General features: G+C 39.8%; 1 protein-coding gene across 1 annotated transcript; it reads right to left on the bottom strand.

The window, feature by feature from the left end:
• Positions 1-36751: 36751 nt before the first annotated feature.
• Positions 36752-134884, bottom strand: TACR1 (tachykinin receptor 1). Its single transcript, XM_060169083.1, has 5 exons — positions 134496-134884; positions 112569-112763; positions 45746-45896; positions 38588-38784; positions 36752-37043 (listed from the first exon to the last, which is right to left on the bottom strand). The coding sequence occupies exons 1-5, from the start codon at positions 134882-134884 to the stop codon at positions 36752-36754; spliced, it is 1224 nt and encodes a 407-aa protein (XP_060025066.1).
• Positions 134885-144179: the final 9295 nt, after the last annotated feature.

Below are 144179 nucleotides of genomic sequence, written 5' to 3'. Positions count from 1 at the left end.
CCAGGTAACGAGGGGACCCTGTTATCATCTACTGCCTAGATAATTTCAAATCTAGTCTAGACCAGCACTGTCCAGTAGAACTCTCTACAATGATGAAAAATTTTGTCTGCCACTAAAAGTGTTTTCCTAATACCCTAATCTGTGTTGGGGACTGCAAATGGGTATTTGCTGGTGTAGCTTCATCAATTTTTCAGTAAACCCCATGTTTCTTAGAATCTTTTGGTTAGATCTTGACAACCCAACCATCCCCTGTCCAGCTGGCTATGAGATCAGTGGGCTGATCTGGCTCCTTGCAATGGCTTCCAGCATGCTCCTGGCACTTCTGTTCACAGCCCACATGTGGAACAATTTGCTCTTCCCTCCTTGTACCCCACTTCTTGCCCAGTCCCTTATCTTCCTCAATTTCTAACCATGTTCCATCTTTTTTTTTTTCTTTTGGCTGCATTGGGTCTTTGTTGCTGCACGCAGGCTTTCTCTAGTTGCCGCGAGCAGGGGCTACTCTTCATTGCAGTGCATGGGCTTCTCATTGCGGTGGTTTCTTTTGTTGTGGAGCACGGGCTCTAGGTGCACGGACTTCAGTAGGTACACCACGCAGTCTCAGTAGTTGTGGTGCGCAGTCTCAGTAGTTGTGGCACATGGGCTTAGTTGCTCCGCATCATGTGGGATCTTCCTGGACCAGAGATTGAACCTGTGTCCCCTGCATTGGCAGGCGGATTCTTAACGACTGTGCCACCAGGGAAGTCCCTAACCATGTTCCATCTTGAATTCACTGGCAGGACCTTGGGAAAATTGTACTTCATAATGTGTAAAACAGAAGAGTCTCTAAGGACAAAAACCACTTGCTCTCATGTGTATAAGGTGATTTGCCAGATTCTTCCAGCCCTGTCCTTGGTCTCTGTTAAGCAGAGGTAATAACCAGGATAATAACAATAACACAAATGGAAACAATCCTTCCTGCACTCCTGCTAGAAGAATACAAAGATATAATACATGTAAAATTACTTTGAAAATTTAGAAATGCTCTAAAATTTAAAGTATCATAGTTGTTAAATCCTTGTTTTCCTCTTGGGTGGGCCAACAATAAGTACTGCTCATTTTAGCCATCCCTTTTTGCTTTTTATTTTTCTCTTCCTTATTTTTTCTGGGCCAAGTAGAAGGTAACTGATTAAAAAGTATCTTGGATTGAATGAGCTTCCCCCTCATGGTCTCCTTCAAAGTGCTTTCCTGTTGTCTTCTTTTATCTGAGTCACATTCAGAAATAGTTGGCTTTCTAGCTGGTTTGAAGAAACCACTTTCAAATTACTTGATAGAATAAAAAAAAATCCAGACTCTGAAAACCCGCAGGGCCTTGTGCATCCTATTGGCCATTTCCTTAAATGACATGAAGGAGGGTATGAATCTGATGACAAGCATGGCTTCAGTGAACAAATCCACCAAATTTGGACAAGTGACAGAGGACCCAGGATACTGAGGGTGATTTTAAAAGTACTCAGGGCTCCAGTAAACACATTTTGGAGGAGGGCATTTTATAGGGATTTTTATACTGAATGTCACCAGAAATGCACATTAAAAGATAAACAGAATATTATATTTTTAAATATTTTATAGCACAGAGCAAGAATTATTTTAAGTGGGTAGACACTGAGGTGCAGTGTATAAAGAAAGAAAATTCTCCATAACCCATTTATCTTGCTGGACTTAGAAGAGCTGAGTGACAGTGACAAATGACAGCCCTCTTAGGTATTCAATTTCCTGTGGTATTTAAATGAGAAAATGTATTTTGGGGAATATTTACACAATAATAATAAAGTGGTGTTCAATTGCAGATGACAAAAACCAGGGTTGATTAAAATATTTTAATATGTGAATTGGATTTGTAAATTTTGTTTAAATATTTTCTGTTCATTATTGACATTAAAGAGGACAGAAGTGAAATCAAGAGGAAGGAAGGCCATCTAGGTGCTGAGATCAGGGCCCCAGAGGTGTCAGGCCATTATATTCCTGGTTGGGTCTTTGCTTTTCTTGCCAGAAATTCAGAGACAGTCTCAGAAAAACCAAGTCCAAAGGAGATTTATGCATATGAGCACTCCATACCCCTGCAAGAGTGAGGACCTTGAAGATTGTCCCTGCAGAGGGCTGTGGACAAGGATGAGTGTCAGGTGCAGTCCATTGCCACTACTGTGGCCCTTGGTCTACCTCTCCTTGGTCTAACTGGGGCTTCCTCTGGCTGAGGTCCCTGGCTGGGCCATTTGAAGAACCTGTGTCTTCTCCTTCATTTCAAGTTTCTGTAGCCAGTGTTGCCTAGGTTTCCTATCAGAATCTACCCTCTGCACCCCATGCCAAGAATTCCAGATAAACATGCTGCCTAGGGGAAGATGTTCCCAGATATAAAGAGAAAGAAGTGACCTCTGTTCTGTTTAGGACTGTACAATTGATCTGGTGCTCCCTCCTGAGCTTGAGGCCAAGGTTATTGGCAAGTCATCTGCACTTGCTCATGGAATGGGCTCATCAGGCTTTCCCTCTCTGCTAGTCAAGATGCTGACAAGGTGTGGGAGCTTCCTGGTTAGTTGAAGGCGTCTAGTGATTCCTGGATAGGCTTCATGAAAATTATGGTGGTTTGTTCCTTACTTTCCACCCAGTCTTCTCTTGTAACCAAGATCCTTAAGAAAGAAAAGGTGGTGGTGTTCTGCAGTTGCAAAATTCTAGTGGCCAAGACAGCTGAAAACATACAGATCTTCACTAATGCTAGTTTATCTGATCCCACCCAGGCTTGCATGGCCAAGGCCAATGCCCACAGCACAGCACTGGGAGCCATATTATCAAGGGAAATCTCAGGTCTGGCAGTCTCTGTCCTGTTGCTTCTTTTCTTGGGAGCTGGTCCTGGTAGAGGTCAACCATCTGGTGTGGGGCTGAGAGTTGCTCACTATCCAGCTTGCTTCCATCTTCCAAAGAGTCTACCTTGAGGATTCCTGAACCATGTAAACTGGGAGAGCCATGCTGGATATGGCCACAAGTTACAAGTCTTAGTTTCTTGAGTTCACTCTTTATTATTTGTGTGTATGTGCGTATGTGTGTGTGTGTGTGTGTGTGTGTGTGTATATATGTAATATGACATAGTAAATACAGCCTATATATTATATATAATATATACAGTATATATATATATAAAATATATTTGGATAGTGAGGTTGTGAGAGAGGAGGGGAAGAATGCAGGTATACACTGTGTATATGTTATCATCTTATCTGAAATCAAGGATATGTAACTTAATGTTTTTATTTATTTATTTATTAGTTCAAACAAATATTTATTAAATGCTTGAAAGTGTATAACACTGTGCTAAGAATGAAGGTGGGATACAGGACTTCAAAAGGTAAAAACGACATGTGTTCTGTCTTCAAAAAGCTCAGCATCTATGGGGGAGACAAGCATGTTACTTATCAAATTTTACATCTTACAAAAATTAAGTATCAAAAGAGAGATATAAACTAAATATTGTGGCAGTTTTGATGAGAAAAGGATCAATTCTGTCAATGGGGATTAGGGGCCATGTTTCTGAGGAGGTAACCTTTGAGGTGGCCTTGAGAATGTGAATAAAATTTCATTTCAATAGTTATGAAAAGAGTTAGTCTTGGCAGCAACACTCTTAACAACTTGTGTTTATTTAGCAGTTCCCCACTGACTGAGTAGCCTCACACACTTTTTTGTATTCAATTAGAACAATAACTTTGCAAAGTTAAGTAAGGGGATATTATTATTATTTTAAGGTCAAATTTTGGCTTAGAGAAGTTCTATGACTTGCCTATGAGGACACATTATTTAGTCGGGGTGGGGAAATGTAGATGTGGAACCAATATCTTCTATCTGCAAGTACTGTGAGAGCCCTTCCCCTGCCCACCCCTGCTTTTAGCAGGCTAACTAGAGGTGCATTCCCGGAGTTTACCAACTGTTGGTCATTCACAGCCTTACTAACTAGCCTCAGCAACTACTGATGGTGCACAAAGTGTGGTCGCCAGACAGCAGTATCAACATCACCTGGGAACTTGTTAGAAATATAAATTCTCAGACCCCTTCCATACCTGCTGAATCAGAAATGCCAGCAATGTGTTTTAACAAGCCCCTCAGGTGATTCTGATGCAAGTTTAAGTGTGACCTAAACACTACACATTTGAGGATTCTTTTAACTTAAAATAGATGATATGAAACCATGAGAGCTGACTCTAGGAAAAAAAAAAGCCCAATTAATCCTTACAGTATCTAGAAATTAAATTGTGTTCTCCTTTTCCTTCTGAGGATTGTTATTGAACAGGATGATGTGGCATATAGGGCTGGAATAAATTTGGCATTAAAACTGCATTTACTTCTTTCTCATTGAGAAAACAGATACATTCAAAGCCACAGGGAACATGGGACTCAGCCTGCAAAAGTCAAGGGCTCCAAGAGCTGAAGTACAAGGTCACACATTGCTTCAGAAAACAAAGGGTTAGATTTCTGACAAGGGTTACCCACAAAAGAGAGGCCTTAACCCTGAGAATTCATGAATCTGCTCTTGCGAACATGCAGCTTCCAAAGAAATTCAGCTGAAAATGGGAGATAGGCTGGTGTCATGGCATTTCATTCCTTTGAATAGTTTGTGAGAAAAAGCAAGAGAGATAAAGTTATTCTGTTACCATGACAACTTGGAGAGGCCCAGGCTGGATAATGATACAATGGAGCTGACAAAGCTTGGCATCCTGATTCTAGATGAGAAAAATGGGGCTGTGGAGGCCTGGAGATTATGTAGAATGAATACTCTTTTCTTCCCTTACAGTTCTGCCACATTGCCTGATTTTAAAAAAATAACCCATTAAACAGTGCACATAGTGGCTATGACTGATGTACATCTATTCATGTGTTTTCCTGGAAGGCACTTCTCCCCTTTGTCTTGTTTCTATCTATCCTTTGCTGCATAGCTCCAAACATGCTTCCTTAAGGAGGGTTCCTCATTGACTGGCCCTCAGTGAACCACAGCATTGAAAGGCTCAGTCATGCATCTAGTCCCATTTTGCAATTTTTTTTTTTAACACATACAAACTCTTTCCTTCAGGGGACAGAAAGACAATAATGTTACTTCCTTGTGACTTCAGGGTCTAAAAATAGCAAAACTGTCTATAATCATTTTTTTCCTCTTTTGTTTACAATAAAAATAGCTAAGAGTTATTGAGTGCTGATTGTATACCATTCCAGTACTACTTAAAGCGTGAAGACCAGCAGCAATAGCATCACCTGGGAACTTTTAAAAATGGAAATTTGAGGGCTCTACCCCAGACCTGCTCAATCTGAAACTCTAGAGGGTGGGGTCCAGGAATTTTTTTTTAATAAACGTTTAATAAATACCAAGTTTTCAGAATCACTGCATTAGACGCATCTAAGTGCATCATATTTTTTCTCACTTAATTTTCACAACAACCTGGGAATTAGTATCATCTCCCTGTACAGGTGGGGGAACTGAGGCACAGAAAGTATGAGTAAATTGCTCAAGGTCCCTGTAGTGTTTCCAAAGATTGTGGCAACAATCTCTTCTACTTTTTCAAAGTGACTTTGTCACTTCTATCAAGAGGTGTAGTCTATTTCTCTTTTCCTTAAACTGGACTGGTCTGTGACTTGCTTTGACCAATAGAATGCAATGAAAGAGATATGGTACAACTTCTTTTTTTTTTTAATTGAAGTATAGTTGATTTACAATGTTGTGTTAGTTTCAGGTATACACCAAAGCGAATCAGTGATTCACTGTATATATATATTCTTTTTCAGATTCTTTTCCCTTTTAGGTTATTACAAAATATTAAGTAGAGTTCCCTGTGCTATATAGTAGGTCCTTGTTGGTTATCTATTTTGTACACAGTAGTGTATATATGTTAATGCCAAATTCCTAATTTATCCCTCCCCCCATACTTTCGCCTTTGGTAACCGTAAATTTATTTTCTATGTCTGTGGGTCTATTTCTGTTTTGTAAATAGGTTCATTTATATCTTTTTTTTAGATTCCACATATAAGCAATATCATATGATATTTGTCTTTGTCTGGCTTACTTCACTCAGTATGATAATCTCTAGGTCAATCCATGTTGCTGCAAATGGCATTATTTCATTCTTTTTCATGGCTGAGTAATATTCCATTGTGTACATGTACCACATCTTCTTTATCCATTCCTCTGTCAATGGACATTTAGGTTTCTTCCATGTCTTGACTATTGTAAATAGTGCTGTAATGAACATTGGAGTACATGTATCTTTTCAAGTTATGGTTTTCTCTGGATATATGCTCGGGAGTGGGATTGCAGGATCATATGGTAGCTCTATTTTTAGTTTTTTAAGGGTCCTCATACTGTTTTCCATAGTGGTTGCACCGATTTATATTCCCACTGGCAGTGTAGGAGGGTTCCTTTTTCTCCACACCCTCTCCAGCATTTATTATTTGTAGACTTTTTGATGATGGACATTCTGACTCATGTGAGGTGATATCTCATTGTAGTTTTGATTTGCATTTTTCTAATAATTAGTGATGTTGAGCATCTTTTCATGTGCCTCTTGGCCATCTGTATGTCTTGTTTGGAGAAATGTCTGTTTAGATCTTCTGCCAATTTTTTGATTGGGCTGTTTTTTTGATATTGATTTGATTTTTTTTTTTTTTGCTATGAGCTGTTTGTATATTTTGGATATTAATCCCTTGTCAGTCACATACTTTGAAAATATTTTCTCCCATTCTTGTGGTTGCCTTTTCATTTTGTTTATGGTTTCTTTTGGAGGCCTTGCAGAGTCTGTTTTCATTCTCCTACTAACTTGACTCCCATATAAAGTCCAGGCTGCTGGAGACAGAGGCCATATGATAATAGGGACCATGTGGAGATAGAGACCATGTGGAGGAGAACCAGAGTGTGCTAGCTGACAGCCCCACCAAAGCCTTGTCCTGTGGGTGAAGCCATCTTGGACCTGTTAGCCCAGCCTAGTCACTAGCTGAATGCAGCCACGTGCAGGAGCCTTGCTAATGCCACATGGAGTAGAGACTTGCTTGCTGAGCCCTGCCCACATTTCCAACACGAAAAATTGTATGCAATAAAATGGTGGTGTTTTAAGCCACTGACTGTTGGGATAGTTTCTTATAGAGCAATAGATAATGGAAATAGTCATATAATTTGTCAACCATAGATCCTGGAGTCCAACCCATGTACCTTTAGCTTTAGAGCTATCCATCTTAACCATTGCTCTTTTTTTTAATTTAAAAATTTAAATTAATTAATTAATTAATATTTTGGCTGTATGGGCTCTCTGTTGCTGCACGTGGGCTTTCTCTAGTTGCAGTGAGCAGGGCCTACTCTTCATTGCACAGGCTTCTTATTGCAGTGGCTTCTCTTGTTGCAGAGCACAGTCTTTAGGCACATGGGCTTCCATAGTTGTGGCATCCGGGGTCAGTAGTTGTGGTGCACAGGCTTAGTTGCTCTGCGGCATGTGAAATCTTCCTGGACCAGGGCTCAAACCTGTGTCCCCTGCATTGGCAGGAGGATTCTTAACCACTGCACCACCAGAGAAGTCCTTAACCATTGGTCTTTGCTTTGTTTCATTTTTTAAAAATTAGAATTGCTATTTTATTAACATATCAGGTTTTAAACTCATGTTCCAGGGCAGACAATCTGGTAAGTTTCTTTCAGTAAACCATGTAGCATATATAACACCCATTTTTACCCTAAGCTAGGTAATAATAATAGCTAACACTTTATGGTACTTGCTATATACCAGGCTAATCATGCTTTGATTATGTTTTAATTTGCTAATTTTTCTCTAACTTTTGAAATACATACTTAGGTAATCAATTTTCAGCCTTTTTTCTAATGCAAGTATTTAAAGGTCTACATTTTCTTCTAAGTACTACTTTAGCTGCACCCTAAAATTTTTGATATGTTATATATTAACTATCATTTCATTTAGAATAATTTTTTTCCATTTAGAATAATTTCTAATTTCCATTGTGATTTTTTTGACCCAGGAGTTTTGTTTTAGAAATATATTGCTTACTTTGGGATTTTTCTTACTGTCTTTTTATTATTTTCTTCCTAAAATAATTCCATTGTGGTTGGAGGATATATATTCTATATGATTTCAAACATTTAAAATTGATTGGTGGACTTTCCAAGATGGCAGAGGAGTAGAAGGACATGGAGTTCATCTCTCCCCACAAATGTATCAAGAATACAACTACAAATGGAACAATTCTCACAGAGCACCCGCTGAACACTAGCAGAGGACCTCAGACACCTAAAAGGACAAGAAAGATCCCCACGTAACCAGGTAGGATGAAATAAAGAAGAAATGAAAAGGAAGAGGAGAGGAAGCAGGATGGGACTTGAGCCCCTGGCAGAGAGCTAAAGGTGAGGAGAGGTTCCTGTATCTGTGGAAGCCCCCTCACTGGTTGGGGGATTAACTGGGACAGAAGGGGAGTTTCAGGGGCTTGGAGGAGATCCTAGCAACCAGTCTGTGGCAGGCAGGACAGAGTGAGACCTACCCAGATTGTCCATGCCACAGCACTGCACACCCCAGGCTGAGACAGTTGTCTACCACTGTGCATGGGGGCTGAGTACTGGAACATGGGGTTTGGAGAGCAAACCCAGGGAGGGGACTGCTGTTGGCTGTGAGGAGACAGCCTGAGGGTATGGTAGTGAGGAGCTCCACAAATGGGAATGTTCGTGGAGGAAACCCAGACTGCCACAGAAGAGAAGTGCCATCATTGAGTGATGTACAAAGGGCTGGGCCACCATTGCAGCCTCTTTCCTCACATGCTGGCCCTGCCTCCATGGGCACTAGGGAGGGCTCCCACCAGAGCAGGCTCATGTTCCCCTGCCATTGCCTCCTCTGCCCCCACCTGCCCCGCCTGGGTGACCCACTCACCCTGATTGCCACCTCAGGTCCTTCCTGCCTGTTGGGCTTGTGTGCTCCAGCAACCTCTGGGGCAGACTGTGGTGGGAGGAAGACATGCAGAGGAAGGGCTGAAACCAGGTGTTGGCCATGTGACTAAGGAAGAAGAGCTGGAATCTCTCCTCATGGCTGCGCAAACTGTGGAGTTACACCTCCACTGACGGCTTCCTAAATTCAGCGCCTGAGAAATATTGAAAAGGACAACAAGTGCTCCAGCAGCTGGGATGGGTCTGGCTTTAACAGCTATGGGCTTTGTGGGCACATATATGCAGGGGTTGGGCTAAGCCAGAGTCTGAGCTGCCTCCATAGCTCTCACAGCAGGTCCAGATGCACAACTACTGCAGTCCTGGGACCTGATCTCAGTGTATCTGTGCCAGTGGCCTGGTGAAAACAATGCCTGAGAGACACCAGGGCCAATTGCCGGCACACCCACAGTTAAGGTGGGACCAAGAGCAGTGCCAACAACAGTGTAATTTTTGAGCCCACACAGTGGGTGAAAGGGGACACAACAGAGCACATTCACAGGTGAACAGCTACAGAGGAGGAATACTCAGTGGATTCTTTCTCAGTGAAAGTACTGAAATCCCACCTACCTCACACGACAGATCAGAAACACAATGAAGACACATATCTGGGGGCCTCTACTCCAATAACCAGAGAGCAGACCCTGACCCTGACAGGGCAGGGACCACCACAGAGCAAAGGGGAGGCCCCATTTAATATCCAGGGCAGACTCTTGTAACCACAATACCAGTCAAACCCTCTATCAAGGGGATAATGGCATAAGCCTCTGGACCAACCTCACCCAGCAGGGGACAGACACCAGAAGCAAGAGGACCTATGATCCTGCAGCCGGTGGAAAGGAGACCACAAACACAGTAAGTTTGACAAAATGAGATGACAAAGAAATATGTTGCAGATGAAGGAGCAAGGTACAAACCTACAAGAACAACTAAATGAAGAGAAGATAGGCAATCTACCTGAAAAAGAATTCAGAGTAATGATAGTAAAGATGATCCAAAATCTTGGGAAAAAAATGGAGGCATAAATGGGAAAGCTCACTGGTAAAGGATTGAGAAGATACAAGAAACATTTAACAAAGGCCTAGAAGAACTAAAGAACAAATAGAGATGAACAATACAAAAACTGAAACAAAAAATACACTAGAAGGAATCAATATCAGAATTACTGTGGCAGAAGAACAGATAAGTGAGCTTGAAGACAGAAGGGCGTAAATCACTGCCATGGGACAGAATAAAGAAAAAAAGAATGAAAAGAAATGAAAAGAGTCTAAGAAACCTCTTGGACAACATTAAATGCACCAACATGTGCATTATAGGGGTCCCAGAAGGAGAAGGGCCTGAAAAAATATTTGAAGAGATAACCACTAAAATCTTTCCTAACATGGGAAAAGAAACAGTCACCCAAGTCCAGTAAATGCAGAGTCTCAGGCAGGATAAACCCAAGGAGGAACACATTGAGACACATAGTAATCAAACTGACAAAAAATTAAACACGAAAAAATATTAAAAGCAACAAGGGAAAAATGACAAATAACATACAAGGGAACTCACATAAAGTTATAGGCTGATTTCTCAGCAGAAACTCTGCAGGACAGGATTGGCACAACATATTTAAAGTGATGAAGTGGAAGAACCTTCAACCAAGAATACTCTACCCGATAAGACTCTCATTCAGATTCGACAGAGAAATTAAAAGCTTTACAGACAAGCAAAAGCTAAAAGAATTCAGCACCACCAGACAAGCTTTGCAACAAATGCTAAAGGAACTTCCCTAGGCAGGAAAGAGACCAGCAACTTAAAACAACCCTGTACATATATAGACTGCTATAGCAAAACCTCTTTGGAACAGCAAACCCCAGAACTACAATAGATACACACACAAAAAAGAAAAATCAACACCAACACAACACTAAAGATGGTCATCAAACTACACGAGAAGAGAACAAGAGAGGGAGGGAAGAAAAAAGACCTACGAAAATAAACCCAAAACAATTAAGAAAATGGCAATGGGAACATACATATTAATAATTACCTTAAAACAAATAGATTAAATTCTCCAACCAAAAGACATAGACTGGCTGAATGGATGCAGAAAATAAGACTCATATATATGCTGTCTACAAGAGACCTACTTCAGACATAGGGACACATACAGACTGAAAATGAGGGGATGGAAAAAGGTACAGTAAGTCCCCTACATACAAACATTCAACTTGCAGACTTTCAAAGAGGCAAACGTGCGTTCACATGTCCAATCATGTAAGTTAGTCCATATGTCTGGTGTACATTGTCATGTGTGTGCATCATCTACAAGTGGTTGTGCTTTTGTGTACTTTACAGTACTGTATAGACTACAATAGTACAGTATCTTTATTTCAAGACAAGGATGTATGGAAGCAAGTGTAAAAGCAGTGGTGATGTAGTTGGTACTGCTAAGAAGCACCGAGTGCCAAGAAAGGATGAGAGAGACAAGAGGAAGAAGAAGTAACTGAAAAAAGAAGAGATTCATGACACAGAAAATGGCAAGGGGATTTTCTTTATTTGAGGAGGCACTGTTAGTTTTTGAGGCACCCAAACATAGAATGGTACACAAATGTTGCAGCAGCTGTTCAGAATGCAATCCAGTGCTACCATGTCATTATGATGAGACAAAAATATCTACTACCCAGACATCACTGGATCATTTTTTCAAGAGGGTAGATAGAATTGAATCCAGCAAGGAACCAGAACCTGTGCCATCAATGTCAGGTAAGAGTGAAATTTCAGCTTGTCCTCCATCTCCTATTGCTGATGATCCTTCAGCTCTACCACCTCCCACCTCCTCTCCCTTCCAGTCAGTAACTCTTCTTGCCTGTTCACTCGATGCCAGCCCCTGTATGCCAGCTGTTGTACTGTACTAGTCTACTTTTCAAGGTACTGTACTGTAAGATTTTAAATGTTTTCTTTATTTTTATCTGTTTTTTATGTATTATTTTGGTGAAAAGTATTATAAACCTATTACAGTACAGTACTATATAGCTGATTGTGTTAGTTGGGTATCTAGGTTAACTTTGAGGACTTATTAACAAATTGGACTTATGAACGTGTTCTCGGAACAGAATTTGTTCATATGTAGGAGACTTACTGTAGTCCATGCAAATGGAAATCAAAGGAAAGCTGGAGTAGCAATACTCATATCAGACAAAATAGACTTTAAAATAAAGAATGTTACAAGAGACAATGAAAGGCACTACATAATGATCAAGGGATCAATCCAAGAAGAAGATAACAATTGTAAATATATATGCAGTCAACACAGGAACACCTCAATATATAAGGCAAATACTAACAGCCATAAAGGGAGAAATCGACAGTGACACAGTAATAGTGGGGGACTTTAACACCCCACTTTCATCAATGGACAGATCATCCGGACAGAAAATCAATAAGGAAACACTGCCTTAAATGACATATTAGACCAGATGGACTTAAATGATATTTATAGCACACTCCAACCAAAAGCAGCAGAATACACATTCTTTTCATGTGCACATGAAACATTCTCCAGGATTGACCACATCCTGGGCCACAAGTGAGCCTTGGTAAATTTAAGAAAATTGAAATCATATCAAGCATCTTTTCTGACCACACCGCTTTAAGATTAGAAGTAAACTACAAGGAAAAAAAATGTAAAAAACACAAACACGTAGAGGATAAACAATATGCTATTAAAGAACTAATGGATCACTGGAGAAATCAAAAAATACCTAGAGACAAATGAAAATGAGAGCACAATGATCCAAACCTACAGGATGCAGCAAAAGCAGTTCTAAGAGGGAAGTTTATAGCAACACAATCTTACCTCAGGAAACAAGAAAAATCACAAATAAACAACCTAACCTTACACCTAAAGCAACTGGAGAAAGAAAAACCAACAAAACCTAAAATTAGTAGAAGGAAAGAAATCAAGAAATCAGAGCAGAAATAAATGAAATAGACATGAAGAAAACAACAGCAAAGATCAATGAAACTAAAAGCTGGTTCTTTAAAAATATAATATTTATAAACATTTAGGAGGACTCATCAAGAAAAAAAGGGGGAGAACACAAATCAATAACATCAGATATGAAAAAGAAGTTACAACTGACACCACAGAAACACAAAGGATCATAAGAGACTACAACAAGCAACTGTATGCCAAAAAGATGGACAACCTGGAAGAAATGGACAAATTCATAGAAAGATACAATCTCCCAAGACTGAACCAGGAAGAAATAGAAAATATGAACAGACCAGTCACAAGTACTGAAATTGAAACTGTGATTTAAAAACTCCCAGCAAACAAAAGTCTAAGGCCAGATGGCTTCACAGGTGAATTCTATCAAACATTTAGAGAAGAGCTAACAGCTAGCCTTCTGAAACCATCCCAGAAATTTTCGGAGGAAGGAAAACTCCCAAACTCATTCTACAAGGCCACCATCACCCTGATACCAAAACTAACCAAAGATATCACACAAAAAATTATAGGCCAATATCACTGATGAATATAGATGCAAAAATTCTCTACAAAATACTAGCAAACAGAATCCAATAACACATTAAAAGGATCATACACCATGATCAAGTGGGATTTATCCCAGGGATGCAAGGCTTCTTCAACATATGCAAATCAATCAATGTGATATACCATATTAACAAATTGAAGAATAAAAACCATATGGTCATCTCAATAGATGCAGAAAAAGCTTTTGCCAAAATTCAACACCTGTTTATGATGAAACTCTCCAGAAAGTAGGCAAAAATGGAACCTACCTCAACATCATAAAGGCCATATATGAAAAACCCACAGCAAATATCATTCTCAATGGTGAAAAGCTGAAAGCATTTCCTCTAAGATCAGGAACAAGACGAGGATGTCTACTCTTGCCACTTTTATTCAATATAGTTTTGGAAGTGCTAGCCTTGGCAATCAGAGAAGAAAAAGAAGTAAAATGAATCCAAATGGGAATCCAAACTGTCACTGTTTGCAGATGACATGATACTATACATAGAAAATCCTAAAGATGCTACCAGAAAACTACTAGAAATAATCAATGAATTTGGTAAAGTTGCAGGATACAAAATTAATACACATAAATCTCTTCCTATACACTAACAACGAAAGATCAGAAAGAGAAATTAAGAAAGCAATCACATTTACCATTGCAACAAAAAGAATAAAATACCTAGAAATATGCCTACCTAAGGAAGTAAAAGAACCATACTCTGAAAACTATAAGACACTGATGAAAGAAATCAAAGATGACACAAACAGGTGGAGAGATATACCATGTTCTTGGATTGGAAGAATCAATATTGTGAAAATGTCTATACTACCCAAAGCAATCTAAAGATTCAATGCAATCCCTATCAAATTACCAATGGCATTTTTCACAGAATTAGAACAAAATTTTTACAATTTATTTGGAAACACAAAGCACCCAAAATAGCCAAATCAAGCTTGAGAAAGAAAAACGGAGCTGGAGGAATAAGGAATCAGGCTCCCTGACTTCAGACTATACTACAAAGCTACAGCTATCAAGACAGTATCATACTGGCACAAAAACAGAAATATAGATCTATGGAACAGGATAGAAAGCCCAAAGATAAACCCACACACCTATGGTCACCTAATCTATGACAAAGGAGGCAATAATATAAAATGGAGAAAAGAGAGTCTCTTCAGTAAGTGGTGCTGGGAAAACTGGACAGCTACATGTAAAAGAATGAAATTAGAACCCTCCCTAACACCATACACAAAAATAAACTCAAAATAGATTGAAGAGCTAAAAGTGAGACCAGACACTTTAAAACTATTAGAGGAAAACATAAGCAGAAAACTCTCTGACATAAAGCACAGCAAGATCTTTTTTGACCCACCTCCTAGAGTAATAAAAATAAAAACAAAAATAAACAAAAGGGACCTAATTAAACTTAAAAGCTTTTGCACATTAAAGGAATCCAAAAACGAGACAAAAAGAGAGCCCTCAGAATGGGAGAAAATATTTGCAATCAAAGCAACTGACAAGGGATTAATCTCTAAAATATAGAAACAGCTCATGCAGCTCAATATTGAAAAAACATACAACCCAATCAAAAAGTGCACAGAAGACCTAAATAGACATTTCTCCAAAGAAGACATACAGATGGCCAAGAGGCACATGAAAAGATGTTCAACATCACTAATTATTAGAGAAATGCATATCAAAACTACAATGAGGTGTCACCTCACACCAGTCAGAATGGCTATCATCAAAAAATCCACAAAGAATAAATGTTGGAGAAGGTGTGGCAAGAAAGGAACCCTCAGACACTGTTGGTGGGTATGTAAATTGGTATAGCCACTATGGAAAACAGTATGGAGGGTACTGAAAAAACTAAAAGTAGAACCACCATATGACCCAACAATCCAACTCCTGGGCATATAACCAGAGCAAACCATAATTCGAAAATATACTTGCACCCCAATGTTCATTGCAGCACTATTTACAATAGCTAGGACATGGAAGCAACCTAAATATCCATAAACAGAGGAATGGATAAAGAAGATGTGGTACGTATATAGAATGGAATATTACTCAGGCATTAAAAAGAATGAAATAATGCCACTTGCAGGAACATGGATGGGCCTAGAGATTGTCATACCGAGTGAAGTAAGTCAGACAGAGAAAGAGAAATATTGTATGATATTGCTTATATGTAGATTCTAATAAAAATGATACAAATGAACTTATATACAAAACAGGAACAGATTCACAGACTTAGAGAAGGAACTTATGGTTACTGGGTGGGGGAAGGTTGGGGGGGAGGGATAGTTATTGAGTTTGGGATTGACATGTACACTGTTATATTTAAAACGGATAACCAACAAGGACCTACTGTATAACACAAGGAACTCTGCTCAATATTATATAACAACCTAAACGGGAAAAGACTTTGAAAAAGGATAGATACATGTATATGTATAACTGAATCACTTTGCTGTGCACCTGAAACTAATACAATATTGTTAATTATACTGCTGGGCTTCCCTGGTGGCTCATTGGTTAAGAATCCACCTGCAGAGGGGGAGACCTTCAAGATGGCAGAGGAGTAAGACGTGGAGATTACCTTCCTCCCCACAAATACATCACAAATACATCTACATGTGGAATAGCTCCTACAGAACACCTACTGGACGCTGGCAGAAGACCTCAGACTTCCCAAAAGGAAAGAAACTCCCCACGTACCTGGGTAGGGCAAAAGAAAAAAGAGATAAGAGAATAGGGACAGTACCTACACCTCTGGGAGGGAGCTGTGAAGGAGGAAAAGTTTCCACACACTAGGAAGCCCCTTCACTGGCAGAGACGGTGGGTGGGTGGGGGAAAGCTTCGGAGCCAGGGAGGAGAGCACACCAACAGGGGTGCAGAGGGCAAAGCAGAGAGATTCTCTCACAGAGAATCAGTGCTGACCAGCACTCACCAGCCCGAGAGGCTTGTCTGCTCACCCGCCAGGGAGGGTGGGGCCTGGGAGCTGAGGCTCAAGCTTCAGAGGTCAGATCCCAGGAAGAGGACTGGGGTTGACTCCGTGAACACAGCCTGAAGGGGACTAGTGAGCCACAGCTAGCCAGAAGGGAGTCCGGGAAAAAGTCTGGACCTGCCTAAGAGGCAAGAGACCATTGTTTTGGGGTGTGCAAGGAGAGGGGATGCAGAGCACTGCCTAAATGAGCTCCAGAGATGGGCTTGAGCCGTGGCTATCAGCTCAGACCCAGAGATGGGCATGAAACACTAAGGCTGCTGCTGCAGCCACCAAGAAGCCTGTGTGCAAGCACAGGTCACTAACCACACTTCCCTTCCTGGGAGCCTGTGCAGCCGGCCACTGCTAGCATCCTGTGATCCATGGAAAATGTCCCCAGGAGACCACACAGCATGCCTCAGGCTGTTGCAACGTCACACCAGCTTCTTCCATGGCAGGCTCACCCTGCATTCTGTACACTTCCACTCGCCCCACTTCCCCCAGACTGAGTGAGCCAGAGCCCCCTAATCAGAGGCTATTTTTACCCCGTACTGTCTGAATGGGGAACAGATGGCCTCAGGCAACCTACACGCAACGGTGGGGCCAAACCCAAGGTGGAACCGCAGGAGCTGTGCGAACAAAGAAGAGAAAAGGATATTTCTCCCAGCAGCCTCAGAAGCAGTGGATTAAATCTCCACAATCAACTTGATGTATGCTGCATCTCTGGAATACCTGAATAGACAACAAATCATCCAAAAACTGAGGTGGTGGACTTTGGGAACAACTATAGACTTGGGGTTTGCTTTCTGCATCTAATATTTTCTGGTCTTATGTTTATATTAGTTTAGTATTTAGAGGTTATTATCATGGGTAGATTTATTGATTTGGTTGCTCTCTTCCTTTTTTAATATATATATAGATATGTATATATTTATTTCCTTTTTCTCTTTTTGTGAGTGTGCATGTGTATGCTTCTTTGTGTGATTTTGTCTGTATAGCTTTGCTTTTACCAATTGTCCTAGAGTTCTGTCTGTCCTTTTTTTTTTAGCATAGTTTCTAGTGCTTGTTATCATTGGTGGATTTGTTTTTTGGTTTGAGTGCTCTCTTCTTTCTTTTATTAAATTACTTTTTAGTTTTTTATTTTATTTTATTTTATTTTATTTATTTATTTTTTTTATTTTTTATTTTTTTTTTGCGGTACGCGGGCCTCTCGCTGCTTTGGCCTCTCCCGTTGTGGAGCACAGGCTCCGGACGCGCAGGCTCAGCGGCCATGGCTCATGGGCGCAGTGGCTCCGCAGCATGTGGGATCTTCCCAGACCGGGGCACGAACCTGTGTCCCCTGCATCGGCAGGTGGACTCTTAACTACTGCACCACCAGGGAAGCCCTAGTTTTTTATTTTTAATAATTTTTTATTTTAATAACTTCTTCCTTTCCTTCTGTATTTCCTTCTTTCTTTCTCTTTATTTCTTCCTTCCTTCCTTCCTTCCTTTCTCTCTTTCCTTCTTTCTTTCTTTCTTTCTTTCTTTCTTCCTTTCTCCCTTCCTTCCTTCCTTTCTTTCTTTCTTTCTCTTTCTCTCTTTCTCCCTTCCTTCCTTCCTTCCTTCCTTCCTTCCTTCCTTCCTTCCTTCCTTTTCTTTCTTTCTTTCTTTCTTTCTTTCTTTCTTTCTTTCTTTCTTTCTTTCTTTCGCTATTTTCTCCTGAGCTGTATGGCTGACAGGGTCTTCTTGCTCCAGCCAGGTGTGAGGCCTGTTCCTCTGAGGTGGTAGAGCTGAGTTCAGGACATTGGGCCACCAGAGACCTCCTGGCTCCATGTAATATCAAAAGGAAAAAGCTCTCCGAGAGATCTCCATCTCAATGCTAAGACCCAGCTCCACTCAACGACCAGCAACCTACAGTGCTGGAAACCCTATGCCAAACAACTAGAAAGACAGAACACAACACAACCCATTAGCAGAGAGCCTGCCTAAAATCATAATAAGGTCACAGACACACCAAAATGCACCATTGGACAAGGTCCTGCCCACCAGAAAGACAAGATCCAGCCTTATCCACGAGAACACAGGCACCAGCCCACTCCACCAGGAAGCCTACACAACCCACTAAACCAAACTTAGCCACTGGGGGCAGACACCAAAAACAACGGGAACTATGAAACTGCAGCCTGTGAGAAGCAGACACCAAACACGGTAAGTTAAGAAAAATGAGAAGACAGAGAAACACACAGCAGGTGAAGGAGCAAGGTAAAAACTCACCAGACCAAACAAACAAAGAGGGAATAGTCAGGCTACCTGAAAAAGAATTCAGAGTAATGATAGTAAAGAGGATCCAAAATCTTGGAAATAGAATGGAGAAAATACAACAAGCGTTTAACAAGGACCTAGAAGAACAAAAGAGCAAACAACCAATGATGAAAAACACAATAAATGAAATTAAAAATTCTCTAGAAGGGGGCTTCCCTGGTGGCACAGTGGTTGAGAGTCTGCCTGCCAATGCAGGGGACAAGGGTTCATGCCCCAGTCCAGGAAGATCCCATGTGCCGCGAAGTGGCTGGGCCCGTGAGCCATGGCTGCTGAGCCTGCGCATCCAGAGCCTGTGCTCCACAATGGGAGAGGCCACGTACAGAAAAAAAAAATTCTCTAGAAGGAATCAACGGCAGAAATACTAAGGTAGAAGAACGGATAAGTGACCTGGAGGATAAAATAGTGGAAATAACGACCACAGAGCAGAATAAAGAATGAAAAGAATTGAGGACAGTCTCAGAGACCTCTGGGACAACATTAAATACACCAACATTCGAATGATAGAGGTCCCAGAAGAAGAAGAGAAAAAGAAAGGGATGAGAAAATATTTGAAGAGTTTATAGTTGAAAACTTCCCTAATATGGGAAAGGAAAGAGTCAATCAAGTTCAGGAATCACAGAGAGTCCCATACAGGATACATACAAGGAGAAACACGACAAGACACATATTAATCAAGCTAACAAAAATTAAATACGAGGAAAAAATATTAAAAGCAACAAGGGAAATACAAGAAATAACATACAAAGGAAACCCCATAAGGTTAACAGCTGATCTTTCAGCAGAAACTCTGAAAGCCAGAAGGGAGTCGCAGGACATATTTAAAGTGATGAAAGAAAGAGAAAAACCTACAACCAACATTACTCTACCCAGCAAAATTCTCATTCAAATTCGACAGAGAAATTAAAACCTTTACGGACAAGCAAAAGCTAAGAGAATTCAGCACCACCAAACCAGCTTTACACAAATGCTAAAGGAAATTCTCTAGGCAGGAAACAAAAGAGAAGGAAAAGACCTACAATAACAAACACAAAACAGTTAAGAAAATGGGAATAGGAACATACATATCGATAATTACCTAAAATGTAAATATATTAAATGCTCCAACCAAAAGACATAGACTGGCTGAATGGATACAAAAGCATGACCTGTGTATATGCTGTCTACAAGAGACCCACTTCAGACCTAGGGGCACATAGAGACAGAAACTAAGGGAATGGAAAAATATATTCCATGCAAATGGAAATCAAAAGAAACCTGGAGTAGCAATTCTCATATCAGACAAAATAGACTTTAAAATACAGACTATTACAAGAGACAAAAAAGGACACTACATAATGATCAAGGGATCATTCCAAGATAATCCAAAATAATCCAAGATATAACAATAGTAAATATTTATGCACCCAATATAGGAGCACCTCAATACATAAGGCAAATGCTAACAGCCATAAAATGGGAAAATGACAGTAACACAATCATACTAGGGAAATTTTAATACCACACTTTCACCAATGGACAAATGTATGGACACCAAGGGGGGAAAGCGGGGTGGGGCATGGTGGTGGTAATGGGATGAATTAGGAGATTGAGATTGATGTATATACACTAATATGTATAAAATAGAGAACTAATAAGAGCCTGCTGTATAAAAAATTAAATTAAAAAAGGGTGAAAATAGCAAAAAAAAAGAAAAAAGAAAAGGTAGAGTATCTTATTAGACAAGAAATTGTTTAAACCAGATACACATTGTTAGACCCTAATCAAGCATTCTGAGCAGAGTTTTAAGAGGCGGTAAATTGGAAAAATCAGGTTTAAAATAAAACTCACAAATTCATGACAAATTGGACTGATCAGTTGAAGCATAAACTTTCAAGGGAAGAATCAGAACTCCTTTGACCTGAAAATCTGAAATCAATTTTCAGAATGCAAGCACCATTATGGAGAATGGTTAGAGCCTTTAGAGTGATCACAGATTTGATGTCATACAGAATTCTAGAAGTCCTGCCCCTAAGCACAGTATGAACCGGCTAAGGAAAATCTAAAGGAGTCACAGGTTTCAAAGTCTTTCTCTCCGTTTGTGTTAAATGTTTTTTTCTGGTGAAATTTGGATAGTAATTGACATTTCTGATTAAACATTAAACTATCTCTCCCAAGGAATTTTTAGAGTCTTAATGAGGGGAAGGACATATTTTTGTGGTCACCACAGCTGCTAAAATGAAACAACTGAGGTAAACTGACAATACCAAACCTCTTTTAGATGAAAGGAAAGTGTTGTAGTATGCCTATTTTGTTCTGAATGCATTATTCTTTTTGGATTTTTCTCATATGTTGAATCTCATGGATAACTGTACTCACTTGCCAGAGGAATCAGAATACAGTTGTTACCATGACCCCTGGGCAACACGTGCATATTTAAGTTCAAGTTATTTTATAAATTAAAAAGATTCTTTTAATTACATACTCCTATTAGAATAAGAGGCACATAATAGATGCTTATGTATAGCTGCTTCAAGAGTGGTTTCTATAATAGAGGATTCTTCCATTCTCTTTAAAGACCTCTAATGTTCTCACCAAAGATTTTTTCATAGATTTCAGGGCTCTCCCTGGGTAGGAATCCAATAACTCCATTCTCCTTAAAACATATGAACACCCACCATATCCTGGAAGGCCCAGGAAAAGATATTTGGCTTCCAGAATTGTTTAAATGTTATCCCAAGTTGTGGGGTTTTTGCTCTCAATCTCCTTTCACCGATTCCTCAGACAGTGCTCTCAGCATAAACTCAAAGTATGTATTTTTTTTTGTTTGTTTAATTAAACTTATGTCTACTTTTCCTCTTTCCAAAAAGTTTTGAAGCAATTAGTAGCAACAAAGCAAATAAAATGGAAATGGAAAGTGTTGACTGGAAGAAAAAGGCACAATGTGAGTGTTGTGAATAAAGGTTTATTCAGGGTCTTATTGAGGACCGTAAACTGGGAGATAGCCTCTCAGATAGCTCTGAGGAACTGCTCCAAAGATGTAGGGGGGAAGCTAGTTTATATGTGATTTTTGTTAGGGAGTACATGCAGTTGAATATACATCTTGGTGAAAAATTACTGAGAGTCACAAAGAACAGATATCTCAAGTTAATGATTATAGTGCTTTTCTATGTATGGCAAGATGCAAGAAGTGAGGTTCATTAAAATTCTTCTTGAAAAGCATCTAACGATCTAAGGCCTGTTTGTCCAAAGCACAGAGCATCCTGTTATCATCTTTAATTTCTTCTCTCTGAATCACAGAGTGCTTCATCCTGTTATTGCCTTAATCTCTTTTTCTGAAGCACTGAGTATATTGTCAGTCAGTGACTGCAGCAGGTTAATATTTGTAGACTTGGATAGTGAGTGAAAAGCTCTTTGCTTTTCTTTTGTTTGTAGTTCCCCCATTTTGGTCATAAATTCAGCCAAAGTTTGGGAGGCATTTCATGACAAATTTGTCCCATGGCCCTAGGAAGGCTAATTCCTAGGTCAAGAGAGTACTTCATTGATAGACCACTCAATGTGCTATGACTGAACTGGGCCCTGTTAATTGTAAATGTCTCTGGACCGCCTGTCTTACTAGTCTGTTATGGTCCAGGAAATGATTCTCCCTTGTTGCTTCTTCCCCTATCTAGAGTTTACACTATTACAATCAATCTTTTACTGTTATATAGAATTATATAGCTGGACAATTGTTTCAATTCACTTAGTCATCATTATTTTTGTCACAGATTCAGTTGCACATTGTGTAATACAAGAAAAACAGTGTTGAGAGGAGGGGAAGATGGAGGAGGAGTAAGATGCAGAGATCACCTTCCTCCCCACAGATACACCAGAAAAACATCTACACGGGGAGCAACTCCTACAGAACACCTACTGAACACTGGCGGAAGACCTCAGACCTCCCAAAAGGCAAGAAACTGCCCATGTAACTGGGTGGGGCAAAAGAAAAAAGAATAAAGAGAGACAAGGGGATAGGGATGGGACCTGCAACAGTGAGAGGGAGCTGTGAAGGAGGAAAGGTTTCCACACATGAGGAAGCCCCTTCACGGGTGGAGACTGTGGGTGGCGGAGGGGGAAAGCTTCGGAGCCGCGAAGGAGAGCACAGCAACAGGGGTGGAGAGGGCAAAGCGGAGAGATTCCCGCATAGAGGATCGGTGCCGACCAGCACTCACCAGCCCAAGAGGCTTGTCTGCTCACCCGCCAGGGCCGGTGGGGCTGGGACCTGAGGCTCGGGCTTCAGTTGGAGCGCAGGGAGAGGACTGGGGTTGGTGGCGGGAACACAGCCTGCAGGGTGTTAGTGCACCACTGCTAGCTGGGAGGGAGTCCGGGGAAAAGTCTGGACCTGCCAAAGAGGCAAGAGACTTTTTCTTCCCTCTTTGTTTCCTGATGCGCGAGGAGAGGGGATCAAGAGCGCTGCTTAAAGGAGCTCCAGAGATGGACGCGAGCTGCGGCTAAAAACGCGGACCCTAGAGATGGGCAAGAGACGCTAAAGGCTGCTGTCGCCACCACCAAGAATCCTGTGTGCGAGCACAGGTCACTATCCACACCCCACTTCCAGGGAGCCTGTCCAGCCCACCACTGCCAGGGTCCTGGGATCCAGGGACAACTTCCCCAGGAGAACGCACGGCACGCCTCAGGTTGGTGCAACATTACGCTGGCCTCTGCCGCTGCAGGCTCACCCCACACTCCGTGCCCCTCCCTCCCCCCGGCTTGAGTGAGCCAGAGCCCCCAAATCAGCGGCTCCTTTAACCCCATCCTGTCTGAGCGAAGAACAGATGCTCTCCGGTGACCTACACACTGAGGCAGGGCCAAATCCAAGGCTGAGCCCCTAGAGGCTGTGAGAACAAAGAAGAGAAAGGGAAATCTCTCCCAGAAGCCTCAGAAGCAGCGAATTAAAGCTCCACAATCAACTTGATGTACCCTGCATCTGTGGAATATATGAATAGACAACGAATCATCCCAGATTGAGGAGGTGGACTTTGAGAGCAAGATTTATGATTTTTTCCCCTTTTCCTCTTTTTCTGAGTGTGTATGTGTATGCTTCTGTGTGAGATTTTGTCTGTATGGCTTTGCTTCCACCATTTGCCCTAGGGTTCTATCTGTCCAATTTGGTTTATTTTGAAATATTTTTTTCTTAATAATTAATTTTTATTTTAATAACTTTATTTTATTTTACTTTATCTTCTTTCTTTCTTTCCTTCCTTTGCTCCTTTAGAAAACGAATCATCCCAAATTGAGGCGGTGGACTTTGAGAGCAAGATTTATGATTTTTTTCCCGTTTTCTTCTTTTTGTGAGTGTGTATGTGTATCTTCTGTGTGAGATTTTGTCTGTATAGCTTTGCTTCCACCATTTGTCCTAGGGTTCTATCTGTCTTTTTTTAAATTTTTTTTCTTAATAATTACTTTTTATTTTAATAACTTTTTATATTTTATCTTATTTTATTTTATTTTACTATATCTTCTTTCTTGCTTGCTTTTTTTCCTTGCTTCCATCCTTCCTTCCTTCCTTCCTCCCTCCCTCCCTCCTTTCTTTCTTTCTTTCTTCCTTCCTTTCTTTCTACTTTGACTAATTCTTTCTTTCTACTTTTTCTCCCTTTTATTCTGAGCCATTTGGATGAAAGGCTCTTGGTGCTGCAGCCAGGGGTCAGTGCTGTGCCTCTGAGGTGGGAGAGCCAACTTCAGGACACTGATCAACAAGAGACCTCCCAGCTCCACAGAATATCAAATGGCAAAAATCTCTCAGAGATCTCCATCTCAATGCCAGCACCCAGCTTCACTCAACGATGAGCAAGTTACAGTGCTAGACACCCTATGCCAAACAACTAGCAAAACAGGAACACAACAACACCCATTAGCAGAGAGGCTGCCTAAAATCATAATAAGTCCACAGACACCCCAAAACACACCACCAGACGTGGACCTGCCCACCAGAGAGACAAGATCCAGCCTCATACACCAGAACACAGGCACTAGTCCCCTCCACCAGGAAGCCTACACAACTCACTGAACCAACCTTAGCCACTGGGGACAGACACCAAAAACAACAGGAACTACGAACCTGCAGCCTGCAAAAAGGAGACCCCAAACACAGTAAGATAAGCAAAATGAGAAGACAGAAAAACACACAGCAGATGAAGGAGCAAGATAAAAACCCACCAGACCTAACAAATGAAGAGGAAATAGGCAGTCTACCAGAAAAAGAATTCAGAATAATGATAGTAAAGATGATCCAAAATCTTGGAAATAGAATAGAGAAAATGCAAGAAACATTTAACAAGGACCTAGAAGAACTAAAGATGAAACAAGCAATGATGAACAAAAATAACTGAAATTAAAAATACTCTAGAAGGGATCAATAGCAGAATAACTGAGGCAGAAGAACGGATAAGTGACCTGGAAGATAAAATAGTGGAAATAAGTACTGCAGAGCAGAATAAAGAAAAAAGAATGAGAAGAACTGAGGACAGTCTCAGAGACCTCTCGGACAACATTAAACACACCAACATTCGATTATAGGGATTCCAGAAGAAGAAGAGAAAAAGAAAGGGACTGAGAAAATATTTGAAGAGATTATAGTTGAAAACTTTCCTAATATGGGAAAGGAAATAATCAAATCCAGGAAGCACAGAGAGTCCCATACAGGATAAATCCAAGGAGAAAAATGCCAAGGAACATATTAATCAAAGTGTCAAAAGTTAAATACAAAGAATACATGTTAAAACCAGCAAGGGAAAAACAACAAATAATACACAAGAGAATCCCCATAAGGTTAACAGCTGATCTCTCAGCAGAAACTCTGCAAGCCAGAAGGGACTGGCAGGACATATTGAAAGTGATGAAGGAGAAAAAGCTACAACCAAGATTACTCTACCCAGCAAGGATCTCATTCAGATCTCATGGAGAAAATAAAATCTTTACAGACAAGCAAAAGCTGAGAGAGTTCAGCACCACCAAACCAGCTTTACAACAAATGCTAAAGTATCTTCTCTAGGCAAGAAACACAAGAGAAGGAAAAGACCTACAATAACAAACCCAAAACAATTAAGAAAATGGGAATAGGAACATACATATCGATAATTACCTTAAATGTAAATGGATTAAATGTTCCAACCAAAAGACACAGACTGGCTTAAAGGATACAAAAACAAGACCCATATATATGCTGTCTACAAGAGACCCACTTCAGAACTAGAGACACATACAGACTGAAAGTGAGGGGATGGAAAAAGATATTCCGTGCAAATGGAAACCAAAAGAAAGCTGGAGTAGCAATTCTCATAAGAAAAAATAGACTTTAAAATAAAGACTATTAGAAGAGACAAAGAAGGACACTACATAATGATCAAGGGATCGATCCAAGAAGAAGATATAACAATTGCAAATATATATGCACCCAACAAAGGAGCACATCTATACATAAGGCAAATACTAACAGCCATAAAAGGGGAAATCGACAGTAACACGTTCATACTAGGGGACTTTAACACCCCACTTTCACCAATGGAGAGATCATCCAAAATGAAAATAAATAAAGAAACTCAAGCTTTAAATGATACATTAAATAAAATGTACTTAATTGATATTTATAGGACATTCCATCCAAAAACAACAGAATACACTTTCTTCTCAAGTGCACATGGGACATTCTCCAGGATAGATCATATCTTGGGTCACAAATCAAGCCTTGGTAAATTTAAGAAATTTGAAATTGTATCAAGTATCTTTTCCGACCACAATGCTATGAGACTAGATATCAATTACAGGAAAAGATCTGTAAAAAATACAAACACATGGAGGCTAAACAATACACTACTTAATAACGAAGTGATCACTGAAGAAATCAAAGAGGAAATAAAAAAATACCTAGAAACAAATGACAATGGATACATGATGACCCAAAACCTATGGGATGCAGCTAAAGCAGTTCTAAGAGGGAAGTTTATAGCAACAGAAGCCCACCTTAGGAAACAGGAAACATCTCGAATAAACAACCTAAACTTGCACCTAAAGCAATTAGAGAAAGAAGAACAAAAAAACCCCAAAGTTAGCTGAAGGAAAGAAATCATAAAAATCAGATCAGAAATAAATGAAAAAGAAATGAAGGAAACAACAGCAAAGATCAATAAAAGGAAAAGCTGGTTCTTTGAGAAGATAAAAAAAAATAGATAAGCCATTAGCCAGATTCATCAAGAAAAAAAGGGAAAGACTCAAATCAATAGAATTAGAAATGAAAAAGGAGAAGTAACAACTGACACTGCAGAAATACAAAAGATCATGAGAGATTACTACAAGCAACTCTATGCCAATAAATTGGACAACCTGGAAGAAATGGAGAAATTCTTAGAAATGCACAACCTGCCAAGACTGAATCAGGAAGAAATAGAAAATATGAACAGACCAAACGCAAGCACTGAAATTGAAACTGTGATTAAAAATCTTCCAACAAACAAAAGCCCAGGACCAAATGGCTTCACAGGCGAATTCTATCAAACATTTAGAGAAGAGCTAACACCTATCCATCTCAAACTCTTCCAAAATATAGCAGAGGGAGGAGCACACCCAAATTCTTTCTACGAGGCCACCATCACCTTGATACCTAAACCAGACAAGGATGTCACAAAGAAAGAAAATTACAGGCCAATATCACTGATGAACATAGATGCAAAAATCCTCAACAAAATACTAGCAAACAGAATCCAACAGCACATTAAAAGGATCATACACCATGATCAAGTGGGGTTTATTCTAGGAATGCAAGGATTCTTCAATATATGCAAATAAATCAATGTGATAAAACATATTAACAAATTGAAGGAGAAAAACCATATGATCATCTCAATTGATGCAGAGAAAGCTTTCGACAAAATTCAACACCCATTTATGATAAAAACTCTCCAGAAAGTAGGCATAGAGGGAACTTTCCTCAAAATAATAAAGGCCATGTATGACAAACCCACAGCCAACGTCATCCTCAATGGTGAAAAACTGAAAGCATTTCCACTAAGATCAGGAGCAAGACAAGGTTGCCCACTCTCAGCACTTTTATTCAACATAGTTTTGGAAGTTTTACCAATAGCAATCAGAGAAGAAAAGGAAATAAAATTAATTCAAATCGGAAAAGAAGAAGTAAAGCTGTCACTGTTTGCAGATGACATGATACTATACATAGAGAATCCTAAAGATGCTACCAGAAAACTGCTAGAGCTAATCAATGAATTTGGTAAAGTTGTAGGATACAAAATTAATGCACAGTAATCTCTGGCATTCTTTACACTAATGATGAAAAATCTGAAAATGAAATCAAGAAAACACTCCCATTTACCATTGCAACAAAAAGAATAAAATATCTAGGAATAAACCTACCTAAGGAGACGATAGAACTGTATGCAGAAAATTATATGACACTGATGAAAGAAATTAAAGATGATACAAATAGATGGAGAGATACACCATCTTCTTGGATTGGAAGAATTAACATTGTGAAAATGACTCTACTACTCAAAGCAATCTACAGATTCAATGCAATCCCTATCAAACTACCACTGGCATTTTTCACAGAACTAGAACAAAAAATTTCACAATTTGTGTGGAAACACAAAAGACCCCGAATAGCCAAAGCAATCTTGAGAACGAAAAATGGAGCTGGAGGAATCAGGCCCCCTGACTTCAGACTATACTACAAAGCTACAGTAATCAAGACAGTATGGTACTGGCACAAAAACAGAAAGATCAATGGAACAGGATAGAAAGCCCAGAGATAAACCCACGCACATATGGTCACCTTATCTTTGATAAAGGAGGCAGGAATGTACAGTGGAGAAAGGACAGCCTCTTCAATAAGTGGTGCTGGGAAAACTGGAAAGGTACATGTAAAAGTATGAGGTTAGATCACTCCCTAACACTGTACACAAAAATAAGCTCAAAATGGATTAAAGCCCTAAATGTAAGGCCAGAAACTATCAAACTCTTAGAGAAAAACATAGGCAGAACACTCTTTGACTTAAATCACAGCAAGATCTTTTTTGACCCACTTCCTAGAGAATTGGAAATAAAAGCAAAAATAAACAAATGGGACCTAATGAAACGTCAAAGCCTTTGCACAGCAAAGGAAACCATAAACAAGACCAAAAAACAACCCTCAGAATGGGAGAAAATATTTGCCAATGAAGCAACTGACAAAGGATTAATTTCCAAAATTTACAAGCAGCTCAGGCAGCTCAATAACAAAAAAACAAACAACCCAATCCAGAAATGGGCAGAAGACCTAAAGAGACATTTCTCCAAAGAATATATACAGATTGTCAAGAAACACATGATAGAATGCTCAACATCACTAATCATTAGAGAAATGCAAATCAAAACTACAATGAGATGTCATCTCACACCAGTCAGAATGTCCATCATGAAAAAATCTAGAAACAATAAATGCTGGAGAGGGTGTGGAGAAAAGGGAACCCTCTTGCACTACTGGTGGGAATGTGAATTGGTTCAGCCACTATGGAGAACAGTATGGAGGTTCATTAAAAAACTACAAATAGAACTACCATATGACCCAGCAATCCCACTACTGGGCATATACCCTGAGAAAACTATAATTCAAAAAGAATCATGTACCAAAATGTTCATTGCAGCTCTATTTACAGTAGCCCGAAGTTGGAAACAACCTAAGTTACCATCATCGGATGAATGGATAAAGAAGATGTGGCACATATATACAATGGAATATTACTCAGCCATAAAAAGAAATGAAATTGTGCTATTTGTAATGAGGTGGATAGACCTAGAGTCTGTCATACAGAGTGAAGTAAGTCAGAAAGAGAAAGACAAATACCGTATGCTAACACATATATATGGAATTTAAGAAAAAAATGTCATGAAGAACCTAGGGGTAAGACAGGAATAAAGACACAGACCTACTAGAGAACGGACTTGAGGTTATGGGGAGGGGGAAGGGTAAGCTGTGACAAAGCGAGAGAGAGGCATGGACATATATACACTACCAAACGTAAGGTAGATAGCTAGTGGGAAGCAGCCACATAGCACAGGGAGATCAGCTCAGTGCTTTGTGACCGCCTGGAGGGGTGGGATAGGGAGGGTGGGAGGGAGGGAGACGCAAGAGGGAAGAGATATGGGAACATGTGTATATGTATAACTGATTCACTCTGTTATAAAGCAGAAACTAACACACCATTGTAAAGCAATTATACCCCAATAAAGATGTTAAAAAAAAAAAAGAAGAGAGGTGGGTTATGAAAAGGCAAGAAGGGAGACTAGAAAAAAAAACAACAACAAACCCAATTGAAAAATCAACAACTGAAAGAGGGTTAAAGAATTTGGAACTTCACAACCTAAAAAAGTAAGGATGTCTATCTGATATGAGAAAACTTAGGAGTTTGTGGAAGTCAGTCAGTGAGACAGGAAAACATTTTCTGTGAGTGATTGTATGTGCGTTGCCACTGAGGAAAACCTTGGGCTTAAGATTTTGTTGTCTTTCGACAACCTTTGGTGTGGTAAAACATCAAGGTTTCTTTCCAGCATCTCTACTTTGACATGCCTCCCACTGGACTGTGGTGCAACTCTGTCTACCCCTCTGGACTGTAGGTTTTTGAGGGCAGGGACCATGTGCTATTGAAATTTATATTTCCAACCCCCCACAGACTGACTGCTACATCATGGCAAATCTTCAGTGGATGAAGTTGAATTACCAGCTGTCAAGTCCTCATAGGTATAAAATAAGCAGAAAAGTGCTGCCTCTCTTTTTGAGATAGTGTTTGGGTTGTCCCCAAATTTCTGAGGTGAACCCAGAATCATGTTCATAATCATACATAACATCTCTTTTTGACTATCTGGACCAGCCCAGGTGGCTGCCATGTTTCAGGAATAGTTATTGTCCCGTAGGACACTTTTGCCAAAACAGGTACTCCTCCAGGCGGTGGTTATGGAACAAGAGGACAATGGGCATGGGTCAATGAGTCAGAAAAGGGCAGAGGAGCACGGCCAAATCCAGAAGGAGCTTTCTGGGCAGTGAGCATGCACTGCCTGGCCTCTTCATGCACTAACATTCTTCTTTAAATTCATGATTGGCTTGGTTAGGAGATGACAGCACTGGAACCTGGCATCCCTCTGGAGTCTGCTGTTCTCCCAGCCCAGCCTAGTGGCTGGATCCCTTGCTTCAGCTGCTTCTTTTGAGTGTTGGCACTAATTCAGGAGTCCTCCTCTGAAAATCTTCTTAATTTCAGAAAATGGGTGAGTGGGAGGTGAGGTTAGGGGGTGAAAGAAAAGAGTGGGTGAGTGGGTACATGAAGTGGGCAAGAGGGTACTAGAGATAGGAAACGAGAATTTGTTAGGGATGGTGGGTTTTCACTATTCCACCAAATACGCTCTTTATTAAAATGTGTACTAAGAAGGCATCCAGAGTAGTGGGATTAAAACCTAGAGATTTCAGCAGGGAGTATGTTAGGAGGAGAGAGTTTCTAGGGATGAAAATAATTTTGGACTAAAGAGTGGAGTACAAAAGGATACTGGACATAAAAAGAAGAGGAAAGAGACAAAGGACATGTGAACACAATGCAGAGGACTTGGGTTTGAATCTGTGTGAAAATCTCTGAAGCTCGTGAAATAGATGCTAACATGCCAGCAGGCAGTGGTGAGGCAAGGGCAGCACCCCCGGTGGGGCTTATGTCATTGTTGATACACTTTGTCACTTGTTTCTAATTAGCAGCCTTTTCTCCTTGCTAGCTGCACTGCTTGAGAAAGAAGCCAGAACCAAAGGTTGAATTTTATGTTGAATTTGGTGTTCATGAGATGTGCCCTTCCATGACTCATTCCACTTCCTCCCTGTTTTCCTAACTGGTAAAGATAAATGAGGGTGTCTCAGAACATTGCCTGTGGAGTTCAGGAAAGCAGTTTCTGCAGTTAAGTGCTCCCTTCACTTTTGAAAATGGAGAGGAACGCTCTTGATGTGTCTCTACCTTGCCTGCCTCTGTTTGAGGCCTTGACTGAAACCCCCTCTTGGGTTCCAGAGCTGAGGAAATCCATTTACTCATGAAAAGAATCTGAGGCAGCTATGCAGGGAGAATTACCAAAGCCAGACTGGCTCCTAAAGCTAAGCACCTTCAGCGCGTATGAGGTCACATGTGCCTACACAGGACTAAATGAAAACGTGCTTGCATTTCCACAAGAATGTCAATACTCCACAGCTGATATTATATGTTGACCTGTAACTAAGGTTAGTCTTTCTTCAGCTAACAAATATTCATATTTCCATGGAAGAGTGAGCACACCCCTTAATCATGAATTTGGTGTTTTTACTGCCACAAACATCTTTAAGGATGTTCTACAGCTTTAACACATCTGGGCGCCTGAGGTGAATTATGATTTTGTTCCAAAGTTGTTTCAAGTTTCATGGCAGCCACTCTGATTCTCCCAGGGCTCACCTACCTCCCAGTGTGCTCTGAAGGCCTCAGGGCTCCTCACCCCTCTCCCATAAACAATTTATTTTCTCTCCTTCTCTAGAGAGTGGAGGATGAATGATTTCTTCTGAGAAGATTCAGGTTTTGCACCCTTTATTACACACACACACACACACACACACACACACACACACACACACACACACACAGTGTTTTACATATGATTTGTGGAGACCTTGAAGGGAAGATGTGGATTTCTTGAAGCTTATCCAGGCACCTCAATTTAAGATGCCTTAGTTTAAACAGAAACATCTTTATTATTTGTTTCTGATACTCATCGTGTTGCAACGCTATCTAGATTCTCCTCAAACCTCCCTGTTTTAACGCAGACATAGAGAATGGACTTGAGGACACGCGGAGGGGGAAGGGTAAGCTGGGATGAAGTGAGAGAGTGGCAAGGACATATATACACTACCAAATTGTAAAATAGCTAGTGGGAAGCAGCCACATAGCACAGGGAGATCAGCTCAGTGCTTTGTGACCACATAGAGGGGTGGGTTAGGGAGTGTGGGAAGGAGGGAGACACAAGAGGGAGGAGATATGGGGATATATGTATATGTATAGCTGATTCACTTTGTTATAAAGCAGAAACTAACACACCATTGTAAAGCAATTATACTCCAATAAAGATGTTTAAAAAAAACCCCAAACTCCCTCTTGTAAGCTTTACAATCTTTGTCATTGCAAGTTTGCTGACAGCTGCTGATCACTCTTTTGAGGATGCATGCCTGAGGGGTGAGGTGGTACAGGGTGGCCCCTACTTCCTGGGCTTCCGTTCAGGTTTGCTGGGCTTACAGAGATGAACCATTGAAGTTTCTAATACTGCCAAGGGTTTCCTGATATGTGTTTTCAAACAGAGGGGGCTGGACCAAAGCTCTGGTGGAAGCTGTGGAAGTGATGTTACAGATCTCCCTTCAGGAGAGGCCCTGCAGTGGGTGTGCCATCAGCTGCCTGCCTCCAGCTGCTGTGATTTCAGAGACCACCACAGTGTTCAAGAGCAGACCACCCTCTCCCAGGAGAGCTCCCAGTCAGTGACCCAGCATGTTGAGGGTACCAGGCCTGGCCATTTCTGCCTGCTGGGGCTTTTCTCCGGGCACCCTTTGCACACTGGTGGGCCAGCTGAGACTTTCTCAAGGCTGCTCCTCATATGGAAGCTCCTCCTGCCCAATCTTACCCTCCCCCTTTTTTCACAGGTGTCAGATCTGCATAGTGGTCTCAAGGCCTCCCCTGCTTACCTTCCTCACCCCTTATCTTTCCCAAGTGTTCCCTCAATAAATCTCTTGCACTTCTGACTCTGTCTTGGTGTCTGCTTCTAGGAGGACTTGAACTGACACAGCTCTACTCATAGGTGACACTGTTGGTCACTTCATACAATCCCATATTACCTTCCCAGATTCCCACCTGGAAACAGTTCCCACATCTTGCCAACCCATTTTGTCACAGAGTTAGGAGTTTTCTGGGTGTTGGGTTCCATTCTTTGGTCTTTGCAATTTATTAAGATTCATAGTACCACCCCATTCAGTGTCTTGTAGGTTGCTTAGTTTCCCTGGAGATGAGACAGAGGCATGAGACAGTTAAAAACATACTTTATTTCTATATGGAGATTCTTTCTATGATCTCAGGTTGGAAAACATAGAAACTTCAAGAAATACCCCTCTCCACTTACATGATTCTTCCTGAAACCAGGTCAATAAGGTTAGCTCCCAAGTCCCCTTTTCCAAGGGTTCCACTCAGTCCTTCCAAGAGAAAGGACATTCCAGTATGTCTTAGCACTCCAGTGGGAGGTGAGGAAGACAAGGACCCCTGTCCTTTAGTTCTTGCCATATAGTGTCCCTCCCCAACCCTCAGTTGCTATGGTACTACTGTGAGTCCATTATATACATCAGCTTCTCTCTGTGAAAGAATGAGGAGGAATCAGCACAATACAAATAGCTCATTGACAGCAACTGGATCCCACATTTTAGAAGTAACATAACAGTGATAGCCCCATGATGCCTTATATTCTATTACTACTGAACAGAATATCAAGGAAAAACACTTAGGAGATAACACAGGATGACAGATTTCTATAAGAATGAGACCAATGCACAGTGCAGATCATGGTGTTTCTCACACATGGGAGGAGACAACAATTTTATAAGTTAAACGGGTGTTGGAGAGTGAGTTAGAGGAAGACTTGCTGGGCTCTCTCAGAGGAAACGTTCTGCCATATTTGAAACTGTAAACTCCTATTATGTGCAGTGATGATGCTGTCCAAACACACCCCTTCAGTTCCCCTGGATTGGCTGGTGCTCTCTTTGGAATTATCTCAGAGAGCTCTCATTGCAAAAGGCTATCTTAAGGTCTTTGGCCCGATTACCCATGTTGAGTGTGGGTCTTTAGAATCCTGTGGAAAATCTGCTTCTCAACTTCCTCCATGCCTGCTGGGCAGCCTAGACCCACTAAGACTGGTGAGTTAACAATGGCCTGTTGGTAGGCTCCTCAAGAACAGAAGGAGTTGTGCGTCCCCAGCTCAGGGCCAAGTCCAGAGCAAGTGCTCCATAAACCTTGTTGAATTCAACTCTAACCTCTTCCATAGAGGGGATGTCCCCTACTCATTAACACTTTCTTCTTAGGTACTTCTCATAATCATGCCAGTTCTTTACATCCCTCTGAAGTGAATAATCCATACATGGTATGATTCTTTATCAGAAGTAAGACTAATGCTTTGGGCACTGACTTTTGTTGCCCCTAAATTATGTTTTCCATTCATATATTTGCACTGAGTTGGTTTTCTTAGTTTATTTAATCCTTCTCATGCTGCTTTGGAGGATATCTTTCTGGCTTATACTGTTGCTATATAACTTCTTCCTGGCCTGTCAATGCCCTGGTAGGGTTAGGGCCAGCACAGCTGGTAACGGCTGTAAACCTATGTGCAGCACAGTTCTCCCTCAACATGATGGATGCAGAATATGTCCATGCATTCTTCAAACCACAAAGAAGGCATTTATGGTAGTTACATGAGGTTTCTGCTTTCAGCCACATCTGTACAAAGCACAGATCTGGGAGACAGAAAGAAACTGCACACTCACCTGCTATAACCCCCAAACTGTCAGGACACGAAGCTTTAAGTTCAGACTCTCTGTCAACTGACTCTTCTGTAAGGTTGATCGATCATCCCACCTCTTTTAGACAGGAGGCCAGCAAAGCTGGTGGCAGGAAGGGGAGATTCAGAGAGTCTAAAGGGAAGATGCAAGGTGGCCTCTTCCCACAAGTGTTGTTGCAGGGTGCAGCCTCCTCAGTCACTGAACTCATGCCTTATGCTAGTATAAAGCTAAAAATCTAGGTGAGTGCCCCTGCCCTAAGATACCCAAAAGTCCAGAGCAGGGAGCCTACATGTTTTTCTTCCCTGGTGGCATTCTCCAGCTGGGAGACTTAGCCTGTTAAATCCTTATAGAGAGATGTAGGATTTGACACGAAGTCCTCTGCTCTGTCAAAGGCCAAAATCTTCAGGAGAAGGAAAGTGCTCACAGTTTTAGGATAAATCAGAGAATGTCATATATGGATACTGATACATGGTCTTAGCAGTTGCTACATCTCTAGGTATTAATTCGCTGGACTTACTGCTTCTATTCTTCCTGAGACTACAAATTTTTGGTTGAACAACAAAAAAAGACTCATACAATCATTGAACCAATGAATGTTAACATTCAAAAGGACACCTAGATGATGTAGTTCAGCTCATAGTTTTACAAATAAGGAAAGAGAGGATCAGATAGATTAAGTATTGCACAGTTCTCCTGAGTCTTGGTTCATAACAGACATTAGCTAGTATCAGTGGACATATTCTATCAGCATTGATTGCTCAGGACAGTCACTGGGGACATAATACAGATAAACTTGAGGCTCTCAATCCCATACTGCACTGAGATATTGAGATGCCAAAAAGGGGCAGAAGTATGCCTTCTTTTCATGGGTCCTTAGAAGAGAGTGTTACATCTTTCATTCAGATTTTATGTGGTTCCACCTTTTGTTCACCTTATCAAGCAGAGGCTGATGCAGTATGAGCCACCAGCTAAAGGGAAATAATCTAAGCAAGACTGAGAACACCTTTATTGAAATAAGATAGCAGCTTTAGGCAAACAGATCAGTTGGATCTTTTGCTGCATTGCAGGAATTACCCTGAAATGAGTGCCAACATGCAATTAAAGTTAATTCTAGAATCTTGGAATGGATTGTAGAGAAAATCGAGTCTAACCTTCCCATTGTACAGGCTCAGAGAAGTTCAATGATTTGTTTTGGGTCACACAGCATGTGGGTGGCAAAGACATAGAAGAATGCAGGTTTTTGACTCCAGAATAGAATGTTTTTCCTAAACTATTCTGACCTTTTCACAAGCCGCAAAAGCGTTTCTTATGGTCTCTATATTGAGGATTTATCCATGCATGAAATGAAGCAAGACAAACACAAAGGTGACTGTGCCTACTGAACGCCCCATAGTCTAGGAGAGCATGTTGGAGTAGAAGCTGAAGTTCTCCGTCGTGGTCTTAGAGTCGCTGCGAGGGGAGTCATTGGAGGTCTTGTCCAGGGATGAGGGCATGGCCTTGGGGCCTTCCTCCAGGTCTTCCTCATGGGCCCCCACCACTGTGGAGACAGTGGTCTCCAGGCGGCTGACTTTATACACACTGCCCTGCGTCTGGAGGTACCTAGTGGATTTCATTTCGAGCCCCTCATAGTCACCAGCACTGATGAAAGGGCAGCACCGAAAGGCTTGCTTGAAGCCCAGACGGAACCTGAAGAGAGAGTAGAAGGAGAGGTAATCCTTGAGTATGGCCTGCTTTCAGAGGTGTTCCCATCATTGTGGTAGCTCTTTAATACGTGGACATACCCAAATGAGACACTGTTATTAATTTTTTTAATTAATTGACAGCTGAAGATGCTAAGGGCAAAAAGATTCAAAGGTCAGTGATCAAGGTCAAATCCAGGACTAGAACCCAAGTTCATGTGAAATGCATGTCTGTACTTAGGGTGGCTGTTGAAATATACTGCCTCCACTGGTTCAGGGTCAGCTGATTTTGGGTCAATTCAACATCAGTAAAAACATTCACCAAGTGTTTACTCTACGCACAATACTGTGTCAAGACTCAGTCCTTTCCTTCAAGTAGCCCACTGACTTTCTGCCAATCATGTCCCTTCAGAATCAGCTTTTGGGAGATTAAACTTAGAAGTGTTTAGGTATGTTGTGAGGCTCCTAGAAGAAAGATAAATCCATGAGTTAGACAAGCAAGACCATTTGGAAAAGTCCCAGGGGATATCTGTCCCCAAATTCATAGCACCTGAGTGTCTCATTCAGAGAAGTCACGTTATAGGCTGATAACTGTTGGCTATAAATGTGACAAGCCTTTTTTCCTTCCCCCTCCTTCTCCTGCCTCCTTTTTCACAGAGGCTGAGATGGTGCTCCAGATGAGTGAGCTGCCACCATGGCATACCAGCTGCCTCTTGGGGACTCTGCACACAGTGGTGAATTCCCTATTACTGAACACCATTCTAGATGGCTCTCCCTTCTCTTACTTGTCTGAGGTTGGCTTCCACTTCAGAGAAGGCTCTCCTGGCCCCTGTGGCCAAGTAAAGGCAGAATCAGGCCTTTGAGGCTCTGACTTCTTTTTGCTTACCCTGTCCTGCTGGAAGTGCTGGAAGAAACTGGACAAAGCTGCCCAGATTTTATGATGGGATGGGAAGAAGAAAATGAGAGACCAGAGAAGGGAAAAGATGCCATGTGGTGGATAATTATTCTAGGGACATCAATCTCTCTCTTTCTCTCTTGTTCTCTCTCTCACTATCACTCTCTGACTCATTCACTCTCTGACTCCTCTCTCTCTCTCTCTGATTCTCTTTGTCTCTGTCTGCATGGACAACCCTCTGTGCATGGAATCCATAGAGCAGATTGAGAAATTCATGAACTTGATCCAGCTTGCAACCTGCTTTATATATATTAATCACAGAGGTTTCTTTTATCTGCCCCTGCGCCCCTCTACTACTGACTTAGTAACGAGTGTTTAAAAGTCAGAAGATTTCACATAAAAACATGGATTTCTGGTTCATCTTGGAAGAGAAAAAAAAGTCTCCTCAGGGCTCATATTCCTGCATGGTGACAAGAAGACCATTTGTCTTTGTAGTTCCCAAGTAGCCAACCTAAATGAGGAAAGCCAGCTCTGAGACAAGAGGGAGTGGTAAAGACTACAGAGAACTAATCATCGCATGGTTCAGTCAGCAGGGATTGAACAGTGTGATGATTAGTTTCTTGTCCTGGAGAGAGTATGGGGGATGGGGTTCTTACCTGTCATTGAGGCAGCAGTAGATGATGGGGTTGTACATTGTAGAGCTCATGGCCAGCCACATGATGGCCAGGTAAACCTGCTGAATAAACTTCTCCAGGTAGAGATCAGGGTTGATGTAAGGCAGGAGGAAGAAGACGTGGAAGGGCAGCCAGCAGATGGCAAAGGTGCATACAACAATAATCATCATCTTAACCACCTGGCAAGAGGGTGAGACAGGTAAGACCACCAGCACATCCTCTCTTTCTCACATTATTTTCTCTCTTATCCTGCCCCCTGACTGTGCACAATGTGATATGGAGTGTAAAGTAATTATAATAACACCTTTCAAGGTGGAGGAAGGACCATTTATATGTGGTACCAAAGGAGTTTGTTTATGTCAGTGATTCTCAGAGGGTGGCCCCAGGACCAGCAACATGGCCATAACTTGAGTACTTGTCAGAAATGCAAATTCTTGGACCCCATTCCAGGCTAACCGAATCAAAAAGTTTGAGTGTGGGACCCAGAATTCAGACTTTGACAAGCCCTTCTGATTGTTCTGATGTGCACTCATGTTTGAGAACTTCTGTGTTATACCATACTTCTGGGCAATGACTGGAGAAGCCAAGGGAGACCAGATTAATGAGCAAAGGGGAATGGGTGTTCAGGAGGTAAAGACCCAGGAATGGGGAGGAAGCAGCAGGGGGAAAGGGGTCATGAGCCAGAGCAGGCTTCTAGGTGTGAAGACTCAGGGAGAGGGAAAGAGAAGGGGTGGGATTTGGACAGCAGCAGCAAGGGAGTGTCAGATGTTTAAAGGGGATATTAATAAAATGGTTTTATGAATACTGGGTGATATAACCCATTCCTTTTTATTCCCAAGAAACCTTCAGAGAAAAAATGACCTAAGAGAGGTGTGGCCAAGATAGTGGAATAGGAAGACACTGAGCTCACCTCCTCCCATGGGCACACCAACTAGTTACAGAGAAACTATTAATGAGAATGACCTGAAGACTAGCAGAAAAGCTTTTCTTGAACTAAAGATATAAATAAGGAATCACAATGAGATGGATAGGAGGGACAGAGATGCAGTATAGTCAAGACCCACACCCCTGGGGAGGTCACCCCCAAATGGAAGGATGATCACAATTGCAGAGGTCCTCCCCAAGGAGCAAGAGGTCTGAGCCCCACATCAGCGGGGTATGCACTGGGAAGACAAACCCTCAGAATCTCTTGCTTTGAAGGCAAGCAGGGCTTGCACACTGGAGGGCTAGAGAGCTGTAGGAAACAGAGATTCTGCTCTTAAAGAGTGCACAAAAAATCTCACATGCTCTGAGTCTCAGCACAGAGGCAGTGATTTGAGAGGAGCCTGAGCCAGACCCACTTGCTGACCTTGAAGAGCCTCCCGGAGAAGAAGGAGGCAATTGGGAACATCCCTGGGGACAAAAACACCAGTGGCAGCTGTTTGGGGGAGCTCATTCTACCATGAGGACACTGGTTTTGGCAAATGCCATTTTGGAGTTCTTCTTCTAGTCTATTAGCTCTGGGAGGTTACCCACCCACCAGTGGGCTGGTACCAGCCCCAGGGCCCTCATAGACCCACAGCCAGCTGCCCCAGGACCTGGCCCTGTGCACAAGTGCGCCAACAGTCACAAGGCAGAGTCGGCAGTGAACTGGGCTGGGGGCCAGCCCCACCTACCAACATGCCCACAGTAGTCAGTCCCACCACAACAGAATGGCCCACACAGCACATATAGGGGGCACCCCTAGAGCATATAACTCTGTTGATCAGAGGAGAGTGTGCTGCTGGGCCCCACAGGACAGCTCCAACACAAGGCCACTTCTCCAAGATCAGAACATGTAACCAACTTACCTAATGCATAGAAATAAGCACAGAGAAATAAATACACACAATCTGAGGAGACAGAGGAATATGTTTTCAACAAAGGCACAAGACAAAACACAATGAGAATTTAAATAAAATTAGAAAATATAAAGAAGAACCAAACAGAGCTGAAGAATACAATAACTGAAATAAAAAATTCACTAGAAGAAATCAACAGTGGATTAGGTGATACAGAGGAGTGGATCAGCAAACTGGAAGACACCCAAGCTGAACAAAAAAATAAAAAAGAAAATAATTAACAAAAAAATGAGTGTAGTTTAAGAGACCTCTGGGACAACCAAAGTGTACAAATATTTGCATCATAGGGGTCCAAGAAGGATAAGAGAGAGAGAAAGCATCAAAGAACTTATTTGAAGGAATAATAGCTGAAAAGTTCCCCAATCTAGGAAAGGGAACAGACATCCATGTTCAAGAAGCACAAAGAGTCCCAAACAAGATGAACCCAAAGCAGTCCACACCAATACACATTATATTAATATGGCATATATTAAAGATAAAGAGAGAATATTAAGAGCAGCAAGAGGAAACAAATAGTTACACACATGGGAACTCCCATAAGACTGTCAGCTGACTTTTCAGTAGAAATTTTGCAGGCCAGAAGGGAGTGGCACCATATCTTCAAAGTGATGAAAGGATAAAACATGCAACCAAGAATACTCTATCTGGCAAGGCTATCATTCAGATTTGAAGGAGAGATACAAATTTTAAGACAAGCAACAGCTAAAAGAATTCAGCACCACTAAATTGGCTTAACGAGAAATGTTAAAGGGACTTCTCTAAGGGGAAAAGAAAAGACCACAACCAGAAATATGAAAATTATGAGAGGAAAAATCTCATTGGTTAAAGCACACATACAATAAAGATAGTAGATCAACCACTTATAAAGCTAGTAGGAAGATTAAAGACAAAAGTAGTAAAATCATCTATATACACAATAAGTAGTTAAGGGATACACAAAACAAAAAGATGTAAAATATGATGTCAAAAACATTAAATGTGAGGGGGGGCAAATAAAAATGAAGGGTGGTTAGAATGAGTTCAGACTTAAGTGGTCACCAACTTAAAAATAATCACATGTGGGACTTCCCTTTGGTGCAGTGGTTAAGAATCTGCCTGCCAATGTGGGAGACACAGGTTCGAGCCCTGGTCTGGGAAGATCCCACATGCTACAGAGCCTATGCACCACAACTACTGAGCCTGCACTCTAGAGCCCGTGAGCCACAACTACTGAGGCTGCATGCCACAACTACTGAAGCCTGCGCACCTAGAGCCCATGCTCCACAACAAGAGAAGCCACTGCAGTGAGAAGCCCTCACACCGCAACGAAGAGTAGTCCCCACAACCCACAACTAGAGAAAGTCTTCATGTAGCAATGAAGACCCAACACAGCCAAAAAAAAAAATCACATGTGTATGTATATATAGTTTGCTATATATAAACCTCATGGTAACCACAAACCAAAAAAATCTCTAATAGATACACATAAAAAAGAGAAAGGAATCCAAACATAACATTAAAGGCAGACATTAAACCACAAGGGAAGAGAGCAAAAAAGAGAAGAAAAAAGAACTATAAAAACAACCAGAAAACAACAAAATGGCAATAAGTACATTACAGACTAATATAACTGATTAACATGGATGCAAAATTCTCAACAAAATATTAGCAAACAGAATTCAACAATACCTTAAAAGGATCATACACCATGATTGAGTGGAATTTGTGCCTGGGATGCAAGGATGTTTCAACATCAGCAAATTAGTCAATGTGTTACATCACACTAACAAATTGAAGAATAAAAATCATATGATCATTTTCATAAATACAGAAAAAACTTTTGACAGAATTCAGTATCTTTTTATGACAAAAACTCTCAACAAAGTGGGTATAGAGGGAACATACCTCAACATATAAAGGCCATATGTGACAAACCCATAGCTAACATCATATTCAGTGGTGAAAAGATGAAAGCATTTCCTCTAAGATCAGGAACAAGAAAAGGTTGCCCACTCTCACCCCTTTTATTCAATGTAGTATTGGGAGTTCTATTCAAAGCAATCAGACAAGAAAAAGAAATAAAAGATATCCAAATTAGAAAGGAAGACTTCAAACTGTCACTGTTTGCAGATACATTGAATATCCTAAAGAAGCCACCAAAAAACTATCAGAACTAATAAACAAATTCAATAAAGTTTCAGGATACAAAATTAATATACAGAAATCTGTTGCATTTCTATATACTAACACTGAAATATCAGAATGAGAAATTAAGAAAACAGTCCCATTTACAACTGCATCAAAAAGAATAAAATACCTAAGAATAAACCTAACCAAGGAGGCAGACAACTTGTACTTGGAAAACTATAAGGCACTGATAAAATAAATTGAAGGGGACACAAGCAAAAATCAAAATATAGCATGCTCACAGATTGGAAGAATTAATATTGTGAAAATGACCATACTACCCAGGGCAACCTACAGATTCAATGCAATCTATCAAAATGCCAAAGGCAATTTCACAGAACTACAACAAATAATTCTAAAACTTATACAGAAACACAAAAAACTCCAAGTAGCCATAACAATCTTGAGAAAGAAGAACAAAGCTGGAGGCATTATGCTCTTGATTTCAAAAACATACTAAAAGCTACAGTAATCAAAACAATATGGTGCTGGCACAAAACAGACACAGAGCTCAAAAGAACAGAATAGAGATCCCAGAAATAAACCCACACCCATATGGTTAATTAATCTATGACAAAGGAGGCAAGAATTATAGTGGGGAAAATACAGCCTCTTCAAAAAACCATGTTGGGAAAATTTGACTGCTACATGCAAAAAAATAAAACTGGATTACATTCTCACATCATATATAAAAATAAATTCAAACTGGATTAAAAACTTAAATGGAAGACCTGAAACCACAAAACTTCTAGAAGAAAACAGGAAGCACCCTTTTTGACACTGGTCTTAGCATTTTTTAAAAAAAATTTGTCTCCTCAAGCAAGGGAAACAAGAGCAAAAATTAACAAATAGGACTACATCAAAGTGAAAAGCTTTTGCACAGTGAAGGAAACTATAAACAAAACAAAAAGGCAGCTTACTGAATATTTGCAAATAATATATCTGATAGGGGATTAATATCTAAAATATACAAAGAACTAATATCACTCAACATCAAAAAAACCAAACAACTGCATTAAAAAATGGCAGGGACCTGAAGAGATGTTTTTCCAAATAAGGCATACAGATGGCCAAAAGGCACATGTAAAGATACCCAACATCACTCATCAAACCAAAACCACAATGAGATATCACTTCACATGTGTCAGAATGGGGCTATATCACAAAGACAGCAGATAACAAGCATTGGCAAGGTTGTGGAGAAAAATGAGCCTTTGTAAACTGTTGGTGGAAATGTAAATTGGTGCAGCCATTCTGGAAAACAGTATGGAGATTCCTCAACAAATTGAAAAGAGAACTACCATATGATCCAGCAACTACACCCCTGGGTATTTATCCAAAGGAAACAAAAACACTTTGAAAAGATACAAGTACCCTGATGTTTATAGGAGCATTATTTACAATAGCCAAGATATGGAAGCAACCTAAGTGTCCATTGATAGAGGAATGGGTATAAAAATATATTTTATGTATATATATATACACACACATACAATGGAATATTACCCAGACATTAAAAAATGAAATCTTGTCATTTGGGACAACATGGATGAATATAGAGGGTGTTATCCTAAGAGAAAGTCAAATATCACATCATCTCACTTATATGTGGAATCTAAAAAACAAAACAAAGAAACAAAACAAAAGCAGACTCATAAAGATGTAGAGAATAAAAGGGTGGTTGCCAGAAAGAAGGGGGATGGGTAGGTGGGTGAAATGGGTGAAGGGGATTAAGGGGTACAAACCTTAAATAAGTCATGGGGATGTAATAAGCAGCATAAAGAATATGGTCAGTAACATTTTAATAACTTTGTATGGGGACAGATTGTTACTAGAATTATTGTGGTGCTAGTGGATGCAAATGTCAAATCATTATGTAATACACCTGAAATTAACATACTATTGTAAGTCAACTGTATTTCAATAAAAAAGAAAAGCTATCTAGCATCCACACAATGAAATACTATGCAAAGAAGTACCAAAAGAGAAAAATAAAGAATGAGAAATCTTTCTACATTGACTTTTGAAGATTTTGCGGATATTGTTAAATTTAAAAATAAGAGGAAGAACAGTGTATATTTACTATTTGTGTAAGAAAGAAAAGAATATATATTTATTTGGCTTACAAATAAATTTGGCTTACAAATAAATTTATTTGCATTACAGTATCTGAAAGGATTAACAACAACTGTGGTTTTCATACTGTGTGTGTGTGTGTGTGTGTGTGTGTGTGTGTGTGTGTGCATACACATTTGGGAACTGTGTAGATGGAGGACCTAGAAAGGAGGGAGACCTTTCATGGTAAGACTCAATATATTTTTTGACTTTTAATTTTCGAATAATTTAAGACTCCCAAGAAGTTGCAAAAATAGGTCAGAGAGTTCCCAGGTACCCATCACACAGCTTCTCCCAATGATATCATCTTACATAACTATGCCACATGATCAAAATCAGGAAACTGATGATAGTGCAGTGCTATTAACGACTGCATTTGGATTTTGCCAGTTTTTACATGCATCTTTTTTTTTGGTGTATAGTTCTATGAAATTTTATCATATGCAGAGATAAGTGAAAAACCCACAGCAATCAGGATACATAGCTGCTCCATCATCACAAAGAAACTCACTCATGCTGTCCCTTTGTAGACAGACTCTTGCCCAGTACTAATCCTGGCAACTCCTAGCCTGTTCTCCATCACCATAATTTTGTTTCTTTTAGTACTTTTTGATGTTTGAACCAAGTAAATGTACTATTTTGTCAAATTTTAATAATAAAAGAGAACTGAATAACTCTTCACGCTTTTGTAGTTAAATATGTGTGTTTGTGTTTTAATGACTTGACAGTTTTCAATTAGCCTTAAGGCGAGAGTGAGGTGGCTTATGCCTGTACAGGCAGGCCTAGGTTACGAAAACATTGAAGAAAGATCTCTTCCCTCCCCTCCCTTCCCCTTTCCTCCACTCCCTTCTATTGTTCCCAGGATCCAGGGATGTTTTGTGCCTGCTGCCTCTGGGTCTCCTGAGGCTCTGGGGCTCATAAGCTTGCCGGTCTGTCACCTATGCCAGGGTAGGTTAAGTGCTGCCTGCCCTTTGCTCACCTTGCGCTTGGCAGAGACTTGCTCGTGGTAACGGTCAGAGGAGTCCCCAGGGATCTCGCTGGCCCACAGTGTGATACCCACTACAGTGTACGCATAGCCTATCACCAGCAGGGGGAGGAAGTAGATCAACACAGTCACACAGATGTGGTACCTGCAACAAGGTGGATGGAAGGGATCAGTTCAAGAAATAATAGGGTTGGTCAAGCCTTGACGGTTACATTTCTCAGGATTTGCCATTAATAAGCTTTGATGATAAGGCTAGCCACCTGCGTTGGATGGATGGGTGATATGTTAATGGATAAAGTAGAGAAAGCAAATCTCTTCAACTTATGTTTTTCTTATGGACTTTTTCCATAATGGAGATTCCTATTCAGAATGAAAAGAGAAGAACAAACACTGATCAGAGGGAACTGAATCTGTTGTATACCTACAGCAATTTTAGTTGATGTTAAGTTCAATATTGCTTACCTCTCCCTCCAAAGAGAAAATGAAATCTTAGGCTGCATTAATGGAAGTATATTCTCTAGAATAAAGGAGGTGATTTTACTGCTCAATACATACTTGTCAGATTTAAACTTAGGGTCAATTTTGGTGCAGGGACATAGACCAACTAGTACATTCAGATGAGAACCATCGTCATGGTTAATGAGACAACCTATCCTAAATGACAAATGGCTTCACGGATATAAGCATAATTATCTTGGAGAGAGATAAGACTTATCCGAGAATTAAGATCAGTAGGTGAGAGCCACAAAGTTTAAGCTACTTCTAGGCCTGGTCCTTAAATATATATCTCCAGATGGAAGCTGTCTGGGTCTCTGAGTTATCACTTGGAGGACAGATACCAAATGATTTGAGTCTGATTGGAATATGAGAAAGAAACAAACCTTTGCAGTGTTAAACCACAGATTTTGAGGTTTCTTACAACAGCACAACTTATCCTATTCTGTTTAAGATGAAGCTTATTGTAAGTTGGACATTTTAATAAGTTATTTGAATTTTGAGAAAGAGTATTTTTTCTCAGATGGTCCTTGGCATGTCTGGCTTTTCCCCCTGATGTGAGTTTATAGGCCTTTCCCCCTGATGTGAGTTTAATGCAAAGCTTCAGCATTCCTGATAATAATAATAATAATAATAATAAGAAGAAGAAGAAGAAGAAGAAGAAGAACAGCTAATATTTTGAGGGGTTTACTCTAGGTCACTGTGTTCATAATAACATTAATGATAGTATTAATAGCTGAACTGGAAGTTAGATTTTATTGAATGAATAGCACAGTGCCATGCACTTTACTGGCATTATCTTCTTTAATCCTCAAAACGAATGATTAGGTAGATACTATCATAATCCCATTTTGTAGATAAGGAAACCAAAGCTTAGAATTTAATTAACTTTCCGAAATTCACAGCTGGTAAAATGAGGAGCTGAGATTAGAATGCAGGACTGTGACCACAGAGCCAGCTTCTTTTCACTGGAGAAAAGTCACCCAGTGATATATATATATTTTAATATTTTAATTTAATTTAATTTATTTTTATACAGTAGGTTCTTATTAGTTATCTATTTTATACATATTAGTGTATACATGTCAATCCCAATCTCCCAATTCACCCAACCACCACCATCAGCACCACCACTTTCTCCCCTTGGTGTCCATATGTTTCTTCTCTACACTGTGTCTCTATTTCTGCCCTGCAAACTGGTTCATCTGTACCATTTTTCTAGGCTCCACATATATACGTTAATATACGATATTTGTTTTTCTCTTTCTGGCTCACTTCACTCTGTATGACAGTCTCTAGAACCATCCACGTCTCTACCAGTGACCCAATTTCATTCTTTTTTATGGCTGAGTAATATTCCATTGTATATATGTATCACATCTTATTTATCCATTCATCTGTTGATGGGCATTTAGGTTGCTTCCATGACCTGGCTATTGTAAATAGTGCTGCAAGGAACATCAGGGTGCATGTGTCTTTTTTTTTTTTTTTTTTGCGGTACGCGGACCTCTCACTGCCGCGGCCTCTCCCGCCGCGGAGCACAGGCTCCGGACGCACAGGCCCAGCGGCCACGGCTCACGGGCCCAGCCACTCCGCGGCATGCGGGAACCCGTGTCCCCCGCATCGGCAGGCGAACTCCCAACCACTGCGCCACCAGGGAAGCCCGCATGTGTCTTTTTGAATTATGGTTTTCTCTAGGTGTATGCCCAGTAGTGGGATTGCTGGGTCACATGGTAATTCTATTTTTAGTTTTCAAAGGAACCTCCATACTGTTCTCCATAGTGGCTGTATCAATTTATATTCCCACCAACAGTGCAAGAGTGTTCCCTTTTCTCCACACCCTCTCCAGCATTTCTTGTTTGTAGATTTTCTGATGATGCCCATTCTAACTGGTGTAAGGTAATACCTCATTGTGGTTTTGATTTGCATTTCTCTAATAATTAGTGATGTTGAGCAGCTTTTCGTGTGCTTCTTGGCCATCTGTATGTCTTCTTTGGAGAAATGTCTATTTAGGTCTTCTGCCCATTTTTGGATTGGGTTGTTTGTTTCTTTAATATTGAGCTGCATGAGCTATTTATATATTTTGGAGATTAATCCTTTGTCCATTGATTCATTTGCAAATATTTTCTCCCATTCTGAGGGTTTTTTTTTTTAACATCTTTATTGGAGTATAATTGCTTTACAATGGTATGTTAGCTTCAGCTTCACAACAAAATGAATCAGTTATATACATACATATATTCCCATATCTCTTCCCGCTTGCGTCTCCCTCCCTCCCACCCTCCCTATCCCACCCCTCCAGGCGGTCACAAAGCACCGAGCTGATCTCCCTGTGCTATGCGGCTGCTTCCTACTAGCTATTTACCTTACGTTTGGTAGTGTATATATGTCCATGCCTCTTTATTGCTTTGTCACCGTTTACCCTTCCCCCTCCCCATAACCTCAAGTCCATTCTCTAGTAAGTCTGTGTCTTTATTCCTGTTTCACCCCTAGGTTTTTCATGACATTTTTTTTTTTAATTCCATATATATGTGTTAGCATACGGTATTTGTCTCTCTCTTTCTGACTTACTTCACTCTGTATGACAGACTCTAGGTCTATCCACCTCATTACAAATAGCTCAATTTCATCTCTTTTTATAGCTGAGTAATATTCCATTGCATATATGTGCCACATCTTCTTTATCCATTCATCCGATGATGGACACTTAGGTTGTTTCCATCTCCGGGCTATTGTAAATAGAGCTGCAATGAACATTTTGGTACATGACTCTTTTTGAATTATGGTTTTCTCAGGGTATATGCCCAGTAGTGGGATTGCTGGGTCATATGGTAGTTCTATTTGTAGCTTTTTCAGGAACCTCCATACTGTTCTCCACAGTGGCTGTATCAATTTACATTCCCACCAACAGTGTAAGAGGGTTCCCTTTTCTCCACACCCTCTCCAGCATTTATTGTTTCTAGATTTTTTGATGATGGCCATTCTGACTGGTGTGAGATGATATCTCATTGTAGTTTTGATTTGCATTTCTCTCATGATTAGTGATGTTGAGCATTCTTTCATGTGTTTGTTGGCACTCTGTATATCTTCTTTGGAGAAATGTCTATTTAGGTCTTCTGCCCATTTTTGGATTGGGTTGTTTGTTTTTTTGTTATTAAGCTGCATGAGCTGCTTATAAATTTTGGAGATCAATCCTTTGTCAGTTGCTTCATTTGCAAATATTTTTTCCCATTCTGAGGGTTGTCTTTTGGTCTTCTTTATGGTTTCCTTTGCTGCGCAAAAGCTTTTAAGTTTCATTAGGTCCCATTTGTTTACTCTTGTTTTTATTTCCATTTCTATAGGAGGTGGGTCAAAAAGGACCTTGCTGTGATTTATGTCATAGAGTGTTCTGCCTATGTTTTCCTCTAAGAGTTTGATAGTTTCTGGCCTTACATTTAGGTCTTTAATCCATTTTGAGCTTATTTTTGTGTATGGTGTTAGGGAGTGATCCAATTTCATACCTTTACATGTAGCTGTCCAGTTTTCCCAGCACCACTTATTGAATAGGCTGTCCTTTCTCCACTGTACATTTCTGCCTCCTTTGTCAAAGATAAGGTGACCATATGTGCGTGGGTTTATCTCTGGGCTTTCTATCCTGTTCCATTGATCTATCTTTCTGTTTTTGTGCCAGTACCATACCATCTTGATAACTGTAGCTTTGTAGTATAGTCTGAAGTCTGGGAGCCTGATTCCTCCAGTTCCTTCTTTTGTTCTCAAAATTGCTTTGGCTATTCGGGGTCTTTTGTGTTTCCATACAAATTGCAAAATTTTTTGTTCTAGTTCTGTGAAAAATGCCAGTGGTAGTTTGATAGGGATTGCATTGAATCTATAGATTGCTTTCGGTAGTAGAGTCATTTTCACAATATTGATTCTTCAAATCCAAGAACATGGTATATCTCTCCATCTATTTGTATCGTCTTTAATTTCTTTCATCAGTGTCTTATAATTTTCTGCATACAGATCTTTTGTCTCCTTAGGTAGGTTTATTCCTAGATATTTTATTCTTTTTGTTGCAATGGTAAATGGGAGTGTTTTCTTGATTTCACTTTCAGATTTTTCATCATTAGTATATAGGAATGCCAGAGATTTCTGTGCATTAATTTTGTATCCTGCCACTTTACCAAATTCATTGATTAGCTCTAGTAGTTTTCTGGTAGCATCTTTAGGGTTCTCTATGTATAGGATCATGTCATCTGCAAACAGTGACAGCTTTACTTCTTCTTTTCCGATTTGGATTCCTTTTATTTCCTTTTCTTCTCTGATTGCTGTGGCTAAAACTTCCAAAACTATGTTGAATAAGAGTGGTGAGTGTGGGCAACCTTGTCTTGTTCCTGATCTTAATGGAAATGCTTTCAGTTTTTCACCATTCAGGATGATGTTTGCTGTGGGCTTGTCATATATGGCCTTTATTATGTTGAGGAAAGTTCCCTCTATGCCTACTTTCTGCAGGGTTTTTATCATAAATGGGTGTTGAATTTTGTCAAAAGCTTTCTCTGCATCTATTGAGATGATCATATGGTTTTTCTCCTTCAGTTTGTTAATATGGTTTATCACATTGATAGATTTGCGTATATTGAAGAATCCTTGCATTCCTGGAATAAACCCCACTTGATCATGGTGTATGATCCTTTTAATGTGCTGTTGGATTCTGTTTGCTAGTATTTTGTTGAGGATTTTTGCATCTATGTTCATCAGTGATATTGGCCTGTAGTTTTCTTTCTTTGTGACATCCTTGTCTGGTTTTGGTATCAAGGTGATGGTGGCCTCGTAGAAGGAGTTTGGGAGTGTTCCTCCCTCTGCTATATTTTGGAAGAGTTTGAGAAGGATAGGTGTTAGCTCTTCTCTAAATGTTTGATAGAATTCGCCTGTGAAGCCATCTGGTCCTGGGCTTTTCTTTGTTGGAAGATTTTTAATCACAGTTTCAATTTCAGTGCTTGTGATTGGTCTGTTCATATTTTCTATTTCTTCCTGATTCAGTCTTGGCAGGTTGTGCATTTCCAAGAATTTGTCCATTTCTTCCAGGTTCTCCATTTTATTGGCATAGAGTTGCTTGTAGTAATCTCTCATGATCTCTTTTATTTCTGCAGTGTCAGTTGTTACCTCTCCTTTTTCATTTCTAATTCTATTGATTTGAGTCTTCTCCCTTTTTTTCTTGATGAGTCTGGCTAGTGGTTTATCTATTTTGTTTATCTTCTCAAAGAACCAGCTTTTAGTTTTATTGATCTTTGCTATTGTTTCTTTCATTTCTTTTTCATTTATTTCTGATCTGATTTTTATGATTTCTTTCCTTCTGCTAGCTTTGGGGTTTTTTTGTTCTTCTTTCTCTAATTGCTTGAGGTGCAAGGTTAGGTTGTTTATTCGAGATGTTTCCTGCTTCTTAAGGTGGGCTTGTATTGCTATAAACTTCCCCCTTAGAACTGCTTTTGCTGCATCCCACAGGTTTTGGGTCGTTGTGTCTCCATTGTCGTTTGTTTCTAGGTATTTTTTGATTTCCTCTTTGATTTCTTCAGTGGTCACTTCATTATTAAGTAGTGTATTGTTTAGCCTCCATGTGTTTGTATTTTTTACAGATCTTTTCCTGTAATTGATATCTAGTCTCATGGCGTTGTGGTCAGAAAAGATACTTGATACAATTTCAATTTTCTTAAATTTACCAAGGCTTGATTTGTGACCCAAGATATGATCTATCCTGGAGAATGTTCCATGAGCACTTGAGAAAAATGTGTATTCTGTTGTTTTTGGATGGAATGTCCTATAAATATCAATTAACTCCATCTCGTTTAATGTATCATTTAACGCTTGTGTTTCCTTATTTATTTTCATTTTGGATGATCTGTCCATTGGTGAAAGTGGGGTTTTAAAGTCCCCTACTATGAATGTGTTACTGTCGATTTCCCCTTTTATGGTTGTCAGTATTTGCCTTATGTATTGAGGTGCACCTAAGTTGGGTGCATAAATATTTACAATTGTTATATCTTCCTCTTGGATCGATCCCTTGATCATTATGTAGTGTCCTTCTTTGTCTCTTCTAATAGTCTTTGTTTTAAAGTCTATTTTGTCTGATATGAGAATTGCTACTCCAGCTTTCTTTTGGTTTCCATTTGCATGAAATACCTTTTTCCATCCCCTTACTTTCAGTCTGTATGTGTCTCTAGGTCTGAAGTGGGTCTCTTGTAGACAGCAAATATATGGGTCTTGTTTTTGTATCCATTCAGCCAATCTGTGTCTTTTGGTGGGAGCATTTAGTCCATTTACATTTAAGATAATTATCGATATGTGTGTTCCTATTCCCATTTTCTTAATTGTTTTGGGTTCATTATTGTAGGTCCTTTCCTTCTTTTGTGTTTCTTGCCTAGAGAAGTTCCTTTAGCAGTTGTTGTAGAGCTGGTTTGGTGGTGCTGAACTCTCTCAGCTTTTGCTTGTCTGTAAAGGTTTTAATTTCTCCATCAAATCTGAATGAGATCCTTGCTGGGTAAAGTAATCTTGGTTGCAGGTTTTTCTCCTTCAACACTTTCAATATGTCCTGCCACTCCCTTCTGGCTTGCAGAGTTTCTGCTGAAAGATCAGCTGTTAACCTTATGGGGATTCCCTTGTGTGTTATTTGTTGTTTTTCCCTTGCTGCTTTTAATATGTTTTCTTTGTATTTAATTTTTGACAGTTTGATTAATATGTGTCTTGGCGTATTTCTCCTTGGATTTATCCTGTATGGGACTCTCTGTGCTTCCTGGACTTGATTAACTATTTCTTTTCCCATATTAGGGAAGTTTTCAACTATAATCTCTTCAAATATTTTCTCAGTCCCTTTCTTTTTCTCTTCTTCTTCTGGAACCCCTATAATTCGAATGTTGGTGCGTTTAATGTTGTCCCAGAGGTCTCTGAGACTGTCTTCAGTTCTTTTCATTCTTTTTTCTTTTTTCTGCTCTGCAGTAGTTATTTCCACTATTTTATCTTCCAGGTCACTTATCCGTTCTTCTGCCTCAGTTATTCTGCTATTGATCCCATCTAGAGTATTTTTAATTTCATTTATTGTGTTGTTCATCGTTGCTTGTTTCATCTTTAGTTCTTCTAGGTCCTTGTTAACTGATTCTTGCAATTTGTCCATTCTATTGTCCATTCTATCTCCAAGATTTCGGATCAACCTTACTATCATTATTCTGAATTCTTTTTCAGGTAGACTGCCTATTTCCTCTTCATTTGTTAGGTCTGGTGCATTTTTATCTTGCTCCTTCATCTGCTGTGTGTTTTTCTGTCTTTTCATTTTGCTTATCTTACTGTGTTTGGGGTCTCCTTTTTTGCAGGCTGAAGGTTCGTAGTTCCTGTTGTTTTTTGTGTCTGTCCCCAGTGGCTAAGGTTGGTTCAGTGGGTTGTGTAGGCTTCCTGGTGGAGGGTACTAGTGCCTGTGTTCTGGTGTATGAGGCTGGATCTTGTCTTTCTGGTGGGCAGGTCCACGTCTGGTGGTGTGTTTTGGGGTGTCTGTAGACTTACTATGATTTTGGGCAGCCTCTCTGCTAATGGGTGGGGTTGTGTTCCTGTCTTGCTAGTTGTTTGGCATAGGATGTCTAGCACTGTAGTTTGCTGGTCGTTAAGTGAAGCTGGGTGCTGGCGTTGAGATGGAGATCTCTCGGAGATTTTTGCTGTTTGATATTATGTGCAGCTGGGAGGCCTCTTGTGGACCAGTGTCCTGAAGTTGGCTCTCCCACCACAGAGGCACAGCACTGACTCCTGGCTGCAGCACCAAGAGCCTTTCATCCACAGGGCTCCTTAATTTGGGATGATTCGTTGTCTATTCAGGTATTCCACAGATGCAGGGTATATCAAGTTGATTGTGGAGCTTTAATCCGCTGCTTCTGAGGCTGCTGGGAGAGATTTCCCTTTCTCTTCTTTGTTCTCACAGCTCCCAGGGGCTCAGCTTTGGATTTGGCCCCGCCTGTGCGTGTAGGTCGCCGGAGGGCATCTGTTCTTTGCTCAGACAGGACGGGGTTAAAGGAGCCGCTGATTCAGAGGCTCTGGCTCACCCAGGCCGGGGGGTAGGGAGGGTCACGGAGTGCGGGGCGGGCCTGCAGCGGCAGAGGCCGGCGTGACGCTGCAGGCTGAGGGCGCCGTGCGCTCTCCCGGGGGAGCCGTCCCTGGATCCCGGGACCCTGGCAGTGGCGGGCTGCACAGGCTCCCCGGAAGGGCGTGTGGCTAGTGACCTGTGCTCGCACACAGGCCTCCTGACGGCGGCAGCAGCGGCCTCAGCGTCCCATGTCCGTCTCTGGGCTCCGCAATCTTAGCCGCGGCTCGCGCCCATCCCTGGAGCCCTCTCAAGCAGCGCTCTTAATCCCCTCTCCTCGTGCACCAGGAAACAAAGAGGGACGTAAAAGTCTCTTGCCTCTTCGGCAGGTCCAGACCCCTCCCCGGACTCTCTCCCGGCCAGCCGCGGCGCACCAACGCCCTGCAGGCTGTGTTCACGCCGCCAACCTCAGTCCTCTCCCGGCGCTCCGACAAAAGCCGGAGCCTCAGCTCCCAGTCCCGCCCGCCCCGGCGGGCGAGCAGACAAGCCTCTCGGCTGGTGAGTGCCGGTCGGCCCGATCCTCTGCGCTGGAATCTGTCCGCTTTGCCCTCCGCACCCCTGTTGCTGTGTTCTCCTCCGCGGCTCCCAAGCTCCCCCACTCCGCCTCCCGAAGTCTCCACCCGCGAAGGGGCTTCCTAGTGTGTGGACACTTTTCCTCCTTCACAGCTCTCTCCCGCTGGTGCAGGACCCGTCCCTATCCTTTTGTCTCTGTTTAGTTTTTTCTTTTGCCCTAACCAGGTACGTGGGGGGTTCCTTGCCTTTTGGGAGGTCTGAGGTCTTCTGCCAGCGTTCAGTAGGTGCTCCGTAGGAGTTGTTCCACGCGTAGATGTACTTCTGGTGTATCTGTGGAGAGGAAGGTGATCTCCGCGTCTTACTCTTCCGCCATCTACCCATTCTGAGGGTTTTCTTTTCATCTTGTTCATTGTTTCCTTGGCTGTGCAAAAACTTTTAAGTTTCATTAGGTCCCATTTGTTTATTTTTGTTTTTATTTCCATTACTCTAGGAGGTGGATCAAAAAAGATCTTGCTGTGATTTATGTCAAAGAGTGTTCTGCCTATGTTTTCCTCTAAGATTTTTATAGTGTCTTGTCTTACATTTACATCCATTTTGAGTTTATTTTTGTGTATGGTGTTAGGGAGGGTTCTAATTTCATTCTTTAACATGTAGCTGTCCAGTTTTCCCAACACCACTTATTGAAAAGACTGTCTTTTCTCCATTGTGTATCCTTGCCTCCTTTGCCATAGATTAGTTTACCATAGGTGCGTGGGTTTATCTCTGGTCTTTCTATCCTGTTACATTGATCTATATTTCTGTTTTTGTGACAGTACCATATTTTCTTGATTACTGTAGCTTTGTAGTATAGTCTGAAGTCAGGGAGTCTGACTCCTCCACCTCTGTTTTTTTTCCCCTCAAGACTGCTTTGGCTATTCAGGGTTTTTTGTCTCTATACAAATTTTAAGATTTTTTTGTTCTAGTTCTGTAAAAAATGCCACTGGTAATTCAATAGGGATTGAATTGAATGTGTAGATTGCTTTGGGTAGTAGAGTCATTTTCACAATATTGATTCTTCCAATCCAAGAACATGGTATATCTCTCCATCTGTTTGTGTCATCTTTGATTTCTTTCATCAGTGTCTTATAGTTTTCTGAGTACAGGTCTTTTACCTCCTTAGGTAGGTTTATTCCTAGGTATTTTATTCTTTTTGTTGAAATGGTGAATGAGATTATTTCTCTTTCTGATCTTTCATTCTTAGTGTATGGAATGCAAGAGATTTCTGTGCATTAATTTTGTATCCTGCAACTTTACCAAATTCATTGATTAGCTCTAGTCACCCAGTGATATTTTCTTCCACTATTTATGCTTATTTTCTGCAATATTTTTTTTCCAAAAAGGAAAACCCACTTACTCACTCACAATTTCTCCTTTATCAATAGTTTGTTTTTAATCACTTCTTTGCAAAGCCCCACAGTTTTACCACTTATTCTGCCTCCTCTGAATGCTAAAATTTGAAGAAACTTGAAGAGTTCTTAAAGTAACAAGCCACAGATTCAGCAAAGCAGGGTGTTTAGTGCAAGCTGTTATGTACAGACTGGCTGTTCCATGCAGACAGGCTGTTCTGTGCAGACAGGCTGTTCCATGAAGACAGGCTGTTCCAGTCTTACCAGACTTTCAATGTTCACTTTGATTGTCTCCTCTAGAAGACTTCTTGGGAGCCTCAGTTCTCTAGTCACCGCAGCAGTGACTGCATACTTGTTTCCTACCTGATCTCAGTCCCTCTTCCTGATTGCTGTATAGATACTGCTTGAAATCAAAATGTTTGGAGACTATGGTGTCAGGGAGACCCTGGGAACCTGCAGGTTGCACCTACTTCTTCTATGTGTAAGAACAGCCCTCCCTTTTGAAGACCAATACTTACTTGGTGATAAAAACATGTTAACTGAGCTTTGTGGGGTCTTTCCCTCAGAGCGCTGAGCATCTTTTTGGAGTCAGGGATGTGATGGGAGAACACTGCAGTCAAGTCACAGATGCTTCTTACCTTGGACCAGTGGTTCTCAAACTTAAACCAGCCTCAGAATCACCTAGAGGGCTTGTACAAATATGGAGGGCTAGGCCCCACTCTGGGCCCCACCCAGTTTCCAACTTAACATGTCTGAGGTAAGTCTGAGAATCTGAATTTATAACAAGTTCCCAGGTGACGCTGATGCTGGCTCTGGTTCAGACTTTGAGAAACATTTAGATCACTGGTTCTCAAGCTCAGAATCACATGAGAAACATCGGGGGAGATTTTTAAATGATCAGTGTCCAGAGATACTCATGTAATTGGTCATGAGTGTGGGAGCAGAAAACCACAGTTTAGAAAATTCCCCAAGCCATTCTGGAATACAGCTGACATTGAGAATCACCTTTTCAGATCCAAGGCCTACAAGCCTGTTGGAACTACTATATTGTTGTTGGAGATGTAATGACATCACTAAAGTATGTATTAACCATATTTTCTAGTTTCTGTATCTGATGCTTTGACATCTTGGGTCTTGCTGATGAATCTAGGAGGGACTGCCTGTCCAGAGCTAGCTAACTCCTAGAGATAACTCCTGCTAGTGTGACTTCATATTCAAACTAAACAACCCAAGGGCCCTACCTGCCGTCTATCTGCTTTTTCGGGGCTCTTACACTACAGGATACTATCCTCCTGCCCTAATCACCCCAGGGCCACCTCAGACATCTATGGACAGCCCCTACACTGGAGCCCACTGAAATGATTCAAACAAGAAAATGCTAGGCCTGTTTAACCTGCCTCACTGGTTGCTTCCCTCAAAAACATAGTAAAAGACTTTCCTACAGTTTCCCCATGCTCTCTGCCTGTGACCCTCTGTGGGGTGGTGTGCGCCTTCCTTTTGGGAACTATGAGTAATAAACTATATTTTCAATGGAAATCATGTCCTGATCTGTTGGCCTCACTATACGTGAATTAAAAAAATGAAATCTATACTTTAAAACAAAGTGCTCCAGGGAGATCAGCTCGATGCTTTGTGACCACCTAGAGGGATGGGATAGGGAGGGTGGGAGGGAGACGCAAGAGGGAGGAGATATGGGGATATATGTATATGTATAGCTGATTCACTATGTTATAAAGCAGAAACTAACACACCATTGTAAAGCAATTATACTCCAATAAAGATGTTAAAAACAAAAAAACCCCCCACAAAGTGCTCTTTGGAAAATCACAGATCAGACCATTAGGAAAATGCTAAGCTAAATCAGTAAACATAAATTATCAGCCTCTTTGTTTTTTAAGAAGGAAAAGTTATTTTGTTATTCATTTGTGAGAAAGAAAAAGTATGGACTTAATTTCAACTAAAATGAGTTATAGACAGGTCCATGCTCTAACAGGGATAATTAAGAATAACAGGAATATGCCCCAGCAATTCCACTTCTAGATACATACCCAGAATTGAATGCAGGGACTCAAATACTTGTACACCAATGTTCATAGCAGCATTATTCACAATAACCAAAGGGTGGAAACAACCCAAATGCCCCTCAGTAGATGAATGGATAATCAAAATGTGGTATATACATAAAATAGAATATTATTTAGCTTTAAAAAGAATAAAGTTCTGATACATGCTACAACTGGATGAACCTTGCAAACATTATGCTAAGTGAATAAGCCAGACACAAAAGGACAAATATTGTATGACTCCACTTACATGAAATATTTAGAATAGGCAAATTCATAGAGACAGAAAATAGAACAGAGGTTACCAGGAGCTGGGATATGGGGATGGGAGTTACTGTTTAATAGGTACAGAATCTGGGATGATAAAAAGTTCTTGAAATGGATAGTGGTGACAGTTGCATAACATTGTGAATGTAAAATGATAAATTTTACATTATGAATATTTTATCACATATGTAAATGTCATACACACACATATATATTACATAATATAATAAAAAACCATAAGAACATTTAATCTGACCTGGGGTCCCAGGTCTCCAGATTTTCAGCCTTCTATTCCCCTCAGGTACTCCTCAACTACCTCCAAAATAATAGAAATCCTCCACTGTGATCAAAGGGTAAGTAAATCTTGCTCATATAAACCCCTTTCACATGGAAGTTGCAAGTGCTCAATCCAATGTCCAAGTTACCAAAAATTCTAAATGAATGTAGGTCAAGTGAATGAAATTTAATCACTAGAAAATATGAAAATAAATATATTTCTTCCATCTTGACACACTCTTGGAGAAGTTTTACCTATTCTTGCAGTTAATTGGAGATAAACTTGCATTTTAATATTTTGCGCAAATCATTATTTTGGAGAACTGGTCAATAAGACCTAGTATAATCTTATTTTGTACAGCTTCATGGGTTTTTTTGGCTCTTGAATCTGATAGCTCTCAGAATTAATATCTGCCTTGGGAGAAGAGATCAGGGATCAGGGATCAGGGATGTGCCAAATGTGAGCCAGGGAAAGAATAAGGAGTGACTGCAATAGACTGTGACTGAAAGGACAGCTTGGTTCCCACATGATGAGATAGATGAGAAATGTGCATTGATTTTTTTGTGTTTTTTATTAAGTCTTTTAAAAAACTGAGGCATAGTTGATTTATAAAATTATATGTTTCAGTGCAACATAGTGATTCACAATTTTAGAGGCTATACTCCATTTATAGTTATTATAAAATATTGACTATATCCCCTATTCTGTACAATATATCCTTGTAGCTTATTTACTTTATACATAGTAGTTTGTACCTCTTAATCCCATACTCCTATCTTGCCCTTCCACCCTTGCCTCTCACCACTGGTAAGCACTAGTTTGTCACTATATCTACGAATCTGTTTCTCTTTTATTATATTCACTAGTTTGTTTTATTTTTTAGATTCCACATATAAGTGATAACATACAGTATTTTGTCTTTCTCTGTCTGACTTATTTCACTAAGTACCTTCCAAGTCTATCCATGTTGTTGCAAGTGGCAAAATTTCATTCCTTTTTATGGCTGAGTAATAGTTCATTGTATTAATATTTATATAGCACATCTTCTTTAGTCATTCATCTGGTGATGGAAACTTAGGTTGCTTCCATGTCCTGGCTATTGTCGATTATGCTACTATGAACATTGGGATGCATGTGTCTTTTTGATTTTTGAATTAGTGTTTTTGTTTTTTTGTATATACATCCAGGAATGGAATTGCTGGGTCATATGGCTAATTCTATTTTTAGTTTTTTGAGGAACCTCCTTTCTGATTTCCATAGTGGCTGCACCAATTTACACTCCCACCAACAGTGTAGGTTTCTTCACATCCTCACCAACATTTGTTATCTGTAGACTTTTTGAAGATAGCCATTCTGACAAGTGTGAGGTGATATCTCATTGTGGTTTTGATTTGCATTTCTCTGATGATTAGTGATACTAAGCATGTTTTCATGTGCCTGTTAACCATCTATATGTCTTCTTTGGAAATATGTCTAATCAGGTCTTCTGTCCATTTTTAATTGGGTTGTTTCTTGATATTGAGCTGTATGAACAGTTCATATATTTTAGATATTAAACCCTTATTGGTTATATCATTTGTAAATATTTTCTCCCATTCAGTAGGTTGTCTTTTCATTTTGTCCACGGTTCCCTTTGCAGTACAAAAGCTTTTAAGTTCAATTAGGTCCCTTTTGTTTATTTTTGATTTTATTTCCTTTGCCTTAGGAGACAGATTCAAAACAATATTGCTATGATTTATGTCAAAGAGTGTTCTGCCTATGTTTTCTTCTAGGAGTTTTATGATTTCAAGCCTTGTATTTAGGTCTTTAACCCTAATATCATTTTCTCACATGTAGTTGTCCAATTTTTCCAGCATCACTTATTGAAGAAACTGTCTTTTCCCAATTGTATATTCTTGCCTCATTTGTCATAGATTAATTGACCATAAGTGCATGGGTTTATTTCTGGGCTCTCAATTCTGTTCCATTGATCTATTTGTCTGTTTTTGTGCCAGTACCATACTGTTTTTACTATTATAGTTTTGTAGTATAGTCTGATGTTCAGAAGCATGATCCTCCAGCTCTCTTCTTTTTCAAGATTATTTTGGCTATTCAGGGTCTTTTGCGTTTCCATACAAATTTTAAAATTATTTGTTCTAGTTCTGTGAAAAATTACCCCAGTTTTCTTTTGATTTCCATTTGCATGGATTACCTTTTTCCATCCCCTACTTTCAGTCTGTGTCTTTAGATCTGAGGTGAGTATCTTGTAGGCAGCATTATATACAGGTCTTGTTTTATATTCTTTCAGCCACTCTATGTCTTTTGATAGGAGAATTTAGTCCATTTACATTTAAAGTAATTATTGATATGTACTTTCTTACTGCTATTTTGTTTATTGTTTTTGCGTTGTTTTTGTAGTTCTTTTTGTTTCTTCTTTTTTTCTCTTCTACTGTGATTTTATGACTATCTTAGTGTTATGTTTGGATTCCTTTCTCTTTTGTGTGTGTATCTATTATAGAGTTTTGGTTTGTGATTACCATAAAGTTTATATATATATAATTATCTATGTCTATATATGATTGTTTTAAGTTGCTGATCTCTTAATTCAAACACACTTTAACAACCCTGCATTTGTACTCTCCTCTCCTCTCGACTACTGTTTTTGACTTCACATTTTACATCTAATTGTTTGGGGTATCCCTTAGCTGCTTATTGTGGATATAGGTGATTTTACTACTTCTGTCTTTTAACCTTCCTACTAGCTTTATGCATGGATCATTTCCTACCTTTATTGTATATTTGCCTTTACTAATGAGTCTTTTCCTTTCATAATTTTCATGTTTCTATTTGTGGCCTTTCCTTTTTTTTCTTAGAGAAGTGCCTTTAGCATTTCTATTAAAGCTGGTGTGGTTGCTGAACTATTTTAGCTTTTGCTTGTCTGTAAAATTTTTGACCCCTTCATCAAATCTGAAGGAGAGCCTTGCTGGGTACTGTGTTTTTGGTTGTAGGCTTCTCCTCTTTTATCACTTTAAATATATCATGCCACTCACTTCTGGCCTGCAGAGTTTCTACTGAAAAGTCAGCTGATGGCCTTATGGGAGTTTCCTTGTATGTTATTTGTTGCTTTTCCCTTGCTGCTTTTAATATTCTTTCTTTATCTTTAATTTTTGTCATTTTAATTAGAATGTGTCTTGGTGTGTTCCTCTTTGGGTTAATCCTGTATGGGACTCTCTGCACTTCCTGGACTTGGATGACTGTTCCTTTCCCAGGTTAGGGAAGTTTTCAGCTATTATGTTTTCAAATATATTATCAGCCCCTTTCTCTTTCTCTCTTCTCCTGGAATCTATAAAGCAAATATTAGTGCACTTGGTGTTTTCCCAGAGGCCTCTTAAACTGTCCTCATTTCTTTACATCCTTTTCTTTTTTTTTTCTGATCAGTGTCAGTGATTTCCACTACCCTGTCTTCCAGCTCACTGATTCATTCCTCTGTTTCATTTAGTCTACTCTTGATTCCTTCTAGTGTATTTTTCATTTCAGTTATTGTGTTCTTCATCTCTATTTGGTTATTCTTTATATTTTCTAACTCTTTGTTAAAAACTTATAACTTCTGACTCTGTACATCTATTCTTCTCCCGAGTTCATTACCCTGAACTCTTTCTTGGGTATAGTGCATAGCTCCACTTCACTTAGCTCCTCTTCTGAGGTTTTATCTTGTTCCTTCATTTTGAACAAGTTCCTCTGTTGCCTTATTTTTCCCAACTTGCTGTTTTTAATTCCTATGTATCTGGAAGTTTGGTTATATTTCCTGACTGTGGAAAGGTGGCCTTTTATAGGAGATGTCCTGTGTGTCTGGCAGCACACTCCTCTCTAATCACTAGAGCTATATGCTCCCCTATGTGGGCCTTGTGTGTTCTTCTGTTGTGGCAGGTTGACTACTGTGAGTGGTCTGGTAGGCTTGGTTGGCCCTGGTCTGGTTGGTTGCTAGGCCCTGCCTTGTGTGAAGGTTGCTGGACACTAGTTGGTGAGGCTGGGTTACAAGGCAGTTGGCTTCAGAACCCAAGGAAGACCAAGGGCTAGTGCTGATGCACTGGTGGATGGAGTTGGGGTCCAGGAGACTCCAGCATTGTTACCTGCCCACTGGTGGGTGAAGCCATGTTCTGGGGCTAATGCTGGTCCACTGGCAGGCAGAGTTGGGTCCTGGGATCTATCTTCAAGACCCAGGGGTCCCAGAGCTTGTGTCAGACTGCTAGTGGGTGGGGTCAGTTTCTGACACAGTAGACTGTTTTGTCGGGTGTGTCCCAAAGCATCTGTTGGCCTGCTAGTGGGCAGGGCCTGGGTTCAGTCAGACCAAGGGCCTGGGTTCAGTCAGTCCAAGCAGGTGCTGGACTGGTGGTGAGTGGGCTAGGTCTTCAGGCTGTGGGGTTGCAGTTGTCCTATGGCTGGGCTCCACCTGTGGTGGGTTATGCTTGTCCTGAGGAGAACATTCTCACTGGTGGGCAAAGCTGGGGCCCATCTTGTCCCAGGGCAGGATCTGGCCTGCTATTGTGTGGACTGGGTCCTCAGGCTATGGGGCTGTGTATGTTCTGTGGCTCATGTCTACCTGTTAGTGAGTGAGGCTGGTCTCAAGGCTAGAGCAGGGTTGGTGGGGCCAGGGATTCTGGGGAATGGGTCTGCCTACTGGTGTGTGAAGCTGAGTCCTGAGGTCTCTGAGTGCAAGGCCCTGGGGGTCCCAGTTTTCGTTCTTGCACTCTGGTGTGTGGGGCCAGGTCCTGGACATTTTGGTGGGCCGGACTGTGTCCAGTGGTGGCTGTGGGCTCAGGGGGTTTTAAGGCACCCTGTTGTAAGTGGGGTGTTAAAGTCCCCTACTATTATTGTATTGCTGATTTCTTTTTTTAATGTCTCTTAATATTTGCTTTATATATATAAGTGGTCCTGTATAGAGTACATATATGTTAATGTGTGTAGTACCCTCCTCTTGCATTGATCACGTTATGACTATATAATGCCCTTATTTGTCTTTTGTTATAGAATTTGTTTTAAATTCTATTGTGTCTGATCTGAGTATTGCTATCTGCTTCCTTGTCATTTCCATTTGCATGAAATATCTATTTCTATCCCCTTAATTTCATTCTGTGTGTCTTTGGTTCTGCTGTGCATCTCTTGTAAGCAGCATATAGATAGGTCTTGTTTTTTTTTTTTATCCATTCAGCCATTCTATGTCTTTTGGTTGGAGCATTCAGTCCATTGACATTTAAAGTAATTATTGATAGATATGCACTTATTGACATTTTATTACTCATTTTCAAGTTGTTTTTGTAGTTTTTCCCTGTTCTTTTCTTTTTCTCTTAGTCTCTCCACTTGTGGTTTGATGATTTCCTTAGTGGTATGCTTGTCTTCCCCTCTCTCTTGTTTTTGAGTATTTACTGTAGCTTTTTGATTTATGGTTACCATGGGGTTCATATATGTTCACTTATAACTATATCTATTTGTTTTAAGCAGGTAGTCCTTTAAGTTCAAACATATTCTAAAAGATCTACATTTTTTATTCCCTTCCCCCATACTTTGTGCTTTTGATGTCACATTTTACACCTTCATATTTATCCCTTTACTGATTATTCTAGTTATACTTGATTTTACACTTTTTTGTCCTTTAATCTTTAGATTAGCTTATTTAAGTTATTGATCCTCAGACTTTCAGCCTTTCTAGTGGGATTTTCCCCTTTCCTGCAGAATCTTCATGTTTTAGCCTTTTCTTTTCCCTTTAGAGAAGACCCTTTAACATTTCTTTTAGGGAAGGTTTAGTATTGATTGACTCTTTTAGTTTTTGCTTATATGAAAATTTCTTTACCTCTCCTTCTATTTTAAATGATAATCTTTCTGGGTAGATTATCCTTGGTTGCAGGCTTTTCCCTTTCAGTAATTTAAATATATCATGCTACTCCCTTCTGGCCTGCATAGTTTCTGCAGAAAAAGCAGCTGTTACCCTTATGGTGGTTCCCTTGTATATGATTCTTTGTTTTTATTTTGCTACTTTTAGAATTTTCTCTTTAATTTTGCCATTTTAATTATGATATGTCTTGGTGTGGGTCTATTTAAGTTTATCTTGTTTGGGATTCTCTGTGTTTCCTGTACCTAGATATCTGTCTCCCTCTTCAGGCTTGGGAAGTTTTCAGCCATAATTTCATTAAATATATTTTTAACCCCCTTCTCTCTCTTTCCTCCTTCTGGGACCCCTATAATGTAAATGTTGGTATGTTTGCTATTGTCCTAAAGATCCCTTAAACTATTCTCATTGAAAAAAAAATTTTTTTTTGCTATTTTGATTGGGTGATTTCCATTATTCTATCATCTAGATCACATATGCATTCTTCTGTATCATCAAGTCTGCTGTTCATTCCTCTAGTGTGCTTTTCCTTTCATTTATTGTATTCTTTACTTCTGACTCATTCTTATTGATATATTCTAGTTCCTTGTTAAATTTCTCACTGTGTTCATCTGTTCTTTTTTCTAATTCAGTTAGCATTCTTATTACTAATGCTTTGAATTCTTTATCTGGTTTATTTCCGTTTTATTAGTTGTTTTTCCATGGATTTTCTCTTGCACTTTCAATTGTGACAAATTCCTCTGTCTTCTCATTTTGCTTATCTTTCTCTGTCTCTATGCAATTAAGTGAAACAGTTACCTATTGTAGTCTTGAAGATGTGTCCTTGTGTGGGAGTGTCCCTATACAGTCTCCCTATGTCCAGTGGCTTTGGTCAGAGAGCTGGATTTGATGTGAACACAAGTCACATCTTCTTCAGGGTGTGCTGGCAGCTATCATCTTGTAAAGAGCTGGGGCTGGAGATGGAAAGACTAGGGCCAGAGCCAAGCGTGAAGCAGGGCTTCCCCTATGCTCAATGACTGTTTCTGCCCTATCAGTTGTGGGGTCAGGTCCCAAGTTGCTGGAGCAGAAGAAATCCTGAAGGTTGGGTCCGAACTGGCTCTGTTCCCTTTAAGTGTGTGTTCTTCTCCCTCCCAGCTCCTGCACCCAGCAGTACTGGTACAAGAGGGACTGTTGAGGGTAGTCAGCAAGGTTTGGGATGTGGGTTGTGGTAGTCTGGCTGCTGTCAGAAATCCAGACTGCCTCTGATGTGTCACCTGTACAATTGCCAATAATGGCTGCCTTTTCCCTGCTCAGACGCTACTTAGGGTTTGAGCTTCTTCAGCATCTCACAGCCCAGCTTTTCCCTTGGTTGTAGCAGTCCTTGCTCCTGTTTGGAGATGCAATGCAAGGCAAGCAGTGTTGGAGCATTTGCTCAGTTCAGGCTGGGGTGCATGCCGGGGAGGTGGCGGAAAACCAGTCAGCCACCAGTATGATTTAAATTCTCCCTCTCTGCCCTGCTCAGGAGTAAGCAAGTGTTTATGTATTCCTCATGACTGGAGTTCAGGCTTCCCTCTGCTCTCCTGTTAGCACCACCAGCCCTCCAACCAGCCAAGGGTGTTCATCTTGCTGGCATCAGACTCCAGGGTTGGGGTGGCCAATATGTGGCTCAAACTGCTCACTCCCCAGGGAGGATCTCTGTCTGTGTAATTGCCCTTTTCCTCCTAGTCCCCTCCCAAGGGTACTGACCTGATCGCTTTTCTTCCCTTCCAACCCAATTCCATGTGTATCTTTCTTACAGCTTTGATTGTGCAGGAGTCTCTCTGCCAGTTTCCAGATAGTTTCCAGTGAGAATTGCTCCACACATAGATGTATTTTTGATCTGTTTATGGGGGGAAGTAAACTCTGTGTTCCCTTACTATGCAATCTTGATCTCCCTCCCCATATCTGCTTGATTGGATGATATGGTCCTTAGAGGGAGAGCCCAGTGTTATTTCTCTTTAATTCCTTTTACAACACAGGCACCAAGGAAATATTGAGTTGGCCCGAATGAACTTTTTGGCCAACCCAATACTTCACAGAAAGGTATAATCTCAGGCTTCAAAGGACATTAGAGTTCTCACCTCATCCATTCCGTACAGCAAGAAATCCCTCCTGATGGTATCCACCACAGGAGGGGATTCATTGTAAGTTGAAATTTTACAATTATGCTATTTAGTTATTGTCATTTCTTTTTTGTGAATTGACCACTTGCCTAATTTACTTAATTTTACATTGGGGTGTTCATATTGTCTTTGCTAATTTGTAAGAACTCTTTATGGATTCTATCATATCATAGTTAAAATGTCTTTTCCATATAAAAATCATGAAAACATTCACTTATGCTTTCTCTTAGCTTATTTATTTATTTGCATTTAACTATTCAGTCTCTCAGGGATCTACTTTGGTATTATGAGAAAAGGCTCCAAATTTGCTTTCTCCAACAATTGTTAATAGTTTCCCAAGTACCATTATTGGATACTCCATCCTTTCCCTGATGATTTAAAATTGCACTTCTGTCTTATACACTCACATGGCTCTGTTTCTGGGCTTTTGCTCTGTTTCCTGGATCTATCCCTCCTTTCTAGTATCAGCTTCACACCATCTCAATTTCTGTGGCTTTGTAGTACATTTTTTTAATCCTATGGCTGTACAAATCTCTTATTATTTTACTAATTTCCAAAAAATAAAGTATCTCCATTCCTGCACATTTCTTAAGAAGAGGGTCAGGGGATGGTTTTAGTTATTCGCAGCCAGGTTTGCAGCTTCACAAAAGATATCATATGGTCAATTCACTGGCCCATCCCAGCACTGATTCTTATGATGAAGTTCAGTGGTGGATGCTATTGATCTGCCCAGGGCCTTATGTCCTTGTTTCAGATTCTTTCTTGGTCAGCTCTTTCAGGCAAACAGAAAGGTTCTATAAGGATGTGTTGCCAGGAATGGCTCCAGAGTTTGGAAATGCTCTAACAAGAAATATTTAAATACTGGACTCCAGCAGAAATAAACTCAGTTCCCTTATCCACACCCCTCCTCCTTCCAGCCTGCTTAGGGGCAGGGCAGGGATTTGGGTGGAGGCAGGTGGCTAGTAATCCTGCCTGAAATTTTTATTCGGTGGATGTGTTAAAGAAAAAAACAAACCATAAATTACAAAGCTTCTGCAGGCTTCATATATCTGAGAAAGAGGAAAAAATTAGTAGTTGGTTTGTTGGTTGTTGGTAGTTGGTAGTTGGTTTGGCTGAGGATCTTATTGTGTTTTGCGATAAGAAAAGATAGGCCAATAGCTTAACTTAAGGTGGGGTGAAAAATGCCAAACTACTGTCTGTGAGGAAGAAAAATATCAAGAGTACCAGTAACAAGAAGGAGAGGGAAAAGGAGAGATTAAGAGAGAGAGAGAGAGAGAGAGAGAGAGAGAGAGAGAGAGAGAGAGAGAGAGAGAGAAAGACATTGAGACCCCTTGGTTGGTAGCAGGGACTTGTAAAAGGACACATCTAGCAAGAAATTTTCTATGGTAAGGACTGCTCAGTATACTGCAGGAACCGTGGTATCTGAAAGTCAATTCAAGAAAGTACAATCCTGTCCTATACTGTAAATCTCTGATTTCTCTAACCACTCCCAAAATCTTCTGTAAAATATGCCTCACCCAACAACTCCATGTCAGTGGGGCTTTGATATGTGAATGAAGAGGACTGGTTTCCAGAGTGGAACCAAGTGGGCTGGCCAGAAATAGTGGTGGCCACAAAGTTCCCATTACCTTGTGTGGGGTAGGAGATGTGGTGGAGAGGAAGTCTCTGTCTCAGGAAGCAGGGAGACAGAGACAGATTTCCTCAATCTGTATTATGCTCCCTGGTCAATCTTCCCAGTCTGGCAGATTACATCAAATCATGTAGATATTCCTTGAATCCCCATGGTAGTTCTGGAAATCCCAACCAGCCACAGGGCTCAGATAATTGACGTCTGAACAGACATTGCCACCACGTGGCGCCAAACTGCAGCTGGCACCTGGACCATTCAGTATTTCATTTAGTTGACTGGTATTTCTGTAACCTATTAATAAAATAGTATGCATTTTATGTGCTTGAATTAATTGTAAACTGCATACCCCTCCTCCCAATCCCTTACCATGTCATGATGTCATTTTCCGGTATGTACCTTGGCCTGGTCTTTACCAACATGGCTTGGGCTTTGCAAACCTCCTCGGATAATTACAAGCCCATTGAGAACAAGATTGAATTTTATCTATAATTTGTTTTTTCTGAGTGTCAGTGGACATTGATAAATGTTTTGTTTATATAACTTACCCACTTTCAACCTCTCTAGATAGTGCTTAACTCTATGTGTTTTGCTCACCTCGGGGTTGGCTTCACTGACTATCACTGCAGTGGAATATTCCTTGCTGTATAAGCAAACAGGGACAGATCTGGGATGAGCTTATGCCTTGGCTGCTGAAGCTTGTGATGAATGCTGAGCCAAAGAGGACTCAGATACATGTAGCAGAACTGAAGCTTGTACTTTACCATTCTGTTGAGCATTTAAAATACTGTTTTTTTTGGTAGGGCATTGTTTAAAATTTGATTGATGCTAACTGGTATTAGTAAACATTCCCTTATATAAATAAGTTGCCTATAAATGTGGGTGTTTTTATACTCTAGTCCCTGGCATCTGAAAAATACAAAATAATCAAACAATCGTAGTCACAAGAGCCTGCAACTAATAACCATTCATGTCCCCAGGTCTGGACTAAGTGCTCAGACTCATGGCCCTCATGCTGAGTGCCCACTTTCCTTGCTATGCCCTGATAGTATTTTCTCTCCACAAGGAAAATCTTGGCATAACAACCACTAACAAATGGCCAGGTAGTGGCCATTTTTCTTTTGATAAAGTCTGATGAAATTTAGTTTATCAAGTGTGGTACAACATAAACAGCCATTTGCTTGTAGAAGATGTAGAAATTTTACATTTTCTATGTGCAGTAGTTTCATTGTAAAGGTGTTTCTGAAAAGTGGATTTGACTTCATCTATTACTTCTGGGACTTGGGGTAAGGCACAGATATTGCTAACCCAATTTTAAATTGAAAAATAAAGGTACAAGGAAGATAACTGCTTTGTTCAAGTCACTCAGGGTTGAAATGGGAATAGAAAACAGATATGTTCCTTTGTCATTTCAACCCTTTGCATTTCTATTATTTCTGTTTAGATGAGCTTGAAAGAAGAATGGATAAATGTCTCTTAGAGCAGGGAAAACACAGTTTTCAAGAATAAGCATGTATATTAAGCACAAAAATTATTCACAGCATTTAATAATGCAGATAATTCACTGAAAAATATCATAGCTTAAAATATCAGACACAGAATTCAATTCCATCTACATGGGTGACTTGGAATGTGGCCAAGTCTTGGATTTCAGCTTACATCTGGATTCCTTTTTGTATTTCCACAGCCTTTTCCTGTCTTGAACCCTGAGCCCAAAGACTCTCAGTTGGCTGAAATATGTGGGAAAGACAAACACTTTACTTTCGGTACCTCAGCCAAAATTTCTCAGCATAGACAATAGACCGTTATGCTGTGAACCACACAAGCTGCTAGTCTATAGTTTTCATTAACAAATTGAGCAATGCAATTTGTGTGTTTCACAAGAAATTGTCAAGGAGACTACATTAATCAGTTTGAAGTCTGCTGTGAGTTATATGTGAGAGGACAAACATTTTTAATGAAGGAGTGTTGACAGCTTTTCATACCTCCTCAAGCTGGCCGAAGAGAATCTAGTCAATAGATGCTTTCATGCTTCTGTGGCTGAGGGGAATAGTTGTGACAGAGATCATAGGGTCTTCAAAACCTAAAATATTTACTACCTGGCCTCTTAAACTCTGCCCACTCTGTTCCACTGTACTGCAAAGAGAAGAGGCTATTACTAGTACAGAAAAAAAAGGGAGAGTATGCAAATCAATAAAATTAGAAATGAAAAAGGAGAAATCACAACTGATACCACAGAAATACAAAGGATTATAAGAGACTACTACTAACAACAATATGCCAATAAAATGGACAACCTTGAAGAATTGAACAAATTCTTGGAAAGGTACAATTTTCCAAGACTGAACCAGGAAGAATTAGAAAATATAAACAGCTCTATCACAAGTAATGTAATTGAAACTGTAATTAAAAATTTTCCAACAAAGTCCAGGACCAGATGGCTTAACAGGAGAATTCTATCAAACATTTAGAGAAGAGCTAACACTGATTCTTCTCAAACTCTTGCAAAAAAATTACAGAGGGAGGAACACTCCAAAATTCATTTTACAAAGCCACCATCACCCTGATGCCAAAACCAGAAAAAGATATCACAAAAAAAGAAAATTACAAACCAATATCACTGATGAACATGGTTGAACAAAATACTAGCAAACTGAATCCAACAACGTATTAAAAGGATCATGCACCATGATCAAGTGGGATTTATCCCAGGGATGCAAGGATTTATCAATATCCACAAATGAATCAGTGTGATATACTATATTAACAAATTAAGGAATAAAAACCATATGATCATCTCAATAGATGCAGAAAAAGCTTTTGACAAAATTCAACACCGATTTATGACAAAAAATAAAACTCTCCAGAAAATGGGCACAGAGGGAACCCATCTCAACATAATAAAGGCCATATATGACAAACCCACAGCAAACATCTTTCACAATGGTGAAAAACTGAAAGCATTTCCACTAAGATCAGGAACAATACAAGATATCCACTCTCACCAATTTTATTCATCATGGGTTTGGAAGTCCTAGCCACAGCAATCAGAGAAGAAAAAGAAATAAACTGTATACAAATTGGAAAAGAAGAAGTAAAGCTGTCACTGCTTGCAGATGACATGATACTATACATAGAAAATCCTAAAGATGCCACCAGAAAACTACTAGAACTAATCAATGAATTTGGTAAGTTTGCAGGATACAAAATTAATGCACAGAAATCTCTGACATTCTTATACATTAACAATGAAAAATCAGAAAAAGAAATTAAGGAAACAATTCCATTTACCACTGCAACAAAAAGAATAAAGTACCTAGGAATAAACCTGCCTAAGGAGGCAAAAGACTTGTACTCAGAAAACTATAAAACACTGAGGAAAGAAATCAAAGATGACATAAACAGACAGAGAAATATACCATGGTCTTGGATTGGAAGAATCAATATTGTGAAAATGACTAAACTACCCAAAGCAATCTACAGATTTAATGTAATCCCTATCAAACTACCAATGGCATTCTTCACAGAATTAGAACAAACAATTTTACAATTCGTATGGAAACACAAAAGACCTCAAGTAGCCAAAGCAATCTTGAGAAAGAAAAACTGAGCTGGAGGAATCAGGCGTCCCAACTTCAAACTATACTATAAAGCTACAGTAATCAAGACAGTATGGTACTGGCACAAAAACAGAATTATAGATCAATGGTACAGTGGGAGAAAATATTTGCAAATGAAAAAACGGACAAAGGATTAATGTCCAAAATATACAAATAGCCCATGGAGCTCAATATCAAAAAAAACAAACCACCCAATTAAAAAATGGGCAGAAGATCTTAATAGACATTTCACCAAAGAAGACATACAGATGGCCAAGAGACACATGAAAAGATGCTCAACATCACTAATTATTAGAGAAATGCAAATCAAAACTACAATGAGGTATCACCTCACACTGGTCAGAATAGCCATTATCAAAAAATCTACAAACAATAAGTGCTGGGGAGGGTGTGGAGAAAAGGGAACCCTCTTGCACTGTTGGTCGGAATGTAATTTGATACAACCACTATGGAGAACAGTATGGAGGTTCCTTAAAAAACTAAAAATAGAAGTACTGTATGGCCCAGTAATCCCACTGCTGGGCATATACCCTGAGAAAACCATAATTCAAAAAGAGACATGTACCACAATGTTCATTGCAGCACTATTTACAATAGCCAGGACATGGAAGCAACCCAAATATCCACCAAGAGATGAATGGATAAAGAAGATGTGCAACATATGGAATGGAATGGAATATTTCTCAGCCATAAAAAGAACTGAAATTGAGTTATTTGTAGTGAGGTGAATGGACCTTGAGTCTGTCATATAGAGTGAAATAAGTCAGAAAGAGAAAAACAAATACCATATGCTAATGCATATATATGGAATCTAAAAAAAAAAGGTTCTGATGAAACTAGTGGCAGGGCAGGAATAAAGATGTAGACATAGAGAATGCACTTAAGGACCCTGGGGGAAGGGGAAGCTGGGGTGAAGTGAGAGTAGCATCGACATATATATACTACCCAATGTAAAATAGATAGCTAGTGGAAAGCAGCAGCATAGCACAGGGAGATTAGTTCGGTGCTTTGTGACCATCTAGAAGGGTGGGATAGGGAGGGGGGGGAGGCTCAAGAGGGAGGGGATATGGGGATATATATATGCATATGGCTGATTCACTTTGTTGTACAACAGAAACTAACACAGTATTGTGAAACAATTGTACTCCAATAAAGATGTATTAAAAAAAAAAAGAAGAAAGTAGTATAGATCAACACTGTGCCTTCACTGGTCTTATTAGTGCTATCGTGATGCTCTCCCTTCTTCTGGCACCAACCCAACTCCTACCCTTCTTCAAGGTGCATCTCCTGGTGCTGAGAACTTCTCTGGACGAGTCTAGTCTTCACAATTCCTCCTATTCCTTTGATCTCCAAGACCACTTAACATCTACTAAGTTTCTGATTACTTGATGCCTTGTACAGTTCTTCATTTCAGGCAGCTTAGCTTTGTCTTCCAAGTTACCTGTAAACTCTGTGAAAGCACAGACCATGGGTATCTTTCTTCTCCCTACATTATCAACCATGGATTAAGTTTTCTACTACTCAGCTCTGATTGTTGATACAAATGTCCTCCCTGTTTAGGCTCCCTATTACCTACCAGATTAAGCATGAACTCCTTAGCACAACATTTAAAGCTCTCTATAATCTTCAGCCCCCATTCTTAGTAGCTAACTACTGCCCAGAGTGCCTGCTTAGGAATGGTCTTTTCTGCTTTCCCTTACTTTGCTTTCTCTTATGCTCTTACTTCATTGGAAAAGGCCTGAGAATGGTTCTGGATTTGATAATGATGAGGTCAGTCATGAGCAATTTTAGTGTTAGGATGGGGACAAAAGCCAGAAAGCAGGAACAAAGGAATATGTCAATGAAAAAAATAACTGTAGCAGGCATAGTGTAGATGTTTGTGCTGAGAAGGAAGAAGTGGTGAGGCAGCCAGAAGACCAATGTTTAGTCTAGGGTGAGTACTGCATGGATTTGTGGGTGAATGACAGGAGTCAACGGCAATATGAAGAGGAAGTTAGCTAGGAATAGCTCAGAAGGAGCAGAAAGAGGGCTCAATTGCAGAGAGGGAGAGAGAAGAGAAGGGAGGTCCAGTTTCTGTCTTCTCAGTGTGGTTGACATGAGCCATCTACTGAATCAAATATGCAGGACAGGATTAGAGATCTGAGGAGACTGGCCACAGGAAGGCAGCTGCTGACATCAGTAAGAGAAGATTGCCAAGTAGCATGAATTAATATGGACACAATTAGCCTCATTTCCTGGCTTTTGCTAGCATTCCTGGGAGATCTGAGTCTGATAATATCAGGACTGATAATATCAGGATAATATCAGGGGAGAAAATATCAGGAAAAAATATAAGGTGGGAGAGTTGAAGTTGGGGATGGCCATAGAATCCATGGAAAACCTTGGGAACAATGCCTAGGTGAACACATTGGATTGAGCGACCTTTGATTTAGCACCAACTGCAGTCCAGAAAATTATCATGTCTTACCCTGTTTAACCAATTCTGTTAAGATTGGGGTTCATCATCCTAATTTTTCAATTTAATTTGAGGTTCAAAGATGTTCCTTGACTGACGTGGTTTGAGCTGGAACTTTAATCCAGATATTTATTTCCTTTTCCACTCTATCATTGTGCCTTCGTACTATAGAAATGGTGTGTCAAGAGGCCCCAGGGTACCACAGATTGGGTGGGGGGGTAAGTGGAGCCTTGAACGGTTAAGATTCTTTAGCACCTTCATTTCTATCGAATCACATATCCTTCCTCATTGTGACACCATTCATCTAACCCCTCCTGGTCCACCCAGCCACATGAGTGGTGTTTGTTCTCTGCTGAATTTGTCTGTGAAAAGCAGAGTCCTGAGGGTACCAGTGTCCATCTAGGGGAACCATGGGTAGCACAGGTCACTCCTTGCTTTAACCTCTCTCCAGTAGAAGAAAATCAGGAGTGGGAAGGGGACCAGCAAGGGTCCAACCCCAAGATCCCTTTCCTCTTCACTATGACTCTCCAAGAAAGACCTCTGTTAGGGACTGAATGTCTGTGTTCCCCAAATAGACCTGTTGAAACGCTAACTCCCAGAGGGATGATATTAGGAGACCGGAGTCTTTGGGAGGTAATTAGGTCATGAGGGTGGAGCTCTTATAAGAAGAGAGAAATAATCTCTCTTTCTCCGCAGTTGAGGATACAGCAAGGTGTCCCTCCACAAACCAGGAAGAAGGTTCTCACCAGGAAAAGAGTGGGCCAGCATCTTGATCTTGCATTTACCAGCCTTCAAAACTGTGAGAAATAAATGTTTCCTGTTTAAGCCACCTAGCCTATGGTATTTTGTTGCAGCAGCCCAAATTAAGATAACCCCAGTTTATTCCAGACTCAGATCTCTGAGTACAATTCTCTGGTGAAAACCTGTTTTGGTGCCATCTTGACAATAACAACAAAAAGTGTTTTTAAAGATAAGAAGACAGTTTCCTGGGTCTAGAAGCAGAAAGACAACAGACTTTCCCATCATATTTAAACTCATTTCTTCCATCTTCATGGCAGTTAGTCTCAACAGAATGTTTAAAAAAAAATCACTGTGAGCCAGCTTTAAAAATGATTTCTGGGCCCTACCCTAGGGATTCTGAGGGAAGTCCTGGGAGCACGAATTTTAACAAGTGCCTCAGTGATTCTGAGGCAGGTAGCTCTTCCTACATGTGAAAAAACGGTGCTCAGAGAGGGACATTGTGTCTGTTGTACACAGTGGTGTCTCAGCGGATGGCTGGTTGGCCAGGCACCAAGAGACCCTCAAGGGCATTTTCCTTAATAAGTTTTCTCTAGTGCAGGGGCTTGCTCCAGTCTTTGAGACTCAGAACCCTCATTTGTCAGCATGCATAGCTTCACAGGCATGGACATACTAACCACACTCTCAGGAATCTGATTTGTAAACCATTTTTAAGGGAGAAATATGACCGCTAAGTAAACTCGGTGTTGGTGCTGGCCAAATCAAAAGGCTGCAGATCACGTAACCAGATTCAGCACCAGGAGCGTTGGCTGGCTGAACCCAGGGCCTCCCTGGCATCAGACTCTGAGAGCCTGAAAGGCAGGTGCACCCACTTCCACAGTAAGAATCATTTGTCAGAGGGATGGACACACCTGTTCCTGAGGGGACACCTGCCCTTGCATAGTGCCTGGCACACAGTTGGTGTCCTGAAGGTGACTTAGCAGGGTGAGACCAGCTTCAGAACTCTTTCGTCTAAAATCTCAAGATCTATGGTTCCCAGACTTCTGCATTTCATGGAAAAATTTTAAATAAAATTTGGGAACTGATGTAGGTTTTGTTTTCAGTTTCTTATTGTTCCAAGTAAGGATGGAACAACAAAATTAACCTAAACTAAACTAAGGTAAGCTAAACTAAGCTACTGATGATTGTCTTCATCATTCCATTTGGCAAAGTATATTTTAATAACAGAAAAGAAGGGTGGGTATAATTTCCGTATGAAAACCAGACCTTTAAATGAAAAAAACCTCATTACCCACAGGTATACAGACTGGGTATTTGGAAACACCTGACACGCTGGGCAATCAGTCTCTTTCTTTGCCTGCAGTCACCCTCCAGACAAGCTACAACCGGATTCATTTTATTTCCATCTACTCACAATGACAGTCCAGCCCAACCTCTGAGATCACCCTGATTGGGGTTTTAGGTGTTCTCAAACTGGGCAGTGTCACTTTCACAGACAAGCTCCTGATGTAAAGACAGCTTTGGCATCCTCTGTGTGTGGAAGCTCCCAGTGAAAGTCTCAGAGGGTGATTTTATTTCCAAGAGGAGGCATTTGAGGAGAAGTGTGATGACTGCCTGGTGCTGGTCACCAGGGCTTGGAGCCTGCATCTTCACTCTGATCTCCCTCTTAGGGAGGGTGTGTGATAAGGGGGCCACATGATGTTGGTGTTGGCTGGTAAGACAGTAACTGGTTTGAGTCCAGTTTCTAAGTGGGACCAAGACAGAAGAAATAAAGAAACAAAAAGGAATAAAGGATAAGCCCATGGTGGTTGCTCACAGGTGAGAGTGCAGCTTGTGGCTTTCCCTGCCTGGAGTCAGGTGGGCACCCACTGGGGCTGGCCTGGGAGGAGGGAGCAGTCAACCAGTGGGTAACAAGGCTCCTCTGTCTGGAGACCAGTCACGGAGGAAATAGGAGAACAGAGAAAGGAATCTCTCCCACTTCCATTTAATGGAATTTTCCACAGCCTCACATAGGAATGGCCACCTCTTACCAAGAGACATAAGGCCAAATAAAGCAAGGCTTCCCAAACCCACCTGGAGGACCATTTCTGCTGGGCAGAGTGAGACATTTCCAGAATAGGTTTCCTCAGCTCAGCTTTGAGGCCCTTTCCTACCCAAGGGCAACTTCACAAGCCCTGAAATAAAGGATACCTGCACCACCCCTCCCATTTTGCGTTCTTTCCAAACCCAAAACACATCTTGGAGTTATATGACATGTATAGTGTCCGAGATGAACCACACATATTAGAGTTTATATTAGTGTATATTATTAAGTAGTGTGTTTTTTTTAAAAACACCTACTATGTAATATACTATCTACTAAATGGAAGGAAGTGTCAAAATATTTTCACACCTTGTGCAGCTGTGCCTGTTTGTTTCTGCTGAATGCCAGCCCAGCTCATGAGGAGCACCCAGCTTATCTGCAAGGTAAGAAACGACTGACACAAGTGTTGGCTGGTGCTGTCGTAACTTGCTGCAAAGGAAAAAAATTGACAATGGGGGTTTTGTCATTTTTGTTCCCTGAAACTCCAGCCTCTAGCAAGAGCCCTATTAAATCTCTTAACTGTTAAGCCCTGTTAACAGTCCATCAGGAGCTCTTGGGCATACTCTGCCTTGTGGGGGAGGCAAAACTCAAACTTCATGTCCAAGTAACATGGCTCTATAGAATGTGGATGATTTTCCCAGGTAGACTGGCCCTGGATCCTGCATCATTTTTGAGATGTCTTTCCCCACTATGGAGAAATAAGTATTTTGTTTTTGTTTTTGTTTTTTTGCGGTACGCGGGCCTCTCACTGTTGTGGCCTCTCCCGCTGCGGAGCACAGGCCCCGGACGCGCAGGCCCAGCGGCCATGGCTCATGGGCCCAGCCGCTCCGCGGCATGTGGGATCTTCAAGGACCGGGGCACGAACCTGCGTCCCCTGCGCCGGCAGGCGGACTCCCAACCACTGCGCCACCAGGGAAGACCAGAGAAATAAGAATTTTTATAAAAATAGCTACTGAAGAATATACTGACATGAAATGCAATATGATCCAGATTTCTCTTTAAAACTCTTTTTACGGATTTCTCTTTTAAAATGAGAAGTAAAATTATTTTATTCACCTTATTCACTAATAACAACAGTATTTTCAGGCAAGACGGTAGCTTCCAATTGTAGTCTATATGCTGCCATCTGCCATACAGAGGCCAGGCTAATTTGGGGTGTGTGTGCATGAGGATTAGTCTTCCTTCATGGAATAAAATGTTTTAGTCTTAATAGGATTGGAGAGCATCTATATATGCAGTGTAAGTAGGTGACCAAATTGTCTTGGCTTGCCCGGGATTTTCCTGATTTTAAAATGAAAAGTCCTACGTTCAGGGAAACCCCTCAGTTCCAGACAAATCAGTATCGTTGTTTACCCTAGATGTGGAGTTGCTGTGAGCCTGCTCCTCTTCCCAGCTGTCCCCTCTTTCAATGGCTATAATAGGGATGATTGTACACTATTTAAAATCCATTCTTTTGAGTTAAAACACTGTCCATATTAAAATGTAGGCATCTTTGAGAGGGGTGAACCATTAAACCATTATAACTGGAAGCAACATTCTATGCAGCTGATCACTCCCTCTTCTTGAAACAACTATCTTCTTCCTCATAAAGATGCAAATTAAGATCACAACAAGATAGCATTTTACATTTACTATGTAGGCAAAAAATAAAGAAGTCTGGCAACACCAAGTGTTGACAAGGACACAGAACACCAGGAACTCTTATTTACTGCTGGCAGGTATGTAGGTTGGTACACCCACTTTGGAAAACAATCATCATATAGACTCTTATAAAGTTGAACTTTATAACTTATAAAGTTCAACTCTTATAAAGTTGAACATGTGCAAACTCAAGTTAATTTCACTTTAAGATATATGCCCTAGAGAAACTCTTCTACTTGGGTCTCAGGAATCACACACAAGTATTTCATAGTAGCAAAAAATTGGAAACCACCTAAGTGATGACAAGTAATACAATGGGTAAATGAATTATGGAGTACTTATACAGGAGACAATATGGAGCAGTTAACACTAATGAACCACAGCTACATAATGTCAAGCAAAAATGTTAAACTAATTATGAAAACTAAATGCAGCCATTTCCATAAAGGTGAAAATCAAGAAAATTCCTATTTTTTAGGAATCCATACAGACCACCTATGGGAAGGAAGCAGAGATGGTTTCTATAGCTTAATAATGTTCTAGTTCACAAGATGAGTGTTAGATTCTTATATTATAAATTATTAATATGCCCAATTATTTACATATATGTTACATACATTTATTTGTAAAAATAAAAAATACATAACAAATGTTTTAGGAAAATAAAATGTGGAAATAAATCAAAATATTGTCAATGAATACAATAAACATAAAGAGACTAAATTCACTGGCTAAAAGGCCAGTAAGATGGTAAGATTATATTTTAAACAACAACAATTATGAGAAATCCAGGTAAGTGCTCTTTATGAAAGTGATACACAAAACAAAAGAACACAGAAAAATTGACAGTAAAAGGGCAGAAGAAGATATTACAAGCAAGAGGTAACTATGTTAACATCAGACAAATAGACGTTAAGCCAAAATTTAGGAATATCCAATATCCTAATATCCAATATTAGGAATCGAGTCTCTGTAAAATCACCAGAAAGTTAAAACTTATTTTAATCTGTATAACATAGCTTTACTATGTTAGAAAGGTATAAAGCAATACACAACATAAGTACTAGGAGAAATGGATAAATTCACAACAACACTGGGTGGGAGATTTTAACACAAGTGAATGGGAGATGCAGGTTTGTGCTTCAATCTGCCTCTGCTATTCTGTCCCTACTAATTTTTATGTGACCGTGAGCAAGTCTCTTCCTCTTGTTAAACCTTAGTTTCTCATATCTGAAAAGAAGAGACTGGACCATATGGATAGGAATTCCATGAAATACCCACAATCCTATGCCAGGCAGTGTTTGGAAAAAGACCTTGTCATATGATGGATGCTTTTAAGAATCTACCACGTACTGTTTTCCCTGACAATGTCACCTCCCAACACCCCACTGCCTCTCACCCCCATCCCAGGCAGCTTTACAAATACAGAAGCTTATATTTGTTAGCTGAAAGGCTAAGAGAGTGAGAACACAGTCCAGTCGATCCAGCTTCTGGGAGCTGTACTTGTGGTTTGCCTCTTGCAGCTAATTAGAGTGAGGTAGGCAGTCCAAGCCACCTCCACTGGAAGGCTGGCATTAATACAGGACAAATGCACCTGCAAACCTGGAAGTGGCCATCTGTGAAAGTTGGGAGTACAGCTTCCTTCAGTGGCAATTCCAAGTGCAGCATAAAGGGACTAGTTGGACAGTGCTGGTGTGTAATAGAGGTTGGTTTTGCTGGCCTTGACAATCACTGGTGCAACATTGGGCTGACTGCTGCTTATCTCTGTATCTCTTTCTCTTCTCTAAAGTGATTGGACTGGGTTCTAACCTCCAAGGCCTTCCCAGCTCTGGAAGAGACTGAGAACTCTAAGTCTTGGCAAGATAACTCTTTTGTTAATTGACATTTTTACTCAGTAGGAAAAGGGGAGTGTACTAGCATTTACTAGGTGCTATGAGGTTCCAACTGCTTTACATAAGTAATTTCATATAATTCTCACCATATACCTATTGTTATTTTAGTTTTACTTATGAGAACTGAGGCTCAGGGAAAAAATACAGTAATATTAACAGGATTCAAACTCAGGTCTTTTGACACCACAGAGTGTGATTTTTCTATGCCAACCAACCTACAGTAGCTAATTCATCTCCAGTAAAAGATTGTTCAGATTGTTCTGCTGTGAATTTTTCTTCCTATAAGGTAGAATTCTTCCCGAAGAAGCTAAAAGAAAAGAGAGGTTTTTGGTAAATTGCTGACACAGGACTACAAAAATTCCACAAATATCTGATGATTGACATGGGAACAACTCAAATACACAAACATTCTGGCAAGGGATGTGTAGGAGGTCATCCTGAGGCAGAGCCTTGTAGTCAACAAGGCAGCACGTGCATTCATTCATTCTTACATCCACTTTTCAAATACTTTCTCAGCATTTATTGTGGGACAGGTCTGGAATGCTGAGGGTACAGTGATGAGCAACATAGACCCAGTCCCTGCTCTCTTTAGTTCTGCTAAATTCTCAGTAGCTCAGGTCTACTGAGAATTCAGTCACTGGATAATGCATTTCAATATGGTGTGAAAGTGCTGTGATGGGAGAGTACATGTATCATGGGGAGCTTTTGGCTGGTGCCTGCTCCTCCAGACAAGAGGGTTCAGGGAAAGCTCCTAGGAGCATAACCCATTAATGATCTTGTCCTCTTCTCTTTATCCTTCAATCTTCCTATTTTTCTTGGTCTCAGCTCTGTGCTGTTCTCTCTTTCCTCCAATAATCAAACTCACATCAATTAATTCAGGTTGGAAAGCTCATCCACATCTATTGTGTTGCCCCTTCTGGAGAATCTACATTTTGATTTGGGACTCCTGATATCAAATGAACCAATTCTCTATTGGTGTGACTTCTATTATTAGAGCAGGGAGATGTTCCAGATTGGGAGTGAGATGGGCTCCCCTAGATCACCCAGGTAGGGCCTCTGACCACCAGCAGGGAGGAAAGAACAGGGGTTATTCATTTAGAGTGCTTAGCATAGTACCTGGCTCATACAAGAGCTTGACAAAAAATTAATGTCATTCAAAATAATAATTTCATTTCTATTAGTTCCCCTTTGCTTCCATTTTATTATTTCTCCTTTCTATGAAGACCCTCTGCTTCTAGGCAAAATGTCCAATGGCATCTTGGTTTGCTTTTCCACGTTCCACTCTAATATGTTCCAATTACACCATCTATGCCACTTCCAACATCGTGGAGGTAGCACAGAGATGCAACCAGGGTCCTGGAAGTGATATATTCAGAGGAACTAAGGATCCTCTTTGGGCACCAAAAAAGCACTCTAAGTGGTTTTCAAACCATGCATATTCTTGTCTGCCTTTGTTACTTTTCTGATAGGAACAAAGTCACACTGTGTGCAAAATGTTTAGCACCATGACTTGTCTCCTATAGGCTCTTAGTAAATGAGAGTGTCTCTTTTTTGGTAGTTCTTCCACTACCCACCATATATTTTTAAAAATCTATTTAGTAACAAATCCTGAAGATTCTCAGAATTATTAAGGGGAAAATATGAAAAAATAATTCTAAAGTTCATGTAAAGTGAACACAGACATTGAATCATGCACCCACAAGCTCTCTGACAAATGTGTTAAAGCATCAAAATCCTGTCTGTGCTTGAGGCCTTACCAATGTCAGGGAGCTCACACTTCACAAGGCAGTCTATACCATTACTTCTCAGTAGTAATTATTCCCAAAGTTGTCTTTACATGGATGCCACATAACATGCCTTCCTGCCACTTCCATTCATTGGTCCTAATTTTGCTCTCTGGAACAACCCAAAGTAAGTCCCTTACCTCTTCCATGTGAAAGGGCCGTAGGACTGTAGTGTTGTCTATCACAGTTGAAGGGGCTATTATAATAAGTCTCCTTACCATATCTTTCTGTGTCTAGTCTCTCTTCCAGAGAGAGTACATTAGTGCTCCCAGCCCCACCTTATACCTAGGCAAGAGGGGGTCATTATCCCATGTCCTTTGCTATAGGAGCCCCTGTCAGGCCCTTTCATGACCAGGCCAACCCCATAAAGCAAGGAGTCTGTGCGTTTCCTGGGGGTCAAGAAGACATGCCTGTAGGTGACCCCTCCACTCTCATCATGTTGTACTTGGAACCCTGGAATTCCCTAGACCCTATTTCTAGGGCCTATGTAAGCCTCTTCCTTTGGGTCAGTCTCCCCAAGGGTAGACAATGCTGCTTGTGTTGCCTGTGAGGTGGCCAAGGGACAACTGCTTATAGGGACTGGATTTAGAAAGAACTTGGATGCAGAGATTGGGGTGTCACTGTGTGAGACCCCATCTCTGGGTAGGGGCAGAAGCAGTGGTGAGAAGGAAAGTAGACCAGTCTGCAAGCTAGAGGCTAGGTTGTCCTGCAAGATCATTTTCTCACAGAGAACGTCAAGGAGTAAAATGTTCAAACCTGGGCTTCAGGTCAACATTAAGGCATAGTTTTTTCAAGATAAAGGATAAAGATGTTAATGAATGGTTTATTAGCTTGATTTATAACTTTTAAATATTTAGACATATTATGCAAGATGCACTCTTGTTTTGGCAGGCCTGAGTGCTACAGTAGTTTGGAGAAGGAAGAGACAAACATTTGCTAAGCAGCTGTATCACCTCAGGCAGGTTGCTGCATCACAAGATGCAGAGAAGGTTTTCAGAAGCTGGTTTTGAAGCAATTAAGTGGATCTGACCACAGATCACAGCATTAACAGAAGCAGTTACTCTCCAATTTTGCAAATGGTTGTTACATGTTTATTACTTATACTTCAGGATATTAAGATTGTGAGGAAAGTAATTCTTACTGAAATTAACTGCAAGCATAAGGAAGGACCTCCCTTAGGAGATAAGGTTTGAATTTTGCCTTGCAGTATTTGTCAATATTGGGAAGGAATTCCAAGGCACACAAATTATTGAGCAAAGTCCTGGAGGTAATGAGGGTGACCTGGCTGGAGTCAGTCATTGTTGATTTCTTCCAGCCCCAACCACTCTTTATAGTCCCCCATGTGGCTAAATTCCTGACCTTTCTTCAAATCTTACTGAAGTTCCTCTTCTTCCATGGAGCTTACTTGGATTTCCTCATTTCATAATCACCTTTCTTTTCTGCTTCCATTGGAATACTTTATCTACACCATCAGCATGTACAAGCATTTTTAGAAAATCTACTGTACATGGGCACTACTAGTTGGCACTAACCAGTTTAGAATTTAATTGTGAACTAATACTTTTGGGAGTGTTATTTTTGGCTCCAAAAACTAGAACTCGTGGGGATCAAGAGCCCTTCAGTTAGAGAATGACAATAAAACTGGTCTGTGGCAAGGTCATTCTGACAGTTCTAAGTTGTTTGGGTTGAGGAGAGAGAAAACAAAGGAGGGGGAGCAATTATCAGTCTTCTCAGACTTTTTGATCAAAGTTGCTTCTTGTAGTAGAGGAACTGGGGACATGTGTATCCCCTGGGGAATCTGAGGGCATAGCCCTAAGCTATGCATGTCAAGCTCAGACATTTATGTAAAGCCTCTTGCTTTATCTTAAAACTTCATGCAGATTTTATATTTTATGCCATGATACATTTTTGTATATGTTAAAATTAAGTTTTAAATTACTTATCACTGAGTAAAACCAACTCTCCTGGAATATTTATCATGCCAGTTTTATAAAACATGAATTATTCTCAGGGCCAAGCACAGCACTTGACACATAGTGAACAACTGATAAATATTTGTTGAATGAATGAATGAATGAATGAATCACATTGGGGAGTCTCATATGCCCAGTCCATTGCACTATATTCCCAGGAGGAAGCATGGCTGCATTTGAGTAGCTGGAGGTTAGATCACTATTTCAATGGTCATATCAGGTGTGAACAAAGAATGTTGCCTGCCATTTCAGTAAACAAAAGATGTTGCGGCCATCAAGCTATCAGACATTACGGTGCACCCTGAGGGGATTCAGGATGGAGAAAAACAGGATACTGGCCCTAGATAGGGTGCGTATCAAAGGAATAACTTCATTAAGCCCAGACTCTTGCATCTTCCCATACATAGAAAAGTGCTAAATTCATTAACTTGAGATGTCTGGTTTTTCTTTAATTAGCAGTAATGTTTTGATGTTGGCTTACCTGTTTTTGTTTTTGGTTTCTTTGCAAAAATTCCTATATATCCTGTCTCCTCCCTTACCTTGTTGGAAGAGTCCCTCAGAGCTTTTTGAGAGGCTGTATCCCAGGCTTAAGTCCTCAGTAATACCCCAAATAAAACATAATTTTCAACTTTTAGGTTGTGCATTTTTTTCAGTTGACAGTTTTAGCAACCAATGAAGGGACCCAGAGCAGACTTCTCTCCTTTGCCTGAACTCTATGAGGACCTGGAACCTTGGCATTGAGAAATGGAATATTTCCTGCCATATCAGTAAACAAAGGATGTCACAGTCATCAGGGATTGCAGCCACAGCCTATGGTGAACTGGTGAGCCCTGAGGGAACTCAGGAAGTAAAGAATACCTGTCATCTAGCAACCAACAGACTTCAGCCACTTCCTACGGTGAGCCCTGAGGAAACTCAGGATATGAAAACAGAGGAAACTGGCCCCAGATAGCTGAGGTGCCTATCAAAGGAATGATTTCAGTGAGCTCAGACTCTTGCATCTTCTCATACATAGAAAAGTGCTAAATTCCTTAACCTGGCATATCTGGTTTCCTTTAATTAACAGGAATCTTTTGATGTTCTCGACTATCTGCCCTTTGTTGCAAAACTCCTGTATATACTAGCTCCCCCTTCGCCTCGTCGGAACAGTTCTCTCAGGGTTACTTGAGATGCTGCCTCCCAGCCTTGAAGTCCTAAAAATTCCTGCCGAATAAAACATAACTCTCAACTTTTAGGTTGTTTTTAAGTCGACAGTATCCGCAGAGGCCTCTTGTGCCCATCTGCCTTCTCAGGGAGTCCAGACAAATTTGGGCGAGTCTCTTCCGGTTCTTGGATTTTCAGATTATTGGCAGATGATCCTGAATTTTATGTGGTGGTGTATAACAGGTACCTGGCTCCCCAGTTGAAAGATACTGCAGGAATCTGGTTGAAAGACACTGGGAGTTGTTCATTTGAGAGACACTGAGCCGTCTGGACTGGGTGATTATTTGAGAGGCTGGCTTAAATGAGGGGTACCAGAGAGCCAACCTCCAAGTAACACTCCAGCTAGATTTATGTATGTACAAAACTTATACTTAACAAGTACTTAATTGGGTGTTAAAGGAAATCTCCCCATGAAAATAGCCAATATGGGGCTCTTTTATCGCATACACATTAAGTTAGAGAATCTGATGGATGGAACATCTTTTCAGAATTCTGACCTTAAAGAAACAAAAGCCCTTCTGGGGGAACTTGTACTAGGTGGCTACAAAGACCAATTATCATTCACTACACACCTTTGATAGGGTTTACTGTTGAGAAAAGCTGTAGAAGTGTAAATTCAAATGGAAACTAATTAAAACCCTTGCCTAAAGAAGCCCCATCAGTCCCAAACAACTTCAAGTAGAGACCTTTGATTAAAGTCACTTTTGTGCTAGTCAGTACTTCTCCAGCTATATCTCCAGGTTGTCACTGATTTCCCCACCCCTTTCCATTTTAAACAAATAATTGGACACCTGTTTATCTCCTTACCATTCCTAATCACTTCTCCCCTGCTGAGACCTGGTCCTTTAAACTAAGTAGTCTATTCACCTGGAGGAATTGAAGCATTTTTGATACTGTTACCAAGTCTATCTGCAGCTCTAGCAGGGTCAGGATTCTAATTACCTAGTTGCTATTTGTGGTATTTTCATGAGGCAAAGTGCTACATACAGTTACATAGAGACCTACTCACTGATAAGGAACTTGACCCCCAGGGGCAGACATTTAGTTATTGTTTTTGGAATCCTTCCAAGGGAAGCTCTCCTCTGTGGTAGAATGAACTTCTCTCATCTGCAGTCCTGCCACACCTGAGTCCTTGCTTGATCCTTGGTTTGATCCTGCAGCCTGAAGTTCCATCTATCCCTTTTGGTGATGGATAAAGACCTAGACCCTCAACTGGCCAGCAATGCATTGTCTGACCTGGCCCTGCCCCTTTCTGCAGCCACATCTCAAGCCACTCTCCCATGAACCTTGTTCCAGCCATCCTGGCTGGACTTGGTCCTTGTTCTTGATCAGGTTCTACTGCTTTCAGCCTCAGGACCATTCCTTGCAGCCTCTCTGCTTGGAATAAGTCCCCCTACTCTCCTTTATCATTCACAAACTCCTCAAGGCTTAGCCCCACTGGGCATCTTCCTCGAAACCTCCAGCCTTTTTATTCGTTCTCAAGGTAGACTGTCTTTCAAATGCTTGTCACAGTTGATGATATTATATTGTTAGATGATTATTTGATGTGTGTCTTTGCCACTTGATATTAAGCACATGGAAGATAGGGATAATCTTTGGTTTGTTCACTGTTGTATATCCAGGGGTAGAGACTCAATAAATATTTGATGAATGAATTCATAAAAGTGTTTGCTTTATGGCATTGTCATTCTGACAGTTCTGTGTTGTTCAGGTTGAGGAGAGAGAAAACGAAAGCAGGGCGGGAGGCAATTACTGGTCCTTTCAGACTTCTTGACGAAAGTTACTTCTTGCAGCAGAGGAACTGGGGACATGTATCCTCTGGAGAATCTGAGGGCATAGCCCTAAGCTATGCATGTCAAGCTTAGACATTTATGTGAAGCCTCACTTCATCTTAGACTGATGAAATTGCATTGGTGAGAGTGCTAAGGTGCATGTGCACGTGCATGTATATGTGGTGTGTGTGTGTGTGTCTCCCTCCTCTTCCCTTCTTCTTCCATAAGGTAGAAACCCTTGTACTTTAGACGATAACTGCCATGTGTATGGCAATGGTGGGTTAGGTGGGTCATTTACAAGGAACATGGAAGCAAAATGACTTATGGTGTCCTCCCAACCCACAAACCTTAAATCACGTCTCCCTTCTTAATTCCCTTGACATGAGCTACCTATTCTTACTTCCTGAGATTCCTTATCTCTGGATTTCAAATCTTCTCCCTCTTCCCCAAAGCTCTTCTGCTTTAGCTGCTCACAACTCCTTCTCCCCCCTTTCCATGTGCTGCCCCCACCTTCTTGCTAGTCTGATAGATTCCCTTAGAGAATATCAAGCTCTCAGCCTGTGGCAATTTTCCATCTGATTATAGTGGTTTCCAGTTTTAACACACCCACGTAAGATAGCCCAGGCTCAATTAGATGCCATGGAGGCTTATCACATGTTCCTCTCTTTGGCCTAGAACACAGGACCGGGGGCCAGGTACAGAGTTTCAGATGAGGCCACTGGTCGGAGAGTTCTTCATGTTCCAGAGATCACATCTGCCACAATTTTACATAGGAAGTACACATGACTCACCTTTTGCATAAATATAAGATTTTTCATCAGCAAAATCTACTAGCTCTCCTTTCAAAGATGTATCAAGAATCAGACCACTTTTCACCACCTCCACTTGCAGCATTTTGACCTAAGCCACTGCGATCTTTCTCCAGAATTACTGCCATGGTCTCCCTGTTTCTGCCTTAAGTCCCTATTTCAACACTGCATTCTGAGTGATCTTATTGACATTGTAATTCAATCATGCTGCTCCTCTGCTTAATGTCCTCCAATGGAAGGAAATCCTGCCATTTGAAACAACATGGATGGACTTTGAGCACATATTGCTAGGTGAAATAAGTCAAAGAAAGGCAAATGCTGTATGATCTCACTTATATGTGGAATCTGAATAAAACCAGACTCACAGAGTATAGATTGGTGGTTGCCAGAAATAAGGGATAGAGAGTGGAGAAAATGGGTGAAGGTGGCCAAAAGGTACAAATTTCCAATTGTAACATAACTCCTAGGGACGTGATATACAAAATGTGACTATAGTTAAAAATATTGTATTGTATTTGAAAGTTGCTTAAAAGTTCTCACCTCAAGAAAAAAAAATTGTAACTGTGTGAAGTGATGAATGTTAACTAAACTTACTGTGGTAATCATTTCACAGTATATACATATATCAAACCATTATGTTGTACACCTAAATTCTTTAAATTTCATTTCAGAGAAATGAAATGTATAACCATGTGAACATGTTGGTAGGGGCAGAGGTGTCACTCTCTTAGCTGACAGATTGGGAAAGTGTTGCCGAGAGGCTAAATTCTTAATGTAGAAGCTGGAAGCAGTTAAGGGAGCCTGAGTGGAGACGGCTTGGCTTTGTCACCACCACCACTCCACGTCCTACCTTCCCCCCACCCAACCATAGTGCATTACAAGGGTTTTATCAATACTAAAAGAAATAAATTTCTGGAAATCACAGCATACTGCCTGTCTTAAAATGAATGCACCAAATATGGCAACTCATCATTTCATCAAAATCATTATCAACACCATTCATCTAATTATCTATATTGCACCGTTTTTTCCATAAGTACAGTGTGAGGACTTATCACAGCATTTGTTGAAACAAATATATTATTGCCTCCTCAGGTCTTCTCAAAGATCACTTCTCAATGACATGACCATCCCACTGCAAAGTACAACCCACTCCTTTCCTGTCCTCTGAACTTCCACCTCCACTCTGATTTTATTTTTTCCCCCATATTGCTTTTCACCTTCTAACATGCTATACAATTTACTTATTTTTGTTTATCTATTGCTTAATTTCTCCCCCCCCCCGCTAGAATGTAAACTAAGCATGGGTATCTGCTCTGCCCATTAGCATTCCACTCTCCCTTCAAGTTCCAGTCAAGTCCCAGCCTTCTTTCCTGGCTCTGGTTTGCACTGATTCTGCCTCCCTTGGTTACTCATGGAGTAAAGTTTTTATTTCACATCTCAGTATTTGACAGAATTCCTTTTTGTAATCTTCTATTTCTTATGTGCTTGGAGGTAAAAAATAATTTCACACTGGGCTATTACTCTTAATTTAGTCATAAGTTAATTATGACCTTGAAAAATTACCCAACCAGTCTAGACCTCATTCTCTCCATTTTACAATAAGGGGCTCAATTAGATGATATTCAAGTTCTCCTCAGATTTTATGTTCTAAGACATGATAAGTAGTTTGACAGCAGGGTCCATGGCCAATAATAATAATGACAGTTCTCATTCACAAGTTCCTGCTTGCTACATTGTTTCCAATCCTCTCAATAATCCTATAAGGGAGGTACCCATTTTACAGATTAGGAAACTAATACTCAGAACTGTTAAAAAAAACTTACTTAAGTGACTGTTAGTGAGACAGTCACTAACAGCAGTGACTGATAGGCTGGAACTCTATCTTAAGCCTGTCTAACTTCAAAGGCTGTGTCCATTTCCCACTTCTAAATGGCTTCTTGCCTTATATTTCTTTTATATTACTCTTGACCATGGATGACATACCCGGGTACAATAAATGATCTGAGGTGAAATTTGAATTGTATTTCAAAGCTCAAAAAGAGGAATCTGTTTGCATTTTCTTGTGTGGCTCTGACACCTGCCTGCTGTTTGGGCTGGGGCTTACCCTCAGAAGCTCCTTGATCCTGGCAGTTGGACAGAAGACAGCCCACCTGGTGAAGAAGTTGCTCTCCCACCCACTGATGTATGACTGTGGGCAGGTTACATAAGTTTTATATGCCTCAGTTTACAAATTGTTTTCATTCATTAAATAAGGATAATACACCTACCTCCTGGGATTTTTAGGAGAAATTTAAATGAAGAATGATTGTAACATCAGCATGTGATGCTTTAAAGATTTTTTTTAAAATTGTGGTAAAATATATATAATATTTACCATCATTTTTTAAATATTTACCATCTTAACCATTTTTATTTTTTTATTTATTTATTTTTTTTGCGGTACTTGGTCCTCTCACTGTTGTGGCCTCTCCCGTTGCGGAGCACAGGCTCCGGACGCGCAGGCCCAGCGGCCATGGCTCACGGGCCCAGCCGCTCCGCGGCATGTGGGATCCTCCCGGACCGGGGCACGAACCCACGTCCCCTGCATTGGCAGGCGGACTCTCAACCACTGCGCCACCAGGGAAGCCCTTAACCATTTTTAATGTACAGTTCATTGGTATTAAATACATTCATTTTGTTATACAACCACTACCACTCTCTACCTCCAAAACTCTTTTCATCTTGCAAAACTGAAACTCTATATATGGTGTTTTTTTTTTGTTCCAACTTAACCTGGATGCAGAACTCAGCACACCTTCCAATTCTCTCAAAAGAATACACAAACACCAAACATACACTCACATCAATGAGCAGCAAAGACCTCCCTGATAATCTGACAGGGTGTTAGGAGGGAGGGTTTTCATCACACACACTGTAGTGAACAATTCCATATTCACATATTCTGAGTCACCTTTCCTGATATGATGCCAATCCTCTGGTTCCCATCCTTCTCATCCCTCCCCCAACTTCAAATGCCTCCTCCATTGATTGTGCAGAATGCAATACCACCAGCTTTCTTTTCCAAATTCATGTTTCCAACTTATTATGGTGCTCAGAAAACAAAGTCCTTGCCAGTTAACATGGCATTTGTTGGGGTTCTAAATAATAAAGATTATTTTCCTTGTACATTATCATCATCACCTACATCATCAAAAACTTCTGTTGTGAAGAAGAGACCAAGATGACGGAGGAGTAGGAAGCAGAGTTCACCTTCTTCCACAGAAACATGGAAAATACACGTGGAACAATTGTATTTGTACAAGTGGAACGATTCACACAGAACAGCTACTGCGTGCTGACAGAAGACCTCAGACATCCAAAAAGGGAAGAAAACCTCCATGTAATTGGGTAGGAAAAAAAGAAAAGGAAAAAGAACGAATCAGGATGGGACCTGTGCCCCATGGAGGGAGCTGTGAAGGAGGAAATGTTCCCGCACCTTGGGAAGTCTCCTCACTGGTGGGGAGATCAGCCTGGAAGGAGGGGGAGCTTCAAAGCCTAAGAGGAGAGAGCAGCAATCAGTTTGTGGAAGGCAAAAGTAAGAGTAACCTGCACAGAGGGTTGGCACCACCACCCTGCGCTCCCCAACCTGAGACATTCCTCTCTCAGTGTGGGGGGGTGTTGGGGAATGAAGCTCAGGCTCTGAAGGTCAGTCCCAATGAGAGGACTAGGGTTAGGTGTGGAAACAGCCTTAAGAGGTTGGGCAGTGGCAACTGAGGGTGTACTAGGAAGAAACTTGGACCCACCAGAGAGGCAAGTCACAGTTATTGGAAGGCACATGGAGAGGGGTGGGACCACCATAAGAACTTCTTTTCCTGCGAGTGTTTCCAGGCAACAGGACACCACCGACAGGAGCTCTGGGGGCAGGCGCAAGTCGCAGTTGCCATCTTGGGCTCCAGAGGTGGGCACTGGCCACCTCTTCCAAACCCATGGGCAGACACCAGGCCATGCCCCTGCTGACCCAGAAGGTCAGGGATAGCTTCTGAAACTAGGAAATCTGTCAGTGGGCACTGCGACCCGCCCTGCTCTCCTGAGAGGCATGGATAGCTCCCCCCACTAAGAAATCAGCCCAGAGGAGGGGCTGAAACCACAGCAGAACCACAGGGGCCATATGACTAAGGAAGAAGAGCTGAAATCTCTCCTCATGGCTTCATGAACTATGGAGTTACAACTCTGGTGACAACTTCCTAAATGCAGCACCTGTGAAACATCCAAAAGGACAACAAGTGCTCTGGCAGCTGGGATGGGGCTGGATTTAGCAGCTATGGGCTTTGTGGGCATGTACATGTGGGGGTTGGGCAAGGCCAGAGTCTGAGCTGCTTCCATAGCTCCCACAGTGGGTCCAGGTGTATGACAACTGCAGTCATGGGACCTGATCTCAGTGGATCTGTGCTAGTGGCCTGGTGAAAACGAAAGTCACCAGGGCCAATTACTGGCACATGCACAGTTAAGGTGGGACTGAGAGCAGTGTCAACAAGAGTGTACCTTTTGAGCCCATACAATGGGTGAAAAGTGACACAACAGAACACATTCACAGGTGAACAGCTCCAAAGGAGGAATAGTCAGTGGTTTCTCTCCCAGTGAGGGTGCTACAATTCCATCTACCTCATACCACAGGTCAGAAACACAGCTAAGAAACAGATATGGGGGCTTCTACTCCAACAATGAGGGAGCAGCCACTGGCCCTGAAGGGCAGTGAGAACCACAGAGCAAAGGGGAGACCCTGCTCAATATCTAGGGCAGGCTCTGGTCTCCACACCAGTCAAAACACATATCAAGCGGATAATGGCACAAGCCTCTGGACCAACCTCACCCAACAGGGGGCAGACACCAGAAGCAAGAGGAACTATGATATTGCAGCCTGTGGAAAGGAGACCACAAACACAGTAAGTTTCACAAAATGAGATGACAAAGAAACATGTTGCAGACATGTTTACAAGAAAACTTCTTACAAGAAAACTTACAAGAAAACTTACAAGAAAACTTCTTCCTTTGAAGAGATGGGCAATTTACTTGAAAAAGAATTCAGAGTATGATATTAAAGATGATCCAAGATCTCGAAAAAAGAATGGAGGCACAAATTGAGAAGATATAAGAAATGTTTAACAAAGACCTAGAAGAACTAAAGAACAAACAAACAGAGATGAACAATACAATCACTGAAATGAAAAATACACTAGAAGGAACCAACAGCAGAATAACTGAGGCAGAAGAATGGGTAAGTGAGTTGGAAGACAGAATGATGGAAATCACTGCTACAGAATAGAACAAAGAAAAAAGAATAAAAAGAAATAAGAACAGTCTCAGAGACACCTGGGACAACATTAAATGCACCAACATTGACATTATAGGGGTCCCAGGAGAGGAAGAGAAAAAGAAAGAGCCTAAGAAAATATTTGAAGAGATTCTAATTGAAAACTTACCTAACATGGGAAAGGGAATAGTCACCAAAGTCCAGGAAGTTCAGAGAGTCCCATATAGGATAAACCCAAGGAAGAACACACCAAGACACACATTAATCAAACTAACAAAAATTAAATATAATGAAAAAATATTGAAAGCAACAAGGGAAAAGCAGCAAATAACATACAAGGGAATTCCCAGAAGGTTATCCACTGATTTTTCAGCAGAAACTCTGCAGGCCAGAAGGAAGTGACATGATAAATTCAAAGTGATGAAAGGGAAAAACCTACAACCAAGGATACTCTACCCAGCAAGGCTCTCATTCAGATTCGAAGGAGAAATCAAAAGCTTTAGAGACAAGCAAAAGCTAAGAGAATTCAGCACCACCAAACCATCTTTACAACAAATGCCAAAGGATCTTCTCTAATCAAAGGGGTTGGGGAGAGAAGCCACAACTAGAAATAAGAAAATCACAAATGGGAAAGCCCACTGGTAAAGGCAAACATACAATAAAAGCAGGAAATCATCCACACACAAATGTGATATCAAAACCAGTAACCATGATGAGAAGAGAGAACAAAGGTAGGAAATGGGAATTGCATTTGAAATTAAGAGACTAGCAACTTACACAACCTTGTACATATATAGACTGCTTTATCAAAACATCATGAGGAAGGGAAGAAAAAAGACCTATGAAAACAAACCCAAAACAATTAATAAAATGGCAATAAGAACATACATATCAGTAATTACCTTAAATGTAAAAGGATTAAATACTCCAACCAAAAAGCACAGACTGGCTGAATGGGTACAAAAACAAGACCTGTATATATGCCGTCTACAAGAGACCCACTTCAGACCTAGGGAAACATACAGACTGAAAGCAATGGGATGGAAAAAGGTATTCCATGCAAATGGAAATCAAAAGAAAGCTGGAGTAGCAATACTCATATTAGACAAAATAGACTTTAAAATAAAGACTGTTGCAAGAGACAAGGAAGAACACTGCATAATGATCAAGGAATCAATCCAAAAAGAAGATATAACAATTGTAAATATATGTGCACCCAATATAGGAGCACCTCAATATATAAGGCAAATGCTAATAGTCATAAAAGGGGAAATTGACAGTAACACAATAAGAGTGGGGAACTTTAACACCCCACTTACACCAATGGACAGAAAATCCAGACAGATAATTAATGAGAAAACATAAGCCTTAAATGACAAACTAGACCCAATAAACTTAATTGATGTTTATAGGACATTCCATCCAAAAACAACAGATTACACTTTCTTCTCAAATGCACACAGAACATTCTCCAGGATATATCACATCTTGCATCACAAATCAAGCCTCAGTAAATTTAAGCATCTTTTCTGACCAAAATGCTATGAGATTAGAAATCAATTACAGGGGAAAAAAAATCTGTAAAAAACACAAACACATGGAGGCTAAACAATATGTAACTAAATAACCAATGGATCACTGAAGAAGTCGAAGAGGAAATCAAAAAGTACCTGGAGATAAATGACAACGATGATCCAAAACCTATGGAATGCAGCAAAAGCAGTTCTAAGAGGGAAGTTTACAGCAATACAATCTCACCTCAAGAGAGAAGCAAAATCTCAAATAAACAACCTAACCTTACATCTAAAGCAAATAGAGAAGGAAGAACAAACAAAATCAAAAGTTAGTAGAAGGAAAGAAATCATAAAGATCAGAGCAGAAGTAAATGAAATAGAGATGAAGAAAACAATAGCAACAATCAATGAAACTAAAAGCTGGTTCTTTGAGAAGATATACAAAATTGATATACCTTTAGCCAGACTCATGAAGAAAAAAGGGAGAGGACTCAAATCAATAAAATTGGAAATGAAAAGAAGTTAAAACAGACACCACAGAAATACAAAGGATCGTAAGAGACTGCTGTGAAGAACTATATGCCAATAAAATGGACAACCTGGAAGAAATGGAAAAATTCTTTGAAAGGTACAACCTTCCATGATAGAACCATGAAGAAACAGAAATTATGATGAGGCCAATCACTAGTACTGAAATTCAAACTGTAATTCAAAATCTTCCAACAAAATAAAGTCCAGGATGAGATGGCTTCACATGAAAATTCTATCCAACATTTGGAGAAGAGTTAACACCTACCCTTCTGAAACTCCTCAGAAAATTGCAGAGGAAGGAACACTCCCAAGCTCATACTAGGAGGGCACCATCACCCTGATACCAAAACCAGACAAAGATATCACACACAAAAATTATAGACCAATATCATTGATGAACATAGATGTAAAAATCCTCAACAAAATACCAGCAAACAGAATCCAACAACACATTAAAAGGATTATACACCATGATCAAGTGGGATTTATTCCAGGGATGCAAGGATACTTCAATATATACAAATCAATCATTGTGATACACCATATTAACAAATTGAAGAATAAAAATTATATGATCATCTCAATAGATGAAGAAAAAGCTTTTGACAAAATTCAACACCCATTTATGATAAAAAAAACTCTCCAGAAAGTAAGCATAGAGGGAACCTACCTCAACATAATAAAGGCCATATACGACAAACCCACAGCAAACATCATTTTCAATGGTGCAAAACTGAAAGCATTTCCTCAGAGATCAGAAACAAGAGAAGGATGTCCACTCACGCCACTTTTACTCAACACAGTTTTGGAAGTCTTAGCCATGGCAATCAGAGAAGAAAAAGAAATAAACTGTATAGAAATTGGAAAGGAAGAAACTAAAGTGTCACTGTTTGCAGATGACGATACTATACATAAAAAATTCTAAAGATGCTACCAGAAAACTACTACAGCTCATCAATGAATTTGGTAAAGTTGCAGGATACAAAATTAATACAAGAAATATCTCTCATTCTTATACACTAACAACAAAAAATAAGAAAGATAAATTAAGGAAACAATCTCATTTACCATTGGAACAAAAAGTATAAAATACCTAGGATTCAACCTAGCTAAGGAGGCAAAAGACCTGTACTCAGAAAACTATAAGATACTAAGGAAATGAATAAAATATGACACAGACAGATGGAGAGATATACCATGTTCTTGGATTGGAAGAATCAACATTGTCAAAATGACTGAACTACCCAAAGAGGTCTACAGATTCAGTGCAATCCCTATCAAATTACCAATAGCAATTTTCACAGAATTAGAACAAAAAATTTTTACAATTTGTATGGAAACACAAAAACCTCCAAATAGCCAAAGAAAACCTGAGGAAAAAAAAAATCAGAGCCGGAAGAATCAACTCCTTGACTTCAGACCATACTGCAAAGCTACAGTCATCAAAATAGTATGTTACTGACATAAAAACAGAAATAGAAATAAATGGAACAGAATAGAAAGCCCAGAAATAAACCCATGCACCATGATTACCTAATCTATGACAAAGGAGGCAAGAATATACAATGGAGAAAAGGCACTCTCTTCAATAAGTGGTGCTGGGAAAACAGGACAGCTACATGTAAAAGAATGAAATTAGAACACTCCTTAACAGGATACACACAAATAAACTCAAAATGGATTAAAGACCTAAATGTGAGGTCAGACACCATCAAATGGTTAGAGGAAAACATAGGCAGAACACTCTATGACATAAATCACAGCAAGATCTTTTTTAACCCACCTCCTAGAGAAATGGAAATAAAAACAAAAATAAACAAATGGGACCTAATGAAACTTAAAACGTTTGCACAGCAAAGGAAACCATAAACAAGATGAAAAGATAATCCTGAGAATGGGAGAAAATATTTGCAAATGAAGCAACTGACAAAGGATTAATCTCCAAAACATACAAGCAACTCATGCAGCTCAATAACAAAGAAACAAAAAACCCAATCCAAAAAGGGCAGAAGACCTAAAGAGACATTTCTCCAAAGAAGATATACAGATTGCCAACAAACACATGAAAGAATGCTCAACATCATTAATCATTAGAGAAATGCAAATCAAAACTACAATGAGATATCATCTCACACCAGTCAGAATGGCCATCATCAAAAAATCTAGAAACAATAAATGCTGGAGAGGGTGTGGAGAAAAGGGAACCCACTTGCACTGTTGGTGGGCATGTGAACTGATACAGCCACTATGGAGAACAGGATGGATTTTCCTTAAAAAACTACAAATAGAACTACCATATGGCCCAGCAATCCCACTACTGGGCATATAACCTGAGAAAACCATAACTCAAAAAGAGTCATGTACCAAAATGTTCATTGCAGCTCTATTTACAATAGCCAGGGCATGGAAGCAACCTAAGTGTCCATCAACAGATGAATTGATAAAGAAGATGTGGCACATATATACAATGGAATATTACTAAACCATAAAAAGGAATGAATCTGAATTATTTGTAGTGAGGTGGATGGACCTAGAGACTGTCAAACAGAGTGAAGTAAGTCAGAAAGAGAAAAACAAATACCATATGCTAACACATATATATGGAATCTAAAAAAAAAAAAGAAGAAAATAGAAAATGGTCAGAAGAACCTAGGGGCAAGACAGGAATAAAGATGCAGATCTACTAGAGAATGGACTTGAGGATATGGGGAGGGGGAAGGGTAAGCTGGGACAAAGTGAGAGCGTGGCATGGACATATATACACTACCAAACGTAAAGTAGATAGTTGGTGGGAAGAAGCTGCATAGCACAGGAGATCAGCTTGGTGTATTGTGACCACCTGGAGGGGTGGGATTGGGGGGGTGGGAGGGAGGGAGATGCAGGGGGGAAGATATATGGGGACATATGTATATGTATAACTGATTCACTTTGTTATAAAGCAGAAACTGACACACCATTGTAAAGCAATTATACTCTAATGAAGATGTTAAAAAAAAAAAAAAACCTCAAAATGGGTGAAAGACCTAAACGTAAGACCAGACACTATAAAACTATTTGAGGAAAACATAGGCAGAACACTCTTTGACATAAATCGCAGGAAGATATTTTTTGATTCACCTCCTAGTGTAACAAAAATTAAAAAAAATAATAAGCAAATGGGACCTAATGAAACTTAAAACTTTTACACAGCAGAGGAAATCACAAACAAAACGAAAAGACGACCCTCAGAATGGCAGAAAATATTTGCAAATGAAGCAGCTGACAAGGACTTTATCTCAAAAATATTCAAAGAGTTCATGTAGCTCAATATCAAAAAAACAAATAACCCAATCAAGAAATGAGGGGAAGATCTAAATAGACATTTCTCCAAAGAAGACATACAGGTGCCTGAAAAGAACATGAAAAGATCCTCAACATTGCTAATTATTAGAGAAATGTAAATCAAAACTACAATGAGGTATCACCTCACACTGGTGAGAATGGCTATCATCAAGAAATCTACAAACAATAAATGCTGGAGAGGGTGTGGAGAAAAGGGAATCCTCCTCACTGTTGGTGGGAATGTAAATTGGTTCAGCCACTATGGAGAACAGTATGGAGGTTCCTTAAAAATTTAAAAATAGAACTACCATATGACCCAGTAGTCCTACACCTAGGCAGATACCCAGAGAAAACCATAATTCAAAAAGATATGTGCACCCCAATGTTCATTGCAGTATTATTTACAATAGCCAGGACTTGGGAACAACCTTAATGTCCAACAGAGGAATGGACAAAGAAGATGTGGTACATATATACAATGGAATATTACTCAGCCATAAAAAAGAACTAAATAATGCCTTTTGCATCAACATGGATGGACCTAGAGATTGTCTTTTCTCCATTGCATATCATTTCCTCCTTTGTCATAGATTGGGTGACATATATGTGTGGGTTTATCTCTGGGCTTTGTATCCTGTACTATTGATCTATATTTCTGTTTTTGTGCCAGTACAATACTGTCTTGATTACTGTAGCTTTGTAGTATAGTCTGAAGTCAGGGAGTCTGATTCCTCTAGCTCTGTTTTACTCTCTCCAGATTTTTTTTGGCTATTTACAGCTTTTCTGTTTCCATGCAAATTGTAAATTTTTTTTTGTTCTAATTCTTTGAAAAATGCCATTGGTAATTTGTAGGGATTGCATTGAATCTGTGGATTACTTGGGGTAGTACAGCCATGTTGACAATATTGATTTTTCCAATACATGGTATATCTCTCCATCTGTTTGCATTATCTTTGATTTCTATCATCAGTGTTTTATAGTTTTGTGAGTACAGGTCTTTTGTCTCCTTAGGTAGGTTTATTCCTAGGTATTTTATTCTTTTTGTTGCAATGGTAATTGGGAGTGTTTCCTTAATTTCTCTTTCTGATCTTTCATCATTAGAGTATAGGAATGCAAGAGATTTCTGTGCATTAACTTTATATCCTGCAACTTTACTAAATTCATTGATTAGCTCTAGTAGTTTTCTGGTAGCATCTTTAGGATTTTCTCTCTATATATAGTATTATGTCATCTGTGAACAGTGACTGTTTTACTTCTTCTTTTCCAATTTGTTTTCCTTTTATTTCTTTTTTTCTTCTCTGATTGCCATGGCTAGGACTTCCAAAACTATGTTAAATAAAAGTGAAGAGAGTGGACATCCTTGTCTTTTTCCTCATTTCTTTTCAGTCTTTTTTCTTTATTCCATTCCATGGCAGTTATTTTCACCATTCTATCCTCCAGTTTACTTATCTGTTCTTCTGCCTCAGTTATTCTGCTATTGATTCCTTCTAGTGTATTTTTCATTTCAGTAATTGTGTTGTTCATCACTGTTTTTTTTGTTCTTTAGGTCTTGTATATCCTTGTTAAACATTTCTTTTATTTTCTCAATCCATGCCTCCATTTCTATTACTACTTGGATCATCTTTACTATTGTTGCTATGAATACTTTTTCAGTTATGTTGCCTATTTCCTCTTCATTTATTTGCTCTTGTAGGTTTTTACCTTAATCCTTCATCTGTAACATATTTTTTGGTCATCTCATTTTTTTGATGGGTGCAGCTGTGTTCCTGTCTTGCTGATTGTTTGGCCTGAGGCATCCACCACTGGAGTTTGCAGGCAGTTAGTTGGAGGCAGGTCTTGTTGCCGAGATGAGGGCCTCTGGGAGAGCTCACACTGACTAATATTCCTGGTACCTGAAGATCTCTGTTAGTCCAGTGGTTTGGACTTGGTACTCCAACCACAGGTGCTCAGGTCTCCTCTATGTTAATTATGTCAATGGTTTGTCTCATACATTGTGGGTTTTTCCCTCACTTTGTCATTTGCCAAACTCTCTCATGGAGTTTCCTGGCATACAGTATTTAACAAATATATCTATACCTGTATCTATATCTATGTTTATACTCAAACCAACCATCTCTTCATTTTAGTTTTGTCTTGAGTGTTATTTTTTGAAAGTTTTCACTCCTTTCCAATATATTTGGAATTTATATTCATTTTAAGATGTCAGAAAGAAACACATTTTTTTGATTAGTGCAGAGTTTCACCAGAATATATATTATGGACACTATTTCTGTGGGATGTTACCAGGGTTAGTCAAAAGAAGGATTCTATGATCAAGTAAATTTGGGAAACACAAGGTTTAACTAAAACCATCAGGTTTCTTTGCTGAAAAATTATCAGAGTGGAGCCTATTCATTACAATATTATTTGAAATAGCAAAGCACTAGGAGCAATCCAAATATAAATCAATATCATGCCAGATAAATAAGTTATGATTTTTCTATACAAAGTAATACTATGCAGCTGTAAAGAAAAAAATGAGACTATTTGCTTAATACTAAGGGGAAAGAATATCTGAGTTAAACTGTAAGTGGAAGAAACAAGAATATGGTATGTCATATATGACACTTTGTGTTAAGAAAGGAGACAATTAGAATATATAGTCAAACGCTTTTTGATAAGCAGAGAGGAATTTTGGAAAGCTCACAAGAAACTGAGAACAAAACAGATGGAGAGATATACCATGTTCTTGGATTGGAAGAATCAATATTGTGAAAATGACTATACTACCCAAAGCAATCTACAGATTCAATACAATCCCTATCAAATTACCAATGGCATTTTTTTTTAAAGAACTAGAACAAAAAAATCTTAAAATTTGTATGGAGACACCAAAGACCCCGAATAGCCAAAGCAGTCTTCAGGGAAACAAACGGAGCTGGAGGAATCAGACTCCCTGACTTCAGACTATACTACAAAGCTACAGTAATCAAGACAATATGGTACTGGCACAAAAAGAGAAGCATAGATCAATGAAATAGGATAGAAAGCCCAGAGATAAACCCACGCACATATGGTCAACTAAACTATGAGAAAGGAGACAAAGATATACAATGGAGAAAAGACAATCTCTTCAATAAGTGGTGCTGGGAAAACTGGACAGCTACATGTAAAAGAATGAAATTACAACCCTCCCTAACACCATACACAAAATTAAACTCAAAATGGATTAGAGACCTAAGTGTAAGACCAGACACTGTAAAACTCTTAGAGGAAAACATAGGCAGAATACTCTTTGACATAAATCACAGGAAGATCCTTTTTGATCCACCTCCTAGACTAATGGAAATGAAAACCAAAATAAACACATGGGACCTAATGAAACTTAAAAGCTTTTTCACAGAAAAGGAAACTACAAACAAGATGAAAAGACAACCCTCAGAATGGGAGAAAATATTTGAAAATGAATCAATGGACACAGGATTAATCTCCAAAATATATAAACAGCTCATGCAGCTCAATATTAAAAAAAAACAAATAACCCAATCAAGAAATGGGCAGAAGACCTAAATAGACATTTCTCCAAAGAAGACATACAGATGGCCAAGAAGCACATGAAAAGCTGCTCAACATCACTAATTATTAGAGAAATTCAAATCAAAATTACAATGATGTATCACCTCACACCAGTTAGAATGGACATCATCAGAAAATCTAAAAACAAGAAATGCTGGAGAGGGTGTGGGGAAAAGGGAACCCTCTTGCACTGTTGGTGGGAATGTAAAATGATACAGCCACTATGGAGAACAGTATGGAGGTTCCTTTAAAAACTAAAAATAGAATTACTATATGACCCAGCAATCCCACTACTGGGCATATACACTGAGAAAACCATAATTCAAAAAGACACATGCCCCCCTATGTTCATTGCAGCACTGTTTACAATAGCCAGGTCATAGAACAACCTAAATGCCCATTGACAGAGGAATGGATAAATAAGATGTGGTACATATATACAATGGAATATTACTCAGCCATAAAAAGGAATGAAATTGGGTCATTTGTAGAAATGTGGATGGATCTAGAGACTGTCATATAGAGTGAAGTAAGTCAGAAAGAGAAAAACAAATATCAAATATTAACGCATATATGTGGAACCTAGAAAAATGGTACAGATGAACCAGTTTGCAGGGCAGAAATAGAGACACAGATGTAGAGAACAAACATATGGACACCAAGGGGGGAAAGTGGCGGGGTAGGCGTTGTGCTGTGATGAATTGGGAGATTGGGATTGACATATATACATTAATATGTATAAAATGTATAACTAATAAGAACCTGCTGTATAAAAAATAAATTAATTAAAATTTAAAAATTCAAAAGAAACTAAGAACAGTGGTTAGAGGGAGAAATCTTTTTTCTGATTACTTTTGAAACTTACTGGTTTTTAAACCACATGAATATATTATATTAAAAAAGTAAATAAAAAATTTAAAAATGGAAAGCCTCTTAGAGGCTTCAGTACACTAATGTAATTTTGACTCTCTAAGTTGTGGGTAGCTGTGAGTTATGTGGTTACCCATAATGGTTACTTATAAACTCATTCAAGTTACAAAATCCTACAGAATTTGGGGTTCTCACGTTTCCAAAAAAATTATGGAAAAATCGTTTCAGAATTCACATGTTATCTGTAGCATATATTATATATAAAATTTTATATTCTTGGGTTTCTGTGTGTGTGTATGTATGTGTGTGTGTGTGTCTGTGTGTGTGATTTCTATTCTGTTTTTTATTGACCAATTCTATCCTCAGTATTGAGTATTTTCATATCTGAAAGAACAAGCCACTTCTTATATTTCTTTTTTGTTATTTTGCTGATATCAAAATTAATTCTTCTTTTTCAACATTTTCTTGAACTATTTTTATCCATTTATTCTTTCAGATGATTTGCTTTATCAGCCACCTAAACATATTTGTTGGAATAGTTTGAGAAGAACTGATATCTTCATGGAATTACATAAAGACAGAAGGGCGTTTCCACCTTTTTGGCTATTGTGAATAATGCTGCTATGAACATTGGTGTACAAAAAAAAAATGTATATAGAAGGGAGACTGTTTCCTATATACCCTTAGATAATTTCCAGGTTTTGGATCATGTGAAATGTTTCTCAAGTATTCTGTTATGCCATTCAGTAAAGTCTAAAATAGCATGATTTTTTTGTTTTTCTTCATATAATGCCTATTTCTTAATTTTCTGGGGTTTTCTTTGTTTGTTTCTGTTGTAAAGAAGATGTGTTATTCACTTTATTTTCTCAAGGATTATTATTGATATAAACTATTTTTTTCTTTAATACATATTACCTTTTAAAAATTTTATTTTTGACATTTATTGAGACAAATATATACTTCCCTTTGACCAATTCATTTGATAAAATAAAATAACAATTTACTGATAACTTACTAACGTTATTGTTGGAAGAAGTCATGCTCAAAAAATAAAACATTGTTATTTTAATATAATTTTGAATTCTTTTGTGTGGATCTCTTATCTATAGTTGGAAATGGAATTGGCCTAAATGTTTGTTTTTGGAGCTTAGTTTGTCAACTTTTTACATTTAGGTCATACCAAATGCATATAATAAATTAGCAAGTTCTCCATATGGTTCTGAACTCATTAAGAGTTTATAAGGTATTTGAAAGAAATTTTCTGCACAAATTTTGATTCCATTGCCTTTTATAATTGTAACTCTTGAACAGTATTTTCATTCTTCGCCTCTCAAGCTGCATTAATGTGATTTACAGTTTTGTAGAAAATTGTCCATTTAATCTTACATTCAATTACACTTTCAGGCCTGGTTGTGTTTTCTCTTTCAGTAAGGTCAGCTATCTCTGGAAATTTAACATGACAGCACAAAGGAATCCCAAATTTGGTAGTCCCATCTTTTTCAAGCTTACACTTTCACCTCCAAATTAGGCGTTGCCATATGTATTGCACATGACTTCCCGTGGTGGCTACTGCCTCCTCTTTGTCTCTATCTGTGCAATATCTACCAGAAAGGTAGTGAAATTTATGGCATTTTTATGGCAACCTTCCTAGTTTCTGCATTAATGTAGGCTTCTTCTCCTTCTCCTTCTTTTTTTAAAATTTTATTTACTGTAAATTTTTTGTCTGAGTGTCAGGGTTAAAGACTTGCTTTTGTGCAACCATTTTCCCCTGAAATATCAATGCACTTTTCATTATCAGTTTAACTGCTTTCCATCAACAGCAGTGACAATACTAGGAGTGCTGGGCTATATAAATGTCGTGGGTATCAGGGAGGAGATTAATCATACAAGCTAGCATAAACAGTCCTGGAACCACTAATATGCTGACACCCTTTTGGCAAGGCCTGGAGCAGCTTGGTAAAGGATCCACACTTGTTTTTTATTTGTGAAATAATCAAGAATGTGGAAAATTGGGGAAGTAAACTACAGGTACTTTTTCTAATATTCTTTTTTCCTTCTTATTCTCCACCAATTAGTTGATTTTTAATTTTCATTATTATTAATGAAACTAAAGGATATGTATAAATGTAAATATTTCAGCTAAGATGATGGGATATGACATACAAAAGACAAAATGTTATAAATAAAGACAGTCTTCTGTTACAATTGGTACTAATAAAGAATTATATTAGAGGACCTCCCTGGTGGTGCAGTGGTTAAAAATCCACCTGCCAGATGTAGAGAATGGACTTCAGGACACAAGGAGGGGGAAGGGTAAGCTGGGACGAAGTGAGAGAGTGGCAGTGACATATATACACTATGAAATGTAAAATAGATAACTAGTGGGAAGCAGCTGCATAGCACAGGGAGATCAGCTCAGTGTTTTGTGACCACCTATAGGGGTGGGATAGGGAAGATGGGAGGGAGAAGCAAGAGGGAAAGGATATGGGGATATATGTATATGTATAGCTGATTCACTTTGCTATACAGCAGAAACTAACACAACATTGTAAAGCAATTATACTCCAATAAAGATGTTTAAAAAAAAAAAGAATCTGCCTGCCAATGCAGGGGACTAGGGCTTGGAGCCCTAGTCTTGGAAGATCCCACATGCCACAGAGCAACTAAGCCCATGCGCCACAACTACTGAGCCTGCATGCCAAAATTACTGAAGCCCATGCACCTAGAGCCCATGCTCTGCAAGAAGAGAAGCTACCACAATGAGAAGCCCGTGCACTGCAGCGAAGAGTAGCCCCCAGTCGCCACAACTAGAGAAAGCCCGAGGGCAGCAACGAAGACCCAATGCAGCCAAAAATAAATAAAATGAATAAATTTATAAAAAATAAAAGAATTATATTAGAGTTAATATATCCACATTCATGTACACTTTCACAAAATCTCCAGGTAATTATAGTCATGAGTGATGCTGTTTTCTGACATAGTTTCCTTTCCCAGGACTATTGGTAATATTTGTAATTCAGATAAGCACATCTTACTTCATGCTAAAACTTTACCACAAAGTTATGTACAAAGAAGTTTAATTAACAGAAAATGACATATGACCAATATTAATAAATGATTCAGGGAAGCTGAAATTCCCCAGGCTGCCTAAATCTCATTCTTTGGGATGTATTTCTCATTTTTCATCCTTATTATAGACTTTTTCTTGGCCATATTGGTGAGCCCTCTGATAAAGAAATATTGACTCATTCATCTTCCTTGTCCTCAGGGGTATTACCCCATAACCTTCCAGGGCCACGGCAACTTGACACCCTGGATAGCATCCTCAAGAGTGGGCTTGGATCCAAATAATTTTGAAAGCTACTGAATTTGCATTTTTCAAAGCCAAATATTTCTTCTTTATACTTTAATTTTTCTTTTACTGTGCTTTTTTTCTCCATCGGGAAGAGTTACTTTTGGTTACCCGTGAAATTTTTCTTCCTCACCAGTCAATCACTCTACCATTACAGGACTTCCTAGGTAGTGTCACAGTTTCACAAGAGCAGTCACAGCTGCCAAGTTGCTAAAATTATGGCAGGACTCAATCACAAACTATGACAATACTATATTACTAATGAACTCAAGTCTCCAGTTTCATGAATAATTTTAGAATAACATTCCATAACTGCAGATTGTAGACATAAACAGTGGATGACAGAAGACATTGAACCTGTCCCTGCAGGGATCTAGGGATGTAGCTAGAAGCAGCCTGTTTATGAAGTTTGCTGTTTTATCTTACTAGTCAGCTAAGGGAAATCACTAATCAATTTTCAAAGAAGGAGATTAGTTAAAAAAACTATTATTTACATATGCATACACACATATATGTTCACATCAAATTGTACAAGCATGTATAATGACATAAGAAATTCTTTATGATATGGTAAATGGCGGATTATAAAATGTAAATACAAATGATTCAAACTATGAAAAAAATTCAACCCCGTTCCAATAAGAGAAACGCATTTTTAACTTTAGTGGGTAAAAATCTAAAATCTTGACAATACAGTCTGTTGACGAGGCTGTGGAGAAACAGAGACTTTCACACATTTCTAGTGGGAATGTAAATTAGTATGGAAGGCCAATATAAAAATTTGACCCAGCAATTCCATTTTGGGGATTTTTATGCTCCACATAGCCTTACATTATAAATGTAAAGGTTATTCATGACAGCAATCCAATAGCAAAAGGCTGGAGACAATCCCAAGTCCACTAAAAGTGACTGGTTAAATAATATTGTACATTTATAACATGGAGTACTGTGTAGCTGAAAAAAAGAATAGAGAAGCTTTTCATGAACTGATATGAAAAGATCTCTAAGACGTATTAAGTTAAATAAAAAACAGAACAATGTGCATAATAAGCTACATTTTGTGTTACAAAAAGGGAAACAATCTATATTTGTGTTGACCTGTAGGTACACAAGACACTTCAAAAGAAACTAAGAACAATATTTCCCTGGATGGAAATTCATCAAACATCTAACAAGAGCCTTTGTAAATGATGGGAATATGGGTGATTAAAGAAATTATAAGAACTTTCATTATACCCCATAATTTATTTATATTTTTAAATGCAAAATGAAGTTTTAAATGATTTTCCAGGAAGATGAACCAAGTCTATCTGTAGCATTTTGTAGCCCAGATGTACGTGCTTATGAATAATAGCAGCAAGGGATGAGTGCTGTGGAGAGTCTATGGGCTTGTTCTCTGGTTAACATTTGTCACATCCTTCCAGGGACAATAATTTGTCCTAACCCCCATTAGACCAATTGGAAAAATTCCAAATGGGCTGACACATAGGAGTTAGCAAGGCAAAATGCAAATAAACATGAGAATGAAACGGGGCCCATCCATACTTCGGCTAATTCAGAGATGAGTACTTATGAATGTCACCCCAGGCACAGCCCACACTTCAGAAGATAATTTCTTATGGAGGAAATTTGGGGTTATCCCAATGTAAGCAGTATCTTGAGAGCTTGCAAAAGCAAAAACCTTTGGATAGCATTTAATTTTAAGTTAAATAAAAATGAAACATAAATTCCAGACAAAGTGCATAAGTCAAACTACTTGGTATTACGAGTAATTTTAAAGCAAACACTCATGCTACTACCATTGTGCTGGAGAAATATAATGCCATATCCTCAGAAGCAACTCCAAGTGTCCCTTCTTGATCACATCCCTTTCTCTCCCTTGAAAGATAATCACAGTCTTCACTTTCATGGTAACTACTTCTTTGCTTGCAGTTGTAGTATTACCACCTTTCATTTTGCTTGTTTTAAAACCTTATTTACAAGAGCCATTTATGCTGCATGGAGCTACATTTTGTTCATTCTGCCAACTACATAATATTCCATGGCATGCTTGTACCACAGTTAAAATATCCATCTAACTGAAGATGGACATTTGGAATATCTCCAGTTTAGGGCTTTAAGAATGATGCTGATATAAACAATATCTAGATGTATGTGGGTTCATAGCATGAGTTTTTCTAGGGTAATTAATTACCCCTGAGTGAAATTGCAGGGTTATGGGGTATGAATAGTTTCTTCTTTTCTAGATACTACAAAATGTTTTCCAATGTGGTTTTATCAATGTATACTTTTAGCAGTCTACTAAGGTTCTTCACCAAAAGTTCTAAATGCTTAGTTTAGTCAGACTTCTGAACATTTGCTAGTCTAATAGGTAGATAGTAAGATCTCATTATGGTTTTAATTTTCATTTCACTGTTGATGAATTAAGTTGTGTGCCTCCTTATATATTAATTGGCCATTTAATATATAAGGATATCTTTTGCCTGTCCTTTTATTGGATTGCATTTCTTTAAAAGTGTTTACTTTAATACATGTATTAATAAGAATCTAAATGATAAGTGATCAGGGTTAGAGGTTAACCATGTAGCCAGAAGGCAAATGCCAGATTTTCAAAGATTTTCAAAAGACCCAGATTTTCACAAAACCTTTTAGCGTAATTATCTGGCATAAATTATTCATCAGATGAATTGGGCCTAAGCATTTGCCCATCTCACTCCCTGCTGCCAGTTTTCTGCCCATGTACCCAGATCAATGAATGACGCTAACAACAGTAGGTAACATTCACTAGATTCTTTCCAATGTGCATGGCACTGAGCTAAGCAAGTACCTTATTTACTTCTCTCAACACCTCTATATGGACTGTACTATTAGGCTTAGGAGCTTGAATAACTTGACTATTACGACTCAACTAGAGAGAGATGTAGCTGGGAGTTGATCACTCATTTAACTCTCAAGCCTATGCTCTTACCCTGTCTCAAAATAAAATTTCATTATGGTTTCAAATTTGGAATTACTGTGTACTGTGGAAATGGCAATCATTAGTTCTAATAAAAGAGAATATAATAAAGTACTTAGTTTAGAACTGATGGAATTTAAATTCCCTAAAAAATATATCATGATGCATTATGACAGATACTGACAAAAATAAAATAGGTTTGCATAAAGCTTACACTTATGTTTGTATCACAGACAATATGTGAATGGCAAATGTGGATGCTTTCAACTTACCACTGCATCTATAAACATTTTATACATCTTGAATAGATAAAATCAGGAGCTCTTATTCCAGGCCTATTTGTTTTTAGGTTAAAATCATGAAAAAACAATAATGGCAAACCTAACCATGCATCCAGTAGCAGTTACCCAAAATTCTTTAAAGGTAACTTGAAAGGACAGTCCAAAACATTGAGTCTCAAAGGGACTTTCTAATCATTAGTAAGCATAAAACAGAAAAATGTTTAAAAGTAAAACACTACTGTTTCTTGCATGAGATCCCAGAGATCTGTGAGAAAATAAACCTTTATTTCCAAGTTAAAATTTGAATTTGTTGGAAGATAAAAGAACTGTGCTTATTTGAAGCAAAAAGTTTCAGAAAGGTGATCAGACTTTGAAAAGCTCACAAGAACTAAGAACTGAGCTAAGGTCCATGAAGTTGACGGCAGTTTCTGAAGCAGTTTATATAATGAACTTTAATTCAGAGGGTTTTTTTTTCCCCCTTTTGAGGGAAGCTTCTGGCTTGAACATGTTCATGGGTCCCGTACAGCTTGTAAAGCTATGTTCTTTCTCCCACTGTGACTCTGCTCAGGCTTGTAGTTTCACTTGAAAGAAAAATGTTCAACATCTCCTAGGCTAAGCATTAATCCTCCCACTGCCTGATCAATTAAATCCCGCTGTCTGTGTCTGGAAGGCAAAGTCTGAACTTTATGTATTGCTTTCTGACAGGCTACATTTCCATGCTCCATGGAACAGATGCAGTAGTGTAACTCTGTGTGCAACAGGATTTTGGACCCTCAAATCTAGAGGGCCAACAGGTACAGTGTCTCATTTTACCATTTAATAAGTTCAAAGGTCTATAATGATTATATTATACTATCTAATGAATTTAGTTCAATAACAGTATCTTATCTTTCGTATGGCATTTAATAGCTTACAAGGCGAGAATACATTATCTTGTTTGCTCTTCAAAACAGTTTTTTATGTGAGGCAGTGCTTTATCATATTCCATTTAACAACGAGGAGAGACTGTGCTCTTGCCCAGGGTCACATAGCTAGAAACTGGCAATCTTGTAATTAACACCCAGATCTTCTGATTCTAATACAAGTGGTCTTTCTTTTACAATTCACTTAATAAACCCAAGATTGGAAAATTATAGAGGACTTTCAAAAGGAGCCATATTATCAATGTGCTTTGAATCCAGAAAACTGATGATAATATAAATGTCAAATTGCTGCTCACTTGAATAGAACAAAACAAAGAATAAGCCATTTTAATGTTGCCTCTAAGATAAGAAATTTTCGAAAATGTGCCAAGATAGCTTTAAAAAGCCCTAAATGTGATCGGTCAGGCCGCTGGAAGAGAAACAGGCTTGTCCTGTGGGGGACCTGTTACTCATAAGGTCTCAATGTTCTGGCCTTGCCTTCCCATGCATTTCACATGTATAGGTATTTTTCCAGCTGCAAAATCCTAGAAGGTAGGTGTTTTGGTTTAGTTTTCCCCAGAGACACATCCTGAGATAAAGATTCAGGTGCAAATGACTTATTTGGAAGGAGAAAGAAACACTAGTAGGGAGTGGGGCTAACAAAGCGTGTGTCATTGAGCCAGCTGCTACCAGGGTGACTGGAGCTTAATCCCAAGAGGAAACCCTGAACACAGTAAAACACACACCTCAGAGACCTCCCACCTGAAGGGGGAGGGAGCTGGGGTGTTCATATGCCAACTCCCATCAGTTTGTGTGTGTTTTTTTTTGGTTGAGTTGGGTCATTGTTGCTGTGTGCAGGCTCTCTCTAGTTGCGGTGAGCGGGGGCTACTCTTCATTGCAGTGTGCGGGCTTCTCATTGCGGTGGCATCACTTGCGGAGCACAGGCTCTAGGCGTGTGGGTTTCAATAGCTGTGGCTCGCAGGCTTTAGAGCACGAGCTCAGTAGTTGTGGTGCACTGGCTTAGGTTGCTCCATGGTATGTGGGACCTTCCCAGACCAGGGCTTGAACCCCTGTCCCCTGCATTGGCAGGCGGATTCTTAACCACTGCACCACCAGGGAAGTTCCCCCATCAGTTGTTTTTGAGAGCTGCTGGGAGTGTGGAGGGAAGGATAATTCCCCTACCCTCTGGCATGCTGTGCAAGAGGGCAAAATGGCATTCTATAGGGTAGGAAAAAGTTCCCAGGCAAAGAAATGCAGACACTGGCAGGGCAAAGTCACTGGTAAGAGGGACACGGTAGTGTGCCCAAATGGTATGCTATATCAGGATCCAGGTCTTATATTTTAAAACTTTTCATTCAAAGTCCAGAATAGTATTTGGGACATAACAGTCTCCTGAAAATTATGGACACATCAACCTGACACAGAGTGGTTGTGAGAAATGTTTACAAATTAAAACCTAACATACAAATTAAATCCTAACCACCAGAAGAACAAAAGAAAGAGGGAACAAGAAAGGGCAAAGAAGGCACTGAAATTCATCTCTACTTACACTTTCTCATAAATCTTGTTGGGATGCTCCGGCCAATCGATCATGCACACCACTCGGTTGGGCATGGTCTCCGTGGTTGAGTAGTAGCCCTGGGGGAAGGCCAGGAGGAGAGCCAGGACCCAGATGACGCAGATGACCACCTTGGTGGCTGTGGCCGACAGTCGGGGCTGGAGGGGGTGGATGATGGCCATGTACCTGGAACAGAGAAGAAAGGACAAAAATTCCAATTTGGTCACCAAAATCTGCGTTAGTGATTATGTATTGTTCCTGCCCAGTGAAAAATTCTCCAGAAGCCCTTTGAGTCCTGGTGATTTTTACAATTATTTTCTTTTTCATATTCTATCCTTAAGTTTTATGACTTTTATGACATAAATGCTAAACTCAGCCATATATTTTTAATATTTTAGAACCCATCTAGCAACATTTCAGGAGAGAAATTTTCATCCTTGTCCTTATGCTAGGGACATGATGCCTAAGTATATGTCAGTGGTTTACAGTGAAATAAGAAAAATAAGAACAACTTTGTGAATTTAGCCAATGTAAAGCCTATCTTTACCTTTTTTGGATTAAGGAATAATGGTGATAGAAATAGTAGTTTTTAAAGTCCTGGTGTGGCAATTTTAAAGGCTAGCAATCCTGTACAGGTCCATACAATTTGAAGGGAAGTGAATGTGTACAAATGAGAAAGCAGTGGCCTAAAGCTAACAAAAAACCAATAGCTCCTGGAGAAATCTTCACCAATTCTTTGAACATCTAGAAGTCAGTGTATGGCTAACAAAGTATGCTTCATGAAGAGAAAGAGACTCTCCACCTCCTGAGACAGACACACTTGAGCATATCAAAGCCCAGGGTAGATGAAACCTCTTTGCAGGAAGAGGGAAGCAAAGTGAATGATGACTTTAGGTCTGGAGCCATTTCTCCATCTCTTACTTGGGATCAAGCACTGAGTGGTGTCATCTGAATGAGTGTCCACGTCTGAATTTGTGTATAGACTTTGAGATTTTAGAATTAACAAATATTCCAATCAGCATTTCATATCAGTTATAGTCACATCAATTCTGCCTCCTGCATTGAAAAAATCACCTACCTTTTAAAGGAATAGGTTTAGCCCAGTCCCCTAACACCCCTGCCCCGAGCTTTTGAGGTGTGTGGTGGACAGGAACGAAGCAGCTTGGGATGGAACACAGCTCACGCCCCTTCTAGGGTACTGCTCCCTTCCCCCATGTTGTGAGGACCCCTCCTGCCTGGAATCTTGTTCTCCAGTGGATGCTGGACTCAAAGTGGCTGAAGTCAAGTACTCCTACCTCACTGGCCTAGCTACAGGGTCCTCACTTGGGGAAGGGGAGCCATGCCAACCTCTTTTCCCATCCCTTTGTTACTATTTTGCACTCTTAACACCTGCCAATAAATATTGTCTACACTGAAAACAATTATTTTTTGCAGAGTTCATGGATCCATCCCTTAAAATATGCATTTTTTTTTCACAGTAGGAATTATGTCTTATACCGCCTTTTGGGTTTAAGTATCTGACAAAGTCTCCGAATCATGCATTTGATTCTCTGACAGGCAGGTGTTTCTGGCTTCCATGGGACTGAATAGTCAATGGAGACTTCAGAAATGAGCAGACAAATAGAACAGCTGTCAGCTGGCTCCAAATAATTCCACATAATTCTTTTCTACAGTCTTTGGACTCTAGGATCTCTAGGCTGGAACTGGGGCCAGGCTTACAAGGAAAGCAATTTCATTCAGTATGTGCACTACAAATTCACACTGTGCACCTGCCGCACGCAGAGCACTGTGTTTCCTTGTGAACTCCGAGCTTCTAATTTCTCCAAGGAGAAAACGCATATAAATAAACAGCCACAAAACATGACAGTAGGATATGTGACCTCAAGTGGTAATCTGATAAATACCTCAGAGCCTTAGGGAGGCTGCAGATTCGGAATGGCAGGTGGATTATTGAAGAGGCTTAAAGGGGTGTGCTTGGCTGGATTTGGGGTGAGCCTGCTGAGCATCTGGCTTGAAGGGCAAGAAGCATTCAGAGACTTCCTCCCTTCTCCATGTTATGATTAGTTAGATCTTCCCTGTCTGAGAAGCGTGATGGCTCAGTTTTCATGAAGGCTTCCCTGATTGTCCTTTTATAGAATACCTTTTAGAATAACTTTTCCTAGATTTTCTTGCTAGGGACTTAGGCTTTCCTTCTCTGGTCTGTAAGAGTGATGGCACAGACAGTGTTCAGTATATGAAAGAATATTAGGATGCCTCAGGTCAGCTTTTACACATGTAATCAGAACTGATGATAGCTCCCCGGAAGGAAATCCCCAGGATCTTTTCCTTCTCCCTCTTTTGGAAAGTGGTTAGGTAGTCTTTTTTAAAATTTATTTTATTCAAGTATTGTTGATTTATAATATAGTGTTAGTTTCTACTGTACACCAAAGTGGTTTATATATATATATATATATATATATATATGTACATTCTAAGGGTTGATAGTAATTTTTTTCCTTGTGATGAGAGCTCTTAGGATTTATTCTCTTAACAACTTTCATATATAACATACAGCAGTGTCAATTATATTTATCATGTTGTACATTACATCCTTAGTACTTTTTTATCTTATAATGAAAATTTGTACCTTTTGGCTACTTTTACCCAATTCCCACTCCCCCAACCCCCACCTCTGAAAACCACAAATCTGATCTTCTTTTTCTATGAGTTTGTTTGTTTTTGAAGTATAACACTATGTTAGTTCCTGGTATACAGCATAGTGATTGGATATTTCTATGCAGTTCAAAATGATCACCATAAGAAGTCTGGTTGTGATCTGTCACCATAAAAAGATATTACATAATTATGGACTTCCCACACTGTACATTTCATACCCATGTCTCTACTCTTATTTGAATATTTTAGTCATGACATATCAGCAAGTCACTGTGCCCCTCCTTTGTCAAACACACAAAAGTGTCAGCATGACTCTGAAAATGTTATCACCTATTTGGGAAATATAATTATGCTTTAACAAAAGGACACTAAGTGTAGGTAGTCTTGAAGTCAGGAGAGAGCGGAATTAGGAATAGACTTGCAAAAGATATTGTGGTGGAGGTGAGTAGTAATCTATAAATCTCTGGGCAAATTTCCCTGGTTGATTTGGTGGCTATAAAGTCTGTTACTCAACTACCATCTACAGAGCATTGAAAGGGCAAAGACAGGGATTTCCCTGGTGGCACAGTGGTTAAGAATCTGCCTGCCAATGCAGGGGACACGGGTTTGAGCCTTGGTTCGGGAAGATGCCACATGCCATGGGGCAACTAAACCTGTGCATCACAACTACTGAGCTTGTGCTGTAGAGCCCGTGAACCACAAATACTGAGCCCACACGCCACAACTACTGAAGCCCGCGTGCCTAGAGCCCGTGCTCCACAACAAGAGAAGCCACTGTAATAAGCCCACGCACCCCAACGAAGAGTAGCCTCTGCCTGCCGCAACTAGAGAATGCCCGCACGCAACAAGGAAGACCCAACGCAGCCAAAAATAAATAAATAAATATATATATAATAAAGAAAGGGCAGGGCTTCTCTGGTGGCGCAGTGGTTGAGAGTCCGCCTGTCGATGCAGGGGACACGGGTTCGTGCCCTGGTCCGGGAAGATTCCACATGCCGTGGAGCAGCTGGGCCCGTGAGCCATGGCCGCTGAGCCTGCGCGTCTGGAGCCTGTGCTCCGCGGCGGGAGAGGCCACAACAGTGAGAGGCCCGCGTACCGCAAAAAAAAGAAAGAAAGAAAGAAAGAAAGAAGGCAAAGACAACTCTCAACCTGCAGTGAATCAAGCATTGTCTGGCTACTTCCAACGGAGGTCCAGTATACTGCAGACCTGATGACCTTCTATACTTGGGGTGGTATCCTGAAAAGAATCCTGAGAAGTCTTGATTTCCCTCTTGGTTCTGCCTCTTTCCTGCTGCCTGACAGCAATGAAACCTTTGTTTCCTCTTTAGTCATGGGGTTGTTGTGGCAATCCTAGAATCAGAGCCAGTGGATGTGGATTTGTGCAATCACTATTGTCTTCTTTCCAATTTGCTGAAGGGCTGGACCTGGTTGGTCATGACTAGAGTCTCTTTTGAGTGTTTGTATTAAAATTGTAGAATTGCTTACTGAAGCATTTCCCAGAGACAAGATCTTTCCCCTACAAAGCTGGACATGCAGCCGTGAAGATGCCTGTCTCAGCTTCAGCACCTCCCAGGCTCCTGCTTTCACTGTGTCTGTGCATTCTCAGACTTCACAGGAGCTTAGAGAGGATGCACAAGGGAGAATGTGGTGATTACACTGTCTCTTTTGGATATTATTTCAAATGCAAATTTTTAATTTACTTTTAACTCAGAATAAATGTTCAGACTTTAATAAATTTAACCTAACAGTCATCCTCATGGCCGAATTGGTGATACATGGCTCAGAATCTAATGTGACTGGGGCTTAAGGGGGATCGCATAAGCATATCAGTGCTGTAGCTCCAAATGGGTGGCAGAAAGCCATATTTTATTTTTATTGCAAAAATTGTAATTTGGAAGCCCATTTCAGTTAACTCTGCCATTTCCTGAGTGTAGGCGCTATTTCAGTGACAGATAAAAGTATTGTACACATAAAGCCAGAGAGACTAAAAAAGATTGACTTTAAAAATGTATATATTTTCATTTGTATGAAATAGAGCCATTTATAAATCTCCTTCCTCCCTTTTTTTCTTTCTTCTTTCTCTCTCTTGCAATTCTCACTTCTGGGGCTTGTGTAATGCACTTCTTTCTTATTTACCCTAAATCTAGTACCACTTGGATGACTTGTCTGCAGAAGGATACATATTTCCTTTCTTACTGTCCATTTGTATTTTGGATTCCATTAACATACATTTATATATTTATTTGTAACCACCCTGAACAATTCTTGCTGATTCGCTTGTAAGTTATCACAGAGTAAGTGCTGCAAGCCCCAGGAAATTACATTCAATAAATATTTATTGACTACATTGCGCTCATGGGACTAGAAGGCAGTCAATGAAATGTCTTTCTAGTTTATGCATTAATCATCAGGCTACCAGAGAGACTGTCTGGAGGCTGTGTGGGATGTAGATTATGTTCTCCACTTCAGGTTGTTTCAGTCCCGTGGTGGGCCGTGAGCTCTGATTTGAATTGTATGTGGCCTCTCTGATGAAAACTTGAGGTGCTGTCTTCCTCTTGCATAATTTTGCTTTATAAAATGAACTCTCCATATAGTGCTTTAAGTATGGCAAAATATAAGCCTGCACATTTTTAAAAACACAGAATGAAACAATCTTATTGTGAGAAAGAATTCCAATCTTCTGACAAGCTGCAGTATTCTCATAACTTTCACCTATACCAGCCCTAAGTCATTTGGCAAACAGAATGTCTTTCCTCTACTAGGATATCTGTCTCACCACATCCTTCTTCTACATTTCCCTTCCAATTCCAGTCCTTGCTCTCCCTTATCCACACTCACTTCTTCCTGTGATGGTACAAGTTTCCTTTGAGGGACTGCATCTCCCTGGGTTCAAATGACCAGGAGGGGTGACAGCTAAGAGCATGGCTATCTCTTCTCTCTTTATCCTCCACAGATTCTTTGAGGATGGTAGTTGCTGTGACTTATTCATGCTGGTATCCTTGGCTTCCTCAGTGCCTAGGATATAGTAAATACTCAATGAAAGCTTAATTTAATAAATGAATATACAAATTTCTTGGCACATGGCAGGGGCTCTGTAAATGGTTGTTGAATAAAAATACATGCAGCAGGAGAAGTACATGCATATTATACCTTTGTTTCTCCCAGTCTGAACATATGTGAGAATAATTATTGCTCAGTGTTTTCTGTTGTACAGACATCCAGGATCATCCTGCAGGAGTGATCTCACTGGACCCAGGTCTTCAGAATTTCCTAGATCTTGACATTAAGCCCTTAAATTCTCAATAATTATTTGTCAAATAAATTCTGCATTGACCAGCATGTTGGGAACTGTACAAAACAAAACTCAGTCTTTCTACATGGCATCACCCTTTGGCTCTTCCTCTGAACAAGAGGTCACTTCATCCTTTCTCCTACTCCCCTCCCTTCCATTATAAGGAGCACATAGTCCTTCTACCTGAGGTCACTAACATTTCATCAGTTGGGGTTTTCTTCCAGGACATTTCCTTAATCATCAAAATTCAGGGAACTTATTTAGCCAGATCATTTGACCAGCAACTTTATCTACTCAACTAAGACAAATCTCACAACTTATAACCAAAGAGGTCTTTGAGCAGCCAATAGAGATGACACAGAGTCATCTACTAAATCATTGTGGTAATGGCAGAGCCTCTCACGTTCTCACTGCTGTTATGTACAACTCTAAATAGCATGAATTTTTTGCCTCCAAGCCCAAGTAGATTCATAACACTGTTGGTGGACTCATTTCAAAAAGTACCAAATAACAACAAGATTTCAGTAAACAAGACCATAAGAAATGGGTACAAAGACAGATGAAACCAAGAGCCTGTGACAATTTAGAGTGAATTGAAGGAGGGGATGTGGCTGACTGTTGTCCAAGTTGTCCTATTCAGGTGGACCCATGTGGTTCAAATATGATTCAGATGTAGAGTCTCCAGCCAGGGTTACCATAAAAGTATACATGACTAAAGACTGAAATGGACTATGGGTAAAATGCAGTAAAGGTCTAAACCAAATATAATATCCTGAGTGTTTTGAGGAACAGCCAAGATGACAGAGTAGGAAGACCCTGAGCTCGACTCCTCCCATGGACACACCAAAATTAGTGAGAATGACATGAAGATGAACCAAAAAGATTTTCCACATCTAAATATATAAAGAAGGAACCACAAGGAGACAGGTGGGATGGGGGGCAAAGACATGGTATAGTCAAGATCCACAATCCTGGCGAGCTGACCAACAAATAGGAGGATAATCACAATTGAAGAGGTTCTTCCCAAGGAGTGAGGGGTCCAAGCCCCACAGAGGGCTCCCAATCCCAGAGGTCCTTTACTTGGAAGGTGAGTCCCCAAACATCGGGGTTTGAAGGCTAACCAAGTTTGCATATGGGAGAGCTGGAGGCCTTTGGGAAACAGACTCTGGGCTTGAAGGGTACATGCAAAATTTCACACTCTCTGAGACCTACTGCAGAAGCAGTAATTTGAAAGGAGACCAGGTCAGACCCACTTGTTGATCTTAGAGAGCCCCTCAGAGAGGCAAGAGGGAACTGGGACTCCCACTGGAGACATAGACAATCAAGGCAGCCATTTTTTTAAAAATGGGCAAAGATATTTATTCCATATTAAAAACAAACAAAAGGAACGGCAAACAAGTTAAAACCACACACCACCTGATGTCAGTAGGGATGCTGGTATTTTAATCTACCAATCTGTTTGTAATGAAGGCTTTTAAGCAATCCCACTTTCTATAATGGAAGCTTTCAAAGGAGCTGGGGTAGCTGGTATGGGTAGGTTAACATTTAATAGGCTCTGGATCATTCACATCCAGATATCAATCTCTGTGGGTTTTTTTTTAAATTTTTATTTTACTCTATTGGAGCATAGTTGATTAACAATGTTTTGTTAGTTTCAGGTGTATAGCAAAGTGATTCAGTTATACATATGCATGTGTCTATTCTTTTTTAAAATTCTTTTCCCATTTACATTATTACAGAGCATTAAGCAGAGTTCCCTGTGCTATACAGTAGGTACTTGTTGGTTATCCATTTTAAATACAAGAGTAGTATGTACATGTTAATCCCAAACTCCCAATCTATCCCTCCCACCCACCCTTCACCTCTGGTAACCATAAGTTCCTTCTCTGTTTCTGTTTTGTAAATAAGTTCATTTGTATCATTTTTTAAAGATTCTGCATATAAGCGATATCATATGGTATTTGTCTTTCCCTGTCTGACTTCACTTACTATGATAATCTCCAGGTCCATCCATGTTGCTGCAAATCACATTATTTCATTCTTTGTAATGACTGAATAATATTCCATTTCATATATACTACATCTTCTTTATGTATTCATTTGTTGATGGACATTTAGGTTGCTTCCATGTCCTGGCTATTGTAAACAGTGCTACAATGAACATTGGGGTGCATGTATCTTTTTGAACCATGTTTTTCTCTGGATATATGCCGAAGAGTGGGATTACTGGATCATATGGTAGCTCTATTTTTAGTCCCTTAAGGAACCTCCATACTGTTCTCCACAGTGGCTGTACCAATTTACATTCCCACCAACAGTGTAGGAGGGTTCCCTTTTCTCCACACCATCTCCAGTATTTACTCTTTGTAGATTTTTTGATGATGGCCATACTGACAAGTGTGAGGTGATATCTCATTGTAGTTTTGATTTGTATTTCTCTAATACTTAGTGATATTGAACATCTTTTCATGTGCCTCTTGGATATCTGTACGTCTTCTTTGGAGAAATGTCTGTTTAGGTCTTCAGCCCATTTTTTGATTGGGTTGTTTGTTTTTTTCATATTGAGTTACATGAGCTGTTTGTAAATTTTGGAGACTGATCCCTTGTCATTGCATTGTTTGCAAATACTTTCTCCCATTCTGTGGGTTGTCTTTTTGTTTTGTCCATGGTTTTCTTTGCTGTGCAAAAGGTTTTGAGTTTAATTAGGTCCATTTGTTTATTTTTGATCTGTCTAGGAGACATATCAAAAAAGATATTGCTGTGATTTATGTCAAAGTATGTTCTGCCTAATTTTCCTCTAAGAGTTTTATAGTAACCAGTCTTACATTTAGGCTTTAATCCATTTTGAGTTTGTTTTTGTATATGGTGTTAAAGAATGTTCTAAGTTCATTTTTTTACATGTGGATGTCCAGTTTTCCCAGCATCATTTATTGAAGAGACTTTCTTCCATTGTATAGTCTTGCTTCCATTGTCAGAGATTAATTGACCATAGGTGCATGGGTTTACTTCTGGGCTTTCTATCCTATCCCATTGATCTATATTTCTGGTTTTGTGCCAGTACTATACTGTTTTGATGACTGTAGTTTCATAGTATAATCTAAAGTCAAGGAGCCTGATTCCTCTAGCTCCGTTTTTTCCCTCAAGATTGCTTTGGATATTCGGTGTCTTTTGTGCCTCCATACAAATTTTAACATACTTTGTTCTAGTTCTGTGAAAAATGCCATTGGTAATTTGATAGGGATGGCATTGACTCTGTAGATTGCCTTGGGTAGTAGTCTTTTTGACATTATTGATTCTTTCAATCCAGAACATGGTATATCTTTCCATTTGTTTGTGCCACCTTCAATTACTTTCATCAGCATTTTACAGTTTTTGGAGTACAGGTCCTTTGTATCCTTAGGTAGTTATATTCCTAGGTATTTTATTCTTTTTGATGTGATGGTAAATGGGATTGTTTCTTTAATTTCTCTTTCTGATCTTTTGTTGTTGTTACTGTAGAGAAGTGCAAGAGATTTCTGTGTATTAATTTTGTATCCTGAAACGTTACCAAATTCATTGATGAGCTCTAGTATTTTACTGGTGACATCTTTAGGATTATCTACGTATAGTATCGTGTCATCTGCAAACTGTGAGAGTTTTACTTCTTCCTTTCCAGTTTGCATTTATCTTATTCTTTTTCTGCTTTAATGCCATGGCAAGGACTTCCAAAACTATGTTGAATAAAAGTGGTGAGATTGGACATCCTTGTCTTGTTCCCAATCTTAGAGGAAATGCTTTCAGCTTTTCACCAGTGAGCATGATGTTAGTGGTAGGTTTGTCATATATGGCCTTTATTATGTTGAGGTAAGTTCCCTCTATGCCTACTTTCTGGAGGTTTTTTTTTTTAATCATAAATGGGTGTTGAATTTGTCAAAAGGTTTTCTGTATCTATTTAGATGATCATATGGGTTTTATTCCTCAATTTGTTATGTGGTGTATCACACTGATTGATTTGTGGATATTGAAAAATCCTTGCATTCCTGGAATAAACCCCACTTGATCATGGAGTACATCATAATGTATTGTTGGATTTGTATTGCTAGTATTTTCCTGAGGATTTTTTACATCTATGTTCATCAGTGATATTGGCCTATAATTTTCTTTTTCTGTGGTATCTTTGTCTGGTTTTGGTATCAGTGTGATGGCGGCCTCATAGAATGAATTTGCAATTATTCCTTCCTCTGCAAGTTTTTGGAGGAGCTTGAGAGTGATAAGTGTTAACTTGTCTCTAAACGTTTGATAGAATTCTCCTGTGAAGGCATTGGGTCCTGGAATTTTGTTTATTGGGAGTTTTTAAATCACAGTTTCAATTTCAGTACTTGTGATTTGTCTGTTCATATTTTCTATTGCTTCTGGGTTCAGACTTGGGAGATTGTACCTTTCTAAGAATTTGTCCATTTCTTCCAGGCTGTGCATTTTATTGGCACATAGTTGCTTGTAATAGTCTCTTATGATCCTTTGTATTTCTGTGGTGTCCATTGCAACTTCTCCTTATTCATTTCTAATTTTATTGATTTGAGCCCTCTCCCTTTATTTCTTGATGAGTTTGGATAAAGGTTTATCAATTCTATTTATCTTTGCAAAAACCAGCTTTTGATCTTTTAATTTTTTTAACAACGTTATTGGAGTATAATTGCTTTACAAAGGTGGTTACATTCTGCTTTATAACAAAGTGAATCAGCTATATATATATACATATATCCCCATATCTCCTCCACCTTGTGTCTTCCTCACACCCTCCTTATCCCACCCCTCTAGGTGGTCACAAAGCACCAAGCTGAACTCCCTGTGCTTTGCGACTGCATCCCACTAGCTATCTATTTTACATTTGGTAGTATAAAGAAGTCAATGCCACTCTCTCACTTCGTCCCAGCTTACACTTCCCCCTCCCCATGTCCTCAAATCCATTCTCTACATCTGTGTCTTTATTCCTGTCCTGCCCCTAGGTTCTTCAGAACCATTTTCTTCTCTTTTTTTAGATTCCATATATATGTGTTACCATACGGTACTTATTTTACTCTTTATGACTTACTTCACTCTGTATGACAGTCTCTAGGTCCTTCCACCTCACTACAAATAACTCAGTTTCGTTTTATTTTATTGCTGAGTAATATTCCATTGTATATATGTGCCACATCTTCTTATTCCATTCATCTTTTGATGAACACTTAGGTTGCTTCCATGTCCAAGCTAATGTAAATAGAGCTGCAATGGACATTGTGTTACACGACTCATTTGGAATTATGGTTTTCTCAGGGTATATGCCCAGTAGTGAGATTGCTGGGTCATATGGTAGTTATAATTTTAGTTTCTTAGGGAATGTCCATACTGTTCTCCATACTGGCTGTATCAATTTCCATTCCCACCAACAGCGTAAGAGGGTTCCATTTACTTCACACCCTCTCCAGCATTTATTGTTTGTAGATTTTTTACTGATGGCCATTCTGACTGGTGTGAGGTAATACCTCATTGAAGTTTGATTTGCATTTCTCTAATGATTAGTGATGTTGAGCATCCTTTCATGTTTGTTGGCAATCCGTACATCTTCTTTGGAGAAATGTCTATTTAGGTCTTCTGCCCATTTTTGGACTGGGTAGTTTTTTTGTGTTTTTTTTGATATTGAGCTGTATGAGCTGCTTGTAAATTTGGAGATTAATCCTTTGTCTGTTGCTTCATTTGCAAATATTTTCTCCAATTATGAGGGTTGCCTTTTTGCCTTGTTTATGGTTTCCTTTGCTGTGTAAAAGCTTTTAAGTTTCATAAGGTCCCACTTGTTTATTTTTGATTTATTTCCATTTCTCTAGGAAGTGGGTCCAAAAGCATCTTGCTGTGATTCATGTCATAGAGTGTTCTGCCTATGTTTTCCTCTAAGAGTTTTATAGTGTCTGGCCTTACATTTAGGTCTTTAATCCATTTTGAGTTTATTTTTGTGTATAGTGTTAAGGAGTGTTCTAATTTCATTCTTTTACAGGTAGCTGTCCAGTTTTCCCAGCACCACTTACTGAAGAGACAGTCTTTTCTCCATTGTATACTCTTGCTTTCTTTATTAAAAATAAGGTGACCATATATACATGGGTTTATCTCTGTGCTTTCTATCCTGTTCCATTGATCTATATTTCTGGTTTTGTGCCAGTACCATACTCTCCTGATTACTGTAGCTTTGTAGTATAATCTGAAGCCTGGGAGCCTGTTTGCTCCAGCTCCACTTTTTCCTCAAGTTGTCTTTTGCTATTTGGGGTCTTTTGCATTTGCATACAAATTGTGAAATTTTTTGTTTAGTTCTGTGAAAAATGCCATTGGTAGTTTGATAGGGATTGCACTGAATCTGTAGATTGCTATGGGTAGTATAGTCATTTTCACAACATTGACTCTTCCAGTCCAATAACATGGTATATTTCTCCATCTATTTGTATCATCTTTAATTTCTTTCATCAGTGTCTTATAGTTTACTGCATACAGGTCTTTTGTCTCCTTAGGTTGGTTTATTCCTAGGTATTTTATTCCTTTTGTTGCAATGGTAAATGGGACTGCTTCCTTAATTTCTCTTTCAGATTTTTCACTCATTAGTGTGTAGGAATGCAGGAGATTTCTGTGTATTAATTTGTATCCTGCTACTTCACCAAATTCATTGATTAGCTCTAGTAGTTTTCTGGTAGCATCTTTAGGATTGTCTATATGTAGTATCATGTCATCTGCAAAGAATGATAGCTTTACTTCGTTTTTTCCTATTTGGATTCCGTTTATTTCTTTTTCTTCTCTGACTGCTGTGGCTAAAACTTCCAATACTATGTTGAATAATAGTGGTGAGAGTGGACAACCTTGTCTTATTCCTCATCTTAGAGGAAATGGTTTCAGCTTTCCACCATTGAGAATGGTGTTAGCTGTGTGTTTGTCATATATGGCCTTTATTGTGTTGAGGTAAGTTCCCTCTATGCCTGCTTTCTGGAGGATTTTTTATCATAAAAGTGTATTGAACTTTGTTGAAAGATTTTTCTTTATCTATTGAGATGATCATATGGTTTTCTCCTTCAATCTGCTAATATTGTTTATCACGTTGATTCACCTGCGTGTATTCAAGAATCCTTGCATTCCTGGGATAAATCTCACTTGATCATGCTGTATGATCATTTTAATGTGCTGTTGGATTCTGTTTGCTAGCATTTTCTTCAGGATTTTTACATCTATGTTCATCAGTGATATTGACCTGTAGTTTTCTTTCTTTGTGACATCTTTGTCTGTTTTTGTTATCATGGTGTTGGTGACCTCAGAGAATGAGTTTGGGAGTGTTCCTCCTGCTGCTATATTTTAGAAGATTTTTAGAAGGATAGGTGTTAGCTCTTCTCTAAATATTTTAGAGAATTCTCCCGTGAAGCCTTCTGGTCCTGGGCTTTTGTTTGTTGGAAGATTTTTAATCAAAGTCTCAATTTCAGTGCTTGTGATTTGTCTGGTTATATTTTCTATTTCTTCCTGGTTCAGTCTTGGAAGGTTGCGCTTTTCTAAGAACTTGTCCATTTCTTCCAGGTTTTCCATTTTATTGGCATATAGGTGCTTGTAGTAATCCCTCATGATCCTTTGTATTTCTGCACTGTCAGTTGTTACTTCTCCTTTTTCATTTCTAATTCTATTGATTTGAGTCTTCTCCCTTTTTTTCTTGATGAGTCTGGCTAATGGTTTATCAATTTTGTTTATCTTCTCAATGAACCAGCTTTCAGTTTTATTGATCTTTGTTATTGTTTCCTTCATTTCGTTTTCATTTATGTCTGATCTGATCTTTATGATTTCTTTCTTTCTGCTAACTTTGGTTTTTTTGTTCTTATTTCTCTATTTGCTTTAGTTGTAAGTTTATGTTGTTTAATTGAGATGTTTCGTATTTCTTAAGGTAGGATTGTATTGCTATAAACTTCCATCTTAGAACAGCTTTTGCTGCATTCAATAGGTTTTGGTGTTTTCATTGTCATTTGTTTCTAGGTATTTTTTGATTTACTCTTTGATTTTTTCAATGATATCTTGGTTATTAAGTAGTGTATTGTTTACCGTCCATGTGTTTGTATTTTTTATAGATTTTTTTTCCTGTAATTGATTTCTAGTCTCATAGCACTATGGTTGGAAAAGATACTTGATACGATTTCAATTTTCTTAAATTAATCAAAGCTTGATTTATGACCCAGTGTATGATCTATCATGGAGAATATTCCATGAGCCCTTGAGAAGAAAGTGTATTCTGTTGTTTCTGGATGGAATGTCCTATAAATGTCAATTAGTCCATCTTGTTTAAAGTATCATTTAAAGCTTCTGTTTCCCTATTTATTTTCATTTTTGATGATCTGTCCATTGGTGAAAGTGGGGTGTTAGAAGCCCCTACTATGATTGTGTTACTGTTGATTTCCCCTTTTATGGCTGTTAGTATTTTCCTCAGGTATTGAAGTTCACCTATGTTGGGTGCGTAAATATTTACAATTGTTATATCTTCTTCTTGGATTGATCCCTTGATCATTTTGTAGTGTCCTTCTTTGTTTCTTCTAATAGTCTTTATTTTAAAGTCTATTTTGTCTGATATGAAAATTGTTACTCCAGCTTTCTTTGTTTTCCATTTGAATGGAATAACTTTTTCCATGACGTCACTTTCAGTGTTTATGTGTCCCTAGGTCTGAAGTGGGTCTCTTGTGGACAGCATATATATGGGTCTTGTTTTTGTATCCATTCAGCCAGTCTATGTCTTTTGTTGGGAACATCTAATCCATTTACATTTAAGGTAATTATCGATATGTATCTTTCTATTACCATTTCCTGAATTGTTTTGAGTTTGTTATTTTAGGTCTTTTCCTGTCTGCTGGTGGGTGGAGCTGGGTCTTGTCCCTCTGGTGTCAGGGATGTGCTCAGGAAGACTTTAAGCAGACTGTCTGCTGATAGGTTGGGCTGTTTTCCTGCCCTGTTGGTTGTTTGGCCTGATGCATCCCAGCACCAGAGCCTAAAGTCTGTTGGGTGGGGCTAGGTCTTGGGGGAAAATGGTGGCCTCCAGAAGGGCTAATACCAATGAATACTCACCAGAGCTTCTGCTGCCAGTGTTTTTCTCCCTGCAGTGAGCCACAGCCACCCCCTGCCTCTGCAGGAGACCCTCTAATACTAGCAAGTAGCTCTGGCCCAGTCTCTTATGATGTCACTGCTTTTTTCCCTGGGTCTTCCTGCACAATAGACCTTGGGTGACCCCTCCAAGAATAGAGCTTCTGTTTCTTCCAGTCCTGTAGAATTCCTGCAATCAAACCCCACTGGCTCTCAAAGCCAGATTCTCTGGGACTCCTCCTCCCATTGCCAGACCCCCAGGCTGGGAAGCCTGATGTGGGGCTCAGGACTTTCACTTCTGTGGGAGAACTTCTGTGGTATAATTGTTTTCTGGTTTGTTGGCCACCCATCTGGCGGGTATGGGATTTGCTTTTATTGCAATTGCACCCCTCCTACTATCTCATTGTGGCTTCTTTTTTGTCTTTGGACTTAAGGTATCTTTTTTGGTAGGTTCCAGCGTTTTAGTTTTTTAGATGTTTTTTCAGCAGTTAGTTTTGATTTTGATGCTTTTGTAAGAAGGGATAAGCTCTCAACCTTCTACTCTGCCATCTTGCTGGCAAGTCTCTAAAGACAGCTATTTTTGAGAGCTCACTCTACCACAAGGACACTGGTTCTGGCAAGGACAATTTTGACATCTTCCCTCTAGCCTATTAACACTGGAGCCAGGTCCCATGCACCAGTAGTCCAGAACCAGCTCTGGGACTCCCTGGGCTATGCAGTCAACTATGCCAGGAACCAGAAATGCCCACCAGTAGGATAGGATCAGCGCAGTGACTTCCTGGGCCACATAATCAACCATGCTGGACCCTATACCACCCACCCATGTACTAGGAACAGCCCCATGGCCTCCTGGCACACACAGCCATGCTGGAATTTAGCACTGCTCACCAGCAGTACTGCAGTAGCTCCAGGACACCCAAGGCCATAACCCTGTCCACTAGTGGGCCAGTATCAGGGCTGGGACCCCCAGCACATGTAGTCAGCCATCCCAGGACCAGGATGTACCCACTAGTGACTGGCAGCATACACACAAGGCAGGACTGGCAGCCAGCTGGGTTGGAAAACAGCTCTGCCAACCAGCACACTCACAGTAGTTTGTCCCACTACAACAGATGGGCCCATTCAGCCCACACAGAGGGCACACCAAGATAATATATCTCTAGTGTCCAAAGGGGAATGTGCTACTGGTACCCAATGGAATCTGCTACATAAGTTCTTTTCTCTAACACTGGAAAAAATAACTGACCTAACCAATATATACAAATAAACACAGAGTCTTGGGCAAAATGAGACAACAAAGAAATATATTCCAAATGAGGGAACAAGATAAAACTCCAGGTGAAGGACTAAGTGAAGTGGAGAAGAGCAAAGCACTGAATAAAGGACTGATACTTATACAATAATAGAAGGGGACCTTAACACCCCACTTACATTAATGGATGATCTTTGAGACACAAATCAACAGGAAAACACTGGCAACAATGCATTAGAGAAACAACACATTAGATCAGATGAACTTAATAGACATATGTAGAACATTTCATCCAAAATTAGCAGAACACACATTCTTTTCAAGGGCACATGGAACATTCTCTAAAAATAGATCACATACTGATCCACAAAACAATCAATAAATTTAGAAAAATTGAAAACATATCAAGCATCTATTCTTTTTTACTATTTTATTTATTTATTTATTTGGCTGCATCAGGTCTTAGTTGCAGCATGCAGGATCTTTGTTGTGACATATGGGATCTTTAGTTTGTGGTGTGCGGTCTCTTTGTTGCAGCACACAGACTTCTCTATTTGCAGCATGTGGGTTTCTCTCTAGCTGTGGCTTACGGGCTCCAGAGTATGAGGGCTCAGTACTTGTGGCATGGGGGCTTAGTTGCCCTGCAGCATGTGGGATATAAGTTCCCCAACCAGGGATTAAACCTGTGTCCCTGCATTGGAAGGTGAATTCTTAATCATTGGACCACCAGGGAAGTTTCCAAGCATCTACTCTGACCACAATGGTATGAGACTAGAAATCAACTACAAGAAAAAAACTGCAAAAACACAAACACATGGAGTCTAAACAATATGCTAGAAAACAACCAATGGGTCACTGAAGAAATCAAAGAGAAAATAAAAAATACCTGGAGAGAAATTGAAAGTGGCTCCAAAATCTATGGTGTGCAGCAAAAACATTTACAAGAGGGAAGTTTATACAAGTGTACATCAGGAAACAAGAAAAACCTCGAACAAATAATTTAACCTTAAACCTAAAGGAACTAGAAAAAGAAACAAAATCCAAAGTAGTGGAAGGAAAAAAATAAAAAATATCAGAACAGAACTAAATGAAATAGAGACTGAAAAACAATAGGAACGATCAATGAAACTAAGAGCTGGTTCTTTGAAAAGATAAACAAAATTGATAAATCTTTAGCTAGACTCATCAAGAGAAAAAGAGAGAGGACCTAAATAAACAAAATCAGAAATGAAAAAGGAGAAGTTACAGATAAATACTTCAGAAATACAAAGGGTAATAAGAGATTACTATGAAAAATATACACCAATAAAGTGGACAACTTAGAAGAAATGGAAAATTCTTAGAAATGCATGATCTCCCAAGACTGAATCAGGAAGAAATTAAAAAAACATGAATAGACAAATTAACAGTAGAGAAGCTGAATCAGTAATTTTAAAACTCCCAACTAACAAAAGTGAAGAATCAGGCAGCTTCACAGGTGAACTTTACAAAACATTTAAAGAAGAGCTAACATCTAACCTTCTCAAATTATTCCAAAATACTCAAGAGGAAGGAACACTTCCAAATTCATTATATGAAGCCAGCATCACCCTGATATCAACATCAGACAAAGATAACACAAAAAAGTAAAATACAGGTCAATATCACTGATGAACATAGATGCAAAAATCCTGAACAAAATGCTAGCAAACCGAATTAGACAATACATTAATAGTACCATTCATTATGATCTAGTGGAATCTATCACAGGGTTGCAAGGGTGGTTCAATATCAGCAAATCAGTCAATGTGACACCCAAGTTAACAAATGAAGAATAAAAATTATAAGTTCATTCATTAGATGTAGAAAAGTTTTTGGCAAAATTTAACATCCATTTATGATAAAAACTCTCAACAAGTGGATATAGAGAGAATGTACCTCAACATATAAAGGTCATATATGACAAGCCCACCACTAACATCATACTTAATGGTGAAATGCTGAAAGCATTTCCTCTAAGATCAGGAACAAGGCAAGGATGTCCACTTTTGCCCCTTTTATTCAACATAGTATTAGAAGTCCTAGACACAGCAATTAAACAAGAAAAATAAATAAAAGGAATCAAAATTGGAAAGGAACAAGTAAAGTTGTCACTGTTTGCTGATGACATGATATTATACATAGAGAATCCTAAAGACACCACCAATAAATATTCAAATTAATAAATTAATTCAGTAAAGGTGCAACCTCCAAATTAATATACAATAATCTGTTCTGTTTCTATGTTATAGCAATGAACTATCATAAAGAGAAATTGAGAAAACAATCCTATTTAAAATCACATCAAAAAGAATAAAATCCCTAAGAATAAAGTTAACTAAGACAGTTTTGTACTCCAAAAACTAGAAAACTCTGATGAAGGAACTTTAAGATGACACAAACAGATGGAAAGATATACCATGATCACAAATTGGAAAAATTAATATTGTTATAATGATCATACTATCCAAGGAAATCTACAGATTAAATGCAATTTCTATTAAAATACCAATGGCATTTTTAAAAAATTTCATTTCATTTTATCCAGTAATTCTACTTCTGGGAAATCTACCCTAAAGAAATAATCAAGAAAGCAAAATAAAATTATCATACAGAAATGTTTATTAGTACCTTAATCATAATGGCAAAACAATCTAGACATCACCTAGGTTCCCAGCATTAGGGAGATGGTTAAAGTAATAATGGCACATTCAAAAAATGGAATAATAGGAAGCCACTATGATTATGTGACTGAAGACATTTTAATAACATGGGAAAATATTATTAATGTTTTCCATTAATATCAATGGAAAAAAGTAAGTTACAAAATTATCTAGAATCTGACTTCAATTATGTAGTGTAATAGTCATAAAAGAAATTCAACTGTTAACAGGTGTTATTTTTACATTGCGAATTAATGGTTGATTTGTATTTTTGTTTCTATGTCCTTCATGAACAAGGTTTAATTTTATAATCTGGAAAACCATGTTGCTTTCATTTTTTTTTTTTTTTTTTAATTTTTTTTTTTTTTTGCAGTACGCGGGCCTCTCACTGTTGTGGCCTCTCCCGTTGCGGAGCACAGGCTCCGGACGCGCAGGCCCAGCGGCCATGGCTCACGGGCCCAGCCGCTCCGCGGCACGTGGGATCTTCCCGGACCGGGGCACGAACCCATGTCCCATGCATCCGCAGGCGGACTCTCAACCACTGCGCCACCAGGGAAGCCCTGCTTTCATTTTTAATATGATTCAAAGGTTATCTGTTAAAAAATCAAGGAGCATACAAAAAGATAATTTAACATTTCCTCAAAGTCTGCATTGTCATGGTGGAGAAAGAAGCAATCATTCATACGGAAAGAGCTCGAGGTCTCTTCCTTTCTAAAGCATTCTTGGGAGAGAATGGATGACCATGCCTGTGGTGGAGCTAGATTCATCAGAGGGCCTGAGGAGATTAATTTACTCAGCTCATGAGGCTGAGCAAGGAAAAACAGAAGGAGCACTTGGAGGACTTGGAGACACAGCCTTGAGGCATCATCCCTCACTCTACCTTGAACTCTAACCCTGAGCATGCCATTGATAATCTGCACATCAGGCACAGATGACATTTCTTGTTGTCATTGCTCTCAACTCTGACACCAGAGATCCTCTGACCTCACTGAGCAGGTGTCATGTAGGGTCAGGGTCTATGGTTTGCCTGGAGAGAAACAGTGGAGCCTGTGATGCCAGAGTCAAGGCAGCCAAAATCTGGCTCCTTGCCCAACCCACTGAAGAGTTTGACCCTGTATCTTGCCCCTAACCTTCTAAGTTCAAAGGGAAAGAGAAGGGCTGTGGAACATGTCATTTCTGTGTAAGCCAAAGCAAGAGAGCTGTCCTCTGGTGTTCCATCAGCTACTGAATGCTTGGGCTCATGCTGACTGTCAGGTCTCCCTTGAGCTCACACAAGTACCTGATGCAGTAAAAATACCAACTTCCCCTCTAATTTAGGGATAATCAAGACAGCGTTTGTAAGGCCGAAAAGGCACCAGGTTTCACTGCACATATAATCAGTTATACATCATGCTGTGAGTTTTCTAAGTTTAAGAGGGCTGATGTGAAGTTAAAAGAGCAAGTTAGTGCAGAAAGATTACAGGTACCTCACTTTCAGCAAACCAAATATCTAAAAACCAGAATAGCATAAGAGATAAATTTACAAAAGAATTCATTTCACTACCACTTTGAGTAATTGGTTTCCCTTCTACATTTAAAATATAAATTGATTCACCACAACTTATTTTACACACAACATATTAAGCACTTAAGAGTTGCATAAAGGGAACTTAAAAATTAGCATTTGGACATCACTGCAAAGAAAACATAGTTTTCTCTGATTTTAAAAGTGATCATTGACTACAGAACCTGCAAAAGACCTCAAATCAATTGCAAATCTCTATACAAAAGAAGTCAGTAATTTGGGAATGATATTTTTTGAAGTTTTTCTCTTAGCTCCTTCTTTGGGCTTCTCATATTCATTTATCTCAGCAAGGCCATCAAAAGAACCCATTTTAAAATCACAGTGGTAGGTGTTTTAAACATACCTCCACATCCTAGGTAAACATTTAACACTTGTACACCCAGAGATATACACATTAGAGACCTAGGACACCCACCAAAAAGTCAATACAAATAGAGCTGTGCTCTAATGATCAATTTTCCATCATGCCACCTGAGGACACTTTCATTCCAGAACTGTAGCTCTAATGTGTGAAAATGCCAACACTTTCACTTTTAATCAGCTTCTGAAACCCTAGCCTGTTGGGTGCGGGAAAGAAAGAGCTTTCAATTGCCTTTAATTGCCTTTGCCAAGCATGTTTATCTGTAGATGTAGAGAGGCTAAAAACATTGACCTCACATGGCCAGAGAAGTTTAGAAAAACTCCTGGATCCTTAAGAACAGCATAGATGCCTCTCATTTCTGAATGAGAACCCCTAGCAGCATAGAGAGAGCTGAATTAGAATCCTGAGTATTTTATGATTCTAATAAAATGCTTTTCACATCCAAATAATATTGGAGAGTTGTGTTGGGAGCAGAAAGCTCCTGAATATTCAGGAAAAATTGAAGATGAGAAAGTTGTCCTATGGGTACTTAAAACTGGAAGGTATCAAAAGGCTGTATAGCTGAATAGCAGGCCTGCAAGGATTCACAAAGCCCTAGCCAGGGGTTGGCCCCTTGGCCACATCCTGGGTATCCCCTTCAGGCTTTAAAGGCAAAAGAGAGAAGGAATATATGGAAAGAAGCAAAGTAGGAGTTGAATGGAAAATGTCAGGAAGATGAGTGGAGAAGGGAAAAATAAAAGAGAGAAATGAAGAAAAAAGGTAGGATGTATACATAAAGGAAGGGAGACTGGTGATGGGTGAAAAAGAGTAGAAAAAGAAAGAAATAGAAAAGAAAATCGTGAGATAAGATAAAATACCCCATCAACAACTGACTCAGCTGACTGTCAGTATAAATCCAGGGGTTCAGGTGGCCAATCTCCACCTTGAACCAGGCACTATCCAACCCTGAAGCTGCATAGCAATGCTATCTTCCTTTAAGGATTTTTTCCCCTTTTCCACAAAGGGCAAGCTCACCTATCGAAGGCCACAGCTGTCATGGAGTAGATACTGGCAAAGACAGCAGCAATGGGGAAGAAGTTGTGGAATTTGCAGTAGAACAGGCCATAGTACCACTCGTTGTGGACAGCATAAGTGAAGTTCACCACTGTATTGAATGCAGCCATGGAGGCCTCTGCGAAGGCCAGGTTCACCAGGAAATAGTTAGTAACTGTCCTCATTCTCTTGTGAGCCAAGATGATCCACATCACCACCACGTTGCCCACCACGGAGGTCACCACAATGACTGTGTAGGCAGCTGCCCAAAGGACAATTTGCCAGGCCGGCTGCACAAACTGGTTGGGCTCCGAGGTGTTGGTGGACATGTTTGGGAAGAGGTCTGAGTCCACAGGGAGGACGTTATCCATTTTTCTGCTAAGCGATTAAACCTTCCTCTCTGTACACACACACAAATCCTTTGCAGCAGGGTCCTGAGCCAGCGCCTGGGGTCAGAGTCCTGTTTAACCAAGACAGGAGGGCTGCAGGCTCTTTCTAGACAGAACTCTTTCCTTGTAAGCAGAAGACTTGACGCTAAGATAAAAGCTTCTAGATGCGCTGTATACCCTTGGTGGCTTTGAATTCCTCCACTTTTGAGCTTCAGAAAGCACTTGAGTTCTGTAATCTGGAGACAGCGTCTCTCCTGCGTTGAGCTGGAAAAGAGAAAGAAATTCCAGGGGTCGCGGTTCCAGGAGGCAGAGATCCTCCACCTTACTGCACCTGCTGCTGCTTGCAACTGCTGTTCCTCCTATCTGCAGCGGGAAAGGCAAAGTCCTGTGCTGCGTGAGGACTTCGGGGCGAAGGTGGGCGTGGGAGGTATTAGTCACAGCACGACCTGTCAAAGTTCAGAGCCTGTGGCAGGAATTCTGGGGCCCTGCGTCCAGCTGGAGATTTTTTCCTTTGCTTTCACTACAGCCGCCGCCGCCGCCGCCACCGTCTGCAGCTTTGCAGGCGCCTCTTGGCTCGGGTCCTGCTCGGCTCGGGAGTTAGCAGAACCTTGGCAGGCTGCGCGTGAGGTCTTTATAACCCACTGTAAAGACGTCACTGGGAAGGGGCAGTACCTGGCTACGTGCTCGCCAGTCCCCTTGCGCAGAGCTGCAGCTGCATCATCTGTTAACAACAGTCTCACTGCACCATCTCAGCCACTAAGCTTTTTGCTGCTACCTGCTGTGAGAGTCTGCAAGCCGGGTTCCCCACGCACTCCTCGAGGGGGCGCTAGCTAGGTCCCCTCGGAGTAACTGCGCCAGATGGGGTCCGCAGCTGGAACCCCAGATGAACCAAGGGGAAAGGAAGGATTCGCGAAAGAGCTGTAGCGATGGACGCTCAACATCCAGGGAGGTCAGGAATGCTGCCATAGCTCTGCAGAGGCCCCTGCTTCTGGAGGTCGGAGTTGGCCAAGTGTGCGGGCGACGTGCCAGCGCTCGCTCCGGGCCTCGCTCCAGCCCGAAACGCTCCCAAAACACCTAGTTCCTTTCCCTAGCAGGCCGATTCCCCTGGGAAGCAGTGATAGGTTCTAAGCTTTGGGGACACCTTCCCCAGCCACCCTTGTCCCATGAAAATCTCCAGTAGCGCTCTCCAGATGAGGCCCCCGCGCAGGCGGTGGGGACTGGGCTGAGCTCCCTGCGAAGGGGTATGCCTCCCAGGCACGCATCTCTGGGCTCTCTGCCAGCAACCACTGCGGCCTCGCGTTGGCCGTCCCGAGACCAGCAGCCTCTGTCTCCGCGCCTCTCCGGCCTGTGGGCCAGAGCCGGTCCCGGGGTGGCGTCGGGGGCTCTTCCTCCTCTCCCCACCCGGCTGCCAGGTTTGCATAAATACTGGAGGGCATGTCTGCTCGTCTTATCTCCCCACCCCAGACCCGCCCCTGGCGGGCTTCGAGGCCTCGTCTCCTAGTCCAAGACCATTTCAAATGGCCAAGCTGGTACAGGGCGCTGGGAGAAGCTGGGAGGGGCTCGCCAGTAGGTGCCAACCGTTTCGCAGAAACCGAGGTGGACTGAGGTTCTGAGGGCGTTCCAGCCAGACGCCCTGGGAGATGAGGTTCCGTGGGCACTCGAGTCTTCCGAGCCTTTCTGGGGGCCATCTACCCCTCTGCCCGATACACCTTTCACTGCGGGGACTCGGAACTGTGGGATGTGGGCTGAGATGGGCGCGGAAGCTCGGGTTTGAGTAAGCCGGCACTCTACTGGGAGCCGAGTTTATGCACTCGTTCTGCCTGGCTGAGCGCTTCTCCTGCGAGGGAGAAAATTATCTCCAGGGAAGCGCTTTAATGTTCAGAAAGGTTTTTTTTGTTTGTTTGTTTGTTTTTAACATCTTTATTGGAGTGTAATTGCTCCACAATGGTGTGTTAGTTTCTGCTTTACAACAAAGTGAATCAGTTATACATATACACATGTTCCCACATCTCTTCCCTCCTCCGTCTCCCCTCCTGCCACCCTCCCTATCCCACCTCTCCAGGCGGTCACAAAGCACCGAGCTGATCTCCCTGTGCTATGCGGCTGCTTCCCACTAGCTATCTACCTTACGTTTGGTAGTGTATATATGTCCATGCCTCTCTCTCGCTTTGTCACAGCTTACACTTTGCCCTGCCCATATTCTCAAGTCCATTCTCTAGTAGGTCTGTGTCCTTATTCCTGTCTTGGATTTAAGCTGGGCTAAAATCCGATGCTTTCGGGGAATCTGCTAGTTCACTCTGCTTTTGTCGAATCCTGGAATTTCAGCGTTTATATGAATCGCATGTTGCACTGCCTGGTCCTCCAAGCACCCTTAAACCCTGAAAAGAAAACTCCAGTGATACCTTGAAGAGAACAGTGCTCACCTTGCCCCATCCCGCCCCACCCCACCCCATTTAGAGAGGCAGCAAAGGAGAGCCTTCTTGTGGAAGGGAACACCTTCTCTTCCACTCTGGATCTCTCACTTCTGCTTCCACCACCTCGCAGAGCTGACAGAGAGTGTGAGTATGTATGTGTGTGTCCACCTTTAATTTTTCCTCCCAAGCTGTCTTAAGGCTATCTTTCCCTCTTTCTCCCTGTCTGGTGGAGACAGCCTGACTTTTTCTAAAGGAATTTTACTCAGTGCTTGGGGGTGGGGTGGGGAGAAAGAGAATAAATCCTAAGTAAATAATAAAAGTTAAATATAAATAAATTTAAAATAAATGCTAAAAAATCAGGATTTATCTATTAATCCTCCATTAGTGGGGCAAGATGATAATTTGAACCAGGTACTACTGTGCTGTGGATATAGCCTAGAAAACATTTACAGTATAGTGACAGAGAAAGAGAAAATTACCTACACAAAATGGGCAGTATTATGATGAGCAAAGGTATTAGGCCTGATAAGAGAAGAGGGAGGCATTAATCTAGACAATGAGGGGAACCAGGGAAGAGTGTAGAAAATCATATCTGTGGATTTGAATGTTAAGCCTGAAGAATGTTAAGGATGAGAGGAGGCTGAGGGTGAAAGGGAGGAGAATATCCCATATATACATTTCATATGTCAAATCATGTCACCCTGCTTAAAGTCCCACAAGGTCCAGCTAACTCAGAAGAACACCTACATTTCTTTGGCCTTCAAGAGTCTGCATTCCTGGCCCCGAAGAGTAGGTGAGGCTGGCTTAGGTGGCTCCTTCCTTTCCTGGATCCTCATGGCTGGTAGCCATGTCCTAAGTATGTATGACTTGCTGAAGTTAATTTCTTTCCCACAAAAAAAACAAAGCATATTCATGATAGTTTCACATTAATAAAATGACTCAGCCATACAGTAGCAAAAGTTGTCCTTAATCTGCACACACACACACACACACGCACACACACACCTTATAAGCAGGGATTTGCTCTGGCATCACTCCTTCCCCACACAGGGAATAACTTTATTTGCAAAATTTTATCAGTAAGATCCTATATATGCTTTTTTTCTCCAAGAGTTGATATTTGTTTCCTTAGCTCTCCTTTCTACTGAACTTCCTCCTTGGCACACAACACAGACCCACCGGGCTCAAAGAAAATTCTGACAACCTAGTATAAATTCTTTCTTATTTGTCCAGGTCCTTTAATAGTATAGGCAGAAATACAAACACAATAGCCATACATTTACACATATAGGATTTTCACTATCATCTGAATTTTGTTTTTCTCACTCAAAATATTGTTTGGATGCTTCAGAGACAACAGGTAGATTTAACTCATTCTTTTCAATGGCTAAATATTATTCTTGTGGTATAGATGTATCATAATTTATACACTCTCTTCCCTATTTGTATTAAAATTCACTTTGCTTCCAGTTTTTGCTGCTAAAGACAATGCTACTATAAACATTTTTATGTCTCCACAGTCCGATGCTTTATTTCAATGAGATAGATTCCAAGTGGAATTGCTAGTGGATTGTATTTATATTCATGTGCATATATGAATATGGGTTGTATGTTTCTATTTTATGTTGCCAGATTGCCTTCTAAAAGGGTATAACACTATAACATTTCACTAGTGATTAATTTACCATTTTCCCCACATCACCTACAGTAATAGATATTAAGGTTTTTTTTAGTTTTGTCAGTCTAAAATATGTAAAATACGTTAACATTGTTAATACATAGTTTTTATTTTCCTAACAGCTAGAGAATTTGGACTTCTTTTAATATTTTTTGGCTATGTGGATTTTCCCTTCTATAAATTGTCTATTCATACCCCTTTGTCCCTTTTTCTGTTGGATTGCTTTCTGGTCATTTTTTTCTAGGTGCTCTTTGTATGTTATAGGTATAAACACTTTGCATGTCATGAATATTTCAAATATTTTTTCTAGTGTTATTATTTATCTCTTGAATTTATGTATTTTCCATAAAAATGTAAACAATTTTTAAGTAGTCTGTATTTGCTTTAATAGCTTTTGGGGTTTTTATGTTCTGGTTTAAAAGAACCTCCCCAAATCCTGGCTTTTTTCACATTGTTTCCTAGATTTTCTTTTCAGTTTTTTACTGTTTCTTTTTTTTACATTTAGGTCTTTAATTCACCTCGAGTTTGCTATTTTATATTATGTAAAATACTTTTTTCATGTAGTTTGCTCATTTTCACAGCTCTATCCACTTTCATAGTGAATTAACTCATTATCCTTGTCATAGAATAAATTTTTGAATATATGTGATTTAATATTTATATTCTCCAGTCTTTCCCACTGATCTATTTATCTATTTCTATAGCAACATTATACATATAATTCATGTGAGCTCCTACTTTTCCTAGCCCACTTGCAATGAGGCAGAGCCAACTAATTCAGCCAACAGGTTGTTAGTGGAAATGAAATGATATGTATCACTTCCACGCTAAAGCATAGAAGTGTGTGTGTGTGTGTGTGGGCAGGGGAGGGAGTAAAAGAAAGAGAGTGAGAGAGAGAGAGACTTCTCCATATATTGTCTCCTGCCAAGTCGCAAATGATGCAGCTACAAGAGGACAGGTCCCAATCATCTGGAATTCCGGAGTGACTGCATAACACAGGCCCCTGCCAGATCATTATGGACATGTAGCATACACAAGAAATGAATTCTTCTTGTGTTAAAGCGCTAGGGGGGCTTCCCTGGTGGCGCAGTGGTTGGGAGTCTGCCTGCCGATGCAGTGGACGCTGGTTTGTGCCCTGCTCCGGGAGGATCCCGCATGCCGTGGAGCGGCTGGGCCCATGGGCCATGGCCGCTGGGCCTGTGTGTCCAGAGCCTGTGCTCCGTGGCGGGAGAGGCCACAGCGGTGAGGGGCCCGCGTACAGCAAAAAAAAAAAAAAAAGCACTAGGGTTTGGGATTAATTTGTTACTCACTATGATATAGTAGCTTATCCTGACTAACACAGAAATAAAATATTCTGATACTGGTAAGGCAAGTTCACATAAGTGCTCATTTCATGATTTTCTTATCTATTTTGGGACATCACATTTAAATTTTAGTGTTTTTAATTCAATTTTAAAAATTCCAAACAAAATAGACTGCAGTACTATTCTAATTGGAACTGCCTGTAATTTATTTAATTTTGACAGAATTGACATTTTTGATACTAGATTTTTTCTTCCAAGAACATGGTATGCCTTTCCATTTCTTCAAGTCTTGTTTTATGCCTTTCAAAATGATTTTATAATTTTGGTTAAAATAGATCCAGTCTTTTGATTAAATGTATTTCCATGTGTTTTGTTTCTATTGTAAATGAAATATTTTCCTTTTTTACCTTAGATCAAAGAAAGCCTATTGACTTCTGTGTATACATATTTGTTTATATGTGTCTGTGTATGTGACCTAGCCATCCTACCTAATTTCTTATTCAAGAAAATTCTAGTGTTTTCCACTTGAGTTTCTGTAGTTTTCAATCACATCTTTAGCATTTTCTTGTCTCATTGAATTTCCTTTACCTTCCAAGACAAAGTCGAATTCAAAACAGTGATAGCAGGTATTTCCATACAGTTTCTGAAGTTAATTAGGATGGCTTTGGTTTTTTACCATTTAGGATAATATTTGTTGTTAAATTTGTTAAACAGTCTTTTATGTTTAAATAGCTTCCTTCTACTATATTTTGCCTTGAAGTTTTCATTGGAATGTCATATCATTTCTTTTTATTAATGCCGTTTTCCGGATTTGTTGATATGAATGTGCAATTTTTTTCACTAACTTGTTGACACAATGGATTAAATGGATAGACTTCCCAACACTGACCCAAACACTGACCTACCCTAACCTTCCTGGCATGAATTCTGCTTGGCCAGAGGCTATATCATTCCTTTGATACATTGCTGGAATCAAATTGCTCGTGTTTTATTTAACATTTTTGCATCTATTTGCCTAAGCGAGATTGATGTCTGGGTTTTTTTTCCTCTTTTCCTTTTCTATCTTTTTTTTTCATGGTTTTATCTCATTTATTTACAGAAATAAATATATTTATTTACAGTAACAGAAGATGTTCAGGAAAACAGGCAAATCGCAATATAAGGTTTTGGTATCCATGTTATGCATCAAAAAGTGAACTGTGAAGCATCTAATCTTTAACTATGGCCAAAGTATTACTCCTGGTCCCTGAACCAGCAGCATTAGCATCACCCAGAAGCTACTTGGGAATGTAAGTGCTTGGGCCAATGCAGAACTATCAAACTAGGTAGGCATTTTAATAAGACTGTAGGTCTTATTACACAGTGTTCATTGCAGCACTATTTACAATAGCCAGAACATGGAAGCAACCTAAGTGTCCATCAACAGATGAATGGGTAAAGAAGATGTGGCACATATATACAATGGAATATTACTCAGCCATAAAAAGAAACCAAACTGAGTTATTTGCAGTGAGGTGGATGAACCTAGAGTTTGTCATACAGAGTGAAGTAAGTCAGAAAGAGAAAAACAAATACCGAATGCTAACACATATATATGGTACCTAAAAGAAAAGAAAAGGTTCTGATGAACCTAGGGGAAGGACAGGAATAAAAATGCAGATGTAGAGAATGTACTTGAGGACACGGGGAGGGAGAAGGGTAAAGTGGGATGAAGTGAGAAAGTAGCATTGACATATATATATATATTACCAAATGTAAATCAGATAGCTAGTGGGAAGCAACTGCATAGCACAGTACTTTGAGACCACCTAGAGGGGTGGGATAGGGAGGGTGGTAGGGAGACGCAAGACGGGATATGGGGATATATGTATACATATAGCTGATTCACTTTGTCATACAGCAGAAACTAACACAACATTGTAAAGCAATTATACTCCAATAAAGATGTTTAAAAATAAAGACTGTAGGTGACTCGTATACACATTAAAGTTTGGGGAGCTTAAAAGAGGTCTAAGTGTTTTCCAAATTTCTCAGATGATAAGAATATCTTGAATTCCTTGTTAAATAAACATGTTATCATTTTCCCCTAAAAATTCTAATTTGGTAGGACTGGATTGAGGCTCAGTGATCTGTGCTTTTATCAAGTACTTTGGGTCAGTCTTCTCTTCAAGCAAGTTTTGGAAATAAAGGGGTCTGTTATTTAAAATGAAGCATGAAACTAGATGATTCCTTTCTTCATCTGAAGAAAATTTTCTTCTAGTATTTTTTGAAATTATTACCTCTTTTCCATTAATCCTTTTTTCTCCTTTTGGGACTCTTATTTTTGGCATGCTATATCTCTTGTATTCATTCTGTGAATGTTTTAAAAACTATGCTTCACCCCTTGGTGGTAACTAGTATCTAAGAGATGAAATAACAGAATAGAAAATGTCAGAATGCATAACACATAGAGTAAGGGTAAGTATTGTTTTGTGAAATTTTTATTTCCATTACAGCCTTGTGTGAATTGCAGTAAAAAAAAATTTGAACGTGATTCTGAAAGTTTCTTTAAAATTTCCTCATGGTTTCCATCTTTTTTATATTTCTGATTTGTGATCAAATATATTTCTTGCACTTGATTTTTCTCAGCCTTTCTCTTGGGTCTTTTAATACAGATGTAGAGTATTTTAGCCAAAATGTTTTTGTTTAGTTTCTTGAATCTCCTTAAGGATACTTACTGTTATTGTAATGTTTTATTCAGGTGTTCATGTAACTCTTTCAGCAGCTGTCTTACCTGAACATGTTTTCTGATCGTCTAGCTTCATTCTTTTTCTGACTGCTAGGTACCATTGCAGAGATTGCTCTTTTCTTTCTTACATTACCAGGACTCAGGTTGAAGCATTCTAAACAGTGGACATTTAGTGATTACCCAAGTCATGAAAGAAGTTGTGGGATTAGGGTTAGGGTTGTCCACTCCCTCCCCCAACATACAGGCTATCAAAGTCCTGCTGTGATGCCAGGGAGCATCCCTGCCTTCATTCTCCTAGCCTTTTTCTGCCCCAGGGGCAGGGAGACCTACCTCATCCTTCCTATTTCCTCTAGACATTTTGAGCATCATGGAGACTCCCTGGTACACCAACCCAGGGCAGACACTTGCCCCTATTTTAAGATCTGAGTACCCAGTTTCCTCTGTTTTGGTTCTCCTCCGAGTTTTCACTCTGATCTCCCAACAAAGCCCAGTCTGCTAGAGGAAGCTCTGCCGAATTCTATTGTTCTCTTAGTTCAACCCCCAACAGAGTCCCAGGAATCACTTTATGTCCAGCTGCCCTTAAGGTCTGAAGCCACTTGGATGTTGAGAGAGGATATTGGAGTTGGCTGAGAAAGGGAGGGAAGCTGCATTCCAGTCCCCATAAACCCTGGTCCCCTGGAACCACTGGTGTGGAAGCAACTCCTTCCCTGCTTCAAGTGTTGATGTGTTACTTAGTCACTGGCTCCCTTCCTCAGACATCCTTTCACAAGACGGACTGTCTGGTGTGCATTATACCTCATTCAAATTAGATTGTTAGTTCTCTGAAGGCAAGAAAAATGTTATTTGTTAGCATTCCCTTCCATACAGTGTTCTTCCCAGAGTAAGTGATCAATACATATGTATTAAATTGGATTGAATTACACAAAAATGGTTGAATTTAGAAAGGCAAGGAGGCAGCAACAGATCAGAAATCATTAAACTGTAAATCTTCCAAACAAAAAAACAACAATAAAAAATAATAATAACAGGAGGCAGGGGCAGGAAGAGGAGGATCCCTGGCACTTAAACAATGATTACTATGTGCCAGGCACTATTCTATGTGCTTTACATATAATAAATTTATTTTATCTTGTGTCAGCACTTCTAATATAAT

The sequence above is a fragment of the Lagenorhynchus albirostris genome, chromosome 13 (assembly GCF_949774975.1).
Source record: "Lagenorhynchus albirostris chromosome 13, mLagAlb1.1, whole genome shotgun sequence".
In the NCBI taxonomy this organism is placed as follows: Eukaryota; Metazoa; Chordata; class Mammalia; order Artiodactyla; family Delphinidae; genus Lagenorhynchus; species Lagenorhynchus albirostris.
The sequence above is the reverse complement of the archived record's forward strand: the minus strand, read 5'-3'. Positions and strand labels throughout refer to the sequence as shown.

What these genes read in the sequence shown, in the direction of transcription:
- TACR1 (XM_060169083.1), bottom strand. Translation starts at nt 134,884, where the DNA reads ATGGATAACGTCCTCCCTGTGGACTCAGACCTCTTCCCAAACATGTCC. An exon ending in ACAGCTGTGGCCTTCGATAG is followed by an intron (nt 112,764 to 134,495) that starts GTGAGCTTGCCC and finishes TCTCTGTTCCAG; the next exon opens with GTACATGGCCATCATCCACC. An exon ending in AACAAGATTTATGAGAAAGT is followed by an intron (nt 45,897 to 112,568) that starts GTAAGTAGAGAT and finishes ACCTTGTTGCAG; the next exon opens with GTACCACATCTGTGTGACTG.